The following is a 144179-nucleotide window of genomic DNA, read 5'->3' as shown; positions in this document are numbered from 1 at the left end:
ACATGATCTAAACTCATTAGAAAAAACCGATATCACAGGGTAGACTGTTTATCCTCAGATTAACTGAAATAAAACATTTCTGTTTTAGTTCTATTATCATTAAAACCTGTAAAAGAAAAGCACAGTTATAAACAGTAGAAAGCGGTGTAATGTTATAGCATAAAACATTAAAATAATTATAAATCTGTCACTTCAGAAAGTTGAGTAAACATACAGAACATGTAGTTAATCTGTCCCAGCATTGAACTAACGGAGGCTGAATGAAGCCAACCGGCCGCGGTGCATTCTGGAACCTGGAGTTCACTGAGCCTGTAAACGTCCCTGCCGTCGCCAGTGGAGAACTACATATCCCAGTGAGCACTGCGCGAAGGAGCGTGACGTGCGCATGGAAGTCCACTATGGCAGTGTTGTTTAGCAGTGTTTGAGGGGCAGCTGGGCTCTGAAACCATCTCCGACCGACGGGATCCTCCGGCCGCCGCTAAAGATGAGCTCCAGGATCAAGTAAGGAGGTTTTCCCGCCGCCGTTAGCGGGCTGCTGCCGTTAGCTTTGCTCCGGCTGTCACTGAGCGGCAGAAGGCCCAGACTTGTTGCGACAGTGGCTGAAGTCCTGGTTCCTCTGCCCGCTGACCACAGAGCAATACCCCGGCTGTTAAAGCGGGTAGACCCTGATATGATCCAGAAGCTGCTGCTGGGATTTAACCTGCAGGAACACTGACAGCGAGCTGCACCTCATTCCTAGGATACAGTTGTTATGGTAACTGGATCAGATGCTGCTCCTGAACAGGATGCTAGTTTCTAGAATTGAAATAAAACAAACATGTTCCTGGTAGAAATGTGAAGGTTTAAAGTTGTTAATGATGCTTCTGTAGAACAGGTGGGGAGCTGATGCACCTGTAGTTCCTGATGGCTTACAGTTATTTAATGCTGTCCAACAATAGCAACAACTTATAAAATAAACTGTTTATGATTAAAGATGGACCTTTAATGCTCTAAATCATCAGCAACATTAATGAAAACATTCCATATATATAAAAATTGATTAGTAATGGCCGATAGAGATGACAGCAGCGATATATTGGGCATTCCTAGTATGTCCACAAAGTCTACGGTCATGGACAAAAGTACTGAGAATCACACAAATATTAAAATTTCACCTGATCTGCTGCCCTCTGCTTTTCATGTCAGATGTTGTCGTCACATTCAGAAATACAATTTCACTCATATTCTGAGTAACCAAAGCTTTTAATGACAGAATGAGTTAAAGCAGGAAGTCAATATTTGCAGTGTTGACTCCTCTTCTTCAGGACATTTCTCCCTGGCTGCTCTCCATCAGCTTCTGGACCAAATCTTGACTGATGGCGTCCATTCTGCTCCATCAATGCTCGAATTTGGTCAGGATTCTGTTGATGATTGACCAATGGATTAAGATGAGGGGAGTTTCCAGGCCATGGACCCAACATCTCTCTGTTTTGTTCCCTGAGCCAGTTAGATATCAGCTTTGCTTTATGGCGAGGTGCTCCATCATGCTGGAAAAGGCATCGTTCAACACCAAACTGCTCTGGGACGGTTGGGAGAAGTTGCTCTGGGACGGTTGGGAGAAGTTGCTCTGGGACGGTTGGGAGAAGTTGCTCTGGGAGGACATTCTGGTTCCGTTCTTTATTCATGGCTGTTTTTAGGTCAGACTGTGAGAGAGCCGCCTCCCTTGGCTGAGAAGCAATACCACCATGAATGGTTCCAGGATGCTTTACAGTCGGCATGAGACCAGACTGCTGGTAGCGCTCACCTGGTCTTCTCCCAACCAGCTGTTTTCCAGATGTCCCAAACAATGGAAAAGGGGATTGCTGAGAGGAAATGACTTTCCCCCAGTCCTCAGCAGTCCCCTCCCTGGACCTTTAGCAGAATATCAGTCTGTCCCTGATGGTTTTCCTGGAGAGAAGTGGCTTCTTTGCTGCCCTCCTTGAGACCAGGCCTTGCTCCAAGAGTCTCCGCCTCACAGTGCAGATGCACTCACACCTGCCTGCTGCCATTCCTGAGCAAGCTCTGCACCGCTGGTAGCCCGATCCCGCAGCTGAAACACTTTTCAGAGACGGTCCTGGCGCTCGCTGGTCTTTCTTGGCGTCCTGGAGCCTTTTTGGCAGCAATGGAACCTCTCTCCTTGAAGTTCTTGATGACGCCATAGATTGCTGACTGAGGTGCAATCTCTCTAGCTGCCATTCTCTTTCCTGTTCGGCCATCTTTGTGCAGTGCAATGATGACTGCAGGTGTTTCTTTAGAGATAACCATGGTTCACAGCAGAGAACCAATGATGCCGAGCAGCAGCCTCTTTTTAAAGTGTCCAGTGGCGTCATTCTGACTGAATCCTGACAGATTGATCTGCAGCCCTGTCCTCATCACCACCCACACCTGTGTTCATGGACCAATCACTGGAACCATGGTAGCTGCTCCTTTAAGGCAGGGCTGCAATCACCATGAAATGTGTTTTGGTGATAAAGTTCATTTTCTAGGCAAATATTGACTTTGCAATTAATTGCTGTTACGCTGATCAATCTTTAGAACATTCTGGAGTTTATGCAGATTGCTGTTATAAAAACTGAAGCAGTAGACTTTGTAAATATTAACATTTGAATCATTCTCAAAACTTTTGGCCATGACTGTACTGGAGAAAGATTAGTCATCCTTTCACCATTCTATTCAGTTTATTTCTATAGCTCCAATTCACATCATGTCATCTCAGGTCACTTTCCAGTTCACCAGATCATCCAGTCAGATTGATTCAAAGTTTTCTATCTAAGGAAAACCAGCTGATTGCATCGACTCATTGACTCTTCAGCAATCCCTCACACTAAGCATGCTTGTAGCGACAGTGGAGAGGAAAAACTCCCTTTGAACAGGAAGAAACCTCCAGCAGAACCAGGCTCAGTGTGAGCGGCCATCTGCTGAGGCCCACTGGGGTTCAAGGAGACAGAAGCAGACATAGAAAAAGAAGCAAGGCAAATTTATTTGTTTAGCACAATTCAATTCAAAGTGTTTTACATGATTAAAATACAGGAAGATAAAACAGAATCAAAGCAAGTAGGACAAAAATAAAATAAAATAAAAAATGAAGAAAACAAAAAAGAATATTAAAAACAGTTGGACTAAAGAAAATATGTTTCAGTTGAACTGTTTAACTAGAACAGTGGAAGGCAATCCTAAACAAATGTGTTTTTAGTCTTGATTTAAAGGAACTCAGGCTTTTCGCACTTTTAGAGTTTTCTGGAAGTTTGTTCCAGATAAGTGGAGCAGAGGAACTAAATGCTGCTTCTCCATGTTTAGTTCTGGTTCTAGGTCTGCAGAGCAGGCTGGAGCCAGAAGACCTGAGTGGTCTGGAGGGTTGATACACTGATAGCAAGTCTGTGATGTATTTAGGTGCTAAGCCATGCAGAGACTGGCAGCTATGAGGCATTGAGACATGGTCTCTGTCTGTCCTGACTCATGAAGGAGGAGCTCACATTGTCCTGCTGCTCCTGCAGCTCCCTGACCTCCCTGCTCTGTCCCTGCTTCGCTGTGTCTTCTCTGAGCTCTCTCTTCATTTCACCAGAACTCAATCAATGGATCTGGTCAGCTGGTCTCTCAATGCAACTGATCATATTTTCTCAACTGGAAGTCAGGGAAGGGGGATCCGTCCTGTCCTGCCGGGACGTACTTCATGGGATATACCATGGAAATATGCCATGAAGCCGCTGCAGACGGTCTAACGTGGCTGAACTGGAACAGTAGAGGTGCTCTGGCCTTTTCCTGGGCTTCAGCGTCGACATTTTGATCTGATTTCATCTTAGACTGAAATTATCTTTGGTCTCATTTCTAGGATCTTGCTAAAAGTTTATTCCCAGCACTGGTCTGAGTGTCCTTTGTTTCTGGAAAGTTGCCTGATGATTAACTGGTTTTATTCTGTCACTGAGTCGCCTCTCTGTGTTGCAGTCCCCTGTGTGGAGTCTCTGGGGTTGGAGGCGGACTTGTGGCCCGGCGACCGTGTCAGAACGCACTGACTGATGGAGCCTGTAGAGGAAAGCTCATTTGACGGGCGCATAGGAAAGAAAAAGAGACATTAGACTTTTACATTTATACAGCGCATCTGGAAGATTTGGTCCTAATGCAATCACTTCATTCTGCATCAGTGATTGTTTGGAGGAGAAGTAAAATGAGTGTTTTGTAGCAGCGCCTGTTTAAACCTGAGAGGATGAGTTAAAGAGATTAGGGTGATTGCACGGAGCTCATCACCGGAGATCAACCTGCCTGTAAAAACATGCAGAAATCTTCTCCAACATAATAAGAAACCTCTGAAGGCTTCATTCTGTTTATCAGCAAGCTGCAGGTATTTGTTAGATAAAATCCAGCTAAACGATCTGGCACCATTTCATCTGTAACACCCAGGAGGACAGGCTTCTGCTTACGTCTGTTTAAATAGTAAAAAGTTACTTTTTATTTGACCAAAAATCTTCATTCCATTACCAACAATTACGGTAGATGAAAGTAATTTTTATGCGATGGTTGATCTGGATTCCATTAAGCTTTTCTAGTTCATAGGAAAAAAAATAAAATCCTAATTTAAGGCTAAGGGCACCACCCTCATTTGGACTGTAGACGTCCTCGTTCCAGCAGGGGCGCTGTTCGTCTGGTTCCTAGGAACCGCACGCTCTGCTGGCCCCATGGTGGCCCAGCAGAGACCCGCCTTCCTACGGCAACTCAAGAAGGACAACCTTCCACAGGCCCATCACCGCCTGGCCTTTCCTTTAAAGGAGAAGTCCGGTCAGCAAGGAATGATGGATGGATCATTAATATACCTGTTAAAGATGGGCTCTGTGTTTACACCTTGATGCTCTTTCTCTCTGATTCTTTTCCCTGAAAAGAGATCACTCAGAACAGACACTTTAAATAACACTTCATAACTTTTATGTATTAAATAACCAGGAGACATGATAACAGATTCTGATAGAAATTATAATCTTACTCGGATCAGAGAAGTTGCTTAAAGTTACAGAAGGCAGCTGCTCACCTCCAGGTTCACCTCGCAGGAAGTGACCCTGATTAATAGTTCAAAGGCATTTTATTCATCATGACACATCATGACATCATCACACGTTAACAGATGAGAATATATCATGGCTGCAGCCGTATCAAAATATTACACTTTGTACTTAGCCTGAGGATGCCGCTCTCATTCCATATTTATACGAACAGAATGAAGATTATAACTGAATATATATATATATACACATACAGAGGAACTTTCTTAATTAGATTAAATCATCAGTTCTGACACGAAACAGGCAGCTACTATTAAGGTGTAATAAACTCGCAGATCTTCAATGATAATTATCCTAACATGCCTAAAACGAAAATTTTTGCGGTGATTTAATTAATTTAGCGTTAATCAGTAAAAAAATAAATAAATAAAAATAATTTTCGTGGCGATCTCTGAGCCTGGGAGCGGCCATTTTTGCCCAAGTATAGTAGCCCCTCCCTCCTGCCATCTTCCAGCAGTGACGTCACGGTGCGGTAAGCCTAGCGCCATTCTCCCCGCTTTCCAAGCTAAATCAATGGGAACTACTAGACACATCTGCAATCAACAACAATTATTGAAGATTTCCAGAGGACTTCACCATTGAAATTCACCAGAGCTATAGTGAAACTGACAATGCCCACGTGCATGGCAGCTGGATGCTGGAATACATCGGGTAAAAGTGGAAAAAAGAGTTATTCCACCTTTCTGATTCCTGATCCTCCACGGACGGGTTGGTCGTTGGATCGCCAACTTGAAGAGGGAGGATTTGCCATCGAACTTCTGGCCAGAGAAAAAACCCGTAATATGTAGCCAACATTTGGAAGAAGAATGTTTTCAAGATGACTTGGATAATAGCGCGTTGTGACAAACACCAGATACAGCACTGGGACTTGATCAACAGCCGATACCGCACCGTGACAATGTCACTAACCAGTAGGTGGCAGTAGTGTTCTTTGACAAACATGGATGCCTCCAGTAAAGGACATTGACATGAAAATTACTCTGAATTAAAAACACTGATCATTTATTGAACAGGATGGAATCATTTCAGATTTAAAGAACTTTCAGAAGTTTGGATTCTGAATATGAGCGACTTTTCCTTTAAGCGATGAAGCTGGGACTGCGGTGCACACGCCGCTGGTTCTGGGACCTTCTTACTGTGAAATATACAGGATTTTAATTGGAGTATAGAGAAAAGATGGATGAATGGAAAATATTGCGTTTTGAGGGGTTTTGCTTTTACAGGGATTTGTATTTAGATTTTGTTTTGAAAACTCTGGATTTCAATTCAGAAGAAAAAAAAAGATTGATCCTGAAGAGAAATGAGGCTGTTGGCTGTAGCAGCCTGTCTTGCATCTGATCTGGAGAATGCCCTGTAGTCCATCAGCCAGCCTGGATCAGCCAGCTGAGCCTTCAGTCTGTCTGTCAGGTAGTCTTTGATCCAGGTGGTTGTTGATGCCTCCACCTGACTCTGCTGGAGATTCTCTCTAAGTCAGTCAGGCTGAATCTGGAGAAATCAAAGACCACGATCCTCACAGTGCTGCCTGTCTTGGCTAAATGACAGCGGGTTTGTTGAAGCAGGTGGATGATGACATCATCAACTCCATCTCCATGGCGATAAGCAAACTGCAGGGGGTCCTGATAGCTGCTGGTCTGCTTGCTGAGGTGAACCAGCAGAAGTCTCTCTAGGACCTTCATGATGTGGTTGTCAGGGCAACAGGTCGGACGGCTGGCTGAGGTGAGATGTGGATGTCTGGGGGACAGTGATTGGCCTCCATGTTCTGAATGCTGGCGTACCATAAATAATGAATGATGAACAGTTTAGTTTGTGCCTTCAACTCGTTGCCCATAGGAAGACGTTACTGGATATAACCTAACGCAATATCTCCAGAACGGCTCCAAATGACACTAAACTCATCTGGGAGAGTAGAACATGATGGAATAACGGAAAATCAAGGGACCAATGGAAAAAACACGAAAAACAGAGTTTCCTTTTAAAATGTAGAAACCTGCCGGCAGAATATGTTGGCTTTGTTTGTAGCACAGACCTGAAAAACGCTAACATCTACTTCCAGCCGCCACCAACAGGAGGGGAAAACCCTGGAGAGGCGAGCGGGCCTGAGGCAGCTGCTGCTGGGGATTCCCAGTGACAGCGCAGCGCCGGTATGTGGGGGTCTGAGCGGCTCCCACAGAGAAATAATCTTTGAAGGCAGGATGGTAATCTGGATGAACTGACTGCACAGACCATGTTTTCAGGAGGACTTTCTCACTTCAACATAGATTCTAACTACTTTCTACCCGCTGATCACAGCTAATATAGCCGCCATTGTTCCAGGCAGAGAAAGGATAGGGTAGCTCCGCCCACCACGCATCAGACCCACTTTACCAAGCAAAGATGCTTCAGCTGCGTGTTTCTGCTGCTCCTGCTGCTCCTGCTGCTCCTGCTGCGTGCGCTCTGAACGTAGCATTAGAGAGGAATCCTTTACATTTGCATAAAACAAGCCCAAAGTTTAGTTTCCTTCCGTTTGACGCTGGGAGTGATGCAGAGTGTGAGGAGTGATTAAAATCACCAGTTATTTTTTTACACCCTAACAATGTTGTTAGGAAAAACCACATTGTGCTGTTGCTATAGAGACCGACGAGTCCTCCATATTTGCATCAAGTCAAAAGTGTAGTTTTCTTTAGCGAAGGTGCTGACCGAACACTTTGGAAATGATGCAGAGAGTGAAACGTGTTTAAAGTCACCAGCTATTGCAACAAAAACATTCAGCAGTTTTTTTTGTCGCCTAGCAACAAACAGCTGCTAAAATCAGACGGGTAAACTCTCTAGTTATATAATGTGAATGGAAACCATCTGCCAGCAGATACCAGCAGTATCTGGGCTGCAGTGACAGATCTCCACTGTTACATGTCCTGGATAATGTCATCTGTTAACACCGCTAACCCACCTGGTTCCCAGACCAAACTGTGACACCATTGGTGAGGAGGCTCTCCATGGTGCTGCGGTGGACGTTGGTGACCATCTCTGAGGACAGATGGTTCTTCCTCATGAAGAAGATCCACTGGTGCACCTTCATGAAGCAGCTGGTGGTCCAGGTCAAATCTTCAACTCCCAGGACCTTAAAGCTGTCCACACGCTCCACCACCGTCCCCTGGATGTGGATGGGTGCCTACTTCTACTCTGGATGCTGGCTGCAACTCTCTCTGAGTGGCAGCAAACCCACTTTAAGAGTCTTAGCACCTCCATAAGGGCAGGAATGGGATAGTCTGCGCCTTGCTTTGGTTCAGTGTTATATGACTTAGATAAACTTTATGTGGTTTTGTAGACACAGAGGGTGTACTAAACCACATGTCGATACATACAGCCTTATCACAGTGAATGAGCAGCAGCTTAGCAGTGAAATTAACATTTTCATTTATAAAGTGCAGCAAAAAGTAAACAGTGCAGGAGAGACACGGTGCAAAAGGCATTGATGTGGAAGGTTCAAACGAGTTTCTCAGCAGTTGATCAGTGTGATGGCGGTGGGGAAGAAGCTGCTGCAGAACCTGCTGGTCCTGCATTGAATGCTGGGAAGCCTCTTCCCAGAGGGCAGCATGGTGGGGGGGTCATTGATGATGTCACGGGGTCGGGAGATGAAATGTCTTCAATGGAGGGAAGAGGAGCCCCCATGATCCTCTCTGCTGTTCTCACCTTCTTCCAGTCTGAGGCGCTGCAGCCTCCACACCACACAGTGAGACAGCTGCTCAGAACGCTCTCTATGGTGCTTCTGGAGAAGGAGGGGAGGATGGGGGGGGCAGGAAGTCCAAGCGCTTCTGGGCCCTTTGGACCAGTGAGGTGGTGTTTCCAGTCCAGGTGAGGGTGTCTGTGATGAATGTGGTGCTGCTGACCACCTCTACAGCTGAGCTGTTGATGAGCAGTGGAGCAAACTAAGTGCCTCTGATTCTAACACTGTGTTTTGTTAAAGTGTAATTAAATGTCAGATCTAATGAATTGTCCAGGCCCGGCTGGAATTGGAGCACAGATTCGGTCCTTTAGGCTCAATCCCTGAACGTCATTAAGGGAATGTCTGATTTTTTTCATCTTTTATCTCCACTTTGCTCCTTGAAGATTTAGATAATTTATCCTCTTCTGTTCCAGGGAGAGTCCTGAGTCGACCTTTGACGTTTATCTGGAGGTAGCTAACCCAGGGAAGCATAGCTCTGGTAAGTTCATTGACTCTAAGGTCTGGTTTGTGGCTGTCTTAGGTCAGCGTTCATTTAGACATCAGAATCTGCCTTCATGTGAACAACGTTTCACTTTTAGACACATTTAGATGGCAGAAAGATGTCTGATTATTCAAGCTCCTGTCACACCTTGACCATTTAGACCAGCCGACGGTCTAAATGGTCAAGGCGTACGGAAAATCTGTCCAAAACGCTGGCAAACATTGGATAAGTTATGAGCATGCAGGAACACACTGGCAGAAAACATCCCGCCGTACGCCAGCGTCTGCCATCCGTGGGTCGTCAGTTATCAGATGGCTGACATCCGTTCAGTGTCAGTTCCTCATCAGTCGTGGCGTCTAGCTGATCCTAAACCTCTGAGTAACTTCTGCGTAACTTCTCCAGAACTTCTCTCCAACATATCAGCGTATCTGCCGTGTTCCAGACGAGCGCTGAACCTGTTTCTACCTTCCAGCTACTGTATAATGGCGTATTGGCAGCGTTTTGGTATAGCGGGGGTTCACAGGAGGAAACCGTCAGTTCTCCTCCAGACTTCATCCCCATCATAGGGTGAGCCAGAAGGTGAGTGATGGATCCTCCCTGCGTTCATGCCCACCACCAACACACTTCCTAGCAGACATGACGCTCAATCTGCTGACACCAGAAACCTTCTTTCTTTATTCTATTGTCGGGTGGTAACCAGCAGCTAGGTTAATACCGCGATCAAAGACATCTCTATCTGCAGGCCGGTGCGCCTCCGGGTGCATCGCTGCCCCCCTCAGGACTCATAATTTCCTGGGCATTACGCTGCCGTGCGTCATGCAGAAGTTAGGCTGTCGTTGGGCAGAAGTTCTGGACTTGCTATGAATCCTCTATGTTTACGCCCAGAATAGAAAGAATCCATAGAAAGTTCAAGGTCTGCCAGAGTTTAGGAGATTCTGGGACGTCAGGCAGACGCTGGAGAAATCAGCAGGATGTGACAGGGGCCTTGGGGGTGGATGATCCAGGAAATAAAAACCTGCTTAGTTCACTCATCCTGCTCACTGAGCCGTGCAGCTGAATATTCATTATTTCAAACTAATCTCTGTACAAACTTTTTACTTTTCTGGACCTGATTTTCTCTGGTTGGACTGTGAGTTGGGAGCTTGAAGGAAACATCTAATCATACAGTGATCATTCCAATCATACAAACTGCCACAGTATTGGTTTTGTTTTGTCCAACAGGAATAAAGCAGCTAAAGCAGCATTCATTATTTAAACCATTGCTGATCCTGGGGTTAGATAAAAGTTTAATTCTGCAGTCCTCATCAGGCTGCTGTAGCCTGGAGGAGACCCTGGATGGTAGCTGCTGCCTAAAGAATGAGGGAAAACGCCATGGAGCGTTTCATAGCGATAGCTGGTCTCTGAGAAGCAGCCTTTAGCTGCTGCATGGCTGATTTCCGGCCCTGAGCAGAGCTGGTCGCCTGTTTCTGAGAATTCCTTCCTGTTGAGCTCATTCTGCTTTCATCATTTCCTGTTGACTCTTAGATCCCCGCTCCCTTCTTGTTCATGCTGGTTATCAAAGCTGAAACTACCAAACTGCTAAATGCTTATTGATAATAATTCTGCCGTTGTTGCCGCCTGGTTGTTTCTGTCTAACTGTTGGTCTGTTTCTGTCCCCCTGAAACAGGACCGGAGGTGCAGCGGCAGTTCCCTGAAGACTACTCTGATCAGGTTCAAACACAATGAAAGGTTTCAGTCTGTAGAAATGTTCTGGTCTTTGCTCTGTGGGATGATTGGTGCTCTGTGTCTCACAGGAAACTCTCCTCACTGTGCCAAAGTTCTGCTTCCCCTTCAGCATGGACAGGTACGCCCAGCAGCAGCTGCAGCTGCGCCCTAAACACCCGCTATCCACACAGCCTGAAGCAGATCAGCCATGCGTCGTTGTTCTTTAACACTTTGGGAACAGCAAACAGTGACCGACGGAAATGAAATGCATCCCAAAAATTAACACAATATGGTTAAGAAAAATACGAATAAAAGATTAAAACAAGGGGGAGTCCAGATTAATCACAATCTGCAGCAATTTAAAAATGGCTGTAAGTTGATGTTTACATATGAATGCATAAAAATGACTGGGCAGCTTTATTTTTATTTTTCAAAGTGAAAATAAAAACCTAAAAATCTGATTATTTTAACAGGCAATCAGTAACATTTTGCAGGTATGCAGTGACTTTTACTAAAGTACAGCCCTGCTGACAGGCTGATTGATGAAAATAACATGTTCTACAAAACATGTTTTATTGTTTTATTTCTATTTGTTTTTTCTTTTAGCCTGAAAAACCTGACAGAAACTTTTAGATTTCTAATCTATAACCTAGCTTGTGATTAAAAAAAAAGAAAAAAAAAAAGGTTTTGCAATTTCTTTTAAAAACAAATTCAAGCTTTTGGCCCCTGGGGCCAAAGGTTAGGACTCCACTGACATAGATCTATAGACAGAGACATGGGGAAGATATATTTCTACGTCCAAATTACCAAAATGAGGGAAACATGGACATGGAGCCGGTCCGTGTTCAATGCTGCTGATAATCTGACTAAAGTTTGAATGTTCTAGTAGCTAATGCGTTCATGCTTTCTGTTGCCCTCTGCAGCCTGACAATCAACCATGTCGGACAGAACTTCACATTCGTCTTGACGGACATTGAGAGCAAACAAAGATTTGGTTTCTGTCGGCTCTCCTCAGGAGCTCACACCTGCTACTGCATTCTCAGGTGAGTTTTGCGGAACCCTCTGCAGACGTGGAACCCTCTGCAGACGTGGAACCCTCTGCAGACGTGGAACCCTCTGCAGACGTGGAACGCGCTCCAGGTGCAGATGCGGAACCCTCTGCAGATGCGGAACCCTCTGCAGATGCGGAACCCTCTGCAGACGTGGAACCCTCTGCAGACGTGGAACGCGCTCCAGGTGCAGATGCGGAACCCTCTGCAGATGCGGAACCCTCTGCAGACGCGGAACCCTCTGCAGACGTGGAACGCGCTCCAGGTGCAGATGCGGAACCCTCCGCAGATGCAGAACCCTCTGCAGACGTGGAACGCGCTCCAGGTGCAGATGCGGAACCCTCTGCAGACGTGGAACCCTCTGCAGACGTGGAACGCGCTCCAGGTGCAGATGCGGAACCCTCTGCAGACGTGGAACGCGCTCCAGGTGCAGATGCGGAACCCTCCGCAGATGCAGAACCCTCTGCAGACGTGGAACGCGCACCAGGTGCAGATGCGGAACCCTCTGCAGACGTGGAACCCTCTGCAGACGTGGAACCCTCTGCAGACGTGGAACCCTCTGCAGATGCGGAACCCTCTGCAGACGTGGAACCCTCTGCAGATGCGGAACCCTCTGCAGACGTGGAACCCTCTGCAGATGCGGAACCCTCTGCAGACGTGGAACCCTCTGCAGACGTGGAACCCTCTGCAGATGCGGAACCCTCTGCAGATGCGGAACCCTCTGCAGACGTGGAACCCTCTGCAGACGTGGAACGCGCTCCAGGTGCAGATGCGGAACCCTCTGCAGACGTGGAACCCTCTGCAGACGTGGAACCCTCTGCAGACGTGGAACCCTCTGCAGACGTGGAACACGTACCAGGTGCAGATGCGGAACCCTCTGCAGACGTGGAACCCTCTGCAGATGCGGAACCCTCTGCAGACGTGGAACCCTCTGCAGATGCGGAACCCTCTGCAGACGTGGAACCCTCTGCAGATGCGGAACCCTCTGCAGACGTGGAACGCGCACCAGCTGCAGATGCGGAACCCTCTGCAGACGTGGAACCCTCTGCAGATGCGGAACCCTCTGCAGACGTGGAACGCGCACCAGGTGCAGATGCGGAACCCTCTGCAGACGTGGAACGCGCACCAGGTGCAGATGCGGAACCCTCTGCAGACGTGGAACGCGCTCCAGGTGCAGATGCGGAACCCTCTGCAGACGTGGAACCCTCTGCAGACGTGGAACCCTCTGCAGACGTGGAACGCGCACCAGGTGCAGATGCGGAACCCTCTGCAGACGTGGAACCCTCTGCAGACGTGGAACCCTCTGCAGACGTGGAACCCTCTGCAGACGTGGAACGCGCACCAGGTGCAGATGCGGAACCCTCTGCAGACGTGGAACCCTCTGCAGACGTGGAACCCTCTGCAGACGTGGAACCCTCTGCAGACGTGGAACGCGCTCCAGGTGCAGATGCGGAACCCTCTGCAGATGCGGAACCCTCTGCAGACGTGGAACCCTCTGCAGACGTGGAACGCGCTCCAGTTGCAGATGCGGAACCCTCTGCAGACGTGGAACCCTCTGCAGACGTGGAACCCTCTGCAGACGTGGAACCCTCTGCAGATGCGGAACCCTCTGCAGACGTGGAACCCTCTGCAGATGCGGAACCCTCTGCAGACGTGGAACCCTCTGCAGATGCGGAACCCTCTGCAGACGTGGAACCCTCTGCAGACGTGGAACCCTCTGCAGATGCGGAACCCTCTGCAGATGCGGAACCCTCTGCAGACGTGGAACCCTCTGCAGACGTGGAACGCGCTCCAGGTGCAGATGCGGAACCCTCTGCAGACGTGGAACCCTCTGCAGACGTGGAACCCTCTGCAGACGTGGAACACGTACCAGGTGCAGATGCGGAACCCTCTGCAGACGTGGAACCCTCTGCAGATGCGGAACCCTCTGCAGATGCGGAACCCTCTGCAGACGTGGAACCCTCTGCAGATGCGGAACCCTCTGCAGACGTGGAACGCGCACCAGCTGCAGATGCGGAACCCTCTGCAGACGTGGAACGCGCACCAGGTGCAGATGCGGAACCCTCTGCAGACGTGGAACGCGCACCAGGTGCAGATGCGGAACCCTCTGCAGACGTGGAACGCGCTCCAGGTGCAGATGCGGAACCCTCTGCAGACGTGGAACCCTCTGCAGACGTGGAACCCTCTGCAGACGTGGAACCCTCTGCAGACGTGGAACGCGCACCAGGTGCAGATGCGGAACCCTCTGCAGACGTGGAACCCTCTGCAGACGTGGAACCCTCTGCAGACGTGGAACCCTCTGCAGACGTGGAACCCTATGCAGACGTGGAACCCTCTGCAGATGCGGAACCCTCTGCAGACGTGGAACCCTCTGCAGATGCGGAACCCTCTGCAGACGTGGAACCCTCTGCAGATGCGGAACCCTCTGCAGACGTGGAACCCTCTGCAGACGTGGAACCCTCTGCAGATGCGGAACCCTCTGCAGATGCGGAACCCTCTGCAGACGTGGAACCCTCTGCAGACGTGGAACGCGCTCCAGGTGCAGATGCGGAACCCTCTGCAGACGTGGAACCCTCTGCAGACGTGGAACCCTCTGCAGACGTGGAACCCTCTGCAGACGTGGAACACGTACCAGGTGCAGATGCGGAACCCTCTGCAGACGTGGAACCCTCTGCAGATGCGGAACCCTCTGCAGACGTGGAACCCTCTGCAGATGCGGAACCCTCTGCAGACGTGGAACCCTCTGCAGATGCGGAACCCTCTGCAGACGTGGAACGCGCACCAGCTGCAGATGCGGAACCCTCTGCAGACGTGGAACCCTCTGCAGATGCGGAACCCTCTGCAGACGTGGAACGCGCACCAGGTGCAGATGCGGAACCCTCTGCAGACGTGGAACGCGCACCAGGTGCAGATGCGGAACCCTCTGCAGACGTGGAACGCGCTCCAGGTGCAGATGCGGAACCCTCTGCAGACGTGGAACCCTCTGCAGACGTGGAACCCTCTGCAGACGTGGAACGCGCACCAGGTGCAGATGCGGAACCCTCTGCAGACGTGGAACCCTCTGCAGACGTGGAACCCTCTGCAGACGTGGAACCCTCTGCAGACGTGGAACCCTCTGCAGACGTGGAACGCGCACCAGGTGCAGATGCGGAACCCTCTGCAGACGTGGAACCCTCTGCAGACGTGGAACCCTCTGCAGACGTGGAACCCTCTGCAGACGTGGAACGCGCTCCAGGTGCAGATGCGGAACCCTCTGCAGATGCGGAACCCTCTGCAGACGTGGAACCCTCTGCAGACGTGGAACGCGCTCCAGTTGCAGATGCGGAACCCTCTGCAGACGTGGAACCCTCTGCAGACGTGGAACCCTCTGCAGATGCGGAACCCTCTGCAGACGTGGAACCCTCTGCAGATGCGGAACCCTCTGCAGACGTGGAACCCTCTGCAGATGCGGAACCCTCTGCAGACGTGGAACCCTCTGCAGACGTGGAACCCTCTGCAGATGCGGAACCCTCTGCAGATGCGGAACCCTCTGCAGATGCGGAACCCTCTGCAGACGTGGAACCCTCTGCAGACGTGGAACCCTCTGCAGATGCGGAACCCTCTGCAGACGTGGAACCCTCTGCAGACGTGGAACCCTCTGCAGACGTGGAACGCGCTCCAGGTGCAGATGCGGAACCCTCTGCAGACGTGGAACCCTCTGCAGACGTGGAACCCTCTGCAGACGTGGAACACGTACCAGGTGCAGATGCGGAACCCTCTGCAGACGTGGAACCCTCTGCAGATGCGGAACCCTCTGCAGATGCGGAACCCTCTGCAGACGTGGAACCCTCTGCAGATGCGGAACCCTCTGCAGACGTGGAACGCGCACCAGCTGCAGATGCGGAACCCTCTGCAGACGTGGAACGCGCACCAGGTGCAGATGCGGAACCCTCTGCAGACGTGGAACCCTCTGCAGACGTGGAACCCTCTGCAGACGTGGAACCCTCTGCAGACGTGGAACGCGCTCCAGGTGCAGATGCGGAACCCTCTGCAGATGCGGAACCCTCTGCAGACGTGGAACCCTCTGCAGACGTGGAACCCTCTGCAGACGTGGAACGCGCTCCAGGTGCAGATGCGGAACCCTCTGCAGATGCAGAACCCTCTGCAGACGTGGAACCCTCTGCAGACGTGGAACGCGCTCCAGTTGCAGATGCGGAACCCTCTGCAGACGTGGAACCCTCTGCAGACGTGGAACCCTCTGCAGATGCGGAACCCTCTGCAGACGTGGAACCCTCTGCAGATGCGGAACCCTCTGCAGACGTGGAACCCTCTGCAGATGCGGAACCCTCTGCAGACGTGGAACCCTCTGCAGACGTGGAACCCTCTGCAGATGCGGAACCCTCTGCAGATGCGGAACCCTCTGCAGACGTGGAACCCTCTGCAGACGTGGAACGCGCTCCAGGTGCAGATGCGGAACCCTCTGCAGACGTGGAACCCTCTGCAGACGTGGAACCCTCTGCAGACGTGGAACACGTACCAGGTGCAGATGCGGAACCCTCTGCAGACGTGGAACCCTCTGCAGATGCGGAACCCTCTGCAGATGCGGAACCCTCTGCAGACGTGGAACCCTCTGCAGATGCGGAACCCTCTGCAGACGTGGAACGCGCACCAGCTGCAGATGCGGAACCCTCTGCAGACGTGGAACGCGCACCAGGTGCAGATGCGGAACCCTCTGCAGACGTGGAACGCGCACCAGGTGCAGATGCGGAACCCTCTGCAGACGTGGAACGCGCTCCAGGTGCAGATGCGGAACCCTCTGCAGACGTGGAACCCTCTGCAGACGTGGAACCCTCTGCAGACGTGGAACGCGCACCAGGTGCAGATGCGGAACCCTCTGCAGACGTGGAACCCTCTGCAGACGTGGAACCCTCTGCAGACGTGGAACCCTCTGCAGACGTGGAACCCTATGCAGACGTGGAACCCTCTGCAGATGCGGAACCCTCTGCAGACGTGGAACCCTCTGCAGATGCGGAACCCTCTGCAGACGTGGAACCCTCTGCAGATGCGGAACCCTCTGCAGACGTGGAACCCTCTGCAGACGTGGAACCCTCTGCAGATGCGGAACCCTCTGCAGATGCGGAACCCTCTGCAGACGTGGAACCCTCTGCAGACGTGGAACGCGCTCCAGGTGCAGATGCGGAACCCTCTGCAGACGTGGAACCCTCTGCAGACGTGGAACCCTCTGCAGACGTGGAACCCTCTGCAGACGTGGAACACGTACCAGGTGCAGATGCGGAACCCTCTGCAGACGTGGAACCCTCTGCAGATGCGGAACCCTCTGCAGACGTGGAACCCTCTGCAGATGCGGAACCCTCTGCAGACGTGGAACCCTCTGCAGATGCGGAACCCTCTGCAGACGTGGAACGCGCACCAGCTGCAGATGCGGAACCCTCTGCAGACGTGGAACCCTCTGCAGATGCGGAACCCTCTGCAGACGTGGAACGCGCACCAGGTGCAGATGCGGAACCCTCTGCAGACGTGGAACGCGCACCAGGTGCAGATGCGGAACCCTCTGCAGACGTGGAACGCGCTCCAGGTGCAGATGCGGAACCCTCTGCAGACGTGGAACCCTCTGCAGACGTGGAACCCTCTGCAGACGTGGAACGCGCACCAGGTGCAGATGCGGAACCCTCTGCAGACGTGGAACCCTCTGCAGACGTGGAACCCTCTGCAGACGTGGAACCCTCTGCAGACGTGGAACGCGCACCAGGTGCAGATGCGGAACCCTCTGCAGACGTGGAACCCTCTGCAGACGTGGAACCCTCTGCAGACGTGGAACCCTCTGCAGACGTGGAACGCGCTCCAGGTGCAGATGCGGAACCCTCTGCAGATGCGGAACCCTCTGCAGACGTGGAACCCTCTGCAGACGTGGAACGCGCTCCAGTTGCAGATGCGGAACCCTCTGCAGACGTGGAACCCTCTGCAGACGTGGAACCCTCTGCAGATGCGGAACCCTCTGCAGACGTGGAACCCTCTGCAGATGCGGAACCCTCTGCAGACGTGGAACCCTCTGCAGATGCGGAACCCTCTGCAGACGTGGAACCCTCTGCAGACGTGGAACCCTCTGCAGATGCGGAACCCTCTGCAGATGCGGAACCCTCTGCAGATGCGGAACCCTCTGCAGACGTGGAACCCTCTGCAGATGCGGAACCCTCTGCAGATGCGGAACCCTCTGCAGACGTGGAACCCTCTGCAGACGTGGAACCCTCTGCAGATGCGGAACCCTCTGCAGATGCGGAACCCTCTGCAGACGTGGAACCCTCTGCAGACGTGGAACCCTCTGCAGATGCGGAACCCTCTGCAGACGTGGAACGCGCACCAGCTGCAGATGCGGAACCCTCTGCAGACGTGGAACGCGCTCCAGGTGCAGATGCGGAACCCTCTGCAGACGTGGAACCCTCTGCAGACGTGGAACCCTCTGCAGACGTGGAACACGTACCAGGTGCAGATGCGGAACCCTCTGCAGACGTGGAACCCTCTGCAGATGCGGAACCCTCTGCAGATGCGGAACCCTCTGCAGACGTGGAACCCTCTGCAGATGCGGAACCCTCTGCAGACGTGGAACGCGCACCAGCTGCAGATGCGGAACCCTCTGCAGACGTGGAACGCGCACCAGGTGCAGATGCGGAACCCTCTGCAGACGTGGAACCCTCTGCAGACGTGGAACCCTCTGCAGACGTGGAACGCGCTCCAGGTGCAGATGCGGAACCCTCTGCAGATGCGGAACCCTCTGCAGACGTGGAACCCTCTGCAGACGTGGAACCCTCTGCAGACGTGGAACGCGCTCCAGGTGCAGATGCGGAACCCTCTGCAGATGCAGAACCCTCTGCAGACGTGGAACCCTCTGCAGACGTGGAACGCGCTCCAGTTGCAGATGCGGAACCCTCTGCAGACGTGGAACCCTCTGCAGACGTGGAACCCTCTGCAGATGCGGAACCCTCTGCAGACGTGGAACCCTCTGCAGATGCGGAACCCTCTGCAGACGTGGAACCCTCTGCAGATGCGGAACCCTCTGCAGACGTGGAACCCTCTGCAGACGTGGAACCCTCTGCAGATGCGGAACCCTCTGCAGATGCGGAACCCTCTGCAGACGTGGAACCCTCTGCAGACGTGGAACGCGCTCCAGGTGCAGATGCGGAACCCTCTGCAGACGTGGAACCCTCTGCAGACGTGGAACCCTCTGCAGACGTGGAACACGTACCAGGTGCAGATGCGGAACCCTCTGCAGACGTGGAACCCTCTGCAGATGCGGAACCCTCTGCAGATGCGGAACCCTCTGCAGACGTGGAACCCTCTGCAGATGCGGAACCCTCTGCAGACGTGGAACGCGCACCAGCTGCAGATGCGGAACCCTCTGCAGACGTGGAACGCGCACCAGGTGCAGATGCGGAACCCTCTGCAGACGTGGAACGCGCACCAGGTGCAGATGCGGAACCCTCTGCAGACGTGGAACGCGCTCCAGGTGCAGATGCGGAACCCTCTGCAGACGTGGAACCCTCTGCAGACGTGGAACCCTCTGCAGACGTGGAACGCGCACCAGGTGCAGATGCGGAACCCTCTGCAGACGTGGAACCCTCTGCAGACGTGGAACCCTCTGCAGACGTGGAACCCTCTGCAGACGTGGAACGCGCACCAGGTGCAGATGCGGAACCCTCTGCAGACGTGGAACCCTCTGCAGACGTGGAACGCGCTCCAGGTGCAGATGCGGAACCCTCTGCAGACGTGGAACCCTCTGCAGACGTGGAACGCGCTCCAGGTGCAGATGCGGAACCCTCCGCAGATGCAGAACCCTCTGCAGACGTGGAACGCGCACCAGGTGCAGATGCGGAACCCTCTGCAGACGTGGAACCCTCTGCAGACGTGGAACCCTCTGCAGACGTGGAACCCTCTGCAGACGTGGAACGCGCTCCAGGTGCAGATGCGGAACCCTCTGCAGATGCGGAACCCTCTGCAGACGTGGAACGCGCACCAGGTGCAGACGTGGAACCCTCTGCAGACGTGGAACCCTCTGCAGACATGGAACCCTCTGCAGACGTGGAACCCTCTGCAGACGTGGAACCCTCTGCAGACGTGGAACCCTCTGCAGACGTGGAACCCTCTGCAGATGCGGAACCCTCTGCAGACGTGGAACCCTCTGCAGACGTGGAACCCTCTGCAGACGCAGACGTGGAACCCTCTGCAGACGCATAACCTTCTATAATTATTGCCTTTTCTTTTTTTTGTGTTTCTCAACCCTGAACCTGTGAGAACGTTCAAATAGTTTCAATGTTGTGCGTCTTCTGATATAATGAGGAATCCATAAATGCAGGGGTTCATGGGGAACTCTGATGCTGACTGACTGCTTCTGTGTTTCTGTGTCCTCTCAGCTACCTGCCCTGGTTTGAGGTTTTCTACAAGCTGCTGAACATCCTGGCTGACTGCTCAGTCAAAGGCCAGGTGAGCCGTAACGCCTTCCACTCTCTGCACCTTACATCTGCTTCTTTTTTAATTCTACAAACTAGTAGGAATGCATGCGTGAACATTTGGGACAAATCAGAATCTGTTATTAATATTTCTGTAACGGCCAAGCACCATAAATAATGCTTTTTATTCTGCCAAATATTTATTCCACCTACTGTAGGTTTTTGTTTTTTACACATTCATCTGGACTCAAAGAAAATGAGGAGAGTTTTATTGCTGATTGAAGTAAACTAACGAGCAATAAAAGAAGTCATTGTTATATAACATGTTCTTCTGTTCTTTGTTTTTAGCAAATACTAGGTGGCCATCATTGAATCATGCAGCTACTTAGATTGTTTGTTTGAATTTCTGATCCACCAATATTCTCCTGATGGATCTCTGCATCTGAGGGACGTTTTTAGTTTCTTCATAGCGGACGTGGCTAACTGGTTTTTGTTAGCATTAGCTAATGATTGATCTTTATGCAGATTTTTTGCTCTTGGCACCACATGGGTTTATATTGTTGTAATATTACAGGACAGCCAGTGGCAGGAGCTGCTGGTCTCACTACATACGCTCCCCATCCCCGAGCCTGGAGTCCCCGTCCACCTGGGCGAGGTAAGCCTGACCTCATCCTGACACTCGCATCATGGCTGCTGCTCCTTCAGGGCACCAAAAAGAACCTTTATGTTCCGTTAAGCCCCAGATTCTTCTGGTTTGGTCCTAAAATGATTAGTTAACTTGGCCTTTGGAGCGGCTTAGCCACAGACTGAGAACCAGCGAGGAGGAGAGGAGGTGCACCTTCACCTCCTCTAAATGACACGCTGATCAACCAGGCTGACCTTCCTGGGGCTCATTCATTTAGCCCAATTTATTACTTAGAATTATATAGATAGACTTGATGAGACGTAGATAAAAGCAGATTTTTTTAAATAGTTTTATGGAGCTCACCTCATTTCCAATCAAATAATTTGGTAGGTTTTAATTTCAATCCAGTTTTGAAAGGTGGTATGAATAATTTTGGGCTTCGCTGCCTCACTCAGTAACCATGTGATCAATTTCTTTTTCCCAGCATTCGTTCTTCACTGTGCCTGACATCACGGAGCTCCCTAGCATCCCTGAGAATGTGAGTGTTGCAGTTGCGAGTCGCCCGGAGTCGCTCAGAGTTGCCCCGAGTCGCTCCAAGTGGCCCCAAGCTGCTCAGAGATGCCTTGAATTACTTTGAGTCGCCCAGAGTCGCTCCAAGCTGCCCGAAGTCACCCAGTTAACAGTCTTACAGTCATCATGAGCGGCTCGGAAGGCCGAGTCAGGGAGGGATTCTGGAACTGGAGATGCTGACAGCATCGGATACGAGTCATGGAGGAGCTCCTCCGGTTTCCTCCCACAGTCTACAAACATCCCTCAGACACGAGCGAGTCTCCCTGCATGGAAGAGCGGGTATCTATTGAAGGTGTGTCAGTGATGATGGCGTCTCACTCTAACTAGTCCCCCCCGCTCCGGCGCTGCTCTGCATCCCGTCGGTTCTGTAACTCAGACGGGTCAGCCCGCGGCGCTCCAGGACCAAACGCGCTGTCCTTCCACCTGCAGTGCGGCTCGGGGCTCCTCTTGGCGTTTGATTTCATGTGATATTATTTCCCACCAGCCGTCCTGATAATGAATCTCTCTATGTTTTCCCTCTGCAGAGAAACCTAACAGAGTACTTTGTAGCAGTAGATGTGAATAACATGCTTCACCTGTACGCTAGTATGCTTTATGAACGTCGAATCCTCATCTGCTGTAGCAAGCTGAGCACTGTAAGTAGCACTTCCTGTTTCCTCTCTTCTCCTGCTCGGTCCAGGCTGATAGATGTCAGCTTTTTTCCTTCATTTGGTTTGATTTGCTACAAAGCAAAGCCAGCTTAGTTTTCCTGCTGGATGAAAGGCAGTTTGACCCCCAGCAGCTCTCTGCGGGCTCTGGGTTCCATTAGATGAGTGGAGGCTGAGCTTCCTGCATGTCCAGAAGAGGCCTGAGTTTATTACCTCTGTGGTGCTTCCTGTGAGCTCCACTCTCAGACCGTTTGTCCTGCTGACAGCGGCAGACAGCAGGGAGGGCAGCGTGTTCACAGAGTGGTTGAAAATCTGAGCTGCTAATTAACGAACATGATGGACTTTTACTAATTAGATCAACGTCACTGACGAGCTGCTAATTAGCTGTTCAGGAAGTCACCGATCATACAGGGGGGTTAGAGCCAGTGATTAACCCGTCCTTATTCCTCTGTGGTTAGCTCTGATTCTAGCTGCTGTGTTGAATGAGGGCAGGAAAAGACATCATCACCTGCTCTGCTCTCTGTTGCAGCTGACCGCCTGCGTGCATGGTTCTGCTGCCTTGTTGTACCCGATGCACTGGCAGCATGTTTACATTCCTGTGCTTCCTCAGCATCTGTTGGACTACTGCTGGTGAGTTAGTGACCTCCTGATCAGAGCGCCGGACAGAAAGCTGCGCCCACATATAGACACGGCCGCCATTTTTACTGCTCTCCATTTACACCACTTACATCTGCTTCTGGATCTAAATCAGCAAATTAAGGAAAATATGATTTTATCCTGATTAGTTTAGAGTTCTTTGTAATTCACAGGCCTGTGGTCAGTATGGTCAGCAGATGGTTATATCAGAAACAGGAAAAATAATAGATCACCCGATTACTAAAGAATCAGACGAAGCTATGGATCAATGTGACTGAGCTGCAATCATTTAGTCTGCGCTTCCTTTCAGCCCTAATCTGGATATTTCTAATCATTTCATGCTAAATCAGTGCAATGATGCACTTTAAATGAAAAACATGAGGTTTCCTCCCAGATCCAGGTTAGGTAGGTAAACTGAGCTAAAAGATGAAGAACCAGAGACTGACAGCAGGCGTGGGAACAAATACATCAAAATCTATTTCCAAAAAAAAAAAAAAAACACTTTAAAAATGTATAATGAAATACTACAAATTACTTTATTCTAAGAGCCTTTTTCTTCTATCCCTTCACACACACTATCTGGAAAAACATCAAAGTAACAAAACAATAAAAGAACCTTCAGTTATTCCATTCTATTCAGTGTATTTCTATAGCTCCAATTCACATCATGTCATCTCAGGTCACTTTCCAGTTCACCAGATCATCCAGTCAGATTGATTCAAAGTTTTCTATCTAAGGAAAACCAGCTGATTGCATCGACTCATTGACTCTTCAGCAATCCCTCACACTAAGCATGCTTGTAGCGACAGTGGAGAGGAAAAACTCCCTTTGAACAGGAAGAAACCTCCAGCAGAACCAGGCTCAGTGTGAGCGGCCATCTGCTGAGGCCCACTGGGGTTCAAGGAGACAGAAGCAGAGAATTTCACTGATTAAAATATTACCTAAATTGTGTTGGTAACACCTTACATTACTGCATTACTGTAGCCTAATTAAATTACTTTTTTCCTGCCAACACTGATATTATGTCGGCTGCATACAGTCAACAGTAGAACATAATTTAGGTACATTTCTAAGAAAACAAAATTACAACTTAAATTAAGTAGAGTAAATAAAAGTTAATTAAAAGGGACAACACTATTATGAGCCGAAACTATCCTACTAAAAATAGCGGCGAAGCTCACCTGTGGTATTGCAGCAGCACATATATTACAGGGCTGCCAACCTTTCATCAAACCTTGGAGATGTTTAAATATTTTGGACAGGAAACTGTCAGGGTTCGATAGAACGGCTATGAGAACACCAGCTGCTATAGGTGGGAGGTTTTCAGAGGATTTCACTGAAACTAAAAGACAAAATGTTGATTTTTTATAGCACAATAAATGCAGCTGATTAACAATGAGTGATCTGTAGTTCATTTTTCACACAATATTTATTTTCTATATTCTGGTGATTATTAGAGAACTGAAGTAAAGAAGAATGGGCCCTACTAAAATACTTGCATCTTAATTATACTGTAAACTAAGAATTACTAAGTTGGTTTATTCAGTATTTTAGGCAGTTCAAATAAAATAAACAATGGGGAAAATGATAAGTTACTATATACTATAATTACTGGATTACTGGCACTAAAACCAGTTCAACCGAATCCTGTGCAAACTACACTGTGTGTGAATATTTGGTAATAAGCAAAGTATTCAAAATCTTAACTCATTATCTAATAATTTCTATTTTTCACAGCTGAGAAAACAGCTAAACAACTCAGACCTTCTAGGAGGCCGTAGATTCTATGGCTGCAACTAATTATTATTTAGCAAATAGATTAATCTGTTGATTATTTTTTCAATTAATTGATTAATTATCGGAGAGCCAAAGTTTCCTTAAAGAAGATTCTTTTACCAATTTAAACCAGGCGAGGCTAAAACGTTTCCACCTCAGGAGTTCTGGAGAGAGCACATTAACAGATGAATAAGATTTTTTATATCAAATGTAAAATATTTTCATATTATTTGTTTTGCAATTTTAGTACAATTCCTGCTTGAAGCTAGTTAAACATGTGTTTTATCATATATACACACAAAAAGTATACTTGCGTATATACAGAATTATATTAAAAATATATACGTCTCCATGCACACCTCTAAATGAACATATACATGCCCATACAAACACATCAGTCCAAAATCCACATTTCCATCCCTTGTTATTAGACGAACTAATAGTTAATGGAAAAAGGAAATTGAAAAATGGTTAAATTAAAAAATAGATTAATGAAAAATGGGTAAATAAATAAAGGGATAAATGAAAAATGGACAAATGAAAAATAGATAAATGAAAAATAGATAAAACAGAAATTGAGGAATAGATAATCTGAAAAATAAATAAATAAAAAAATTGGCTTAATGAAAAAGGGAAATTGAAAAGTGGTTAAATGAAAATTAGATTAATGAAAAATGGGTAAATGGATAAAGGAATAAATGACAAATAATGAAATTATTTTACTCATTATTTATTTAATTTTGGTTGAAATGGCTCTCCATACACATGGAGACATGGCCTGCTTTGGACAGTTTTTTATTCTATGTCTGCCTCGGCAGATGGCCGCTCACACTGAGCCTGGTTCTGCTGGAGGTTTCTTCCTGTTCAAAGGGAGTTTTTCCTCTCCACTGTCGCTACAAGCATGCTTAGTGTGAGGGATTGCTGAAGAGTCAATGAGTCGATGCAATCAGCTGGTTTTCCTTAGATAGAAAACTTTGAATCAATCTGACTGGATGATCTGGTTGACCTGGAAAGTGACCTGAGATGACAGGATGTGAATTGGAGCTATAGAAATACACTGAATTGAACAACTAGATCCTTCCAACTGTTAGCTGCCCCTCAGGCTTTAATCCAATTCATCTAATATTTTGTTTCTGATGAATCGGTTATTTTTCCACTGATATAACCCTCGTCCTTCAATAGAGTAACTCCAGATCATCACGTTGATTTCTTCCTCATATCTGACAAACTAGCTCCCAGCGAGCTCGTTCTAGGTCCGCTAGTCGTCTGTGATATATTTGTAATCTTTTAATAGTTTGCTGTGAAACCAACGGGTTTTAGCAGCTTAATTTTTGTTCCTCTTTAGATTGACGTCACCTCCCAGATGAGATGATCAAAGTCATTTTCATTAGGAAACTTTAGAGAGAACAAAAACTGATTAATTAGATTTAGTAGGAACAAATCTGTGATTAAATTTTTAAACCATGTTACCAATCCCTAACTATTAGAGGTTAAAATGTCTGTAGACATCAGCGGTGAAGGGCTGCTGTGGTGACATTCAGGGTCCAGGAGGTGTTCTCCAGACAGACTGTAACCAGAACATAAAATGACCTCATTTCCTGCTCCATGGTCACATAAACACCTTCTTTACTGTAAATCCAAACTGAACCAGTTTACTGCTATTGATTGTTTTAATATCTCAGTCTTATGGATCCTATTTGGTGTTTGGTTTATTCTCTGCATGAACATGAACATGTTGGTACTGACCTCTGAAGCCAGCAGATTAAATGAGTTCGTAAGCATCCTGTCGATATAAACCGATGCTCAAACTCCTGTTTTTAGGAGTCATTTTCAGGGCAAGAAAGGAGCAAAGTTCTGTTGAAGCACAAAAAAATATATCTAAGTCGTTTTTTTCTGAAAATTAGTGCATTTTTTCTTGAATTGAGGAGTTAAGTGAGACACAATTGGAACAAGACCATTTACATTTGAAATAAGAAACAGTTTCATTGTCTTATTCCAAGTGCATATTATCTAATGTATTATTATTTTAAGATTAAAAATACTAATACATGTCATCTAATTTACCTGCTCAAATTAAGGGTAAATCCACCTTATTTAAGAAATTTTAACTTATTTCTACATGTTTTTTTGCAGTGTGAATAGTGGCTTGGTCCAGTGTCTGTTTTAAAGTGTTGCTAGTGCTATACTTAGCAGCCTAAAGTCTAACCTTGGGTTTGTTTCCCCTCAGCGCCCCAATGCCTTTCCTCATAGGAGTTCATTCCAGCCTGATGGAGGTAGGCCGGCCATCAGAGTCTCTCTGAACGCAGCTTACATCACGCCACTGATTTAAATCCTCTTTGCTCTCCAATGGGTCTAGAAAGTTCAAGGGATGGCTTTGGATGATGTGGTGCTCTTGAACGTTGACACCAACACCCTGGAATCCCCCTATGATGACCTTCAAAGCCTTCCCAATGACGTGGTGAGAGGCTCCTGGAAGCCACTGGGTTTTCTATTTGGTTTAAAGCAGTGTTGTTTCTGACAGCCATCTTAGATTTAGTCTTAGTTTTCATCTTCAGGACGTAAACTATTGTTAGCTTACTCACATTTTAGTCATTATGACGTGTTTAGTTAAAATTTTCACTTCATTAAACAGTTAACTTTTAGAATTTCAATAAAAGCCAGATTCTTTCCCAGACTGACAGCTCTATCCTAGATGCTACAATAGCTGGGTATAGAATGCTGCTGTGCAGATCATCATTGCTGTTGGGCAGAAAACTTTGGTTTATAGAATTCAGATAAACTGTTTAATGAATGAATGACCTACTTTATAAAAAAGTGTCCCAGAGAAGCCGTGAAAATAGCAGATCTAGATCAACACATCCTCTTGGTTAATATAGCAGATCTAGATCAACACATCCTCTTGGTTAATATAGCAGATCTAGATCAACACATCCTCTTGGTTAATATAGCAGATCTAGATCAACACATCCTCTTGGTTAATATAGCAGATCTAGATCAACACATCCTCTTGGTTAATATAGCAGATCTAGATCAACACATCCTCTTGGTTAATATAGCAGATCTAGATCAACACATCCTCTTGGTTAATATAGCAGATCTAGATCAACACATCCTCTTGGTTAATATAGCAGATCTAGATCAACACATCCTCTTGGTTAATATAGCAGATCTAGTTCAACACATCCTCTAGGTTAATATCGCAGATCTAGTTCAACACATCCTCTGGGTTAATATAGCAGATCTAGTTCAACACATCCTCTGGGTTAATATAGCAGATCTAGTTCAACACATCCTCTGGGTTAATATAGCAGATCTAGATCAACACATCCTCTTGGTTAATATAGCAGATCTAGATCAACACATCCTCTTGGTTAATATAGCAGATCTAGATCAACACATCCTCTTGGTTAATATAGCAGATCTAGATCAACACATCCTCTTGGTTAATATAGCAGATCTAGATCAACACATCCTCTTGGTTAATATAGCAGATCTAGATCAACACATCCTCTTGGTTAATATAGCAGATCTAGTTCAACACATCCTCTAGGTTAATATCGCAGATCTAGTTCAACACATCCTCTGGGTTAATATAGCAGATCTAGTTCAACACATCCTCTGGGTTAATATAGCAGATCTAGTTCAACACATCCTCTGGGTTAATATAGCAGATCTAGATCAACACATCCTCTTGGTTAATATAGCAGATCTAGATCAACACATCCTCTTGGTTAATATAGCAGATCTAGATCAACACATCCTCTTGGTTAATATAGCAGATCTAGTTCAACACATCCTCTAGGTTAATATCGCAGATCTAGTTCAACACATCCTCTTGGTTAATATGGCAGATCTAGTTCAACACATCCTCCTGGTTAATATAGCAGATCTAGTTCAACACATCCTCTTGGTTAATATGGCAGATCTAGTTCAACACATCCTCTTGGTTAATATAGCAGATCTAGTTCAACACATCCTCTTGGTTAATATGGCAGATCTAGTTCAACACATCCTCTTGGTTAATATAGCAGATCTAGTTCAACACATCCTCTTGGTTTATATAGCAGATCTAGTTCAACACATCCTCTGGGTTAATATAGCAGATCTAGTTCAACACATCCTCTTGGTTAATATAGCAGATCTAGTTCAACACATCCTCTGGGTTAATATAGCAGATCTAGTTCAACACATCCTCTTGGTTAATATAGCAGATCTAGTTCAACACATCCTCTTGGTTTATATAGCAGATCTAGTTCAACACATCCTCTGGGTTAATATAGCAGATCTAGTTCAACACATCCTCTTGGTTTATATAGCAGATCTAGTTCAACACATCCTCTGGGTTAATATAGCAGATCTAGTTCAACACATCCTCTGGGTTAATATAGCAGATCTAGTTCAACACATCCTCTTGGTTTATATAGCAGATCTAGTTCAACACATCCTCTTGGTTAATATAGCAGATCTAGTTCAACACATCCTCTTGGTTTATATAGCAGATCTAGTTCAACACATCCTCTTGGTTAATATAGCAGATCTAGTTCAACACATCCTCTGGGTTAATATAGCAGATCTAGTTCAACACATCCTCTTGGTTTATATAGCAGATCTAGTTCAACACATCCTCTTGGTTAATATAGCAGATCTAGTTCAACACATCCTCTGGGTTAATATAGCAGATCTAGTTCAACACATCCTCTGGGTTAATATAGCAGATCTAGTTCAACACATCCTCATGGTTAATATAGCAGATCTAGTTCAACACATCCTCTTGGTTTATATAGCAGATCTATTTTCAACAAAAATCCCCCAAGGTTAATTTTAGCAATTCTTTTTCAACACATCCTCTTTGGTTTTAAATTATACAGACCCTATTCCCAAAAACCACCCCTTTTGGGTTTTAATATAGCAGATCTAGTTAAAACAAAACCTTTCTTTTTTAATTTAAAAGCAGATCTAGTTAAACACATCCTCGGGGTTTTTAATATAGCAATCTAGTTAAACCCACATCCTCGGGGTTAATATGGGCAGATCTATTCAACACTCCTTTTGGTTAATATAGCAGATCTATTCCCAACACATCCTCAAATTTAATATAGCAACCCTATTCAACAAAAATCCCTTTGGTTTAAATATAGCAATCATTCCCAACACACCCCATGGTTAATATAGCAGACCCTAGTTAAACCACATCCTCGGGGTTTAATATACAAATTAGTTCAACACACCCTTTCTAGTTAAAAATACAGATCTAGTTAACACATCCTCTGGGTTAATATGCAATCTTTCAACACATCCTCTTGGTTAATATAGCAGATCTAGTTCAACACATCCTCTGGGTTAATATAGCAGATCTAGTTCAACACATCCTCTGGGTTAATATAGCAGATCTAGTTCAACACATCCTCATGGTTAATATAGCAGATCTAGTTCAACACATCCTCTAGGTTAATATAGCAGATCTAGTTCAACACATCCTTTTGGTTAATATAGCAGATCTAGTTCAACACATCCTCATGGTTAATATAGCAGATCTAGTTCAACACATCCTCTGGGTTAATATAGCAGATCTAGTTCAACACATCCTCTTGGTTAATATAGCAGATCTAGTTCAACACATCCTCTTGGTTAATATAGCAGATCTAGTTCAACACATCCTCATGGTTAATATAGCAGATCTAGTTCAACACATCCTCTAGGTTAATATAGCAGATCTAGTTCAACACATCCTTTTGGTTAATATAGCAGATCTAGTTCAACACATCCTCATGGTTAATATAGCAGATCTAGTTCAACACATCCTCTAGGTTAATATAGCAGATCTAGTTCAACACATCCTTTTGGTTAATATAGCAGATCTAGTTCAACACATCCTCATGGTTAATATAGCAGATCTAGTTCAACACATCCTCATGGTTAATATAGCAGATCTAGTTCAACACATCCTCTAGGTTAATATAGCAGATCTAGTTCAACACATCCTTTTGGTTAATATAGCAGATCTAGTTCAACACATCCTCATGGTTAATATAGCAGATCTAGTTCAACACATCCTCTGGGTTAATATAGCAGATCTAGTTCAACACATCCTCTTGGTTTATATAGCAGATCTAGTTCAACACATCCTCTGGGTTAATATAGCAGATCTAGTTCAACACATCCTCTTGGTTAATATAGCAGATCTAGTTCAACACATCCTCTAGGTTAATATAGCAGATCTAGTTCAACACATCCTCTTGGTTAATATAGCAGATCTAGTTCAACACATCCTTTTGGTTAATATAGCAGATCTAGTTCAACACATCCTCATGGTTAATATAGCAGATCTAGTTCAACACATCCTCATGGTTAATATAGCAGATCTAGTTCAACACATCCTTTTGGTTAATATAGCAGATCTAGTTCAACACATCCTCATGGTTAATATAGCAGATCTAGTTCAACACATCCTCTTGGTTAATATAGCAGATCTAGTTCAACACATCCTCTTGGTTTATATAGCAGATCTAGTTCAACACATCCTCTGGGTTAATATAGCAGATCTAGTTCAACACATCCTCTTGGTTAATATAGCAGATCTAGTTCAACACATCCTCTAGGTTAATATAGCAGATCTAGTTCAACACATCCTCTTGGTTAATATAGCAGATCTAGTTCAACACATCCTCATGGTTAATATAGCAGATCTAGTTCAACACATCCTCTGGGTTAATATAGCAGATCTAGTTCAACACATCCTCTAGGTTAATATAGCAGATCTAGTTCAACACATCCTCTAGGTTAATATAGCAGATCTAGTTCAACACATCCTCTTGGGTTAATATAGCAGATCTAGTTCAACACATCCTCTTGGTTAATATAGCAGATCTAGTTCAACACATCCTCTGGTTAATATAGCAGATCTAGTTCAACACATCCTCTTGGTTAATATAGCAGATCTAGTTCAACACATCCTCTTGGTTAATATAGCAGATCTAGTTCAACACATCCTCTTGGTTAATATAGCAGATCTAGTTCAACACATCCTCTTGGTTAATATAGCAGATCTAGTTCAACACATCCTCTGGGTTAATATAGCAGATCTAGTTCAACACATCCTCTTGGTTAATATAGCAGATCTAGTTCAACACATCCTCTTGGTTAATATAGCAGATCTAGTTCAACACATCCTCTTGGTTAATATAGCAGATCTAGTTCAACACATCCTCTTGGTTAATATAGCAGATCTAGTTCAACACATCCTCTTGGTTTATATAGCAGATCTAGTTCAACACATCCTCTTGGTTAATATAGCAGATCTAGTTCAACACATCCTCTTGGTTAATATAGCAGATCTAGTTCAACACATCCTCTTGGTTTATATAGCAGATCTAGTTCAACACATCCTCTTGGTTAATATAGCAGATCTAGTTCAACACATCCTCTTGGTTATATAGCAGATCTAGTTCAACACATCCTCTTGGTTAATATAGCAGATCTAGTTCAACACATCCTCTTGGTTAATATAGCAGATCTAGTTCAACACATCCTCTTGGTTAATATAGCAGATCTAGTTCAACACATCCTCTTGGTTAATATAGCAGATCTAGTTCAACACATCCTCTTGGTTAATATAGCAGATCTAGTTCAACACATCCTCTGGGTTAATATAGCAGATCTAGTTCAACACATCCTCTTGGTTAATATAGCAGATCTAGTTCAACACATCCTCTTGGTTTATATAGCAGATCTAGTTCAACACATCCTCTAGGTTAATATAGCAGATCTAGTTCAACACATCCTCTTGGTTAATATAGCAGATCTAGTTCAACACATCCTCATGGTTAATATAGCAGATCTAGTTCAACACATCCTCTTGGTTAATATAGCAGATCTAGTTCAACACATCCTCTTGGTTAATATAGCAGATCTAGTTCAACACATCCTCTGGGTTAATATAGCAGATCTAGTTCAACACATCCTCTTGGTTAATATAGCAGATCTAGTTCAACACATCCTCTGGGTTAATATAGCAGATCTAGTTCAACACATCCTCTTGGTTAATATAGCAGATCTAGTTCAACACATCCTCTAGGTTAATATAGCAGATCTAGTTCAACACATCCTCTTGGTTAATATAGCAGATCTAGTTCAACACATCCTCATGGTTAATATAGCAGATCTAGTTCAACACATCCTCTAGGTTAATATAGCAGATCTATTTTCAACACATCCTTTTTGGGGTTTTAATAATAGAAAGATCTATTTTCAACACACCCTCAGGGTTTAATAAGCAATCTAGTTCAACACAACCCCCCAAAATTTTAATATACAGATCTAGTTCAAACACCCTTTGGGGGTTAATATAGCAGATCTAGTTCAACACATCCTAAATTGGTTAAAAATACAAAATCTAGTTCAACCCCATCCTGGGGGTTTAAAATTATAGAAATTTTCCAAATTTTCAAAAAACCTCAGGTTAATAAAAGCAATCTGTTAAAACACTTTCCTTTTTTGGTTAATAAAAGCAATTTTAGTTAAAAACACACCCGGGGGTTAATATAGCAATCTATTCAACCCCTCCCTTGGTTAAAAATACAACATTTTTCAACACATCCTTTTGGGTTTAATATAGCAGATTTTATTTCAACACATCCTCTGGGTTAATAAACAGTCTATTCAACACACCCCTTTGGTTAATAATAGCAATCTATTCAACACATCCTCTAGGTTAATATAGCAGATCTAGTTCAACACATCCTCTTGGTTAATATAGCAGATCTAGTTCAACACATCCTCATGGTTAATATAGCAGATCTAGTTCAACACATCCTCTGGGTTAATATAGCAGATCTAGTTCAACACATCCTCTAGGTTAATATAGCAGATCTAGTTCAACACATCCTCTAGGTTAATATAGCAGATCTAGTTCAACACATCCTCTTGGTTAATATAGCAGATCTAGTTCAACACATCCTCTGGGTTAATATAGCAGATCTAGTTCAACACATCCTCTGGGTTAATATAGCAGATCTAGTTCAACACATCCTCATGGTTAATATAGCAGATCTAGTTCAACACATCCTCTAGGTTAATATAGCAGATCTAGTTCAACACATCCTTTTGGTTAATATAGCAGATCTAGTTCAACACATCCTCATGGTTAATATAGCAGATCTAGTTCAACACATCCTCTGGGTTAATATAGCAGATCTAGTTCAACACATCCTCTTGGTTAATATAGCAGATCTAGTTCAACACATCCTCTTGGTTTATATAGCAGATCTAGTTCAACACATCCTCTGGGTTAATATAGCAGATCTAGTTCAACACATCCTCTTGGTTAATATAGCAGATCTAGTTCAACACATCCTCTTGGTTAATATAGCAGATCTAGTTCAACACATCCTCTTGGTTAATATAGCAGATCTAGTTCAACACATCCTCTTGGTTAATATAGCAGATCTAGTTCAACACATCCTCTTGGTTAATATAGCAGATCTAGTTCAACACATCCTCTTGGTTAATATAGCAGATCTAGTTCAACACATCCTCTTGGTTAATATAGCAGATCTAGTTCAACACATCCTCTTGGTTAATATGGCAGATCTAGTTCAACACATCCTCTTGGTTAATATTGCAGACAGACAAGCTAACAAAATGTCTATAAAGGAATGATTTTAGACATCCAAGGTTTCCATCCCAAAGCAAACACTTCCTGGTCTGCTGTGAATTATGCATTACACACAGATCAATACAATCTACATTAATCCAAAAAAAGCAAAGAACAAAAACATTCTTCTTTCTACTTTGGTGATTTTAACTTTATTTCTTCAGTTTGCGCCTCATATACTGCTGCTCAGGGGTCAAAGTAGATTTATACTCACAGGGATATGATATAAAAAAAATACAGAGAGAACCTACATCATTGCTAAATAAGGGCATGGCAACCAGACCTACATTTAACTAAAATTTTTAAATATTCAAATAGATATAAACGAGTACAATGAGAGAGAAATATTCAAAGATCTATGAACCTTTTCATCTGGATGTTTATCCAAAAATAAACAATTCAATGAAATATTTGCTTTGGATATAATTTAGGGATTTATTGTGGTAGAAATTACAGAATGTTTAGTATCACCTCTTGTGAGCTGGAAGACATAAAATGTTGATAGTTAGACAAAGGGATTTTTTACACTTGGCAGAGGATGATCAGCCACATATAGTTTATTAAGTAGCGAGAGCAGGAGGAGTCATGCTGCTGAGAGCGAACCATCAGAGTGGAGGGTAAAGCGCAGACTCTGACCCTCAGATTCCACATCCTCCGTCTCTGCTCCGCCCACCTCGCGCCACTCACGTACGTTGCTTCGGGCCGATAGAAGGCAGCCAGGTCAAGATCCGTAATTGCAATTGCAATCGCGCCAAACAGGAAAACTAATGTAGACAACATCTGGTTTGTCAAATTTAAATATGGTGACAACAGATCTGAGACTGTTTAATGTTTTAAAATATTTATTTTATACAGAGAGGTTTAAAGTTTAATAAAATCCAGTCACAGCAGCTTCTAGCATCTGATGACTTCAAAACAAACTTCTTATCTCAGGCATGGGTGAAGAGATGAACAAACCAAGAGAACAAACCAATGTTGTATGATCCTAATTATCCTGATTACAAAGATCCACAACAAAAAGAAAATGTTTTGGCAGAAACTTGGGATTGATGCTGAGTTTTAATGATGTCATATTAAATTAATTGTTCATCACATCATGTTTTTGTCCTATAAATTAAATGATAATCTAGCATTATTATCTCCTGGAGTTCCAGGGAAGTCAGAGCAGAACAAGACATAAACGTCCGACAGACATTTTTATTTAGCCTCGTCTAGTCAATGAAAACTCACACCCATGACTTGTCATGTTTTCATCATCAAAGATCCACATTAAGCTTGTCAGTTCTTGTCATAAAAAAGTAGCGTCAACAAAATAATCTCATCAACATTGTCAAAGACAACACTTGTTTTAACGGTTCTATACTTTTAACAGTTTAGAACTGTTCTCATTAACCCTGAGGGCATGGCATAGGGTCAGCCTGGGGGCCTGGCATACCGTCAGCCTGGCATACCGTCAGCCTGGCATAGGGCCAGGCCCCCAACCTATGCCAGGCTGGGGGCCTGGCATAGGTTCAGCCTAGAGGCCTGCTATAGAGTCAGCCTGGCATAGGCCCAGCCTGGGGGCCTGGCATAGGGTCAGCCTGGCATTCAGTCAGGCTGGCACTGGGTCAGCTTGGCATTAGGTCAGCCTAGCATAGGATTAGCTTGGCATAGGGTCAGCCTGACATTGGGTCAGCCTAGCCTCTGGGCCTGACATAGGGTCAGCCTGGCATGGGTCAACCTAACATAGGGTCAGCCTGAGGGCCTGGCATTGGGTCAACCTGCCATAGGGTCAGCCTGGGGGCCTGGCATAGGGTCAGTCTGGCATAGGGTCAGCCTGCCATAGGGTCAGCCTGGCGCCTTGGCATAGCGTCAGCCTGGGGGCCTGGCATAGGGTCAGTCTGTTATAGGATAAGCTTGGGTTCCTGGGATAGGGTCAGCCTGGCATAGAGTCAGTCTTAGAGGTCAGTGTGAAAATGGTGCACTAATGAACTTTCTGGTCTGCAGGTTTCATCCTTAAAGAGTCGTCTAAAGAAGGTTTCAACGACAACAGGTGACGGTGTGGCTCGAGCCTTCCTGAAGAGTCAGGCGTCTCTGTTTGGCAGCTACAGGAACGCCCTGCAGATCGAAGTGGTCAGTTTGTTATGGAGCTTCAACATTAACGTTACAGCTTGCAGTCAAACTAGCTCGTCGTCTTTCAGCACTTCTTTTTCCGGCCCAGACAACAAATGTTTTGTGATCACAGAGTAAAGTTGATTGCTGTGATTTTCTACATAAATTAAAAGGGATCAGAATTGTAATTTCCCATGGGCTGGCGTTGCCTTTTTCTTTAGACATCAGCTTGGCAAACCAAGTTTAAGTCTGAGCTGCTTTTTAGGGGGAGCCAATCACGTTCAGTGAGGAGACATTCATCAGCCATCGATCCAGTGCCATGAGACAGTTTCTCCAGAATGCCATCCAGCTGCAGCTGTTCAAACAGGTACGCACCAGTAGCTCCAGCTGCTCCAGTGAACCGGGCGCACAGGCTGACGCCATCTTTCTGTTTCTGATGCAGTTTATTGATGGCCGCTTGGACCTGCTCAACTCAGGGGAGGGTTTCAATGACATCTTTGAGGAGGAGATTAACATGGGGGAGTACGCAGGTGAGCCACCAGTGGAGCCTAACAGAGCTGGGCTTTACTCACTGTTTCCTCCGCCACTATGGGAGGGGGGGTGGGTGACCAATCAGTACCTGGGGTGGATATTAGCGGTGGCTGAGACACGCTGATCCAGATTATCCCAAACATGTCCACCATGACAGAAATGGATGTTTCCAGGAAGCGTGAGCAGATACTGGGGCCCAGTGCATGCGGATACTGGGACGGAGTGATGGCGGATACTGGGACGGAGTGCATGCGGATACTGGGACAGAGTGCGGCGGATACTGGGACGGAGTGCGGATACTGGGACGGAGTGCGGGCGGATACTGGGACAGAGTGCGGGCAGATACTGACACGGAGTGCGGGCAGATACTGAGACGGAGTGCGGGCGGATACTGAGACGGAGTGCGGGCGGATACTGGGACGGAGTGCGGGCAGATACTGAGACGGAGTGGGGGCGGATACTGGGACGGAGTGAGTGCGGATACTGGGACGGAGTGGGGGCGGATACTGGGACGGAGTGCGGGCGGATACTGAGACGGAGTGCGGGCGGATACTGAGACGGAGTGCGGGCGGATACTGGGACAGAGTGCGGGCAGATACTGACACGGAGTGCGGGCAGATACTGAGACGGAGTGCGGGCGGATACTGAGACGGAGTGCGGGCGGATACTGGGACGGAGTGCGGGCAGATACTGAGACGGAGTGGGGGCGGATACTGAGACGGAGTGCGGGCGGATACTGGGACGGAGTGGGGGCGGATACTGGGACGGAGTGGGGGCGGATACTGGGACGGAGTGGGGGCGGATACTGGGACGGAGTGGGGGCGGATACTGAGACGGAGTGCGGGCGGATACTGGGACGGAATGAGTGCGGATACTGGGACAGAGTGAGTGCGGATACTTGGACGGAGTGAGTGCGGATACTGAGACGGAGTTCGGGCGGATACTGGGACGGAGTGCGGGCGGATACTGGGACGGAGTGCGGGCGGATACTGGGACGGAGTGGGGGCGGATACTGGGACGGAGTGGGGGCGGATACTGGGACGGAATGAGTGCGGATACTGGGACGGAGTGAGTGCGGATACTGGGACGGAGTGAGTGCGGATACTGGGACGGAGTGAGTGCGGATACTGGGACGGAGTGAGTGCGGATACTGAGACGGAGTGCGGGCGGATACTGGGACGGAGTGCGGGCGGATACTGGGACGGAGTGGGGGCGGATACTGAGACGGAGTGCGGGCGGATACTGGGACGGAGTGAGTGCGGATACTGGGACGGAGTGAGTGCGGATACTGGGACGGAGTGAGTGCGGATACTGAGACGGAGTGCGTGCGGATCCTGGGACGGAGTGCGTGCGGATACTGGGACGGAGTGAGTGCGGATACTGGGACGGAGTGAGTGCGGATACTGAGACGGAGTGCGGGCGGATACTGGGACGGAGTGCGGGCGGATACTGGGACGGAGTGGGGGCGGATACTGAGACGGAGTGTGGGCGGATACTGGGACGGAGTGGGGGCGGATACTGGGACGGAATGAGTGCGGATACTGGGACGGAGTGAGTGCGGATACTGGGACGGAGTGAGTGCGGATACTGGGACGGAGTGCGTGCGGATACTGGGACGGAGTGAGTGCGGATACTGGGACGGAGTGCGGGCGGATACTGGGACGGAGTGCGGGCGGATACTGGGACGGAGTGCGGGCGGATACTGAGACGGAGTGCGGGCGGATACTGGGACGGAGTGCGGGCGGATACTGAGACGGAGTGCGGGCGGATACTGGGACGGAGTGCGGGCGGATACTCGCATGGAGTGCGGGCGGATACTGGGACGGAGTGAGTGCGGACACTGGGACGGAGTGCGTGCGGACACTGGGACGGAGTGCGTGCGGACACTGGGACGGAGTGCGTGCGGACACTGGGAGGGAGTGCGGGCGGACACTGGGACGGTGTGTGGGCGCGGATGCTGCAATGGATTGATGGCGGACTGGGACGGAGTGCGTGCGGACACTGGGACGAAGTGCGGGCGGACACTGGGACGGAGTGCGGGCGGACACTGGGACGGAGTGCGGGCGGACACTGGGACGGAGTGCGGGCGGACACTGGGACGGAGTGCGTGCGGACACTGGGACGGAGTGCGGGCGGACACTGGGACGGAGTGCGTGCGGACACTGGGACGGAGTGCGTGCGGACACTGGGACGGAGTGCGTGCGGACACTGGGACGGAGTGCGTGCGGACACTGGGACGGAGTGCGTGCGGACACTGGGACGGAGTGCGTGCGGACACTGGGACGGAGTGCGTGCGGACACTGGGACGGAGTGCGGGCGGACACTGGGACGGAGTGCGTGCGGACACTGGGACGGAGTGCGTGCGGACACTGGGACGGAGTGCGTGCGGACACTGGGACGGAGTGCGTGCGGACACTGGGACGGAGTGCGTGCGGACACTGGGACGGAGTGCGTGCGGACACTGGGACGGAGTGCGGGCGGACACTGGGACGGAGTGCGTGCGGACACTGGGACGGAGTGCGTGCGGACACTGGGACGGAGTGCGTGCGGACACTGGGACGGAGTGTGGGCGGACACTGGGACGGAGTGTGGGCGCGGATGCTGCAATGGATTGATGGCGGACTGGGACGGAGTGCGTGCGGACACTGGGACGGAGTGCGGGCGGATACTGGGACGGTGTGTGGGCGCGGATGCTGCAATGGATTGATGGCGGATACTGGGACGGAGTGCGTGCAGATACTGGGACGGAGTGCGTGCGGATCCTGGGACGGAGTGCGTGCGGATCCTGGGACGGAGTGCGTGCGGACACTGGGACGGAGTGCGTGCGGACACTGGGACGGAGTGTGGGCGCGGATGCTGCAATGGATTGATGGCGGACTGGGACGGAGTGCATGCGGATACTGGGACGGAGTGCGGGCGGACACTGGGACGGAGTGTGGGCGCGGATGCTGCAATGGATTGATGGCGGATACTGGGACGGAGTGCGTGCGGATACTGGGAGGGAGTGCGGGCGGACACTGGGACGGAGTGCTAGCGAATACTCTGATGAAGTGCGAGCCGGTACTGGGATGAAGTGATTACATCAAGCTGGTTTCAATGTGGTTAAAGTTTAACCATTAAAGCTCGACCTCATTAGGAATCACAGGGAGAACAGAAACATGGAGACAAAAGGTTTTTCTCATTTTACCACATACTGACATGGAGGTTTCTGCCCCCCCCCCCCCCCCCCCCCCCCCCCCCCCCCCACAGGCAGTGACCGGACCTACCACCAGTGGCTCCTCACTGTGAAGGTGAGAATCCATTTCAACTCTTCTCTGGTGTTTCTATCGGCAGATAGCAGCTAAACTGGTGAACAGCTACAGCAGGAACGCAAACTTTGGATTCTATGCAGGAATTTACTCCATAATGTTCTGTTCTGGCCTGCGATGGACTGCTGACCTGTGCAAGGTGGACCCCGCCTCTCACCAGTAGAAAGGGTGACGGAAAATGGATGGATGGATGTTATGTTCTAGAACAAAAAGCAGATGACAGAGAAATGTTCTCTGGTTGAAGTGCTTCATGCAGACACCCTGATGCTGTGATCAACATCAGCTCTGCAGGGTCCCATAACAGATGTTTAGGAATAAAAACAAAAGCAATAAAATTTTATCAGCTTCATGGATGTAAACAGTCTGTACTTAGATACCAGGAGACCTGACCTATATTCAGACACTCCCTGATGGTGGTGAACTACTCAGCTTTAGCCACAGCTGCTCTGGGGCTCACTCCTATCAGTAGGCATGGCGGGTGAAGCTGTAGCGGGGGCTTGAACCTACAACCCTTCAGTTGCAGGGCAAACTCCTACTAGAGGTTCATTCTAGTATCTTATACTCTGTAGAAATGTAGCAGTGAATGAAGCAAACGCTGCAGGTTGGGTTAGAGTCGATGATGTAATTATGGATTTTATGGCTTTTGAGACTGTTAGCTTTGTGGAGGCGACCATCCGCTCTACAGTCAGAACAGCTTTGTTTCCATCTAATGAGTGAGAACTGTCATCTCCACCTCTAACTCTGTAATGTTTTCAAACAGAAAGGGGGCGGAGCTATTTTTCAGACCGTGAAGACCAAAGCCAACCCAGCCATGAAGACCGTCTACAAGTTTGTAAGCACCAAAGTGTCCGTCCATAGCTTTGTTTTAATGTGGAAGGTGCAAAGACTGCTGATGGTGTAACTCCTCCCCTACCGCTGCTCCTCCTGACGACGCGGCTGTGTTTGTTTAACAGGCAAAGGACCACGCCAAGATGCGCATCAAAGAGGTCAAAAGCCGGTTGAAACAGAAGGTGAGTAACTTTACTGATCTGCTGGGTTGGAATGATTCTCCGTCTGTGTTCGATATCATAAACATTAAACCCTGTAAGCCCGGCATGCCGGTACCCCGCCCAGCTGACACCAGCTGATGTTTATCTAATTATAGAAATGACCAAAACGCTGTTACATGGTGTTTCATCCATACGCCTTTCAATGGGGCTTTAAAATTTCTAAAACATGTTTCAAATAAAAAAAAAAATGAAATGAGATTTAAAATTCCACCTGACGTGTGTGACTCTGTGGGAGTAATGCAACAGCAGGTATTCATTTTTAGCCCCGCCCCCTATTGGCCACCATCATTGGAAACTAGAGGCTCAGACCTTTCCAAGGAGGGGTCAGAGGTCATTGTGAGACCATTTCAGGTGATGGAACCGCCATGCGCTCCATAAGCTGCTCTGTTATTCTTATTTTCTATTCAGTCTGGTGGAATTATTGATACATTTTAATGAATCAATAATTAAATCTAAGGGGCAAAGGCTTTGCTTTATGCAGAAGGTCTCCAATAATGGAAATCAGTATATTTGTCTGACCAGATTCCCTTTTATGAAGAGAAAAATGCATTTTTGCACTTTTGGCTCTGTGCCATTATCCCATTTCCTCCTAGCACTCTGCCCACTAAACAAACATGCTTCAACTGATTCAGTCCAAATTAGCTTCAGTTCTAGTTAAGATGTGGATCTATAAAGCCTGAGGGTTCATCCAGAGTTTCTAATGGGCTTTATGGTGTTTTGCAGAGTTTCTTTTAGAAAAAAAATTGGCGAGATAAAATATTTTTTATATGTTTAATCACCTATAAATCAGACATGGTGATGTTTAGAATAGTGGTTCTACCTGATAAATATTCCTCAATGCCTTTCTATCACACAGATACAAACAATTGTCTTTCTAATTTATAGTTTGGGAGCTGAACTTCACATCCCTAATTTCAGGTGGAATTTGCTCCTGAGCCCCTCTGGGCTTAAAGAGGTTAAACTAGCAGACAAGGTTCCAACTTTAGATTCAGTTTCTGCTCCTTTTCTGTTTTTAAATGCTTCATTTTTGCACAATGATCTAAAACCTGTAGAAACTTGTGCTGCGATGGTTGGAGCTTTGAGGAGCTGTTTGTAAAGACGTTGGCTTTATTTGGAGTCTATTGAACCAACAGAACAGAAAACATGACAGGAACCAAAGCAGCAGATCTCCTTTGATTGCTGGTCTCTACTTTGCTGCTAAATTCACGTCGTTCCTTGTTGGTTGGAACCTGTAACATCTGCAGACGTTCAAACAGAAATGATCCAGGAAGCTGCTCTCTAGTTTGTTTTTTCTGACTGTTACATGGCGTGTCGATGTTTTCTCCTCCTGCAGGAGCAGGGGGAGAACGGCTTCGCCACCCCTGGGTCAGCAGGGAATGATGACGACAGCACCGCAGAGTTTGCTTTTCCCGCTGCCACGGTCCTGAGGGGTGGAGCTGAGCGAACATGGGACGGCCACCGGCCAGTGACTGTGCACTTTGGACAGGTGAAGCGTTGGTCAGGGCTGCACCGTAGATATTCCATTTTCAGATGTCAACCTTCTGTTGTTCTGCGTCTCTACATCCGATCAGCCTGTCCTGCTTTCAGCCTCCCTTCCTGGGAGCTTTGTTAGCTTCTTTTCTGTAAAATCATCCACTGGAAGCAGTGAGAGCTTCAGCTCCTCCCCTCCTGTCTGGTCCAGCCATGCTTTGAGTGTTTGGAGTTCTGGTCCTTCCACACACGATGAAGCTGGAGAAAGAAAGCCTGAGTCATCTTTTCTCTGTCGTGTCTGCAGGCCCAGCCTCCAACACTACTGAAGAGGCCCAGCAGTAATGTGAGTCTGGAGAGCAGCTGTGAGCAGTAAGTCCATCTTTCTTCTGAACTCTCCTCATGTGTTCTGTTCCCTGTTGGGTTTATGGCTGTTCATCTTTAACCTTCTGCCTTTTGGTGAGTGTAGTGGGAAAAAAGTATTCAACTATTTACTCCAGTTAATTAAATGGAGATCAATGGATTTCACTCAGTCGGCACTTTATTTTCATATCTGTGCAAAGAGAGATCAGTTCATCATACGGTCCTTATTGCACGGTAATCAGCCCTGTTCTGCATGAGCAGCGTTCATCCCTCCTTACTTACAACAATAGAAAGTAGTCAAAGCAAATTACACTTCGGTTAAACATTAACATGCTATGAATAAACCTGATGAAAGAATTTGGTTTATTTAGGGAAGAAGGTTTGTCTTGTCTACAAATTATGAGACCTTGCAGGTGAAACAGACAAAGTGAAAACTTTTATAGTGTGTAAAAAAGCATAAATGAATATATGATTTAAGAGAAACAAAATTTTTTGACAACAGTGAAGTTTTTCAAATTGTAATTTTCAGGAAACCTTCTCGGAAACATTTCTTTTTTTAAAGAAATAACATTAATATACTTTCAGAAGTTTAAGTGACAGTCACTGAAATGATCAGAGTCAAAAAATACATGAACTGCAGATAAACACCAGATAATAAAGCTAACTGCAATGTTACAGACTGTTCAGAAACTAAAGTGTCGCCCTGCAGGAGCCAGATGACCAGATGCTCCATCACCGTGTCGGTGGCTGAAGGCCCCTTTCTCATTGGTCACTGGTTTCTGTCTAAGAAGTTCCTGATCTTAAAATCACTTCTGATAATAATGAGGGCAGTTATTTGCAGCTTTAGTGAATCCCACTGCAGGAGTTCAATGAACTGATCTGCTTTTCATCCACACCATGAAGGTTCTGGAAGGTCTAGTTCTGCATCTCCATGGAGGCCAGCATGTTTCATATATAGCAGCAGGGTGTGGCCTTAATGTGGGGATGGTATTTGTATTGCTGTAGTTAGCTCACAGCAGTGACAGCAGTGATTGTTTTCCATGTTTCTCAGATAAATGAATGAATGCATGCATGTTCTGTTAAGCTCAGTCTAACACTGATTGTTCCGGATCCTTCTCTTCTAACTTTCCTGCCTCTCTTTAAGCTTTCATTGACCTCTGATGTCTTTTAAATGCTGTCTTCTCTCTCCGCTCTAGCTCTGTCCGTCCCACTCGTCACTATACCGTGTTTCTGTCTGAGGATTCATCTGGAGACGAGCTCCAATATGACGAAGAGTCCATATCTGGCTTCCCTGACAGCTTTCTTTTCTCTGCGCCTTTTGACTGGTCACCTCTGTATGCATCTCTTTCTATGAATTTTCCATTTATTTCCTATTTCCCAGTGAAATCTGTACTAATTTCTAGCTGTAAAACACGTTAAGTCAGGACTCGGCATCCTTTGCTTTTTCTCTCTTGTCCTCGAGCTTAAAGGCCGATGGTCCTTTTTTGGTAAAACTTTTGAAACCAAAGTGCAATGACTAAACTCCCTCCGCTCCCTGTCTGCAGGCCCCAGCCCTACCGCTCCCTAAAGGAGGTGGAGCTAATGGAAGGAGATGACTTTGGTGTGGGTGCAGAGAGCCATACTGCACCTCCCAGCCCCGTCAATGAAAGGTTCTCCAACCTCAACCTCCTGGGGGACATTTTCAGATGCCAGGAGGAACCAGACTGCCAACCTGCCCCGCTGGCTAAGAGTCTAGAAGACCTGCGGACACCTAAAGACCCTGAGGAGCTTCAGGCCAAGTTCAACTTCCAGGTCAGCGGCTTTAAACCACGCTGAGAGTGTTCAAAGGAAAACGGCTGCAGACTTGGATCTGCGTTTATTACAGTACAGCACAGGTGCTGGTTCGAGTCACGGCTGCCAGTCGTAATACCAACCCGATCATCTGATCCCATTTCCTGTCTGCATACTTTCATCAAAAACAGACATAAAGGCCATGAGAGCCTAAAAGAATCTTAATGAAATATAACCAAAGCTCACCACATAAGCTAATGGTGATAACAGTAGGTTACCACATAAGGTAATGGTGATAACAGTAGGTTACCACATAAGCTAATGGTGATAACAGTAGGTTACCACATAAGGTAATGGTGATAACAGTAGGTTACCACATAAGGTAATGGTGATAACAGTAGGTTACCATATCAGGTAATGGTGATAACAGTAGGTTACCATATCAGGTAATGGTGATAACAGTAGGTTACCATATCAGGTAATGGTGATAACAGTAGGTTACCACATAAGCTAATGGTGATAACAGTAGGTTACCACATAAGGTAATGGTGATAACAGTAGGTTACCACATAAGGTAATGGTGATAACAGTAGGTTACCACATAAGGTAATGGTGATAACAGTAGGTTACCATATCAGGTAATGGTGATAACAGTAGGTTACCATATCAGGTAATGGTGATAACAGTAGGTTACCATATCAGGTAATGGTGATAACAGTAGGTTACCACATAAGGTAATGGTGATAACAGTAGGTTACCACATAAGGTAATGGTGATAACAGTAACTTACCACATAAGCTATTGGTGATAACTGTAGGTTACCACATAAGCTAATGGTGATAACAGTAGGTTACCACATAAGCTGATGTTGATAACAGTAGGTTACCACATAAGCTAATGGTGATAACAGTAGGTTACCACATAAGCTGATGTTGATAACAGTAGGTTACCACATAAGCTAATGGTGATAACAGTAGGTTACCACATAAGCTAATGTTGATAACAGTAGGTTACCACATAAGCTAATGTTGATAACAGTAGGTTACCACATAAGCTAATGGTGATAACAGTAGGTTACCACATAAGCTGATGTTGATAACAGTAGGTTACCACATAAGCTAATGTTGATAACAGTAGGTTTCCACATAAGCTAATGGTGATAACAGTAGGTTACCACATAAGGTAATGGTGATAACAGTAGGTTACCACATAAGGTAATGGTGATAACAGTAGGTTACCACATAAGGTAATGGTGATAACAGTAGGTTACCATATCAGGTAATGGTGATAACAGTAGGTTACCATATCAGGTAATGGTGATAACAGTAGGCTACCATATCAGGTAATGGTGATAACAGTAGGTTACCACATAAGGTAATGGTGATAACAGTAGGTTACCACATAAGGTAATGGTGATAACAGTAGGTTACCACATAAGGTAATGGTGATAACAGTAGGTTACCACATAAGGTAATGGTGATAACAGTAACTTACCACATAAGCTATTGGTGATAACTGTAGGTTACCACATAAGCTAATGTTGATAACAGTAACTTACCACATAAGCTATTGGTGATAACTGTAGGTTACCACATAAGCTAATGTTGATAACCGTAACTTACCACATAAGCTATTGGTGATAACTGTAGGTTACCACATAAGCTAATGGTGATAACAGTAGGTTACCACATAAGCTAATGTTGATAACAGTAACTTACCACATAAGCTATTGGTGATAACTGTAGGTTACCACATAAGCTAATAGTGATAACAGTAGGTTACCATATAAGGTAATGGTGATAACAGTAGGTTACCACATAAGCTAATGGTGATAACTGTAGGTTACCACATAAGCTATTGGTGATAACTGTAGGTTACCACATAAGCTAATAGTGATAACTGTACGTTACCACATAAGCTAATAGTGATAACTGTAGGTTACCACATAAGCTAATAGTGATAACAGTAGGTTACCATATCAGGTAATGTTGATAACAGTAGGTTACCATATAAGGTAATGGTGATAACAGTAGGTTACCACATAAGCTAATGGTGATAACTGTAGGTTACCACATAAGCTATTGGTGATAACTGTAGGTTACCACATAAGCTAATAGTGATAACTGTACGTTACCACATAAGCTAATAGTGATAACTGTAGGTTACCACATAAGCTAATAGTGATAACAGTAGGTTACCATATCAGGTAATGTTGATAACAGTAGGTTACCATATCAGGTAATGTTGATAACAGTAGGTTACCACATAAGCTAATGGTGATAACAGTAGGTTACGATATGAGGTAACGGTGATAACAGTAGGTTACCATATAAGCTAATGGTGATAACAGTAGGTTACCACATAAGCTAATGGTGATAACAGTAGGTTACCATATCAGGTAATGTTGATAACAGTAGGTTACCACATAAGCTAATGGTGATAACAGTAGGTTACCATATGAGGTAATGGTGATAACAGTAGGTTACCATATAAGCTAATGGTGATAACAGTAGGTTACCACATAAGCTAATGGTGATCACAGTAGGTTACCACATAAGCTAATGTTGATAACAGTAACTTACCACATAAGCTATTGGTGATAACTGTAGGTTACCACATAAGCTAATGGTGATAACAGTAGGTTACGATATGAGGTAATGGTGATAACAGTAGGTTACCATATAAGGTAATGGTGATAACAGTAGGTTACCACATAAGCTAATGGTGATAACTGTAGGTTACCACATAAGCTAATGGTGATAACTGTAGGTTACCACATAAGCTAATGGTGATAACTGTAGGTTACCACATAAGCTATTGGTGATAACTGTAGGTTACCACATAAGCTAATGTTGATAACAGTAACTTACCACATAAGCTATTGGTGATAACTGTAGGTTACCACATAAGCTAATGGTGATAACAGTAGGTTACGATATGAGGTAATGGTGATAACAGTAGGTTACCATATAAGGTAATGGTGATAACAGTAGGTTACCACATAAGCTAATGGTGATAACTGTAGGTTACCACATAAGCTATTGGTGATAACTGTAGGTTACCACATTCAATTCAATTCAGTTTATTTATATAGCGCCAAATTCACAACACATGTCATCTCAAGGCACTTTACAGTTCAACCAGATCAAATTGATACAAAGTTTTCTATCCAAGGAAAACCAGTTGATTGCACTGACTCATTGACTCAAATACAATCCCCCACACTAAGCATGCTTGTAGCGACAGTGGAGAGGAAAAACTCCCTTTTAACAGGAAGAAACCTCCAGCAGAACCAGGCTCAGTGTGAGCGGCCATCTGCCGAGGCCGACTGGGGTTCAAGGAGACAGAAGCAGAGATACAAAAAGCAGCTGTAAAAGGCGGCCCCGTCCAGGAAACACACAGCCAGGCAGACGAGCTCCAAGGCAGCTCCCATGCCAGAGGACGAAGAAAGCACATCCACTCAGTCACGGTCAGAGAAACAGGACCACACTGGAAAACAGGCCGATCTCCAACATCTATAAACAAGGGTGTTGATAGAAGCAGCACAGCTGATGTTTCTTTCCAGGATGACGTCACAGCCAAACAGGAACAGACGAGGCAAAGCTACTCTGAGGAAAAGCAGAGAGAGCAGAAGGTTAGAGATTGAACTAAGAGATTCTGCAGAATAGGAGAACAGAGAGAGAATGAAGCAGAATGATGAAATGGGGGTCCCTATGTCCTCCAAAAGTCTAAGCCTATAGCAGCATAACTATAGAGATAGCTCAGGATAACCTGAGCCACTCTAACTATAAGCTTTATCAAAAAGGAAAGTTTTAAGCCTAGCCTTAAAAGTAGACAGGGTGTCTGCCTCACGGACTAAAACTGGTAGTTGGTTCCACAGGAGAGGAGCCTGATAACTAAAAGATCTGCCTCCCATTCTACTTTTAGAAATTCTAGGAACCACTAGTAAACCTGCAGATTGAGAGCGAAGTGCTCTGTTAGGAACATAAGGAACAATCAGATCTCTGATATAAGATGGAGCTTGGCCATTTAAGGCTTTATATGTGAGAAGGAGGATTTTAAATTCTATTCTTGATTTAACAGGAAGCCAATGAAGAGAAGCCAGGATAGGCGAGATATGATCTCTCTTTTTAATTTTCATTAGAACTCTGGCTGCAGCATTTTGGATCAGCTGAAGGCTTTTAACTACAGTTTGTGGACTTCCTGATAGTAAAGAATTACAATAGTCCAGCCTTGAAGTAACAAATGCATGGACTAGTTTCTCAGCATCACCCCTGGACAGGAGATTTCTAATTTTTGCAATGTTCCTCAGATGAAAGAAGGAAATTCTAGAAACCTCTTTGATGTGGGATTTAAATGACAGGTCCTGATCAAAAACAACACCAAGATTTTTTACTTTATTATCTGAAATCAGTTTAATCCCATCCAAATGAAGTGACTGGCTAATCAGTTTCTTTTTCAGAGACTCTGGTCCAAAGACTATAACTTCTGTTTTGTCTGCATTCAGAAGCAGAAAGTTAAGAGTCATCCAGGTTTTTATGTCTTCAAGACATGCCTGTAATCTATGTAATGGGTTAGCTTCATCTGGATTTATAGACAGATATAGCTGGGTATCATCAGCATAACAGTGGAAATTAATCCCATGCTGTCTAATAATTCTACCAATTGGGAGCATGTATAAAGTAAAGAGAATTGGTCCTAGCACTGATCCCTGTGGTACTCCACAGGTAACCTTTGAGCGTGTTGAAGATCTATCATTAACATGAACAAACTGAATTCGATCAGATAGATAAGATTTAAACCAGTCTAGTGCTGTTCCTTTAATTCCAACAAAATATTCAAGTCTTTCTAAAAGAATATTATGGTCAACTGTATCAAATGCAGCACTAAGATCCAACAGGACGAGCACAGATACAAGTCCATTATCTGAGGCCATGAGAATATCATTAGTGACTTTCACCAGAGCTGTTTCAGTGCTATGATGAGCTCTAAAGCCAGACTGAAACTCTTCAAAAAGTTCATTATGGTGGAAGTGATCGCAAACTTGTTTGGCAACTACTTTCTCAAGAATTTTGGATAAGAAAGGAAGATTGGATATAGGTCTATAATTGACCAAGTCATCTGGGTCAAGAGACGGTTTCTTAAGCAGAGGTTTAATTACAGCAACCTTAAAAGCTTTAGGTACATATCCCTGTAACAGAGATAGATTAATCACATCTAAAATGGAGGAGGAGATCAAAGGGAATACCTCCTTAAATAACCTGGTTGGAACTGGATCTAACATACAAGTTGAAGGCTTAGATGAAGACAATAATTTTGCTAATTCAGAGAGTTCAACTGGATCAAAGCAGTCTAAACCCAGTTCAGATTCCATGACTACCTCAGGTACAATCGCGGATAGAGGAGTGCTTATGATCTTATTTTTAATAAGATCAATCTTATTTATAAAGAATCCCATAAAGTCATTGCTGCTAAGAGCAGGTGGAATGGACGGTTCAACAGAGCTATGGCTCTGGGTGAGTTTGGCAACTGTATTAAAAAGAAATCTAGGATTATTCTTATTCTCCTCTATTAATGAGGAGAAGTATGCTGCTCTTGCTTTACAAAGGGTCCTCTTATACAGCAGTAAACCATTTTTCCAGACTAGGAAGGACTCTCGCAGGCCTGTGGAGCGATATTTTCTCTCCAGTTTCCTAGCATTTTGCTTCAAAGTACGCAGCTCTGCATTAAACCAAGGAGCAAGCTTTCTATTTTTAACGGTTTTCATTTTCAAAGGAGCTGCGTTGTCTAAGGCAATACGCAGAGAACTAGCAACCCCATCAACAAAATCATCAACCTGTGAAGGGGAATAAGCTAAACTTTTGCACTCTGCAGCACTGCTCAGTGACACAGAGGAGAGAGAAAGTGAAGCAGATTCTTTAAAATTTATAACTGCACTATCTGATAAAGATCTACTAAAATTGAACCTTCTTTTGGGGGAGGAGAACTCTGTTAAAGTAATCCTGAAGGTTATTAGAAAGTGGTCAGAGAGGACAGGGTTGTGAGGAAATACTGTTATTTCTTCACATTCTATGCCGTATGTCAGCACAAGATCCAAAGTATGAAGATGAGAATGCGTGGGACTATTCACATTTTGAACAAAGCCAATAGTGTCTAAGATAGCATTAAAGGCTGCTCTTAAGCTATCGCCTTCAATGTCAGCATGGATGTTAAAATCTCCCACTATGATGACCCTGTCAGTATTTAATACCAAATCAGAAAGGAACTCTGAAAACTCATCTAAAAATTCAGAGTAAGGACCTGGTGGACGATACAAAGTTACAAAAAGAAGAGGTTTTCTTGCCTTGAAATTTGGATCAGGGAAATTAAGGGTTAAATGTTCAAAAGAGTTGTAGGTATTAACTGTTTTGGGAGTAATCAGTAAGTCAGACTGGAAGATTGTTGCTACTCCTCCTCCTCGCCCAGAACTTCTGGGGATGTGAAAATTTAAATAGCTTGAAGGAGTTGCCTCATTTATGCTCACATAATCCTCTTGCTGCAGCCAGGTTTCTGTAAGGCAAAACAAGTCAATGTGATTATCACAAATCAAGTCATTAACTAGTAGACTTTTAGAGGAAAGCGATCTTATGTTAAACAGACCACATTTAATTGTTTTAACTTTTTCCCCAATTTGAGTTATTTTGATTTTAATTAGATTATCATGATTTACTCCTTTGGGAATCTTTGCTAATTTATTAGATTTTGGTCGTGGGCAAGACACTGTCTGGATGGAGTAAAGAGTGGGTAACAGTAGAGAAGCTGCAGAGATGTGTGTTAAACTACAACTCTGCTTCCTGGTCTGCACCCTGGGTGGTCAGGGTTTTGGAGGACTAATAAATGTGGCCAGATTCCTAGAAAGAAGAGCTGCACCATCCAAAGTGGGATGGATGCCGTCTCTCCGAATCAGACCAGGCTTTCCCCAAAAGGATTGCCAATTATTAATGTAGCCCACGTTGTTTTCAGGGCACCACCTAGACAACCAGCGGTTGAATGACGACATGCGGCTAAACATGTCATCACTGGTCAGATCAGGGAGGGGACCAGAGAAAATTACGGAGTCCGACATTTTTTTGGCAAACTTACACACCGAAGCAACACTAATTTTAGTGACCTCCGATCGGCGTAACCGGGTGTCATTACCACCAGCGTGAATAACAATCTTACTGTATTTAACCTTATCCTTAGCCAGTAGTTTCAGGTAGGATTTGATGTCGCCCGTTCTGGCCCCCGGCAAACATTTGACTATGGTCCCTGGTGTCTCTAATGCCACGTTTCTGACTATGGAGCTGCCAATCACCAGAGTGGGCTTCTCAGTGGGTGTGTCACTGAGTGGGGAAAACCGGTTAGAAACGTGAACGGGTTGGTGGTGACCAGTGGGCAGAGATCCACGACTACGCTTTCTGCGTACAGTTACCCAATCGCCTGGCTGCTCAGGCACTTTTGGAGGACAGCTACGTGGGGGGCCTACTTCAACAGCCTGAAGCCTGGATTCTAACTCTGACACCCTCGCCTCCAAAGCTACAAAAATACTACACTTATTACACATCCCATTATCACTAAAGGAGGCAGAGGAATAACTGAACATCTGACACAGAGAGCAGGAGAGAGGAGAGGAAGAAGGAAGAGTTGGAAAAGAGTCAAGGGAGGGAGAGAGAGAAGCCATAGCAATGCTAAGCTAGCGCTAGCCTAGGCTAGCTACTCCTTGCTATCAGAAATAAAACCGTGTGTAACTGACAAGTGCTCAGTAGAAAAGTGCAGCAGAAGGTGCTATGTTTTAAAGTAGTCAGAGTTACTTAGATACAGAGATATCACAGAGAAAATAACTTAACTTCAGATGGAGATCCTCTGAACAGCTGCACACTCAGTTAATCCAAACAGGAAGTGAACAGGTCCAAACAGGAAGCCTCACATAAGCTAATAGTGATAACAGTAGGTTACCATATCAGGTAATGTTGATAACAGTAGGTTACGATATGAGGTAATGGTGATAACAGTAGGTTACCATATAAGCTAATGGTGATAACAGTAGGTTACAATATGAGGTAATGGTGATAACAGTAGGTTACCACATAAGCTAATAGTGCTAACAGTAGGTTACCATATCAGGTAATGGTGATAACAGTAGGTTACCACATAAGCTAATGGTGATAACTGTAGGTTACCATATAAGCTAATGGTGATAACAGTAGGTTACGATATGAGGTAATGGTGATAACTGTAGGTTACCATATAAGGTAATGGTGATAACAGTAGGTTACCACATAAGCTAATGGTGATAACAGTAGGTTACCACATAAGCTAATGGTGATAACAGTAGGCTACCATATAAGCTAATGGTGATAACAGTAGGTTACGATATGAGGTAATGGTGATAACTGTAGGTTACCATATAAGGTAATGGTGATAACAGTAGGTTACCACATAAGCTAATGGTGATAACAGTAGGTTACGATGTGAGGTAATGGTGATAACTGTAGGTTACCACATAAGCTAATGGTGATAACAGTAGGTTACCACATAAGCTAATGGTGATAACAGTAGGTAACGATATGAGGTAATGGTGATAACTGTAGCTTACCATATAAGCTAATGGTGATAACAGTAGGTTACCATATATGCTAATGGTGATAACAGTAGATTACCATATAAGCTAATGGTGATAACAGTAGGTTACCATATGAGGTAATGGTGATAACAGTTGGTTACCATATAAGGTAATGGTGATAAAAGTAGGTAACAATTTGAGGTAATGGTGATAACAGTAGGTTACCATATCAGGTAATGGTGATAACAGTAGGTTACCATATAAGCTAATGGTGATAACAGTAGGTTACGATATGAGGTAATGGTGATAACAGTAGGTTACCATATCAGGTAATGGTGATAACAGTATGTTACCACATAAGCTAATGGTGATAACTGTAGGTTACCATATAAGCTAATGGTGATAACAGTAGGTTACGATATGAGGTAATGGTGATAACTGTAGGTTACCATATAAGGTAATGGTGATAACAGTAGGTTACCATATATGCTAATGGTGATAACAGTAGGTTACCATATAAGCTAATGGTGATAACAGTAGGTTACGATATGAGGTAATGGTGATAACAGTAGGTTACCATATCAGGTAATGGTGATAACAGTAGGTTACCATATCAGGTAATGGTGATAACAGTAGGTTACCATATAAGGTAATGGTGATAACAGTAGGTTACGATGTGAGGTAATGGTGATAACTGTAGGTTACCACATAAGCTAATGGTGATAACAGTAGGTTACCACATAAGCTAATGGTGATAACAGTAGGTAACGATATGAGGTAATGGTGATAACTGTAGGTTACCATATAAGCTAATGGTGATAACAGTAGGTTACCATATATGCTAATGGTGATAACAGTAGATTACCATATAAGCTAATGGTGATAACAGTAGGTTACCATATGAGGTAATGGTGATAACAGTTGGTTACCATATAAGGTAGTGGTGATAAAAGTAGGTAACAATATGAGGTAATGGTGATAACAGTAGGTTACCATATCAGGTAATGGTGATAACAGTAGGTTACCATATAAGCTAATGGTGATAACAGTAGGTTACGATATGAGGTAATGGTGATAACAGTAGGTTACCATATCAGGTAATGGTGATAACAGTAGGTTACCACATAAGCTAATGGTGATAACTGTAGGTTACCATATAAGCTAATGGTGATAACAGTAGGTTACGATATGAGGTAATGGTGATAACTGTAGGTTACCATATAAGGTAATGGTGATAACAGTAGGTTACCATATATGCTAATGGTGATAACAGTAGGTTACCATATAAGCTAATGGTGATAACAGTAGGTTACGATATGAGGTAATGGTGATAACAGTAGGTTACCATATCAGGTAATGGTGATAACAGTAGGTTACCATATCAGGTAATGGTGATAACAGTAGGTTACCATATAAGCTAATGGTGATAACAGTAGGTTACGATGTGAGGTAATGGTGATAACAGTAGGTTACCATATCAGGTAATGGTGATAACAGTAGGTTACCATATCAGGTAATGGTGATAACAGTAGGTTACCACATAAGCTAATGGTGATAACAGTAGGTTACGATGTGAGGTAATGGTGATAACTGTAGGTTACCATATAATGTTATGGTGATAACAGTAGGTTACCACATAAGCTAATGGTGATAACAGTAGGTTACCATATAAGGTAATGGTGATAACAGTAGGTTACCACATAAGCTAATGGTGATAACAGTAGGTTACGATATGAGGTAATGGTGATAACAGTAGGTTACCATATAAGGTAATGGTGATAACAGTAGGTTACCACATAAGCTAATGGTGATAACAGTAGGTTACGATATGAGGTAATGGTGATAACAGTAGGTTACCATATCAGGTAATGGTGATAACAGTAGGTTACCACATAAGCTAATGGTGATAACAGTAGGTTACGATGTGAGGTAATGGTGATAACTGTAGGTTACCATATAATGTTATGGTGATAACAGTAGGTTACCACATAAGCTAATGGTGATAACAGTAGGTTACCATATAAGGTAATGGTGATAACAGTAGGTTACCACATAAGCTAATGGTGATAACAGTAGGTTACCATATAAGCTAATGGTGATAACAGTAGGTTACGATATGAGGTAATGGTGATAACAGTAGGTTACCATATAAGGTAATGGTGATAACAGTAGGTTACCATATATGCTAATGCTGATAACAGTAGGTTACCATATAAGCTAATGGTGATAACAGTAGGTTACGATATGAGGTAATGGTGATAACAGTAGGTTACCATATCAGGTAATGGTGATAACAGTAGGTTACCACATAAGGTAATGGTGATAACAGTAGGTTACCACATAAGGTAATGGTGATAACAGTAGGTTACCACATAAGGTAATGGTGATAACAGTAGTTTACCATATCAGGTAATGGTGATAACAGTAGGTTACCATATCAGGTAATGGTGATAACAGTGGGTTACCACATAAGGTAATGGTGATAACAGTAGTTTACCATATCAGGTAATGGTGATAACAGTAGGTTACCACATAAGCTAATGTTGATAACAGTAGGTTACCACATAAGCTATTGGTGATAACTGTAGGTTACCATATAAGGTAATGGTGAGAACAGTAAGTAACGATATGATGTAATGGTGATAACTGTAGGTTACCATATAATTTTATGGTGATAACAGTAGGTTACGATATAAGGTAATGGTGATAACAGTAGGTTACCATATCAGGTAATGGTGATAACAGTGGGTTACCACATAAGCTAATGGTGATAACAGTAGGTTACCATATCAGGTAATGGTGATAACAGTAGGTTACCACATAAGCTAATGGTGATAACAGTAGGTTACCATATAATTTTATGGTGATAAAAGTGGGTTCCGATATGAGGTAACGGTAATAACTGTAGGTTACCATATAATTTTATGGTGATAACAGTGGGTTACGATATGAGGTAATGGTGATAACTGTAGCTGAATAAACTTTTGAAACAATTATTTTTAAAATTAATCTTTCTGCAGCTGTAAGATTTTCTCCTCTATTTGTTGATTAGTTGATAAACTCATTTAAGTTTTATTGATGCAAGTTTAAGTCGTCTTTTATCATTTCTGCTGTTGCACTTTAACAACTGAAACCAAATGGTTTTGAAGGGGTGGGAAACCATTTAGACCAGTTTACCATTGGTCGTGTTCTTCCAGAGGAACCTGAACGTCTCATTCTCTCCTGTCTGCAGAGGTTGGATCTGAGCGTCAGTGAAAACTCCAGAACGCTTCCAGGGCTCAAACTCTCCAATCCTTACAACAAGCTGGGTGCTTTAGGGAAGGACAGCCGAGTCCCGCCTGTCTGTCTCCGTCCTGCTCCATCAGTCCAGCTGCCTGTGCACACCGAGTCCTGCTCCCCTCCCAGGGAAACCTCTGGCTCAGCCGTAGACTCTTTGGACCCGTCCGCCATCGGGAACATCACCATTCCTCGTCCCCAAGGAAGGAAGACGCCAGAGCTAGGAGCGGTTCTGGCGCCCCCTGCTGTCCAGTCGCGATCCAAAGCTGTGGGTTCCAGGGAAGGACGAGCTGCTCCAGGCAGGGAGGAGTTCAGGCAGGCCCTGAGTATGAGCTCAGAGGGACAGCAGGCCCTGGAGGACAGCGCGGACCTGATCAGGCTATTGGACCCTCTGAACAGCTCGGCGCCGCCCTCCTCTGCTCCAGTAGACGGGTTAGATATGGAGTCATCATTGGCAGGAAGGCCCGCCCTCCCCCCGAGGCCCTACCACCAAGGCCCGCCTCCTTTCCCTCTTCATCATCCTCACGTCTCTCTGAACCCGTTCGCCCAGTCCGTCCAGCACTACTCGCCCTCGGTCTGCGGGAATCCCTTCAGCGTGGCCTATGGACCTCCCCCCGCCTCCTTCATGCACACCTCCTTCTCTGCACTACCAGGGATCCACAGACAGCTGTCCCCCTGCAGCTCCAGCCAGGGACAGGCTCAGACAGCAGCCGCCTCTCTGCCTCAGACCTCTGACAGCAGCCACGCCCTCTCCAGCCCGCTGGACGCCGCCATGAAGCCGCTGCAGGCGCAGGGCCCCGCCAATAAAGCCAAGGACCCTTTTGGGGACCTGCTGAGCATGGCCACCCCTGTTCTACCACAGAAGAAGAAGGCAGAGGACCCCAGGAGGAAGTGGGAAACCTTTGACTGATTGCGCTGCTGCACCAGGCTCCGCTGGGCTGCTGCTAAGCAACAATCAACACTACGGCGTCCCAGTGAGGCTCCGCCTCTTTCTGGATCCTGACTCATCACATGACTCACCTTAAGAAGCAGATCCAGCAGATCCTGGATTTGATTGGCTGATTTATCAGGAGCTTATTAAGGTCTGAATAAAAAAGAAAACTGCTGAGCTTTTCTTTATCTGCAGAACATCCTCCTCTTCCTCCTCCTCCTCTTCATCCTGCTCCTCTTCATCCCCCTCCTCTTCATCCTGCTCCTCCTCCCCCTCATCTTCCTCCACCTCCCCCTCTTCCTCCTCCTTTTCGTCCTCCTCCTATTCTTCCTCCACCTCCCCCTCCTCCTCCTCCTTTTCATCCTCCTCCTATTCTTCCTCCTCCTCTTCTTCCTCCTCCGCCGCCTGCTGCTGTGGTGCGTAGAGATCATCTTATAGATGTGTTCTTACTTCTCCATCTGTTCTCTGCACATCCCGTCAGCCCTATTCTTCCCCCCCCCCCCCCCCCCCCCCCCCAGTGTGATCAGCTAGTATCACCTCCATCCAGACGCTAACGCTCTGCGCCTCCTCAGCCCTTCTTTTGGTGACGTTCTTGTTGTTTCAGCTGCTTTTCTCTGTAGTTAATCAGTGGAAATGTTTCCTCTCTTCCTACTAATATTAAAGCAGAATCACTTACAGCGAAAACAGACTAATATCCTGAAAATCATCTCTGATTGTTCATCTCAATAAATAGAAACACTGTTTTTGAAGAACTGCATTTTGTAGATTGTCTTCACTTCCTGCAGTTTTAAGATCATTGGTTTATAGTTTATTAAATTCTTCTCATCACTAATAGATGTTTGATGAAAATCACATTGCTGATTATCAGAAATATTTGACTGATTAGTTTCACCAAGAAAGGCCTTTTCTCTTCAGACCTCAGTCGCATCTATGGAGCTAAGATCTATAGATCTTCATCCCAGCTGTGTGTTGGAGACCTTCATCTGAAGCTTTTAGATCATCCATGTTTCCTGGTTCTCTGTTACTGAAGCAGGGACCTGGTGGAGGACAGCAGGAGGAGGAACATCTCTGACTCCAGCTGCTATCCAACAATTACGGTTCACCTTCATCTGCTGTGAAAGTTTTAATCATAAAAGATATTCAACATCTAGATCTTCTAAATGACATCTGTTTATAAGGTGCAAATATTTATCACAGTTTACCCTATAGGACCTTTGCATTTCCACAACCTATTTCAAGTTCAGGGATCATTTTTACAGACAGAAGCATGGTTGTGCAACGGGATCTCCAGTGTCACCAATTACAGCCAATCAGTACATGGAAGAAATGGAAAAGACACCTTTGGACTCCTTCAGAGGAACACCACCAAGGCATTGGTTTAGATATGTGGATGACACATTCTTCAAGATCCAGCTAAAAAAAAAGGTGGCAGAGTGTGTCCCTACTAAAATAGAAGGGAAGCACAAAGAACAGAAACACATAGATGCTCTCCCAACCTGTAGATACCCAAACGGGGCGTTTGTCAAATCAGCAAGAAAACACCAAAGGCAAGCAGCAGAATATAACGGCGAGAAGATTAAACCCTAAAACATCTCCATCCCATATGTTGCTGAAGTCTCAGAAAAACTCAAGATGATTTTCTCCAAACACAAAATCCCAGAACATTTCAAACCAAACAGACCCTTAAACAGAGACTAGTCAAAGGAAACCATCTATGTTAGGAAAAAAAAGGGGGGTGGACTCCTTCCCGCTATCATCGCAACCCCTCATTCAGCCAGGCCAACTGTCCCTTCTAATGTGACCCCCCTTTCAGAAATATAGACAGGTATGAGGCTTTGCAGGCTAACAAAGAAGCCAAACGGTGTGTACTACTCCCTTCAGAGGACGGCACAAACAGGCTCTAACCAGAGTAGAAAAAGAAGTGGGAGGCCGCGTTGCACAACTGAGCAAGAAGATAAGTACATTAGAGTCTGTAGTTTGAGAAACAGACGCCTCACAGGTCCCCAACTGGCATCTTCATTAAATTGTACCCGCAGTAGCCTGTTTGTGCTGCCCTCTGAAGGGAGTAGTACACACCGTTGTAGGAAATCTTCAATTTCTTAGCAATTTCTCGCATGGAATAGCCTTCATTTCTAAGAACAAGAATAGACTGTCAAGTTTCAGATGAAAGTTCTCTTTTTCTGGCCATTTTGAGTGTTTAATTGACCCCACAAATGTGATGCTCCAGAGACTCAATCTGCTCAAAGGAAGGTCAGTTTTGTAGCTTCTGTAACGAGCTAAACTGTTTTCAGATGTGTGAACATGATTGCACAAGGGTTTTCTAATCATCAATTAGCCTTCTGAGCCAATGAGCAAACACATTGTACCATTAGAACACTGGAGTGATAGTTGCTGGAAATGGGCCTCTATACACCTATGTAGATATTGCACCAAAAACCAGACATTTGCAGCTAGAATAGTCATTTACCACATTAGCAAGGTATAGAGTGTATTTCTTTAAAGTTAAGACTAGTTTAAAGTTATTTTCATTGAAAAGTACAGCGCTTTTCCTTCAAAAATAAGGACATTTTAATGTGACCACAAACTTTTGAACGGTAGTGTATTTATATATACATATATAAGTTGAGTCTTTACACCATCATAGTATATTACAAATAAAGGATCCAACTTGGAGGTAAAATGAACAGGACCTTTACTTAGTTCCACTTTAGTTTTAAAATGTAACATATCAGCTGGCGGATAACCTATAGGTAAGCTCAGTAACTAGGGCAGTGGCTCCGCTGAAGCAAATAAACCCACTTTATATATTACACTCCTCCCCTTTTAGATTAATGCTACACAGCCAAAACAACATACCATTGCCAATGCAATAAACACAATTTGTGCTAAGTCCCATAAGTGAATTCATAAATCCAATATTTTCGGTGGTGCCCCGAGTCATTCAGGGTTAAGCCTGGGAACTTGCTCACTGCAGCAGGCACTTCCTCTGTAACTGTAGGTGTTGCAGTACTGTGCTCAGAATTAGTTCCAGGATCAGGTGGATGTGTTGGTTGCTCCAGTGTCTTTGGTTGAGATTTCAACAGCTGATCCACATGGCGTAGATATGGGCCATACTTTTTATCTTCATCCTACCTACATGACCCTGAAGCTTGAAGGGCACTACCATGCCTGATCCACACATCAAGGTTCCCTGGCAGTCTGACAGCTGATCACGTCTTGCTGAAAACTCTGGAAAACATGGATTCCCATGGGCAGGCCAGCCTTATACTGTAATGTCATTCTTTTCATATCATGGCATTTGTAACTGGCAGCTGGTCTACCAGTTTTGTGTGGAACATCCCTGTCGGGTCACCTTTGGTCAATCAGTGGAACTCCTTTCCTTGGAATGAATATTGACCTTCAGCCATAGCCCATACTAGGCTAAGGGCCTCCCTGTCTATCTGTGCATAATTGCGTTTGGCACTTGAGAGGGACCTTGAAGCAAATGCAATTGGGCGTTCAAGTCTATTGTCCATTGTGTGCGACAAGACTGCGCCAGTGCCGTATAGGGATGCATCAAATGCTAGATGGATGGGTCTGGATGGATCATAGTGGGTAAAAACCTCGTCAGATGTTATAAGTCTTTTTGTTGTCACCATGAACAAAGTTCTGCCGACCTTCAAACAATATGTGAGCTGCCCTACCAGAGATCAGAGAACCCTGGACCTGATGTATGCTAACATTAAAGATGCATATATCTCCTCTTCTCTCCCCCCTCTGGGCAGGTCAGATCACAACCTGGTTCATCTCAAACCCTGTTATCTGCCTCTGGTGAAGAGGAAGCCAACGGCCACAAGAACTGTGAGCAGGTGGTCAGAGGAGGCTTGTGAGGCACTGCAGGCCTGCTTTGAGGTGACTGACTGGCCTGCACTCAGTGAGCCCCACGGGGAGGACATTGATGGGCTCAAAGAGTGCATTACGGATTATATCCACTTCTGTGTGGACTGCAATGTTCCAGCTCTGACTGTCACCTGTTACCCCAACAACAAACCTTGGATCACCAAGAAAATAACGGCCATCCTGAACGAGAAGAAGAGGATGGCAACCGTGAGGAGGTGAGGAGAGTGCAGGGGGTACTCAAATGAAAAATCAAGGAGGCTAAGGACAAATACAGGAGAAACCTGGAGAATAAACTCATGAAAAACATGAGGGATGTGTGGAGTGGGATGAGAACCATCACAGGGTTCCAGAAGTCCACTGGTGTGGGGTTGGAAGATTGCGTGGACCGAGCCAATGAACTGAACTTATTTTTCAATAGGTTTGTTACTGCGGCCCATCCCCCACAACCCTCCACTGCTGGCTTCCCTCCAATGACCACTCCACCTTCTTCCACTCCTCCTCCATACAGACCCCCTGTCTGCTTTTCACCACCGCAATCCACATCCACCGTCTCCACCCCTCCCCCCTGCTTCACATCCTGTCCTCCACAACACGAGGACCTCACCCCTCCCCCTACAGTTACCTCTACAGTGTCCTTCACTTCTAACCGGCCGAGAAGACAACTAACCAGACTCCACTCTGGCAAAGCTGCGGGCCCCGATGGTGTACTCCCCTGGGTGCTCAAAGCTTGTTCCAACCAGCTGTGTGGAATATTTAGCCTAGTCTTCAGCCTGAGCATGCTCCTCCAGAGAGTACCCATGCTGTGGAAGACGTCCTGCCTCGTTCCGGTGCCAAAGACGTCGCGCCCTAGCGACCCTCAGGACTACAGACCGGTAGCACTGACGTCCCATTTCATGAAGACCTTTGAGAGGCTTGTCCTGGAGCAGCTAAGGCCCATGGTCAGGCCCTTCACTGATCCACTACAGTTCGCCTACCAGCCCCGCCTGGGAGTTGAGGACAGCATCATCTTCCTGCTGAACAGAGTCTACAATCACCTGGACAAGCCGGCGAGCATGGTTAGGATCATGTTCTTTGACTTCTCCAGCGCCTTCAACACCATCCGCCCGGCTCTACTAGGTGAGAAGATGAATGCGATGCAGGTGGAGGCACCCATCATGTCCTGGATTGTTGATTACCTGACGGGCAGACCACAGTATGTACGGCTACAGAACTGTGTGTCTGACAGGGTGGTCAGCAACACTGGGGCCCCTCAGGGGACTGTCCTCTCCCCCTTCCTCTTCACCCTTTTCACCTCAGACTTCAGCTATTGCTCTGAGTCCTGCCACCTTCAGAAGTTTTCTGATGACTCAGCAATTGTTGGCTGCATTGAAAAGGGTGAGGAGAGTGAATACAGGACCGTGGTGGGCAACTTTGTCACTTGGAGTGAGCTGAACCACCTGCAGCTCAATGTGACAAAGACTAAGGAGCTCACAGTGGATCTGAGGAGGACAAGAACACCTGTGACCCCTGTTTCCATCCAGGGGGTTCCTGTTGACACTGTGGAGGAGTATAAGTACCTGGGAGTGTACTTTAACAATCAGTTGGACTGGACTAGAAACACCGAGGCTGTCTACAAAAAGGGCCAAAGCCGACTATTCTTCCTGAGGAGGCTGAAGTCCTTTAACATCTGTGGGGCGATACTGAGGATGTTCTATGTTCTATGAGTCAGTGCTTTGCTGTCACATGCTGGGGCAGTGGGCTGAGGGTCGCTGACAACAACAGACTGAACAAACTGATCAAGAGGGCCGATGATGTTGTGGGGGAGCAGCTGGACACTCTGACCACCGTGGCAGAGAGGAGGATGCTGTCCAGGTTTCAGTCTATCTTAGACAATGACTCACATCCTCTCCACAACACACTGGTCCAGCAGACGAGCTCCTTCAGCAGGAGACTCCTCCTACCCAGATGCACCACAGAGCGCCACAGGAAATCATTCCTACCGGTGGTCATCAATCTATATAACGCCTCCCTCAAGTTGCTTTTTCCCATTTAAGGACATTTCATGCACTTCGTTTTCTAATGTTTTATTCTGTAGCACCGTTTGCTGCTGTTTCCATTGAGTTAGTTCGAGTGCTTTCTTCAAATCTAGCTCTTTTTCTGAGAGTAGCCTTGTCTGTGTGCTTGTGCAGTGAATGCCACGTACTAAGCGATCTCTGAAGGCATCGTTAACTCCATCTTTAAGTCACGATGCTGCGAGAGCTTGCGCAGCACGGCCATATAGTCAGAGATGGTTTCATCCTTTGTTTGGGTTCTCTTATGAAATCTGTATCTCTCACTGAATCTATGACTAGTGGTGCAGGATTTAAGTGCTTCTGTAAAATGTTGACAATGTCTTTATATGACTTGCTTGACGGTTCATCAGGGCTCAGGCGATTACACAGTAGACTGTAAGTTTTAGCTCCCATTAAACTGAGGAGGACAGATTTTTTTTTTCATCCTCGATATATCTACTCCACTCGCTCTATGTATGATTCCCAGTTTTCACTGAACAATCAAACTCCTCTACTTTTCAAACGTAAGCCATTTCACACATGAAAAGCTTTCATTGTGTGCTTTGTACTGTTAAACACGGATCTTTTTACTTGGTTTCGTTTCTCCTTCCCTCGGTTTAACATTTCATTTCGTGCAGTTGTTTAGGGTCCAGATTACTTGTCGCCAATTTGTTGTGTCTTTAGTCCGAGTTGGATCCTTGATTAAAAATAAAGGATCTAACTCAGAGGTAAAATGAACAGGACCTTCACTTAGGTTCACTTTAGTTTTTCAATGTAACATATGAATATGCAGGCGGATAACCTATAGGTAAACTCATTAACTAGGGCAGTGGCTCCGCTGAAGCAAATAGACCCACTTTATATACTACATATACATATATATATATGTATATGTATATACATATACATATATATATATGTATATGTATATATATATATATATATGTGTATATATATATATATATATATATATATATATATGTGTGTGTATATATATATATGTGTGTGTATATATATATATATATATATGTGTGTATATATATATATATATATATATACACACATATATATATATATATATGCCAATTTATGTTATTTTGCAAGTGTAGAAACTGAACCTCCGTGGAGTTATTGAATTGGTTCATTAGTTTAGCTCTATTGTAAATGTGTTCGATTTAAAGGCTAATGCACAGACAGGGCGTGCATTAACAGACATTTACTTGTTATTTGATCTTGATGTTAAATCTTAAAATCATATGTAAGATGTAATTACCATAATAATGTTATCAATACATGTATATTTCATGTACATCATCACTTTAGCACTTTTGGCTCATCTGTATTATTCTGCTCTATTAACACATACATTCTATTGTGATGGTTTCTATAATATGTTATATTAGATGATTTATAGACGTCATAATCACTATTCAATGTTTGGAGTTTTTTCCTTCCAAAATAAAAGCATGCGTCCGTTTGACCTGCGCCGTTCAGGGAGTCGGTTTTCACACTCTGGTGAAAACTGCTCCTCCTAATGGGAGCTCCATGGAGACTTGATCTCCTTCAGAGTCTAGAAGGACGAAAGCAAACAGGCTTATGGGTCAAAACGAGCTTCTTTTATTGGTTTATATTTTGACTTCTAGGCTGCTGAAGTTATTTCTAATCATTCTGAGAAAGGAAGCTTTCAACTTTATGACACTGAGCTGGAAAATTCTGCCTAAAAATGATTTCTTTATTTGGGAATTAGATGTTTTTTAACAGAAGCTCCTGGCTGACAGGAATTGATATGTAGAACTGAGGTTGCAGGTTGGACTCCTGATAAAAGCCAGGGAGCATGACAGGGCGGAGCATCCAGGTGTGCAGCTCCTCTACAGGTTGTTGAGCTCCAGCAGGGTCTGATCCAGAACTTGGTGCATGTCCAGGTTTTCCTCTTTGGCCTGAGCCAGCTTCTCTGCAGAGAAAAAAAAAACCCACAAATCATGAGCAGAACGAAAATAAAACCATGGAGGATAAAAAGATTGTTTGTTGCAGAGAAAGTCGGTCTATCCTGACATCAGTATGTTTGAACGACAATCAGACATGTTCGACTGAAGAAACGTCTAGAAACTGGTTTGAAAAGAGATTCAGTTTGACTGAAACAAGACGGTCTAAAGGAGCCCTTTACTTTTAAATAGGCGATGGAGTAGCATTCTACGGAAGAGTTTTAAGGCCTTTGGGGGAAAAAAGTTATTAGATTTTATCTTTCATTTAAGTTCAATACAGGGAAAAGTCAGAATTCTGACTTTTTTCAAAAAATTCTGTTTTCTCAGAATTCTGACTTTTTTCAGAATTCTGACATTTTTCTCAGAATTTTTACATTTTTATCAGAAATCCTCTTTTTTCTCATCATTCTTCAATTTTTCTCAGAAATCTGACTTTTTTCTCAGAATTCTGACTTTTTTCTCAGGGGGGCCACTTCATCTGTAAGTTCATCAATGAAGCTGAAGGACTGTGAGGTTTGATAAAGATTTAAACAAAAAGGAAAACATTAAAGCATCGCAGTGGCTGCACCAATCAATGATTTTTAGAATGATCAGAGGACGACCGATGATGATGATGATGATGATGAGGGTAAACCTCCTCACAGCATCACGATGATGATGATGCAGAGATGGATGAATGAATGGAAGCTTTTCCACTTTTAGCTTCATGTCACTAGAATAAAACCTTTCCTTCGGATTCCCTCTGCTCAGATTAAGCAAAGCAGATTTACCGATCAACATCTTCTGCGTTTTCCAGTAACAGGATGTAAAGCTGCGTGGAAGGTAAGCGGCGAGTCAGTGCAGCAGAGCAGGGGGGGATTTACTATTAGGCAATACTAGGCAGTTATCTAGGGCCCCAAGTTCCTGGGGGCCCCATAAAACTCTGTTAACATGTATGGTTAACACAGCTATTCCTTACTTGTGCACTTTAATTATGTTTTTGATAAAAAAAATCCTTTCGCTAAAAGGACAGCAGCAAACCATTTGAAAAAAAATTATGCAAAGAGCGATGTCGCACTTTGGCGATTTTTCAGGCTCCTCTAGCACTTTAATTTCAAAAAAGCTCCTAGCGCCAAATCTAGCGACTTTTTTCTGCTACTGGAGACTTTGGCGACTACATTCAGAGGGCCCCCTGCCTGTCTTTGCCTAGGGCCCCCAATTTCCTAAATCCGCCCCTGCAGTAGAGGCACCGCCTGCATGTTTTCATCATCAGTCCTGAACCCAGCAGTGAATGAGAAGCTGTTTGCAGATATTCATCTTTGTTTGTTTTTAAAATCATTTTTGTTGCTCATAGATCGTACTCACAGTCTTCCACTTATCCTGGATTTACTAAAAAAGAATGAATTCAATATTTTTCAATTAATTTGTTTTAATTCTATTTTCCATCATAATATAAAAGTAATTGCATCAGGATGAATGGTGACATCATCAACTAGGCTCCGCCCCATTGCAGAACTACCACAGTTCTCAGCAAAGATGAACTTTTAGTGGAACTTGAAAAGTTCCCAAGACTTGGGACTGTCAGGAGCATGCAGCGCCCTCTGCTGACAGACAGGAGAATTACACCCAAGTCAGATTTGGGGGAGAAGTGAGGCAGCGTTTGTGACTTAATCATCTGAAGAGGCGTACCTGATGGTTTTATGCAAAAGAGATGCATGGATCTACAGCTCATAGTAAAGCCCAAATACGGGGCCTAGCAGGTAGGGCATAAAGCTTTGAATTCTGCTCCCCGGGCGCCGCACAATGGCAGCCCACTGCTCCCCAAGGGGAGGGGTTACATTTGTTGCTCTGTACTTGTGACAGTGGAATGACAATAAAACACTAAAAGGAAAAAAAATGGAATAGCTCTGTACTAAAGCCCTCAGTAAGAACCCCGAGCAAACGGCTGAACGCTGACATTCTCATGGATAACTATTATTTTCTGCAGCTGTTTTCCTCTTAGATTAGAATAATAGTTCAACAGGTTGAAAATTCTATTCATAAAATTAAAAACCCAGCGACTAATTCAATACAATATAAATTAGAAGAGATACAGAATGGCTTTGAAGCGTACTTCCAGGGACTTTGCTCTCAAACACAGGTGGAAAGAGTAAAGATGGAAACATTTGTCCAGAAAATGAACATTCCCAAATGGACAAGTGAGATGAAATTACAGAGAAAGAATAAAAGCAGCCAATCCATCTCAAACCAGGGAAAGGAACGGGTCCAGATGGGTTTCCTACAGGGTGGTCTTTGGTGCTGAGGGACTCACTGATCCCTATGCTGCAGTCTATCTTTAACTGGGCCCTTAAAAGGAATAGAACACCCCCCCCCCCCTCTGGAGAGAAGCAATAATTTCACTCATACCAAAAGAGCGAAAGAATAGATCCGAATGCAGAAGCTATAGGCCAGTAAGCGTGTTAAACCAGGACTATAAGATTTTTACACATATAGTGCAGTGGCGGCTGGTAGAGTTTTCTCCAGGGGGCGCTATTAATTTAAAATAGACATACACCAAAAACCAATCAAACGTATACTAACCTATCACACAATTTTTGTATTATTAATTTTTGTCCATAAATCTTGCCCTTCTGAGGCTGTGAAGGTAAATCTGTGTTTCCATGGTAATAATGTACCAGTTTAATAATAGAGAAGCTATCAGTCAGCTTTATATTTTTTTAATATATAAAACCTATTTTCTCAGAATGTGTTTATTTAAGAGCAGCTATGCAAATGAACAAACATCTAGAAAAAGTCGACTATATTCTATTATTTTCCATGTGAATCCCAGATTGTTGATTCTTCTTTTCCAAAAAGTGCTTTAAATCAGTCCTAGCTGTCTTTATCCACGCTGGATCACTGACTTTTCAAAAGGAGGCCGAGAAAGTAGAATAAAGCCTTAGCCTCGCTGCATGCAGTTAGCCCCGCTGCATGCAGTTAGCCTAGCCTTGGAGCTAAACTAGGTCCTGGAAAAAGACGTTTCGTGTGCCATTGTCTCTAAAGACAAATATGCGCCCTCTATTGGCCAGAAACCTCTGATTTAGAGGCCAAACGAAATAAAAGGGCTGTTAGCAAACATCATTAGCCTCGATCAGACGGGTTTTATTAATCGGAGACAAACTCAGGATAATATAAGACGGACTCTACATGTAATCAGTCATAAAAGAGAACAGGACTTGGAAGCAGTTTTAGGAGGACTAGACGTGGAAAAGGCGTTTGATGGCGTGAATTGGTCTTTTTTGTTTAGAGTCCTAGACGAGTTTGGTTTCCATGACTCCTTTATTAAGAAAATACAAGCTGTTCATGGCAGCCTGAGGGCCAGACTTAAAATGAATGGTGACGTTTCTAACTCATTTTCATTGGAACGGGGAACAAGGCAGGGTTGTCCAATTAGCCCCCTGCTGTTAGCCATCTTTATTAAACTGCAGAGTCAATGGTTAAGAAAGAATAAGAAGATTAAAGAAATGCATATGAAATGAGGAAAACTAAACATTTCCTTGTTTGCAGACGACATATTGATACAGTTATCCAGAACAATCATTGATTAACTAGCTTTCACTTTTGGAATAATGGGGATCTTTTTCAGGATTTAAGTTAAATGTTTCAAAAACACAAATTCTCAGTTTTAATTACAGTCTCTCAGAGATATAATTTGAGTTGGGAAGCTGAATCCATGAGGTATTGTCCCATGTCCCGTGTCCCATATTATCCAATGTTTAAAGATCATTACATCGCAGCTCCGTTAGAATGTTGGTGCAATCCAGAATATAATATAATAGAGCCAGATGGAAGGAGATAGAGGCGACTCTAACAGCAGAGTTCCAGATTCAAGCAGCAATAGGGGAACAAATTAAGTGATCTGGAAAACTCCTGCATCAGTTTATCACATGAAATGTGGAATAAGGAAATAACTCAAAGGAATTTGAAGCAATTGAAATACTGAGACGGTTTGCATTTGATCCAGATTTCATACCCAAAAATCTAGACACAAGATTCAAGACCTGGAAATCTGGAGGATTAACAATATGATGCACTTTCCTATGTAAGGGTTCAGTGAACAGTTTTCAAAATCTAAAGACACGATTCAGTGTAATTAATGACGACTTCGTTAGGTTTCTGCAGGTCCGCCGCCATGTTCAACAACATTAATATTAAAAAGGAGCTATGCAATAACATTCTAATAAAAGTATTTCTGGTCAAATAAAAAACATCTCTAAACTCTATAAGGGTTTGCATCAAATGAGGGGCAGGACACTGCAGATCAGGCAGACATGGGAGAGAACTTTAACTTTAAGAGAAGAAGATTAGGAAAAATGATGCAGATAAAATGGAAAACTTCAAGTTCAACTCAATGGAGAGAGTTCTATTGGAAAACTTTCAGTAGATTCTTTATCACTCCAGCATAAAAAAACACTTTCATCAATAAGTTGGAGACAATGTGGGGCCCTGGGGGGCCAATCATCATCACATATTCTGGTCTTGTCCATTATTATTACCTTTCTGAAAGGAGATCTAGAACATTATACAGAATGTAGTTTGTGTCGTTATATTTTGGCCTTTTACCGTCACAAAATCTATCCTCTAATGACAAATATTTATGTTAGATACTAAGAGCTGCTTCTAGAAAAGCTGTAACAAGGAAGTGGCTAAAACTAGAAAAAAAAACTATAGTGGACAAATGTTTTGATGTTATTTATGTTATGCCATTTGCCATGATCATACCTTTTGGACAGTGGGAACCAGTGTCCATATTTCATCCTGATAGGATGACCAGAGAAGAAAACGCAGCTTTGATGAATAACAGCTGGGGGACTTCAGCAGCCCCCCCTTTTTCAGCCAAAGCAGTCACATAGAAGTCACAGAGGTGTGACCAACCACCACCCCCCCCTCTGTGAGGGCAGAACAAAACCACAGAGCACACAGGATTCTTCCTCTTCTTCTCTCTTCACTTTTTCTCCCTCGTCTGATCCAGCCTGCTTCTGCTCCTGCTCTCAAAGCTGGGGCCCACTGTGGCCCACAGTGGAGATGCAGGCCCCAGGGAAACCAGATCCCCAGAACCATCAAGGATGAGTCAGAACTCTTCAGAACCTAACTGCTGCAAACAGAACCTTTGCAACACATTTCTCTTGAGTTTCAGAACTTACAGAGCCAAACTGGATGAGGACCATGCCCTGGTGTGAGACTGAGACAAAGAATCCCTGACTGCAGAGCTGCAAAACTGGATGAAACTCAAGCTTTCCAAACGGACATGGAAAAAGGTTTGCAGGTCTGGCATGATTAGGGACAGAACAAGCAATGTGTCTTTGATGATGCTAATCATATCGTGTGTTTACTGCTGAGTAAAGACAATGCTAACTGATGCTAAAGAATGGACTGCATGCTACGCTATGCTACAGGAATATGTGTTGAGCTGTTGCTAAAGCTTAGACAAGCTTTATTCACTAAGGATTTAAACACTGATATAACATTAGTGTTCATGTGTTCCTCAGATGCTCATTACATTTCCATTACCAAGTATGACCAAGAGTCATTTAGTGGTAGCCTGATGTCTATTCGCTGCTAGCTATTTCAAAGAGGGTAAAGAATCATTTAACTAAAGGTTATTGGTTCTTGATTAAGCAAATCATTCAATAAGACATTATTTGGCCAAATAATGTTTTATTCACCTCATGGATTTGCATTGTGAATTGGTCTGAAAACATTCTAATTTCTTTAAAATTAGTGAAAAGCTAATTTGATCAGATCCCAAATTCTTCCAGATAAACTTTGGTTTCAAACACAGAATCCATCTTAAACTGTAATATGTTTTTCAACCGTTTTCCCTTCCTCTTTGTACATAGTAGTTAGTTTAGTTTAGTTGAGTTTTACTAGTCTTAGTTGAGAGTGTTAAACTGAAATACGTTTGACGTGGAGCTGAATGAATTTTGTTAATAAAATCTTATATTTTGAACAGAAGTTGTGGTGAATTTATTCCATTAATGTGCAGAAATAACTGTTTGACCATGATTAGTGCTGGAATCACTCTTTCATTTATTGTTCTAACACACAGTTAGTAGGACTGTGTGTCATAAACAGTATATAACAGCTGAAATAATATCTGATTAAATAAGATATTTTACCCCCCCTACAGGGGAGGGCAATAAACATCTTAAAGTATCAGAAGCATAAATTCCCAGCGGGCTGGGAATAGAATTTAACTATAGAATCACAACATTTATAAGATCTTTAAGATGGAAAGAATTACTTTTGTTTTATGAAACGATGGGAAAGATGGATCAGATCTGTCACTCTGATCCGTCCATCCTGTCTACAGCTCTTCTGTCCATTTCCCTGCCCTTTTCCTCCTTTTTTTTATTATTTATTTTATTTTTTATGGGTGTGTGATAAGGGAAGAATCTTTATATCCTGTGGAATTGCAGATGTCTAGCTAGACACAGCTGTTGTAATAAACATGAAGCTGGATATGGCTGGGGTATTGCTTAACAATGAAAACAGTTCATGTTCAGGGACCTTAAACGAGCCCCAAACATGAAGTTCTGGACCTGATCATGGCGAAGCTTCTGGACTGTTGGATTTTATTCTAAAGAAATTAAAAAACAATCCTCTGGACTTTGTTTCAGAGTTTAAAGACGTTTCTCTTCTATCCAGGAAGCTTTTTCATTTCAAAATGTCAGAAATAGCGTTTAGTTCTAGTTTTATTCAGTAGCCCAACAAAGCCCGTCCCAGTAAGGGACCCTCAGGAACCACATGGGGGGCCCTCAGCATTTTCTGAAAACAGAACAAATGGACTAAGTTTGAAATGTTATCTTATGCTGCTGCTCTTATTTCTTATCATTTATAGAGAATTTAATTGTCTCAATAACTTAGAACATTTACAGAGATCTCAAAATGAAAAAATATCTAAAAGCAAATTAGAAATGGAAAGAAAGAATAGAAACGTGTTTATTATCTATGAAGTTTAGGTGAATGCTGACCCCTGCAGGTCATAGGTCAGTATTGGTGGCCCGTCCTTTGACTCGGTAGCCATGAAGTAGAGCTCAGCCCTAAAATGGTTGGCGTCCCCTCGTCCAGATGATCTGCTGCAGTTCAAACTGATCATCAGAATGTTGAAGAAAGGGGATTAAAGTGACTCTGAACGCTGCGAGGTTGTTGGTGCCAGGCGAGCTGCTCTGAGTACTTCAGAAACTACAGATCCAAGGATTTCCATGGACAACTACCTCTAGAGAAAAATATCCAGGGAAACCAGAGGTCAGAGAGGACGGCCAGGCTGGTTCAAGACCGGCTGCCCCTCATGTCCGGTAAAAACAGGAGACTGAAGCTACTCCTCACTCGAGAGGAGCCAGTTGAGGCGGCTCAGGCATCTGGTTAGGAGGCCTCCTGGACGTCTCTCTGGTGAGGTGTTCCAAGCACGTCCCACCAGGAGGAGACCCAAAGGGAGACCCAGGACACGCTGGAGGGACTGTGTTTCTCAGCTGGCCTAGGAGAGGGACGTCTGGGACTCCCTACTGCTACCCCCACGACCCGACCCAGGATAAGTGGAAGAAGATGGATGGATGATGGACTGAGGATACAATGAGCACAGCTCACATTACCGGGACAATAATAGGTTAAAAAACGTACTTATCTGATGAGTGTTAATTTCTGCTGCCACAGTCGGATGGTTGGGTCAGAATCTAGCATCAACAACCAGAAAACGGGGCTCCATTCTGCCTTAAACAACGGTTCCGGCTGATGGTGTGGGCGTATTTTCTTGGTACCATTTGGGTTCCTTAGTGTCAAATGAGCACCGTGTCCACGCCACAGTTAGTAGTACCTGAGTACTGGTGCTGATCATGTCCATCTACTGATGGCTGCTTCCAGCAGGATAAGGCGCCATGTTACGAAGCACCAATCCTCTCACACTGGTTTCTTTTTTCTTTTCTTTTTTTTTTACAGTGTCCTGTCTGGCGATGTGGTAATAATTTACCCCATTTACCCTACCCTTTAAAAACCGTGCCGAGACCGGTCCGAGCTCAGTAACTGAGATAATCGTGTGTAAATGGAAAGCAAACTGAACTGAACCGAGCTAGACACAACCGGACCGCGCTAACTGCAGACCAGTTCCAGAGGTGGGCTCGGCTCGGTTTTTCCCTGGCTCGGTTCTCTGATAACAAGAGCGCATGAGCAGAACGCATCATCTCCGTCTGGCTGCACATCGCGATTCACACTCCATTCCAGTAGCTGGCGGTAATGCCCCTCCAGAAAAAGAAGAAGAACAACTTCCTCTTCAACTATAAACAACAATTGAAATCTTCTCCACGCAACATTTTAAATAATGGCATTTTAAATAATAGCACCGAAGTACGGCAATAATGATCAAGCATAACTTTCTGAATGTGACGGGCGCCGCCATTTTGATTTGCTTGATTCCCTGCTTCTTCGTCTTCTTCTTCTTGTGTTTTATGGCGGTTGGCAAACAACCTTTGGTGCATTACCGCCGCCAACTGCTTGATTTCCTCCTTCAATACTGGCAGTAATACCGCAGATCGTCACTAGGAAGCGAGGAGTCGAGGAACCGAGATAGCGTGATGTGTAAACGGTCGTCAGAACCGAGCTGGGCCTGGTTAACTGATCCGAGCTCGGACCGGTCTCAGCATGGATTGGCTTTTCAAGGGTAGTGGAAATGGGGTAATTGTCTTGATGCCAAAAAGAGCCCAACAGATTTTGCTTTCACAAGTGGAGCAGTACGGCTTTATTATATTTCATGCAGGGAGTTTTACAGATTATATGGACGCTGCAATGTAAGTAGAACAGGAAAGGAAAAACAGATAAAAAGGAGACAAGATGAAAGAAAGAGGAGATAAAAGGGAGATAATGATAAAACATCTTTAGTCTGCTTCATCACCTGCAAAGAGATGTAAAAAGAACAGAACAACCAACGGATATAGTATAAGAGATACAATAAAGTAACAGCTTGATAATATCGCTGAAGTATAAGTAATATTATTTAATCTGACATGTATACTGTGGCAGCTGAATGTAGAATATGAACTTTCTGTGTGGAAGTGAATCTCTGAGTACCTGGAACCAAGCACCTGTAGTTGATGGTGAGGGTGCACTGTGCATGTAGAGTTTATCCAAAGGAAAAATGCTCAATAGTGGTTGTGGAGAGCTGAAGAGCCCCGAGGCAAGTACCGGGGGAACCATAACCCCAGTCGCCCAAAGGGACCCCAAGAGCAAAGGCACCCATGAGGGGCTAACCTAGGAAATCTGACTCCCCACCAAGGGAGGAGGAGACACAGCCCTGAGGAAATCCCCCAGCTGAGCAGCCGCCGGGAATAAGCCAGTACCCGCTGAGGCATCCACCCCCAAATCCCGAGCTCCACCAATGCACAGGCGAGCCCAGGCGCCAGCCAGCGGAGGGAGAGCAGAACGGGGGGAATGGGCTCTGCACTTAGCAGAGACATGAGATGTTCTTGGAAGAGGGAGCAGTTCAGACCTCAACCTAAACAAAAAATAAATTACACAGTCTCTATCACCCCTTCCCACCCTAGTGCCCCCACTCGCACCACACAGACTCTGTGAATAGGAACAATAACAATAAACAATGCGGACGCATCCAATTATCCCCGGACCGAGGACCCGGCGGCACTGGTCCCGGGATTATCGGATGACCCAATAAGTGAACCTAAAATCCGGATGGGGGGAGGGCAGCAGTGTCACCACCACTCTAACCCATCTAGGTCCTGCTTCGCACCTGGACCAGACGACACCCGACAAAAGCCCCCCCCAAGGACGGGGCCCACATACCCTGCCCAGGCCACCCAACCAGAACCTCCTCCTCCCCCTAAATAATTTACCAGGCCACTTCCTCCCCTCAATACCCTATTCCCCCTCCCTCCACCCCCCCCTTTCGGGAGAGCAGAAGTGACAGCCCCGGCACTGGCAAGCCACCCAGACCCCCCAACAGCCCCCCGCCTAGACCCAGGACCAAGCAGCTCGCTCCTCCTGCAGGCCCCAGACTCCGGGTGGCAGCCGGAGAACAGGGGTGTGAGAAGACCCCGATCCTCTCTACACCTGCTCAACTGTGGTGTTGTTGCATGTTGCTCTTAGGTGTAATTAAAACTGGAAGCACCAAAAGGGGGTGTCCAGCTAAGTCCACCCCCCCTCCGGAAGACAGGTGTTGCCAGCACACCCCCCCATTCGACAACCCAGAAGCCTCAATGTCTAAATGCGAGACGTGGTGGGGTAGCCGACCGTGGTGAGGCCCATGAAATAAGCCCCCCCAGTGTCCTTGCCCCCCACCTCTCCAGACAATGCCCTACATAGATGTGTGTTGTGAAAATATTGGAGATGAAAGTGTCTATTTAATAGTGTCTAAAATGCGGGTGGGGGACGTCATCAGAAGGTGGGGCCCTCCAGTAACGACCCCCCTACCCAAGAACCTACATGTGTGGCAGCGTGATGGAGCAGTCAGAGGGAGGAGTCCGGGGTTGAGGAGAAAAGGACTGGGGGGTTTACTGCACTCCCAAGGAGCCAGCTCCCCGCTGACTTCAATAGGCACCCCCGTTCCCAGAGAGCCCCACCGGAGTGGGGGGCCCTCACCGGTCACACCAGCATAGCCCGGGGGCCAGTGAAAGGTGGCAGGGACCATGAGCCAGCCGGCCACCAGGGCCGACACCGCCACCCCCCTATCCTGTCCATCCAAAGGGGGAAAAAAAATCCTAGCTGGCCAGCCCACAGAAACCATGCAGAACCCTGACCCCGGACAAAGCCAGGTGATGGCATGGACCAGGCCTGAGACATGAAGCCCTTCACACATCCAGATCCCACAACATTCAAACCACTCACCACACAAACAACCATAGACATCCAGGCCGGGCTCATTCCCTCTACCCCTCCCTCCCCTTCCCCCACTAGCAGAGTGCAAACCCCTAGAGGGGTAAGCATCTGTCATAAAAAGTTATGTCCATTTCCCCCCACCAGCTCAACAGGCCCCGAGATCCCCCAGCCGAGGTAAGACACCCCGAGGCGTCCCAAGCTTTGCCTCGATGGGGCAACAGACTCCGGGGTAAGATCCACCAGGGACCCCACTCTGAGCACCCCCCAGAGCCCCCAGGACCCAGGGGTCCCCCCCAAACCAGCCCCCGCGCCCCACAGCCCCCCACTACACTAAGTGATGGAGCCGATGAAGGGAGCCCAGAGAGATCGGTCTGATGGGGATGCAGATGCTGTCTCTAGATTAATATGATCCAACAACAGATCTCTGTACTGATTGATGCTGAGTTTATCCTTACTTTTCCAATTCATGACGATAGTTTTCTTTGCGATACATAATGCAGTGAAAGCCATGCAAACCTATTTTTTCCCCGTAGAGCTGGGACTGGTTTCTACGTGACCATAAATGCACTCTTCCTGAAATGTCCTCCACAGTCACCAGATCTCAATCCAGAAGAGATTTGCATCATAGATGTGCAAATGACAAATTCAATTCAGTTTATTTCAAATGTCCAATTCACATCATTTCATCTCAGGTCAGTTTGCAGAGACAATTCAACCAGATCAACCAGTCAGATTAAAGTTTTCTATCTAAGGAGAACCAACTGATTGCATCAGCAACATCTTTGTGATGCTATGGTGTCAATGTGACCAAACTGTGGGAGGAATGTTTCCAGTTCCTTGTTGAATCTAGTCCACAAGGATTAAGGCAGTTCTGAAGGCAAAAATGTGTCCAACCCAGTACAGCTAGGTGTACCTAATAAAATGGCTTCATAGGGGAGTTCCTTTCTTTTTTCTTTTATTTATTTTATAATTTTTTTTTTCATTATTATAAACTGCTGTTGTTTTTCTGCCGATTTAACTGTAGGTGGGATGTGCAGCTCTCTGTCTAGAACATTCCCTGCAGGTGAGAAACCGTCACCAGGTCCAGGTTCTGCCTCCAGAACAAACAGCGCTTCATATCCCATCCATCAGGTAACATATGCTGCAGAGTTCATGTTTGGAAGACAGGAGGAAAAATGAAGAGGAAGTTCAGAAAAGACAGAATTAGATCCTGATAAAAAGTTTTATTACGGAAATGAAGGGAAGCAGATTTTAATAAATACTTCATACATGACTTTAACTTGAGACCTGAGGACAGGTAGCAGATTAAGAAAGGAGAAAATGGCTGCTCTTTGGAAGAAAGACGTAAGGAGGAGAAGGGAGAGCAGAGGAGGATCTGAGAGGAGCCTCTACAGTGTGGTCATGTCGTTGAGAGCCAGGTCCAGCTCCTCGCTCAGAGCCTTGCCCTTCAGTTTCTGAGCATACACTTCATCTGTAAGAGGACATGGACAGAAGGACGAGACGCGGAGGACAGACAACCAGGATGGACACATAGAAATGAAATGAGAGAAAAGAGAAAAGAAGTTAAGAAACAACCAATAGAAACATTCACTGGTCTGACAGATTACAGATAATCCAACAGGCTGAGATTAAACAAACAGACATTCTCTATCCTCAGATTATTACAGACCTACCAATAGATCTGACCTGCAGAGTTTTAGAAAATCACACAATGGGGATTGTCTCACTAATGTTATTATTTCTGCAGTAAATAAAATAATTGTTTTCAGAGGTTAAAATATTTTGGTTTAATTTGTTTTGGCTCATATTAAAATGTTTATCTTATATATAAGACACATTTAGTATATAGTATATTTAGGGGTAGGGTTTAAGCTCAGGGTTTAGGGTAAATGGTATGTTTAGGGTCAGGGTTAGGTGTAGTGTTTTAGGGTTTAAGGGTAGGGTCTAAGCTCAGGGTTTACGCTCAGGGTTTAGGGTTAGTGGTATGTTTAGGGTCAGGGTTAGGTGTAGTGTTTAGGGTTTATGGGTAGAGTTAGTGGTAGGGTTTAGGTTTAGGTTTAAGGGTAGGGTTAGTGGTAGGGTTTAGGTTTAAGTTTAGGGTTAGCTATGTATTCAGCATAAAACACATGGTGACCTTTTGTGAATGATCTGCAGCAGCCTGCTTAGCAGGTTTGCTCGCTCTTAAAGGGATTTTCTAATTATTGTGTTGAAATATTTGTACATTTGTTGTCTATTGTGTTCTAATTGTGTATGTGTTTAGAGTGCACATGGCTGTGAGAGGCTGTACTTTAGCAGGCAGGAGGTCTTGGGGTGATTTTTGGTAAAGCAACTGTTCTTTTTGTAGCTTTATAAAGTTCTAACTTTTCACAGCATCAAATTAACAAACAAAGCGCCCGTCTGCAAGAAGCTGTTCCTGTGTTGTCATTTCGGGGTAACAGTCATAATATTGAATCAATAATAAAACAATTCATAAAATGATTCATTTTCTTCTTAGTGGAGAATTTAAACAAATCTTTCTTTGCTATTATTAGGGAAGTGAAATTAAATCATCCATCCTATAAACACAGAGTTTGTTATGTTTCCAGCAGACGTTGATTATGAGAACACAACACACCGTCTAGCCCCTCCCCCCCTGGCTGCTGTTAATGTTTTGTTTTGTTTTTTTTGTTGTTTTTTTTCTGAAGGGATCTCAGTAAGTTGAACCCAATCATCCAATCAGGCTCAGACCCGTTTTAAAGATCCGCCTGGAAACGTACCTTCAAGGTCATCGATGGTTTTTTCTAGCTTGGCGACAGACCGCTCTGCAAACTCTGCTCTGGTTTCAGCCTGCAGGCAAAGCACAGATCATCACAGGTGAACAGGTGAACATCGCAGCACAGCGTTTATCACAGAGCAGCATGTGGTGCAGCGCTGAGGAGAAGCTCATCCATGGAGAGGGAGCAGCTGCTGGTTTAAGGAGAAGCAGCCTGTTCTCCTCCCACAGGGCTCAATGTTCAGCCGTTTCTTTTCATTCCTCAGTTAAAGTCAAACCATGTTTTAAAAAGCAGAAGCATTGTCAGTCATTCCCCCGACACTTTGCTTTCTGCATTGGATTCCTTCTCCATCTCATTTCACTTATTTTCACTTTGATTTATGACAAACAGGAAGAAGACTAATTTAGTCACAGGGTCTAATTTTCCTGTTTATTAATGTTTAAATGTGTGCAGATATTTTAATGTTCTTACCTCCTTCAGCTTCTCTGTCAGCACTTTGATCTCCTCCTCATATTTGTCCTCCTTTTGGGAGTACTGAAAGAGCAAAGAGGGAAAGTTCAAAGGTTCAGTTTGTTGATGGCGGATCCATGGTCGATCGTTTTAAATAACGGGAAACAAAGGTGGAAACATGAAGCTAGAAAAATATCCACAAGATTTATGTTTTTCTGAGCCTCTTAAAATGTTATGGTAACAAAAGCAGCTTTGATTTCCTCCACATGAGCTGGTTTGTTCCTGTAGCAGCAACTTTCTGCTTCGTCCAGCCAGACGTAGCTGAAAGACGGCTGCTCACCGTACCTTCTCAGCCTGGGCTTCCAGAGACTTCAGGTTGTTGGTGACATTTTTCAACTCTTCCTCTAGGTCAGCCGATTTACTGAGCAACAGGAAAGAAGAAAAGCAGCAGAAGAAAAGGCAGAAATTTGAAAAGCAGAAGCTGTTTGATAGACCACAAACATGTTTAACAGAAGTAACCGATGATGTCATTGGATATGATGGATATAATGCTTTAGGTCTATCAGGATGCAAAGGAACCACGGATTCTCCAACATAGCAGGAGTCAGAAAGAAAAGGTTCAAACTAAATCTACTTTGGTTCCTTTGGTCAAAACGAGCTGCAACTAAAGAACTAAAGAACTCTGGGCTTTTCTACCGACTGCAGGAGGTTCAGAGAGAAAAGGTCCAGATAGTGGGAACCAATCCTGAGATGTTTCATTAATGATTCGCTGAATGTTAATGTCAAACTCTGAGGTGAAGAACATGTCTAAAGGTTCCTGCTTAGAACTTCCCACTGAGGTTAGTCTGGTTAACGGAACCCAGCAGAACAATCTGCAGAGATCCTTCATGCACCTGAAACATCTGCAGCCACATTATAGAAATGCAGAACATTTATCAAACAGGAAGCGTCAAAATAAATCAAGCAAAGCCTCCAAATCAGCCGCCATGTTAACGAGCATCAAAGGTTTCCCCTGTAGTGATGATGTCATCAGCCACAGAGCTTCAAGTAAAACATCTAATCTTCTCCTCAACGTGCCAAAATAGGCCGTCTGCTTCACTCTTCTGTTTCAAAACAAGATCACAAACAAATAAAATAAAATAACTGCGATTTTAAAAAAAAGTCAGTCATTCGAACTATTAGCATTAGAGGAAACCAGCGTTTGATTTTAGATTCTAAAACTCCAAATATTTTAGTTTCCAAAAACGTGAGAAAAAGATTCTGGGAATAATTTTTCTCTCTAACTTTAAATCAGATATTTTTAGACTAAATGTTGCAAACTAGACGTCAAAGGAAAGTGGGAATGAGGAAGATGTTCAGAGCTTCGTCCTGCAGCTGGTAGGTTGCTGGTTTGATCCCCTCCTTAAACCATCTCAGCCTGGCTTCTGTCAGCGCCGCGAGGGCAGCTGTAGCTGCAGCGTGTGGATGAAGGCCTGGTCCATCATCTTCCTCCCTGACCTCCTTCCAGCATCTGAGGTCTCTGTGGAGGTCAGGCCTTGTTTTGCTTCAAATCATCGCTGAAGCTCTAAAGGTGATTCATTCATGGCTGGACCAACCGTGGCGCTCCTCTCAGGACGCCACAACTTCAGAAAATCAACGGATCTTTTTTTGGTTTCTCTTTTTAAGTTATTTAAATTTTTGTTCGTCAAAATAGAAAAAGGAAGCAAATTATTTCCAAGGTAATGTTGGAGAAAATAATGAATTATTGAGTGAAGAAGGAAGAAAAATGTTGAAATGAGAAGATCCACTGAGACGAAGGTTAGTAGAGGTACCTCTTCCTCACCGCACATCATCATCTTCAAATTCTTGTCCATGAGTCTGAGCTCCTGCTCGAGCTCTCCCACTCTCCTGGAGGGGGTTAGTCCGGGATGGGGCAGTGAGCGGGCAGACAGGAAACAGCAGCGCATTCAGCCATTATTGCATTCATCTATTACTGCATTCAGGCATTCATGCATTCAGCCATTAATACATTTAGCCATTAAGGCATTCATTATTCATCCATTAATGCATTAATCCATCAATGCATTCATCATTTATCCATTAATGCATTCATCCATTACTGCATTAATGCATCCATGCATTAATCCATCAATGCATTCATCATTAATGGATCGATTGTTCATGCATTCGTTATCCAACCATTAACCCATTCATCATTAATCCACTCATCATTCATGCAGTGAAGCTGTGCATCTGGTCACATGATGCTGGAAGCAGAAACAGGTAAAATTTCTCCATAATAAAAACTAAAGTCAGAATTGCTTCTGTTTGACCATCATTGGGTCAGAGGTTCTGAAGGGGTTCTGATCCAATCAGAGTGTAAACAGCAGCTGCTGCTGTGCTGCTAAACAGGAAGATATTTTATTCTAGATCAGACTGTGACATCAGAGAAGTTGGATTATTACTAAACTTCTTTGATCTTCAATTGAAAAACATGTAATGATGCTAATAAATAAGAGCCGCTCTGTTCACTTACGCCTCAGCCACCTCAGCGCGCTCCTCTGAACGCTCCAGATCTCCCTCCAGAATCACCAGTTTCCGTGCCACCTGCAGAGATCAGGATTATTCAAAGGAAGCTTCCTCAGCCCTCATCTGGATTATTCTGGATTATTAATCCTGAATCATAACCCAGGTGAGGGCGGTTCCCTTTTTTTATTCTCATACAGTAAAAGTCTTTCAGCCCCACCCATATATATTGATGCCAACTGTCTGTCTGACTGACTGACTGACTGACTGACTGACTGACTGACTGACTGACTGACTGACATTCTTTTTGTTCCTTTCTGCTGGTTTTCTTCTAGAAGTTGATGTGATGTAGGTTATTGCTGCAGGAGATGTTCATGATGCTGTAAAGCAGAGATGGACCCACCTCTTCATATTTACGGTCGGCCTCCTCAGCGATGTGTTTGGCCTCCTTCAGCTGCATCTCCTGGATCTCCATCTTCTCCTCGTCTTTTGTTGCTCTGTTCTCTATCACCTTCATTCCTCTGATGAGAACAGAAATCAGTTTACATCTCAGGAGCAACTCAGCTGAAGATGAATCCAGTTTGTTTTCAGATGTTTAATGAATGAACGCGGCCCAGTTCTGACTGGTCCATTTCCCAGTCAGGCCAGAACAGCCTCGGGTTGGACATGTTTGAGGAGAGGAAGGAGGTGGAACCTTCATTTGTTTCTGGACCAACAGTCAGACTTTTCAGGGCTTATATTTTATATCTTAATAATGTATGGAGGAAATGATGTAAAGATACTGATTTAGAAACTGACCAGAGAGAATTCCTCTGGATGATTCTCCTCAACATGAAGCTGCTCACCTCTCGCTCTCGTCTGCAGCTTTCTCTGCCTCCTCCAGCTTCTGCAGAGCAGTAGCCAGCCTCTCCTGAGCTCGGTCCAACTCCTCCTCCACCAGCTGGATCCTCCTGTTCAGGGAGGCCACCTCTGCCTCCGCCTGTGGGAACAGAGACACACCTGGACTATTAAGAGGGACGTAATGCATCTGCATCCACCGACCAGAGAGCAGAGAAAAAAACCACAGAACAACCCGCAGACCTTCATCCATCTGCAAACAGCAGCCGGCGAATAAAAGGAGGCTGTTTCAAACCTTCTTCTCCTCTTTGACAGAAAAAAAGTATTAAAGTATCAATCTGATCATTATGACTTCCAGATACTTTGTGCCGCAGCTCAGATCCCCTGATTGAATGAAAACCTCCCTGACCTTTTTCCTCCATGGCTGCTGCAGTCAGATCTGTCTGATCAGCTCCGTCTGCGCAGATAACCGGCGCAGACAGACTCCTCCTGATAACACGTTCATTCAACCGAATCCCCAAATATAAACGTTTATTGGGAGTCATCGGCATAGACATTATTTACGTTGGACCATGCCCGATGTGCCTAGAGGGCGGCCATCTTGGATCAGACCACAGTTCAGACAGCTGCTTTCAGAATGAATGGGAGGCGCCTTAGATCTGATTTTATCCCATGAAAGGCGAGTCAGAGATAATATTACAATAATCTCTGACATGAAACAACCACTTAAAAGAACAAAACTAATTCTAAAATTACTTTTCAGTTGGATTACACTATTTAAACCAAACTCAAACTGGATGAGATACATGCAAGGATATATATTTTGCAATTAAATATTAATATTATTGATATTATAAAATATTATTTTATATGTGTATGGTAGATATACAGGCATATGTATATGTATATATATATGGACAAAAAGCCTTTAGTTGGACACAACATCAATTTACCTTTTATTACAATTTGATAAAAAAGTCTTGAAAATTATTATTTTTTTAATTAACATAAAATGAACAATAAAAAACAAAATAATAACTTTTGTCTCTTTTGTAAATCACATTACAACAAATTTCCTTCTATAGATAATAATACTCATTATCAAATCCTTAAAAATACTGAATAATAATAATAATATATCATATAAATATATAATATTTGCATTATATATTAATATAAAACTTTGTGTTTATATTTATTTATTGCAAAATATATAACTGCATATATCTCATTCAGTTTAAGTTTAATGTAAATAGTTTTTAATCTAATTAAATCTAAAAAGAAAGAAAGGTCATTTTAGAATTAGAGTGGTTGTTTCATGTCAGAGATTATTATAATATTATCTCTAATTCGCCTTTAATGGGATTTTAGAGAGATCTAAGGCGCCGTCTGCTCAGTCTGACAGCAGCTGTCTGAACTCTGGTCTGACCCAAGATGGCCGCCCTCATGAGGCGTCTCTATGGTCAATGATGAGTCTTGCGGCCTCAGCAGCGCCCCCTGGAGGCCAGCGGTGTAATGTGAGGTTACCCTCTCCCTGGCCTGCCTCTCCATGTCCGCCTCATGCTGGTGGAGGTCTGCCTGCTCCTCCGCCTCGTAGACCTGCTGCTGCAGGGTCTGGATCTTCCTCCGAACCGCGTCTATGGACGTGAAGGTCGCCATCCGGCGGCAGCGGAGCTCCGAGCTTCTCCACGGCGTCACCGCGTTTCTATGGTAACCGCTCTGAAAGACTTCCGGCTGCAGTTTCAAAATAAGTTTGGGCCAAAGGAAGCAGTTCTGCCGCTGATCTGGGTTTAATTTCAGCTCACATTAAAACTCCTTCTCTGCTTCCTGCTTTGCAGTTTGAAGCTGCTGCCCTGCAGCAATGAGGTTCCGGGTTCGATTCCCAACCTGGTGCCTGTCTGCATGGAGGTCCCATGTTCTCCCTGTGCATGCATGGCTTCTCTCCGGGTACTCCCAGGGTTTGGTGGATTCTCTAAGTTGTGCTCAGCTGTGAGTCATTTGTTAAGGTCACTCTGTCCTTCATTCATTTATAAAAATCAAAGTTCAAAACGAATCATTTATTATTTCAACAAAATATTTAGTTTATAACTTAGATTTTTATAAATGAATGAAATGACAAAATAAAACACTGTGCTTTTTTGCTTAAAACTCATTAAATAACCATAAATATTGACTGATTAACTTTCGGCTCCATCAGTCTGTCTCCATGTCTTTCTGTTTCGTTAGTCGGAACGACAGACTGTTTCTAATAAAACTGTAAGCTCCTGAAGTAACAGGAAGTAAAGTTTTATTTGGAAATGAGCTTTAAAGAGTTGTGGGAAAGTAAACAGGAAACGGTCTGTAGTAGAAGAAGAAGTTCTCACATCTGTTGCCTTCTTCTCTGCCTGCTCCAGCTTCTCCTGGGCATCCTTCAGGGACTCTGAGTATTTGTCCAGCTCATCTTCCACTCCTTTCAGCTTCTTCTGCAGACCCAGCAGCTCCTCCTCCAGCTGCACAGAGAGCAGAGCAGCTTAAATCATTCAGTCTAAACAATGCTGGGAAAAAACACGCTGAAATAATCTGTTCATTTACATGTATAGTTTTAAATAGAGCAATAAATGGGTTTTGCTTTTGTGCTTAGTGTCTTGCCCACGACCAAAATCTAATAAATTAGCAAAGATTCCCAAAGGAGTAAATCATGATAATCTAATTAAAATCAAAATAACTCAAATTGGGGAAAAAGTTAAAACAATTAAATGCGGTCTGTTTAACATAAGATCGCTTTCCTCTAAAAGTCTACTAGTTAATGACTTGATTTGTGATAATCACATTGACTTGTTTTGCCTTACAGAAACCTGGCTGCAGCAAGAGGATTATGTGAGCATAAATGAGGCAACTCCTTCAAGCTATTTAAATTTTCACATCCCCAGAAGTTCTGGGCGAGGAGGAGGAGTAGCAACAATCTTCCAGTCTGACTTACTGATTACTCCCAAAACAGTTAATACCTACAACTCTTTTGAACATTTAACCCTTAATTTCCCTGATCCAAATTTCAAGGCAAGAAAACCTCTTCTTTTTGTAACTTTGTATCGTCCACCAGGTCCTTACTCTGAATTTTTAGATGAGTTTTCAGAGTTCGTTTCTGATTTGGTATTAAATACTGACAGGGTCATCATAGTGGGAGATTTTAACATCCATGCTGACATTGAAGGCGATAGCTTAAGAGCAGCCTTTAATGCTATCTTAGACACTATTGGCTTTGTTCAAAATGTGAATAGTCCCACGCATTCTCATCTTCATACTTTGGATCTTGTGCTGACATACGGCATAGAATGTGAAGAAATAACAGTATTTCCTCACAACCCTGTCCTCTCTGACCACTTTCTAATAACCTTCAGGATTACTTTAACAGAGTTCTCCTCCCCCAAAAGAAGGTTCAATTTTAGTAGATCTTTATCAGATAGTGCAGTTATAAATTTTAAAGAATCTGCTTCACTTTCTCTCTCCTCTGTGTCACTGAGCAGTGCTGCAGAGTGCAAAAGTTTAGCTTATTCCCCTTCACAGGTTGATGATTTTGTTGATGGGGTTGCTAGTTCTCTGCGTATTGCCTTAGACAACGCAGCTCCTTTGAAAATGAAAACCGTTAAAAATAGAAAGCTTGCTCCTTGGTTTAATGCAGAGCTGCGTACTTTGAAGCAAAATGCTAGGAAACTGGAGAGAAAATATCGCTCCACAGGCCTGCGAGAGTCCTTCCTAGTCTGGAAAAATGGTTTACTGCTGTATAAGAGGACCCTTTGTAAAGCAAGAGCAGCATACTTCTCCTCATTAATAGAGGAGAATAAGAATAATCCTAGATTTCTTTTTAATACAGTTGCCAAACTCACCCAGAGCCATAGCTCTGTTGAACCGTCCATTCCACCTGCTCTTAGCAGCAATGACTTTATGGGATTCTTTATAAATAAGATTGATCTTATTAAAAATAAGATCATAAGCACTCCTCTATCCGCAATTGTACCTGAGGTAGTCATGGAATCTGAACTGGGTTTAGACTGCTTTGATCCAGTTGAACTCTCTGAATTAGCAAAATTATTGTCTTCATCTAAGCCTTCAATTTGTATGTTAGATCCAGTTCCAACCAGGTTATTTAAGGAGGTATTCCCTTTGATCTCCTCCTCCATTTTAGATGTGATTAATCTATCTCTGTTACAGGGATATGTACCTAAAGCTTTTAAGGTTGCTGTAATTAAACCTCTGCTTAAGAAACCGTCTCTTGACCCAGATGACTTGGTCAATTATAGACCTATATCCAATCTTCCTTTCTTATCCAAAATTCTTGAGAAAGTAGTTGCCAAACAAGTTTGCGATCACTTCCACCATAATGAACTTTTTGAAGAGTTTCAGTCTGGCTTTAGAGCTCATCATAGCACTGAAACAGCTCTGGTGAAAGTCACTAATGATATTCTCATGGCCTCAGATAATGGACTTGTATCTGTGCTCGTCCTGTTGGATCTTAGTGCTGCATTTGATACAGTTGACCATAATATTCTTTTAGAAAGACTTGAATATTTTGTTGGAATTAAAGGAACAGCACTAGACTGGTTTAAATCTTATCTATCTGATCGAATTCAGTTTGTTCATGTTAATGATAGATCTTCAACACGCTCAAAGGTTACCTGTGGAGTACCACAGGGATCAGTGCTAGGACCAATTCTCTTTACTTTATACATGCTCCCAATTGGTAGAATTATTAGACAGCATGGGATTAATTTCCACTGTTATGCTGATGATACCCAGCTATATCTGTCTATAATCCAGATGAAGCTAACCCATTACATAGATTACAGGCATGTCTTGAAGACATAAAAACCTGGATGACTCTTAACTTTCTGCTTCTGAATGCAGACAAAACAGAAGTTATAGTCTTTGGACCAGAGTCTCTGAAAAAGAAACTGATTAGCCAGTCACTTCATTTGGATGGGATTAAACTGATTTCAGATAATAAAGTAAAAAATCTTGGTGTTGTTTTTGATCAGGACCTGTCATTTAGGTCCCATATCAAGGAGGTTTCTAGAATTTCCTTCTTTCATCTGAGGAACATTGCAAAAATTAGAAATATCCTGTCCAGGGGTGATGCTGAGAAACTAGTCCATGCATTTGTTACTTCAAGGCTGGACTATTGTAATTCTTTACTATCAGGAAGTCCACAAACTGTAGTTAAACGCCTTCAGCTGATCCAAAATGCTGCAGCCAGAGTTCTAATGAAAATTAAAAAGAGAGATCATATCTCGCCTATCCTGGCTTCTCTTCATTGGCTTCCTGTTAAATCAAGAATAGAATTTAAAATCCTCCTTCTCACATATAAAGCCTTAAATGGCCAAGCTCCATCTTATATCAGAGATCTGATTGTTCCTTATGTTCCTAACAGAGCACTTCGCTCTCAATCTGCAGGTTTACTAGTGGTTCCTAGAATTTCTAAAAGTAGAATGGGAGGCAGATCTTTTAGTTATCAGGCTCCTCTCCTGTGGAACCAACTACCAGTTTTAGTCCGTGAGGCAGACACCCTGTCTACTTTTAAGGCTAGGCTTAAAACTTTCCTTTTTGATAAAGCTTATAGTTAGAGTGGCTCAGGTTATCCTGAGCTATCTCTATAGTTATGCTGCTATAGGCTTAGACTTTTGGAGGACATAGGGACCCCCATTTCATCATTCTGCTTCATTCTCTCTCTGTTCTCCTATTCTGCAGAATCTGTTAGTTCAATCTCTAACCTTCTGCTCTCTCTGCTTTTCCTCAGAGTAGCTTTGCCTCGTCTGTTCCTGTTTGGCTGTGACGTCATCCTGGAAAGAAACATCAGCTGTGCTGCTTCTATCAACACCCTTGTTTATAGATGTTGGAGATCGGCCTGTTTTCCAGTGTGGTCCTGTTTCTCTGACCGTGACTGAGTGGATGTGCTTTCTTCGTCCTCTGGCATGGGAGCTGCCTTGGAGCTCGTCTGCCTGGCTGTGTGTTTCCTGGACGGGGCCGCCTTTTACAGCTGCTTTTTGTATCTCTGCTTCTGTCTCCTTGAACCCCAGTCGGCCTCGGCAGATGGCCGCTCACACTGAGCCTGGTTCTGCTGGAGGTTTCTTCCTGTTAAAAGGGAGTTTTTCCTCTCCACTGTCGCTACAAGCATGCTTAGTGTGGGGGATTGTATTTGAGTCAATGAGTCAATGCAATCAACTGGTTTTCCTTAGATAGAAAACTTTGTATCAATTTGATCTGGTTGAACTGTAAAGGGCCTTGAGATGACATGTGTTGTGAATTTGGCGCTATATAAATAAACTGAATTGAAAATTGAATTGAATTGAATTGCTTTTTTTTCATCCATTTTGAAAATAAAATTCAAATTTATATTTAATTAAAACTAATAATGAATTCTGCTGCAAAAAAGTTGCTTTTATTATTAGAATGTTTTTTTATGGAAATATTAACCGTGATCTCTCTGAAGACAAACGGCCTGATAAAGACGACACCAAAGCGCTTTACTCCACCTTCAGTGATGGAGGTGAGCTACAGGGCTGCCACCGCTGCCTGGGGCTCGCTGGCTGAAGCCAGGCTGCCGTACGCTGGCGCCACCATCAGTGCTTTGCAGAGTAAACTCCTTCATCAGCAGAATATATGCTGCTGGTATTCTATCTATATGTTAATGTTGTTCTAAAAATGTTTGAGATTATTCAATTTATAGAAAAGAAAACCAGGGACCTACATTCAAGATGAAGATTCTGACATTTCTGGAAAAAAATTATGTTTATTACCAGTTAAATACAAACTGTGATAAAATTTATTTAGGTATGATGAAAAACAATATGAATTTAAGTTGCAAATATTGCAAACAATTGAAGTTGCAACAAATGACAAATGACATTGCTCCTGGGGCGCCGCACAATGGCAGCCCACTGATCCCCATAGGGAGGGATTAAAGGCAGAGGGAATTTCCCCATTGAGGACAATAAAGGGATTTACATTTTATAAAAAATTTTTATATTTTTTTATATTTCATTATCAGGTCAAAGCCAATTTACTGACCCTCATGAAGAGATTAAGGACCATGGGGGGGGCCTTAAATCAGTGCCGGTTTGATGGTTCTGGTAAATGAGGCGTTTAGAGGAGCCAGAGCTGCTGTGATGCGTTAGAACGGTTCAGTTGGTTGCTTAGTTACCGCAGCCATTAGCAGCCGATTTGAGGCGGAGCCTAAAGCTCCATTGTCTGTTACTGCATGGATGCTCGCTGGAGAGTCGACCACTAAAAGCAAATGAAAATGGCCGCCTCAGGCTGATCCAGGAGGACCAATGGCTGGACGCTATCAGCTGGTTTTCCTTCATAAAAACACCAAAGATGGTCCTGGAGAGCCGCCGCCCTCCCTGGAGGGGCGCCGTCCTGGAGGGTGGCTGTAGCTGTGCTAAAGCAGGGAAACCTCTAAGACCTGCAGGACAGCGGCCCTCCAGGACCGACTTTGGGGATACCTGGCAAACCAATCTGACTGCTCTGTTTCTACAGCTGGAGCTCTAGAAATAAAATGAACTGAATCTTCTATCAATAAACTCTTCATGTTGAAAAGACCAGGAGAAAGTGAATTTTATCTGTGGAGAGTTTCAGCCGAACGACACAGAAGGTCAAACACTGATTCCTTGACCTTCTGGATCAGATCTCTGAACTGGTCCATCAGTGGTTCCTCAGGATCCGGTTTGAACTGGTCCTTTTGTTGGCCAGTGACTCACCTCAGAGACGGCTATAAAAAGCTGACTCTAACAGCCTGCTGACAATGCAGCGGAACAAATGTCCGCTCTATTTGAGCCATGGCGGCCATCTAACGTTCCCTCGCCCACAGCAGCTATTCAGAGAAGGAGGAGGTCTCAGAAATAGACATTCCAGATTGGAATCCTCTTAAACAAAGCCGAGCAGCAAAACAGGAGCCTCCTGTGACCTCCACTGGGAACAATGAGAAATCTGCAGCTGCTCTTTAAAATGCTGCCATCTATTAATACACGCCACCTGATCCCAGAGCAGGATGATGGATCGGAGAAACCAGATCCACCTGGGGGGCCGTGGTTCCTCCACTGGAACCAACCGGATTCTGGAGATGAAGCAGAAACAGATTCAATCCGTTCAGCTCAGAGAAAACCTTCACATCCAGGAGGCAGCGATAAAACGATGGCCGGTGCAGCCATGGAGGTCTCTGAGGAGGCAAAGCCCAGCCTGCTGCTCATCTAAAGCTCCCATTATTCAGGGACAGAACTAGAAAACTTAATTTCAATAAAAGATATATGATTCTGAGTTCTACAGGCGTTTTTCTTTCATTCAATTCTATTCAGTTTATTTCTATACCTCCAATTCACATCATGTCATCTCAGGTCACTTTCCAGTTCACCAGATCATCCAGTCAGATTGATTCAAAGTTTTCTATCTAAGGAAAACCAGCTGATTGCATCGACTCATTGACTCTTCAGCAATCCCTCACACTAAGCATGCTTGTAGCGACAGTGGAGAGGAAAAACTCCCTTTGAACAGGAAGAAACCTCCAGCAGAACCAGGCTCAGTGTGAGCGGCCATCTGATCAGGAATGTAGAGCAGAAAGAACCACTGGGAGGGAAGTTTCAGCTCACATCAGAGCAATCAGATCCGCTGAAGCAAACTTCTTTATAAATATCATCAGAATGTGAGGTGAAGCAGGTCTGGACTCATTAAACGCTTTCAGGCCTTCAGGCAACATTAATAAATGAAATCAGGATGTGAACTCGACCCCATAGAGAAGGCCTCCATTTTTAACTCGGACTCTTTGGTTCCAAGTCCTTCTGAGAAGACAAGCCTGTGATGCTGATGCAGTTTCTGATCTACATCCTAGAGACGATCATTACCAATCTATACATTAAATATCTGCAGCCACTTATTGCTCCACATCTAAGGATTTAAAATGATTCTCTATCATCCATCACCCATCATTCATCACTTCATCCATCCATCCATCCATCATCCATCCATCCCTCATCCATCCATCTCTCATCCATCATCCATCCATCCATCCATCATCCATCCATCCCTCATCCATCCATCTCTCATCCATCATCCATCCATCCATCCATCCATCCATCCATCCATCATCCATCCATCCATCATCCAACCATCATCCATCCATCCATCATCCATCAATTCATCATCCATCCATCACCCATCATTCATCCACCCAACCATCATTCATCCATCATCAATTCATCATCCAACCATCATCCATCCATCATCCATCCATCATCCATCCATCCATCATCCATCCATCATCCAACCATCATCCATCCATCCATCCATCCATCCATCCATCCATCCATCCATCCATCATTCATCCATCCATCCATCCATCCATCCATCATTCATCCATCATCAATTCATCATTCATCCATCCATCCATCATCCATCCATCCATCCATCCATCCATCATCCATCCATCCATCCATCCATCCATCCATCCATCCATCATCCATCCATCATCCAACCATCATCCATCCATCATCCAACCATCATCCATCATCAATCATCCATCCATCCATCAATCCCTCATCCATCCATCTCTCATCCATCATCAATTCATCATTCATCCATCCATCATCCATCCATCCATCCATCATCCATCCATCCATCATCCATCCATCCATCCCTCATCCATCCATCTCTCATCCATCATCAATTCATCATTCATCCATCCATCATCCATCCATCCATCATCCATCCATCCATCATCCATCCATCATCCAACCATCATCCATCCATCATCCAACCATCATCCATCATCCATCCATCCCTCATCCATCATCAATTCATCATTCATCCATCCATCATCCATCCATCCATCATCCATCCATCATCCATCCCTCATCCATTCATCCATCCATCATCCATCCATCCATCATCCATCCATCCATCCATCCATCATCCATCCATCCATCCATCCATCCATCATCCATCCATCCATCCATCATCCATCCATCCATCATCCATCCATCCATCCATCCATCCATCCATCATCCATCCATCCATCCATCCATCATCATCCATCCATCCATCCATCCATCATCCATTAATCCCTCATCCATCCATCATCCATCCATCCATCCATCATCCATCCATCCATCCATCCATCATCCATCCATCCATCCATCCATCCATCATCCATCCATCCATCCCTCATCCATCCATCCATCCATCATCCATCCATCCATCCATCCATCATCCATCCATCCATCCCTCATCCATCCATCATCCATCCATCCATCATCCATCCATCCATCATCCATCCATCCATCCCTCATCCATCCATCTCTCATCCATCATCAATTCATCATTCATCCATCCATCATCCATTAATCCCTCATCTATCCATCCATCCATCATCCATCCATCCATCCATCATCCATCCATCCATCCATCCATCCATCCATCATCCATCCATCCATCCCTCATCCATCCATCTCTCATCCAACCATCATCCATCATCCATCCATCCATCCCTCATCCATCCATCTCTCATCCATCATCAATTCATCATTCATCCATCCATCATCCATTAATCCCTCATCCATCCATCCATCATCCATCCATCCATCCATCCATCATCCATCCATCCATCCCTCATCCATCCATCTCTCATCCAACCATCATCCATCCATCCATCCCTCATCCATCCATCTCTCATCCATCATCCATCCATCATCCATTAATCCCTCATCCATCCATCATCCATCCATCCATCCATCCACCCATCATCCATCATCCATCCATCCCTCATCCATCCATCATCCATCCATCCATCATCCATCCATCCATCATCCATCCATCCATCCCTCATCCATCCATCCATCTCTCATCCATCATCAATTCATCATTCATCCATCCATCATCCATTAATCCCTCATCTATCCATCCATCCATCATCCATCCATCCATCCATCATCCATCCATCCATCCATCCATCCATCCATCATCCATCCATCCATCCATCCCTCATCCATCCATCTCTCATCCAACCATCATCCATCATCCATCCATCCATCCCTCATCCATCCATCTCTCATCCAACCATCATCCATCATCCATCCATCCATCCCTCATCCATCCATCTCTCATCCATCATCAATTCATCATTCATCCATCCATCATCCATTAATCCCTCATCCATCCATCCATCATCCATCCATCCATCCATCCATCATCCATCCATCCATCCCTCATCCATCCATCTCTCATCCAACCATCATCCATCCATCCATCCCTCATCCATCCATCTCTCATCCATCATCCATCCATCATCCATTAATCCCTCATCCATCCATCATCCATCCATCCATCCACCCATCATCCATCATCCATCCATCCCTCATCCATCCATCATCCATCCATCCATCATCCATCCGTCCATCATCCATCCATCCATCCCTCATCCATCCATCCATCTCTCATCCATCATCAATTCATCATTCATCCATCCATCATCCATTAATCCCTCATCTATCCATCCATCCATCATCCATCCATCCATCCATCCATCCATCCATCCATCCATCCATCCATCCATCCATCCATCATCCATCCATCCATCCCTCATCCATCCATCTCTCATCCAACCATCATCCATCATCCATCCATCCATCCCTCATCCATCCATCTCTCATCCATCATCAATTCATCATTCATCCATCCATCATCCATTAATCCCTCATCCATCCATCCATCATCCATCCATCCATCCATCCATCATCCATCCATCCATCCCTCATCCATCCATCTCTCATCCATCATCCATCCATCAGTAAAGTTCAAAGATGAATGAATGATTAATGAATGAATGAATTAAATAACTGATGAAATGATGAATGGTTGAAGATGAAAGTAAGAATTATGAATTAATTAATGAATTAATTAATAATTATGAATGGTTAATGAATGAATTTAATGATAAATAAATATGAATTAATGATGATGAATTAATGATTAATAATGATTAATTAATGATGAATAATAAATATTATGAATTATAGATAAAGAAGATTAGTATGATGGATGATTATAATGAATGATAATTAAATTAATTATGAATGAATTAATGAATGAATGAATTTAATTAATGAAATATAATTAATGATAAAGATGAATGAATGTAGATATTAAATATATTGGAATGATTGATGAATGAATTATAAATTAATTAATTAAAAATGAAAATGAATTAATTAATTAATTAATGATTAATTAAATGAATTAATGATGAAATAAAGATGAATTAATGATGAATTATTATTAATTAATTATTAATTATTAATGAAATGAAATATAATGATTAATTGTATTATTTTATTAATGAATTATGAATGGTTGAAAGAATAATTTATGAATGAAGAATTAAGACGAATTTAATGAAATAAAAGATGAATGTAATTAATGATGAAATAATGAAATAATTAATTAATTAAATAATGATGAATGAATGAAATATAAATTAATTAAATATGAATTAATTAAATTAATGTAATGATAATTAATTAAAGATTAATTAAATGAAATAATTAATTAAATTATTAATGAATTAAATAAAGATGGAATGAAAGATTAATTGTTAAAGATATGAAATAATAATAATAATTAATGAATGAATTAATGAATTAAAGAAATGAATTAATTACTGAAAGATTAATGAAATGAATTGATGATGAATGAATGAATTATGAATGAATGAATGAATGATGAAATAATTAATGAATTAATGAAGATTAATTAATTAAATTAATTATAATTAATTAAATAATAGAATTAAAGATAATGATTAAAGATTCATTAATAATTAACATTATAATTAATAATTAATTAATGAAATAATTAATTATTAATTAAAGAATAAATAAATTACTTAAATATTAATTGAATTTACATTAATGATGAATTAATGATGAATTAATTAATTATTAAGAATTTTTTTAAATATTCGATGAATTCATTATTAATTGAATTAATTAATAATGATTATTTTATGATTATGAAAGAATTATGAATTGTTAAAGATTAATTAATTAAAGAGAATTAATTAAAGAATTATGATATAGAATTAAAGAAAGAATTAATTAACTATGAATTAATTATATAATAAATAATATGCATGATTAATGAATAATTATAAGATTAATGAATTATAGATTAATTAATTAATATGTGAAGATTTAATAGAATGAAGATAATAAAGTTTTAAATATTATGAATTAATTATGAAATAATTAATTACAGAAAAAATTATTAATGATTAATTAATGAATTATTTTTTTTTAATTAATGAATTAATGATTATGATTAAAATTAATGAATTAAGAAATATTAATTAATTACATCTCAATTAAAAATAAATAATACGATATAAATGAAATAATACATTATTAATAATTAATTAAAGCATAATAATTTAATAAAGAATAATTAAAAATTAATGAATTGAAATATGAAATGAATTAACGATGAAATAATACATATTAAATCAAATAATTAAATTAAAAAAAGTTTAAATAAGATAATTAAATAATTATTAATTAATTAATTAATTAATAATAATAATTTAATTATAATTATTAATTAATTAATTAATTATAAATAAATATTAATGAAATAAATATTTTTAATTAAATTAAATAATAATAATTAATATGAAAAAATATATAAATTAAATAATTAAATATTAAATTAAATAAAGAAGGAATGAATGATGTATTAATTAATATTATGATTATATAAAGAAATTAATTATTAATTTAATGAAGAATTGATGAATGTAATAAATGAATTAAATAATGAAGATTAATAATTTAATTAAATATGCCACAATCATCCATCTATCCATCTCTGCTTTTTCTCATAGTAGCTTCATCTGGTCTGGTTTTAACTGTATGGCTGTGACTCCATCCTGGAGAGAAATATCAGCTGTGCGCTGCCATCAACAACACCTTTGTTTCCTAGATGTTGGAGCTTGGCCTGTTTTCCAGTGAGTCCTGTTTCTCTGACTGTGACTAACTTGGATGTGCTCTCTTCATCCTCTGACATGGGAGCTGCTCGGACTCGTCTGCCTGGCTGTGTGTTTTTCTGGACGGGGCCGCCGTGGAGCTGGTTGACAGTTGCCTTTTGTATCTAGCTTCATTTTCTAATGTCAGCTTCTGTCTCCTTGAACCCCAGTGGGCCTCAGCAGATGGCCGCTCACACTGAGCCTGGTTCTGCTGGAGGTTTCTTCCTGTTCAAAGGGAGTTTTTCCTCTCCACTGTCGCTACAAGCATGCTTAGTGTGAGGGATTGCTGAAGAGTCAATGAGTCGATGCAATCAGCTGGTTTTCCTTAGATAGAAAACTGTGAATCAATCTGACTGGATGATCTGGTTGATCTGGAAAGTGACCTGAGATGACATGATGTGAATTGGAGCTATAGAAATACACTGAATAGAATTGAATTCCGGAACATCAGCAATCACCAATACCTAAAGACCTCCATGTGAACTAATAATAACTTCTAGAAACTAGCAACATCCATAGACGAGGAACCAGTTTTTACCTTTAGAGGAAAACTCCAGAATTTCTTTCATATATTAGTTTTATCTCCTCGCCAAGAGCCTCTTAAAATGATTTCAGCTTTCTACCTAAATCCCTTCTGCAGTTGTGACGGACTGTTTTAGGGCAACCTGTTGGGGCATCAATCCCACAGCTTTAAAGCAACAAGGAACAAAAAACGATTTTTTTCTAAAAGAACATGAGGTTTCTCTAATTAATCTGAGAAAAAATTGATGCCCTTTTATTTTATTTTTGCTCCTTCAAGGTTCAAACATCTTCTACATCGAATCAGCTTCTTTATAAAAGCAGAAGGAAAAAGTGTTTTTGTGGTTGAAGATGGAGAGCAGAGGTGGTTGTTTGGGCAGAAGGTGATGAAGATGGTAGAAAGAAAGATTTCTGACATGTTTGATCAAAAACTGATGAGTCAGAGTTTATGTTAACCTTAGCAATCAGGAGGTCATATATTCTCTATCTTTATGATGTCGACCATTAATATAAAAAGTGATGCTATAATTAAATTCAGTTCTATTCAGTTTATTTCTATAGCTCCAACTCACATCATGTCATCTCAGGTCAGTTTCCAGGACGCAGCACATAGATTTAGACACAGATCGTAATAAATAAAAATGTTCATTTAGCAATCTTTGTTAAATCTTTATAGGGCCTCAGAGAAATACTTTGAAAATCCAAATTTCCAGTTTTTTTAATCCAGGACAAAATCTTATTACCTTTGGAACATTAAAATAATCTGGATATTTTGATGGCAATGATGAATGTCAATGTAAAAACAAGAAACGCAGAGTCTCCCGAATATATTAAGAAAAATAATAAGTGATTCTAGAAGAAATTAATTAAAAACGCTCTGATTTTTTTTAGTTTATAAACCTAAATAGAATTGTTAACTAGGCTTATTAACTTTTTAACTTTATTTTTAACTTTTCAATTATCCTTTTACCGTTTTTCTAAACTTGTTAACTTTTTTTTTCAACTTAATTTCCATTAGGTAATCTATCATTCAACGGCTCGTCTAATTGGTCAAAAGCCAAAAATAGGATGTAGAGCCATGTAGCAGGATCTCTGCTGAATGGCTGGATATAGATCTAGTGCTTCTAGACCTCCCCGAGGAATGGTGGTGGGGGGGTTGGGGTGACTCCATTAGTGAGGGGTATGCATGTGATCAAAAACACAAAATTTCTCTATAAAACGTTCAGAATCTGTTATTCTGACATCTACAGGCTTCTATAACCTGATTAGAATCTAAACCTCATTATTTACCTGAATCAGAATAACTTTGATTTATTTATGATATTAATAAAATGTGTGTCTGTTCTTCCTTTGCAGACGGTATTTTATTAAACCAGTAGGAAATCTTCCCTGTAATGTTTCTACAGCAACCTTTAGAGACCAAAGACATTTTTTTCTAGATGTTCCAGGTGTCCGACGACGCAGAAGTTTTTTGTTTGTTTTCTATAGATGATATTTATTGCAGGGCGATCTTTATAACCCGGATGGTGGGTCGATGTCTGACACTCTCAGGAGGTGTGAAGCTTTTTCCACGTCGCCTCCAGCAGCTCTTCTTTCAAAGAACAGCTTAGAGATGAGAAGATGAGGAGCTGGAGGCTCCAGGAAAGAATCCATCCATCTGCTGATGAAGGCTCAGGTCTCATTGGTCCAAACATTCATCTAAAATAAGCTGAATCTTCCTACAGTCACTCCTTACCTGCTGATGTCATTGTTTTAACTAGATCCTCCTGGCATAGAGGATCTATTGGATTTCTATCTATGTGATTTCCTGTAGTGGAAACTGCCCAGGACGTTCTGAACCTTCTCCAACCTTCAGCCAGCTGTTTAACCAGGAAGGAAACTAAAGGCTTTGATTTGATGTGAGGCTGACATGATTTAGGCTCCTACCAGTTTGCATTTGTCCTCAGCTCCCTTCTTGTCCACCTCTGCCTGCTCTGCGCGGTCTATGGCGTTCTCCTTGTCCAGCTTCAGCATCTGCATTTTCTTCTTGATGGCCTCCATGGTCGGGTTTGTATTCTGGCTCCCAGCAGCACAGCAGAGAAGACGGCTCGGTTATCCGGACGCAGACAGGAGTGCAGGAGCTCGCTGTGAGGATAAAGGCTTCAGAGAGACTCTGAGAGACAGCTCCCCCCCCCCATCTGCAGGAGCTCCAACCACATATCAGCACTGGTCATTGTCCATATTTAGTCAGGCAGAGATCTGTGTAGGATCAGGGGCTGATGCCAGCAGGCAGCAGATGAACAAAGCTTCATGGTCAGCTCCTCCATGGCTGCTTCTCTCCTCAGCTCAGGTGGGCGGCCATGTTTTGGTAGATTTTCTAAAAGCTTCTGCTCAATGAATGAAGGATCTACTGGGTTTATTTAGGATTATCAGAGTAAAAGAGGCTGAATCCGTTCAGATCTGATAAAGAAACATTATTCTGGTTTCCTTTACTTCCTTCACTACTTTTTATGAATCTATCAGGTTAAATTACACTAAAATACAACAAGCTTGGAGTTTTCTACCCTGAGTTATCTTTGTTTTTGTTTTGTTTGACTAACTTGTTTTTTTGCTGACAGTAAATGAGAGCCAAAAACGCCCCCCCACCCTGAATAAGTGTGAACAAACTGGAAGTGCACAATAGTTGTGCTGTAAAGGTGGATGCACGCGCAGCTCTGTCAGCTTGATTCTAAAGTTCTTTTTAAAGAGAACTTTAGCTTCTCCTTTACGCACCGCTCTCTATTTCTCCAATGATTTTTTCTTCTGGTGTCCAAATGGAGGTTTTTCAGGTAGTTTTTCTTGCTATGAGGTCTATCCATAGCAAGTTGTTTTCGTTTACACCTGAGAGCAGCTCTTTCACATTTCCAAAGCTGAAATAATACTTCCACAAATAACTCTGAGTTTAGAAGGAGGTGCTGAGGATGCAGAGCAGGAGCAAGACATTTAAACACTGCAAAAACAATCTAGAAATGATTAAAAATGTCTTACATTAAGTTTATTTACCTTTCATTTGTGCAGATAGATAAGATGATCTGCAAAAGGAATGAGTATTTTTACTCTTGGAAGTTGATTATTATGGAATAAGTTAATTAGATAAAATGCACCAGAGATAAGACAATAAAAGGAGTAAAATGCACTTATTTTAAGAAAAAATAACTTTAGATTTCTATTTATCCAGTGAACCATCTCTTCCACCAGTCATCATGGCCAGTGTCGATCTTTAGGAAACATCTTAGAAGAACTCCCAGTCCCAGCAAGGACCCATCAGCAATGCAGCATGATGTGTTTGACTGAAACATGGCTGCAGGATCATAGCTCAGACTCCAGCGTCTCTCTGACCGTACCAGCAGGCAGACATTTAAAGAGGACTGGGAAGCTCAGAGGAGGGGGGTTGGCAGAGTTAGTGACCGACAGATGGAGGACATGTTGGCGAGAAGATTCATCACTGCAGCCCAGATGCTGAACTGTTGTTTCCGACCGTATTATTGGCCGATAGAGTTTACCAGTGTTTTGGCAACAGTTTATATTCCACCATCTTCTTCTGTTGCTGACACTTTGTGTGATGTCATCAGTTCTGTTGTTGCTAAGCTATGGACATGGCAGCCACATGCATTTGTGGCAATAACTGGTGATTTTAATCATGATGTCATCATCCACCTGCTTCAACCAACCCGCTGTCATTTAGCCAAGGCAGGCAGCACTGTGAGGATCGTGGTCTTTGGTTTCTCCAGATTCAGACTGACTGACTTTGAGAGAAACTCCAGCAGACTCAGGTGGAGGCATCAACAAACACCTGGATCAAAGACTACCTGACAGACAGACCACAGGCTGGTAGACTGAAGGCTCAGCTGTCTGATCCAGCAGCTCAGGAGCTCCACAGGGGACGGTTCTCTCTCCATTCCTCTGTTCACCTCTGACTTCCCGGACCAGACAGAGTCCTGTCCTCTGCAGGAATCCTGGGATGACTCTGCAGTCATTGGGAGCATCAAAGATGGAGCAGAAGCTGAGGACAGAGAGCTGGTGAAGCGCTTTGTGGCATGGTGTGGAAACAATCATCTGATCCTGAAGGTCAACAAAACAAGGAGATGATTGGAGATTTCAGAAGAAACAGGAACAAGTTGAATCCTGTTAACATCCTGGGAGAAGAAGTGGAGGAGGAGTAGAAATCCCTTGGTGTTCACCTGGACAACAACCTGGACTGGAGACACACCTGGGAAGCCGTCTGCAAGAAGGGACAGAGCAGACTGGACTTCTAGAGGAAGCTGAGGTCCTTCAGAGGCTGCAGAACTTCTATCAGTCCGATCTCTGCCTCCATCATCATCAACATCAGCTAATGACTGAAAGCTCAACCAGCTGATAAAGAAGGTTCTCTCTCTGTTCTAGAAACTCCTCTAGAACCTCTGGATGAAGATGATGGACAGCAGTGATCATCCTCTTTAGATTTTGTCTTCATTCAAAGGCTTCTATAGATCCAGGACAAACAGATCTCTACAGGAGATCCTTCCTGCCTACAGCATTAAAAGCTGTGACAACTGGATGAAGAGGTTAAAAATCAATCCTCTGGACTTTGTTTCCCAGTTTGAAGACGTTTCTCTTCCATCCAGGAAGATTTTTCAATCCAAAATGTCAGAAATGGTGTTTAGTTCCAGGTTTTATCCAGCAGCCCAACAAAGCCTGGTTTTAGTTTAGAAAACATGCAGATAGAAACTGGAGAACCAGCTCCAGCCCTTAATAATGAAAGTCGTTGAGGTTTTTATTGGCCTGAAATACCAGATTCCTCTGAAGAAGCAGTCTGACCTGGTGAGACCAGCAATGACCCTTAAAGACTGTCTTTTCACATCCAGACATTTAGAATAGAAGAAGCTTCCTGGATGGAAGAGAAACGTCTTCAAACTGGGAAACAAAATCCAGCGGATTGTTTTTTTGTTTTGTTTTTTGGAATAACAAGACCAACAATCCAGAAGCTTCCCCACATTTAGCACTTCATGTTCAGGTCCAGTTCTTCATGTTCGGGACTCATTTAAGTTTGTTTGTTTTTTTACTTTAACTTTGTCTAAATGACTCTGACCTGCTTATTAATAATCCATCCAGCAAACTGATGATGAAAAATAACTTTTATGACAATTCTTACCAGAAGCATCTCTCCTTATTAACCCTTTCCCTTTGGGTTTAACTCATTATTTTAAATTGTATTCTATTGTTCATGTTTGTATTTAGGACTGAATGAAGGATTAAATCTCTGAGGTTCCCAAACTTTAAAGCTTCTGAACCATAAAATAGCAGCAGGAAGGACTCATGATCCAAACCATCGGCTTGGGTTATAAACCATTTAAGGGATCTAATAACTAGGCAAACTAATATTCTATTTATGATCGATGCTTCTGGGCGTGCAGGTGGCACGGTGGTTAGTGCACGATCCAGGTACGAAGGCCTTAGTCCTCAGCGCAGGCGACCCGGGTTAGAATCTGGCCTGTGGTCCTTTGCTGCGTGCCTCTCCCCCTCTCATGCCCTACTACACCCTTTCCCGTCAGCCTACTAAAAAACGACCCACTAGTGCAGTAAAAACAACAAAAAAAGCAACTGATGCTTCCAGACTTTTAAACACAGAAATATGCTTGATAATATTTCAGTATTATTTTAGAGACGATCCCAGCTGGAAGCAGGCCGGTTACAGAGAAAGGAACAAGATGGCCGCTTTCAGTGAAAATAGGCTTTAATGTGCAGGAATCTGTCTGACCGGGACAGAACGGGTCAGAACCTGGTCCACAGAAACAGTTTGAATGACGGTTTCCTGCACGGAGCGTTTAAGGAAACCAAACCACATTATTGAGCAGAGATTCATCATTATACATTAATAATAAAACAGCTTCAGACACCAATACTTGGACAGGAAGGGCGGCCATCTTTGAAGCAGGAAGTTGTAAAAAAGTTTGAACAGCATCAGTGAGCTCAGACCGCCGGCCGGCTGTGCTTGTGTTCTGGTGGAGTGGATCGATCCCCGGCGGGTCTGAATCGTAGATATATGGCTTCCAGATCAACCAGGCGCTCCATCCAGTCCTGATCTACATAGATCACATCTGTTCAACACATTTTATTCTTTTAAAATACTGATTCTCAGCTGGTCCGATTAAAACAGTCGGTTTTTTTCACCTAAACCATAAAATCCTGACATTTATCTCATAGTTTAGTTTTGTACAGTAAAAAAAATACTGAAAAGGAGAAACTAGCAGGAAGTTCTGTCAGCGGGACTCTTTGGACGCGTTCAGACAGAAGAGGCAGAAATATATTTATATAAAATATCAAAACATATAAAAATCTGATTAAAAACTTTGCATAGATGCATGGAAGCAAACATGATGTTCCATCCTGGGGGCTATGGGAGGCCGCCGCGCTCTCACTGCTCCTGGCCGTCCTCCCTCAGCTCCGATGGGAGGAACTTGTACTGCTGCTTCCGGATCATGGCCAGCCTGTTGCGGGCCTCCTCCAGCTCCTTCTCCTTCCGCAGCATCTCCTCCTGAGCAGCGATGATCTGTAACATCCCACAGCAGAACATCTCATACACATCTAGATCAGAATGTTTGCTGCGCTCTGAGAGGAAGGCTTCCTGATCAGATCCTGGACCTTCAGCCATTTTGTTTCAACCTCGTCTGAGTTACATATAAAGCCTTAAATGGCCAAGCTCCATCTGATATCAGAGATCTGATTGTTCCTTATGTTCCTAACAGAGCACTTCGCTCTCAATCTGCAGGTTTACTAGTGGTTCCTAGAATTTCTAAAAGTAGAATGGGAGGCAGATCTTTTAGTTCTCAGGCTCCTCTCCTGTGGAACCAACTACCAGTTTTAGTCCATGAGGCAGACACCCTGTCTACTTTTAAGGCTAGGCTTAAAACTTTCCTTTTTGATAAAGCTTCTAGTTAGAGTGGCTCAGGTTATCCTGATCTATCTCTATAGTTCTGCTGTTATAGGCTTAGACTGCTGGAGGACATAGGGACCCCTTTTTCATCATTCTGCTTCATTCTATCTCTGTTCTCCCACTCTGCATCTAAAAGCTGCATCTGTTGGCTAGAGCTTCTCACCTGAGCGATGCCGCCCACCATCTTGCTCTTCACCACCACTGCCTGGTCATCCTGGGCATCGAACGCTGCTTTCTGCGCTGCTTTCACCAGGTTGTCAGAGGCTCTCTTCACAGCGTTTCCAGCAGTCTGTAGACAGAAGCAGACTGGATGTTTGTGGTGGAAAGCACTGGGAGCACAGCGGGGAGGACATCTCTGCTTCTGCTCTAAAAGGCAAAGCTGAGCCAAACATCTCCCTCATTGGGCAGAACATTTCAGACGCCACAACTTTTCCTTTTGTGGCTGTGAGAGCTGAACGCAGCCGGTCAGCTGGCAGAGGTCCCAGTGCCCAGCACCACGTCCCTTACTGGTTAGTCTGGCTCAGACAACTAACATAAACTGGAAACTTTCAGTCCAGCAGTTAAACAAACTCAGATGAAACAGGAACAACATCTCCATCCTCAGACTGAAAACCTGCAGAAAGAGTTTTCCTTGGTTTGGAGCAGAACTCAAAGAATATTTTCTAATTCTAGGATTTTTAAAGCAGATCTGCTCAGATTTCCCTGGTTTTTATCTCACCTTTAATCTGTGACCAATCAGGATGGAGGAACTGCTTGTTTAGGGTTAATGATCTCTGCAGAGATCATTAACCCTAAACAAGCAGCTTCAGGATTTTCTGTTTCATAGAAAATGGCTCCTTGCTAAGCTAACAGACGACTAAACAAGCGTCTCCTGAGTTCTGCTGTCAGAACTAAACTGGAAGCTCAGACTAAACTGGAAGCTCAGTCTAAACTGGAAGCTCAGACTAAACTGGAAGCTCAGTCTAAACTGGAAGCTCAGTCTAAACTGGAAGCTCAGACTAAACTGGAAGCTCAGACTAAACTGGAAGCTCAGTCTAAACTGGAAGCTCAGTCTAAACTGGAAGCTCAGTCTAGCAGCCAAACATCAGATTCCTGGTTCTGACCTTCCAGTCTCCAGTCTCATTATGAAGGTTTAGTTTCAGAGCTGAACAGGATCCTTTAAAACCGTTCTAGACTGAAGCTCTACGTTTGGATCTTTGTGTTCTGGTTCTACTGGTTCTACTGGTCCTGAGTTACCAGTTCTGTCTCTGGACCTCCAGACGGGCCGGTCCACAGCAGCCTATGCAGCTGTAGCCTTAAAAAGCAGCGCAGAGATGCTCTGAGTGTAATCATAGATCTGAGTTTCCAGTTCCCAGTGCCTTGGATGGGCTGGGTGGATTGTTTCCAGTGGGCCTATGGACGTACATGCACGGGATTTAGCGTGGCGGCAGCTGCAGGCCCAGAAGAGGAGGAGATAAGCCAGCGCTGATTGGATCAGAGAACACGAGCTGGCCGCCGCGCTCACAGCCAACACGCACGGCAAGATTTGTTATTTTTGGGAGGATGAGGACAACAGATACTTTCTGCAGAGACTAACAAGTGAGCGCATCAGTTACAGCTAAAGGTCAGAAGAGCCCCGCTGACCCGCGGCCGCTTCTTCCTCCACTGGCTGAGAAACTCTGACCTGAGGAGTATTGCTCTGCAGCGCTGACCGGGTCGGCCCGCCGCTACGGACAGAGGAAAGGTTCTGATGGTTCTGCTCGGTTCAGAGACCAGCTGCACGGCTCCTGCAGCAGCTAGCCGGATCAGACAGACAGAAAGTGTCTGAATCATAGAGATAAAATACAGACATAGAGGCTGGGTCCTTCTGGAGGGACCACCCTGCAGCGCATCCATCTACGGCGCCGCGCTGAGAGAGCTCCGCCCATTTCCCCTCACGTCACCCTGTTCTCACACACAGCCAATCAGAGACGGCGCAGCAGATGCAACAAAGGGGCGGAGTAAGATTTCAGTACGCCGCCCTGCATGTCACCACCTTCCACTGAGGTCATTTCATCCCTGACTGTTCCGGCTACGAAACGGAGCCGCCGGCCACGGGATGTTTAATGGCGCCGGCTTTAGGAAGACGAATCAGCTCTGCTGGTCACTGTGGCTCCGCTTTAATAAAGGGAAAATGATCCTAGCAGGTGAGCAGAACCAGAATCAATGGATGAAGTACCGTGGCTGAGAGGTGCAAACGTCCTGCAGACACATTAACATGCAGAAAGTACTAAAGGTTCAGCAGAACTGGGACAAAACCAATGAAAAGATGAGAGATGCTGCAGTACAGAGCAAACGCCCTGCAAACAAAACCTGCTGCAAATACATCGATGATGCTAGCAGACAAACATGCTAAATAAAAGTTCTGCAAGTAGCAGAAACAACAGCATGCTACGAAAAGCTGCAAACCAGCTCCAGACCACTGGGGGGAGACGTTCACCCAGTTATATGGAACCAGAACAGGCCACCCCTCCGCTCATGGAAGTCAGGCGGAGTGCTAGCGCAGTTCCGTTATTCAATGAGAACGATTGCACGTCTGCTGCTACTCCTCCGAACGTCGCCGTCCACGTTCCTGTTCTCACTCCCCCACCGCCAAAATACGGAGCTAGCTTTATTTAGCTCCTGTCGGTCGGGACCCGACCAGGTCAAGATCTGCATTCGCAGTCGTATCAAACCCAAAAAACAGCGAAATTATCCGATTTATCAAAATAAATGATCAGTAACCACGAATTAGATGGTTATTTTCATACATTTATCTATTTATACTGAAAGCTTTGAAATTTGCGATAATCCTTCGCCTGCATCTTCTTATCGTAGATAATGGCGAACAGACGCAGCTCCTGGAAGTTAGAAAGATAACTATTTGGTAGGATAATCATTGATTTCAAAGACTGAAAGGAAAAAAGTTTCTGCAGAAACTGCTCGTTTTGGAAGCTGATGGTGAGTTTTAATGATGTCATATTAAATGAAGTGTTTATTACTTCGTATAATAATAATAATCTGAAAATTAACGCGGAGGATGTGGGAGCGCTTCTAATGTTTTTGCTGCCTGCAGCATTTTCCTTTAGCTTTAGCTTTTTTTTCTGTTGGCATCATTTCAGACCTTTGATTCCCTCAGACACCATAAAATAGGGTTTTAATGTAAAAAAATCAAATAGTTTAGAAAAAAAAGATATTTCCATATTTATGGGCAGAAGTGGTTTATGGGAGGAAGTGACGCTGTGCGGCAGGAACAGGCCCGGTTCTGTATCTGCAGGACGGTGAATGGATGAAGGGAACGGCTGAAGGCGCCATGCTGACCTGCAGCCTCTTCATGGTCTGAGAGTCCTGGTCCGCCTTGACCTTACAGGCCACCAGCAGCTGAGCGGTGGAGGCCGCCACCTGCTTGGCTGAAGAGATGAGCTTCTCCTCGCTGGCGTGTCCCTGCACCGCCGAGTTGGCCGCTTCGCACAGGTTGTTGGTGGCCGCCGCCACCATCCGGGCCTAAACGTCGGAGAGGAACAAAGGTTTACTGACGGCGTCTTTCACCTTCATGACTCCAAGTCGTAGGCGGGTAACTTACAGCGGAAATCAGGCCCTGAGACCACTGTCCATCATCCACGGCATTGGCTGGGATTGCTCCCACCTGGAAACAGCTGATTTATTAGAGCGCCCCCCCACAGCGGGAAGAATGAGGCTGCCGGTTCTGCCAACATACCTTCCCTTGAGCAACCAGCTCCCTCTGAGCTGCTGAAGCTGCTTTCACCAGAGCACTGGTAGCAGCTGCGATGGACTTGGCCGCCTCCAGAATCTGCTCCTCAAAGTTCAGACTCTCATCCGCCTCCTGGTGGTCAGAGTGGAGAACAACACCGTGATAAGCAGCAGGAGCTGACCGCACATCAGAGAGCGGGGGGGGGGGATAACAAATGAGGTGTGAATGCCTGCAGACCGCCCCTAACCTTGGGTTTGGTCCTCGGCCTCAGCTGCTCCAGTTTCTTGGCAGCTGCTTCGATGGCGGCCGCGGCTCCCAGCAGCTCGTTCTCTGCGATGACAGTGGGGTCCTCGGGGTCCACCCACTCCGTGCCTGCAGCACACAGAGATCACAGCGGCTCAGCCGGCGCCAAAACACCGTCAGACTTCACTCTTTCCAAACGGTGTCAGGCTGCACAGCCAAGCTGAGCTGCTGTCAGATCTTCCTGCAGCCCGGGAACGCCGTCCTTCGACCTGTTAGCATCTTCCTGAACCCCAGGTCACAGCTAACCAGCTCATTCAATTCTATTCAGTTTATTTCTATAGCTCCAATTCACATCATGCCATCTAAAGGCTCTTTACATTTTAAAGTTTTCTATCTAAGGACAACCAGCTGATTGCATCGACTCTTCAGCAATCCCTCAGCTTATGATGGAAGATCAGGCTGCAGCTTTTCTCTGACCTCACTGGGTTTAGTTTGAGTCTGAATATTCATTTACGAAAAAACTAAAAATATGGAGTATTAAGGCCAGGCTAGGGAGTTTATTTTTCTGTAATTATGAGAATAAAGTCATAATCTTAAGAGAATGACATCATCATATCGCCCCGTTTCAGACAGGAAGCTTCCAGCTCATTTCTAAGGTCTGATAATGATAATAATTAGATGTTAAAAGACTTCATATTTCCTTTATTTGTTAAACTGATGCATAAGTTTAACTTCACAAGATGTTCAACATTCCTTATTTTAGCGAAGACGGAGCTTCTGGTTAGAGTTGTTATAAAATACAACTTTATTCTCATAATGTTATGACTTTAGTCTCATATTAAAGAACCAATCTCTAGTCTGGCCCTAATAAAGACATTTATTTCTATAATAAAAGATGTCATAAAGGGAAAATAAAGCAATACAGAAATCTATTAAAGGATTGGTTGGTTCTGAATTCAGAAGAAGATGTTTGGGATTAAGTCGGGATTAAGCGGGGCTCTGCTGTACCCACCCTTCATGGCCTCGGCTGCCTGGATCAGCTCCGTCACGCTGCCGGCCACCCGCTTGGAGAAGTTGGCGAGCTGCTGCTTCAGGTCATGAGTGGGCTTCTGGATAATCTATTGATGGAAGAAACACATCAAGCTTACTCTGTGATCTATCACTACAACATTAACGTCTATTCCATTGGAAATCTATTGCCAATAAACTGATGAGTGGGCAGAACGCCATTTTCTAGAACTGACTAAGTTGTGCTCATTATCCATGAGTATAGCTCTGTGAGGACAACACTGTTCCCTCTGAAGATGGGATGTTCCTCCATCAACAAACCCTGAATGGACCCTGAAATAGATGCTCTCCTCAGGGAGAAGAAAACAGTCTTCAGATCAGGAAACTGCCCCGCCTTGCTACCCCCATGCTAACCTTAGCCCGCCTTGCTATCCCCATGCTAACCTTAGCCCGCCTTGCTACCACCATGCTAACTTTAGCCTGCCTTGCTATCCCCATGCTAACCTTAGCCCGCCTTGCTATCCCCATGCTAACCTTAACCCGCCGTCAGAGATGCGGTTTAAAGGAGAAAATGTAAAAAGCATCAATTATCTCAGAAAAGTTATAAAAAAAATGTTTTAGCATTCTTTAGTGAGTTGAGTATAGAAATAAGTAATTTTAGTACCATAATTGCATTATTTATGGCGACCTGGATATCTGCTTGCACATATGGAAATGAGCTGATGGTACGGATCAGGTATTGACAGTTGGCAAGCTTTGCTAACACCATGCTAACATTAGCCCTCCTTGATATCACCATGCTAACAATAGCTCACCTTGCTAACACAACGCTAATGTTTGCATGCTTTGCTAACACTATGCTAACATTAGCCCTTCTTGATATCACCATGCTAACATTAGACCTCCTTGATATCACCATGCTAACAATAGCTCACCTTGCTAACACAATGCTAACATTGGCACTGTCATTACCCGATCCGTACCATCAGCTCATTTGCGCCTGCGCGAACAGAATAACTTCCGGTGGCAATATTTCCTTTTTCTTACTTTTTTATTCTTTTGTATTTTTTAGAGGCATGGGTTTCTTTTTGTACATCTTTGTATTTTGGTCAATATTGCATTTTCTAAAAATCAAAAAACAGAAATACATAAAAAAGTTCAATCGCTTTGTGAGTTACTTTGACTGCTCTGAGCATGCGCAAATATACGTCACACAGCGTATATATTTAAATTGGTTTAAATATTTGATTTACTCTGTACTTAACTATGCACTCCAGCAGTACTGATCCCACAATGGATTCATTTGCTACCTTTCGTGACCTGCAGTTTTTTATAATATATTCCCAGACTGCTCTTAGCATGTCTGATGATGACGTCAAGCAATACAATGGATTGAATTAAAAAAGCATCCATTTCTTCCAGAAAAGTCTTCAATATTGTCTTTACGATGTAGTTTAGTATTCTTTAATTATTTAAGGATATAAATAAAGTTTTTTCAGTACCGTAATTACATTATTTTTTGGCGACCCGGAAGTTATTCTGTTCACGCAGGCGCAAATGAGCTGATGGTACGGATCGTGCTACTGGTACGGATCGGGTAGCGACAAGCACTCCTTGATATCACCATACTAAAGTTAGCAAACCTTGTTATCCCCACGCTAAAATTTGCCTGCCTTGCTAACACAATGCTAACATTGCCAAGCTTTGCTAACACCATGCTAACATTAGCCCTCCTTGATATCACCATGCTAACATTGGCTAGCTTTCCAATCTTGACTCCTGTCTATTCCTCCCCTTCATGCAGTCGGTGAGTCCTGCTGCTGGTGTAACTTTGTGCCTATTGCGTGAAAGGCCAGGGACAATGGGAAACAATCTATGGCTCACTGCTAACGTTGCTAAGGCTACATCCATGTGAATGCAGATTCAAGTCAAATCCGCTCCTAACCTCACAAGAAAAAAGATGCTCTTCAGTGAATAGACATGAATTTAAAGATAATTACTGAGTGTAGAAAAAGAAGAGAAGGTAACTACCAGGTTATAACTGCTTAAGCTCAAATCTATAAAAACGAATGAAGGAGCGTTTGTTTTGTTGCTTTGATCCTCAGTACCAGAGGAACATGATGAAGATATTTCACCTGAATCAAGCCCAAAAAGACTTCAACCAATTTAATCGACACGTTTTTACTATTTTCATCCCAGCCAGATAACACAGCAACATGGCTGTAAGAGGCCTGTAGGTCGGCCATCTTAGGACTCTGCTGTCATGTCAGAACAATGCAACCTGCCTCCTTACAGCAACATGTTCCAACTAACAGAAATACCCAATGAGTGAGTGGCAGGAGCAGCAGACTCTGGGCCAGGATGGGGCTCTGCTGGGGTCCTGACACCGTCCCAGACTGGAAATATTCAGGTTCAGCCAGTGGGCGACAGGTGCAGGGAATTAACAGAGATCAGTCCACACTCAGCTCAGCTTTATTCAGAAGAAGAGTGATGTTACGCAGCGGGAACGCATGCAGGGAGCAAATCATCTCAGAAACAATCTGATGTTTAAACATGATTCTTCCGTTATGAAGGGTGGTATGATGTTTATGGAGTTTTTATTCTAATGAGAGGAAACTGTCATATTAAACCACCTCACCCAGCGACATGCACAATCGCTCAGAATGAAGGGGCTGGTTGTGATTTCATCATTAGATCAACAGGAACCAATCACGTCCAGGATCACAGCTCACACACGTCCCATTAGGATCACTGATGGATTAAATAATCTGAGCTGGGAGTGGTCAAACTGAGCAGCCCGTCACACATGAGCACCTCAGTGCGGCGGCGTACTCACCGGCTGGCAGCAGCGTCACAGAGACACGTTTAAAGGAACAAAAAGAGAAAGAAAAGGTGGAATCAGACGCCTGCTGTGGAAGGAAGCCAGCAGAGCCGAACCCTGAGGGGCCCCACTGTCTAAAGACGAGTTGTTTCAGAATGTTTTCAGTAGAAACAAAAATAAGTTGAAACTTTTTTTTTTTTCCAATTCTAATCATCAGTTTCAGTCAGAAAACCAGGTCCTTAAACTCAGAATAATCCAACAGATTTACAGATGGATGTTTCCATGGCTTCCACCTTCTTAAGGAAATCTTAAACCCCCCCCCCCCCCCCCCCCCCCCTCCTTCTTAAAGACAGGCATGAGGCCCTCTGAATGGAGAATAGCCATTATAGAGATACAGAAATTTTAATAGAATACACAAACATTATTTACTAAATATTGACTGCCCTTAATCATGTTTTATATTTCTATATAATTTCTAGGGAAAATTAACAATTTAACATATTTTAATCACATCTTGGAGAGTCAACATGCATTTTGAGATATCTCAAATGACATCATCTTATTTGTCATTTAAAGTGTCACACATCCAGAATTATAACCAAGATATTTCAATTAATTTGGACTAGTCTAAAGTATATTTTTTAATATCCGATTTATGAAATATCCCCCTAGTGCTGCGACTGAGCTGTCCTAACAGTTGCCTGCAGAAAGTTGTTTCAAAGCATGTAGCCTAGCTCACTTTAAATTAGCCAATAGAAGCAATAGAATACTATCAAATAAATACTCTAAAGCAGGCATCCCCAAACTCGGTCCTCGAGGGCCGCTGTCCTGCAGGTTTTAGAGGTTTCCTTGCTCTAGCACAGCTGATTTTAATTGAAAGCTGATTAACAGGCTTCAGCTCTACTGCAATCATGATAATCAGGATAATCAGCTGTGCTAAAGCAGGGAAACCTCTAAAACCTGCAGGACAGCAGCCCTCGAGGACCGAGTTTGGGGATGCCTGCTCTAAATGAATATTGTGATCAAAATTAAAGTAAAATTAGATTTTATATAGGCTTATTTCATTTTCAAGCTAACTCTGATGTATTTGAGTTTGTAAGCATTTTTTTCAGATTTTGAGAATTATTTCAGCTGTTTCAATTTAATTAATTGAATCTGAATAAAAAAGATACGTGACTTGAAAGAATTCAGATATTCATTTGCAATGTTTTGAGAGGTTTTGTTAGAAGCGCAGTCGGGCCCATTCCTCCAGGCGATAGTCGGCCATATTCCTCCAGGCGATAGTCGGCCATATTCCGCCAGGCGATAGTCGGCCATATTCCGCCAGGCGATAGTCGGCCATATTCCTCCAGGCGATAGTCGGCCATATTCCTCCAGGCGATAGTCGGCCATATTCCTCCAGGCGATAGTCGGCCATATTCCTCCAGGCGATAGTCGGCCATATTCCTCCAGGCGATAGTCGGCCATATTCCTCCAGGCGATAGTCGGCCATATTCCTCCAGGCGATAGTCGGCCATATTCCTCCAGGCGATAGTCGGCCATATTCCTCCAGGCGATAGTCGGCCATATTCCGCCAGGCGATAGTCGGCCATATTCCGCCAGGCGATAGTCGGCCATATTCCGCCAGGCCATAGTCGGCCCCATTCCGCCAGGCCATAGTCGGCCCCATTCCGCCAGGCCATAGTCGGCCATATTCCTCCAGGCGATAGTCGGCCATATTCCTCCAGGCGATAGTCGGCCATATTCCTCCAGGCGATAGTCGGCCATATTCCTCCAGGCGATAGTCGGCCATATTCCGCCAGGCGATAGTCGGCCATATTCCGCCAGGCGATAGTCGGCCATATTCCTCCAGGCGATAGTCGGCCATATTCCTCCAGGCGATAGTCGGCCATATTCCTCCAGGCGATAGTCGGCCATATTCCTCCAGGCGATAGTCGGCCATATTCCTCCAGGCGATAGTCGGCCATATTCCTCCAGGCGATAGTCGGCCATATTCCTCCAGGCGATAGTCGGCCATATTCCTCCAGGCGATAGTCGGCCATATTCCTCCAGGCGATAGTCGGCCATATTCCGCCAGGCGATAGTCGGCCATATTCCGCCAGGCGATAGTCGGCCATATTCCGCCAGGCCATAGTCGGCCCCATTCCGCCAGGCCATAGTCGGCCCCATTCCGCCAGGCCATAGTCGGCCATATTCCTCCAGGCGATAGTCGGCCATATTCCTCCAGGCGATAGTCGGCCATATTCCTCCAGGCGATAGTCGGCCATATTCCTCCAGGCGATAGTCGGCCATATTCTTCCAGGCGATAGTCGGCCATATTCCTCCAGGCGATAGTCGGCCATATTCCTCCAGGCGATAGTCGGCCATATTCCTCCAGGCGATAGTCGGCCATATTCCTCCAGGCGATAGTCGGCCATATTCCGCCAGGCGATAGTCGGCCATATTCCGCCAGGCGATAGTCGGCCATATTCCGCCAGGCCATAGTCGGCCATATTCCGCCAGGCCATAGTCGGCCCCATTCCGCCAGGCCATAGTCGGCCCCATTCCGCCAGGCCATAGTCCGACGAGCTGATAGTAGGCCTCTTGTGCCAGGTGATAGACGGCCCAAACACCCCCCAGAAGCAGAGTAGTGAGAGAGGCGGACTCACCAGCAGGACGTGTTCCAGCAGTCCCAGATAGCCAGAGGCACACTCGTTGCCATAGCGTAGAGCGCGCATCTGGACGTCCTTGCTGACCTCTGGGTGGTAGGCAGCTTCCTGAGAGGTGAGAGAGACAAACACGCATCAGTTACAGCTGACTCCAGCAGGGGGCCATGTTTTTAGAACAAAACAGCTACAGGCAAAGATGCTGGGGGGAGGAGGTGCACTGTCTAAACACTACAGATGACCTTTGACCCCTGCTGGCATCTCAGCAGGGTGTTGTTCCTGGTGGATATTTTGTAGGATGTGAAAACATTAATATCCAGGGTACCTTGCAGGAGTGCAACATGTCAGCAATAGCTCTTCTGCTGAGGTTAGCGGTGGCGATGATGTCCTCCTGGCGACAGGAGTTCCCAGCAGCCACGGCCTTAGCTGTTGCCACGGTGATCCCCTTTGTCATACGGATGAACTCCTCCGGCGTGGTGGTCTTCGGTGGCGGATCGGAGCTGCAGAACACCTGAGACCACAGCGTAACCCAGGATCAGAGGGACGTCTATCCTGCCTGAGGGGGCATGGCGGTCAGAGGACTCACAGTCAGCTCCTGCTTGATGTGTTCGATCGTCGCTTCTAGAGCTCTGGTTCCCTTGGTGGCCTCGTCCTCCACCGCCTTCACCGTCTTCAGCAGGGACGTCACGTTGGTCACCATCACCTACAGAAGGAAAGCAGATCAGCCAGGTCTGAAGCTCCCCGTTAAACATTGGAAGTCTGGGCCTTTAGCAGCTGATGGACCAGAATAGAACTAGTTCACCTAGAAGAGATGAGAAGGTTTCAGGAACAGAATGTCTTCCTGATGAGAGTCTACCTGATGGTTTATCTGTGTCTGACCAACACCTTTCTCCTTTATAAACATCTGCGGTTCTGTTAATGGTGAACGTGTCGGTGTTTGCTTAAGATGGTCCAGATGTTCAGGTGTGTTACCTTAGCAGAGCTCTTCAGCTGCAGCATGCTGGGGTCGTCGTGAGGTTTACCGGCCGCCGCCTTGGTGGCGCTAATCAGGTTACCCAGAGCTTTGGCCACGTCCTTCACTGCATTGATCAAGACCACCTACAGAGGGCAGAGGCATGAGAACCCGGTCCAGAAAACCACTGTCTAATATCTAGCTTATGTTGGACTGAACTTCCATCATTAGAGTGATGCTGATCCACACTGCAGACGATGACTGAGGTCCGACCCAGAGGCTGTCAGAACCAGTCTGTCTGCTTCATTACAGCACCTGCATGGTGCTGAGGGATTTCCTCAGAGGAGGAGTTTGGTTCCTGCTCAGGTCGGATCAGGTGAAGGCAACATGGTAAACATGCAGAGTAGAAGCTTACCTGAGTCTCAGGGTCTTCTGAACCTAGACTGGCTGCTCCCAGTTTGACCACATCAGCCAGTTTGGTTATGGTGGAAACTGATGACTGGGCAGCCTGAGCCAGTTTCTCCTGACTGGCTCCAGCGCCAGAGACCAGCAGCTTGGTGTCCTCCACCAGCGCCTTGGCCGTCTTCAGGATGCACTCTCTGAAAAACAAGAGCAGGTCGGACTTTGAGAGGCGGGACCAGCAGCTTCTGCCATCCTGTGACGTCGTTCACATGGGATCAAAACCGCACGGCTGCAGAACCTGGAGCTAAAGAATCAGACATGGAGACCTTCCTGTTTCTGTTTGCTACCAGATCAGCATCAGCTCTCCATCAGGTCACCACTTAGCTGAACATCACAAGTTAAAGTCCTGATGCTCTTAAACAGTCTGGGATAAAAAACAGCAAGGAGGGAAGCTCTCCTGTGGGAGTTCTGCTCCCAGTAGGGTTCTGCTCCCAGTAGGGTTCTCCTCCCAGTAGTTAGTTACTGATTCTTAGATCCAGGAACAAACCAAACCTTCTCATCCTTGATCGTCCTTCATGCTGACAGGACCATCATCATCTTTACGAGAAGCTATCGCTTGTTTTCCTTAACTCTATCAAACCCTTTAGCTAATCAACAGTAGAACTCCCATGTCCGCCATTTTGACAGTAATGAAATTTTAAAGGGAAAGAACTTTATTTACATTAATCATATGTTGCTCATCTTAACTGATTTTTCCTGTTTTTAGATTTCCTTTATTTTCACCTAGTTTTCTTAATAAAATAAAACTGTAAAAATTAAATATGGTTAATTTTACCTTGATCACACACAGCCATCATTTAGAGGGCTCTATTAGTTGCATTGTAAATTCTTCTTGCAGTTGATTGACGTACCGTTGCCTAGCAACCAACATTCTACCTAGAACTCTTTGGCGAAAACGGAAAAAATGGCTTCCAGAAGAAATCTAACCAGACTTTAGAAATGCTTTCAAATATTGATGATAGCGATTCAGGCGGAGCGGGGAGGAAGCGGACAGCGAGTCCGAGGACGATCAACCATCCCTGGGAGAACGCAGTGGTATCAGTGAGCCATCAGACAATAGTGAAACTTTTGGTCACGGTTTGGATATCACTGCCCCCACCTCAGCTGGTCGACTCGGCGGCCCAAAGCCAAACCACAGCCTCTGGTCTGCTGTGATCACACAGGTCTGGGTGGATCAGTTATTAGAAAGTGGTTTTATTTTACCATCTGCTGGACATAGCAGCTGGAAACCTGATGGTTTGATCAGGAGCTGTTTGAACGGCACAGTTTCACGCACAGATTTTATCCTTCAACTGCTAAAAGAGTTTCAGGGTTTATACAGGAATGAGTAATTCTAATTCAATGCTCTTTTAATGCTCTTAGAAATAATTTTAATGCCACAAACAGGTACCCGTCGACAGGCATCAGCAATTTCTCTTTTTCCAGCCACTTTAGTTCAAATTTGCTTTTTTCCAAGGTTATTTTCTGAACATACATCTTTGCCATCAACTGGAAGCAGTTCCACGCAAATATATTGTGATATAATGCCTGACGAATTTGTTTTTATAAACATATTTTTAATAAAGAATTTTAAATGCCACAATAAACACATATAATGAATTGTAATGCCAATTAAGGCTTTAATTTAAAAAATAACTTAATGACTTTTAATGACCCGCGGTAACCCTGAGTTTCCAGCCCCTCCCCCGCAGCAGAGCAGCTTTGATGAGGCAAAGAAAACAGCAGCAGGAGCTTCAGCGCTGCAGATAGAAAACGCTCAGTTTATGTTTCATAAACGGTGGATAAAAAGGAGGTGTGGGAAATGTTTGGGAGGAATAAAATAAAAAATGCAATAAAATTCTAATTTCAAATTTTGAATCTGTGTAGTAAAACAGTCTTCTAATAATCTAATAATAATAATAATAACATATAATACAGTCTTTAATTGATATATATATATATATTAGACCTGATCTAAGGTCTTTATATCCTCTATGTGTTTATATCGCACACTAGAAGTCGATGACATCATCACTCATCATCACTACTCGTGCATTTCTATAGGGGAAAATATCAGTGGTCAAACTGACGGCCAGTGGGAGGTTCTAGTAGGATCAGAATTCTGGTTATCATGGCGTTAACCTCATCAGCATCACAGGACATGAAACCCGAAGCATTGATGAAGGTCAACATGGCGGCTGGTACCTGTGGTCAGCAAACGTCTCGGCGTTCTCTCGGTTCAGAGTACCCGCCGTAGCAAACATGATGGTGGTGTCCAGGTCGGCGATGATCCCAGAGACGGCGCTGGCAGCCGTTATGCACGCCTGGGTGCCACGGTTACCAGCTTGAAGGGACGCCAGCACATGAGACACCTGCAACAGATCGATGTGAGGGTGAACATGGAGGGGTGGGGGGGATCAGGAAGAACGGCGAGGACGGGACGACGCCCCCTGACCTTCTCTGAAACTTTGCGGGCGCTTTCAATCAGCTCTTTCTTGATGAAGGAGTCGCTGGGGCTGCACTGCAGGGCGCCGGCCTTGGTCACCAGCCCGGTGCAGGTGAAGCCCAGCTCGCCCACCTGCTTCTTGATGTGAGAACCGATCTGGACCAGGAACCAACAGAAGAAGATTAACGCTTTGAAATGAAAGGAACCAACAGGAAGCCAGCGAGCAGCAGCTCTCCTTCACCTCGTCGTTCTCTGCAGTGAGGGCCGCATATTTGGCCTCATCTGCCAGATTCCCAAAGTTATTGGTCAGCTGGTTGGCCAGCCCCCCGAGGTCATCTGGGTTGGTGTTGGACTTGGTCACCTAGAGAGCAACAAGCCTGATTAGCGTCCGCCGCCATCTGATGAAGGCGGGATTCTTTCTCCGGCGTCTCACCATCTCCTGAACTGTAACGGCGATGGCCTTGGCCGTCTTCACCATGGTGGTCTGATAATCCACGAAGGTGCCCTCCGGCTCGTCTGCCGGCCCGTCTTCCATCTTATTGATGGCGTCGTTGATGGAATCGACCATGCCGCCCACGGCACCAGCAGCGCCGGCGGCTTCGGCCAGCGTGGCGCCCAGGTCGTCTACAGCTTCCTTCATCATCTGGACCGAATCCTCCAGAGCGCCCTGCATGTGAGCCGCCTAGAGAGCAAAGAGAACCGCAGGCGGCGGGACGGGAGCATTTACAGCATTTCAGGTCAAAGAGGAGTTTTAACCAAAGCCGTCCTGATAGGAAGGGAATTCTGCTTCATTACGGCTACAAGCAAGAAACCCAGAAATAAAATGAGCCACGAATACGACTCCAACAATTATCAATATGAGACTTAAATATAATATAATTACTTCGGCAAAAACATAAAAAAAAAAATAGTCTAGATTTTGGCCAATAAAGTAAAAAATATAAAATAGGAAAAAGTCTGTTCGATCAGAGACTTGGGTCTTATTCGCCGATTCTTCAGCCCCTCTCAGAAAATAGATCAGAATCGCTTCAGAAGCCTGAAAGACGATATCTTACACTCATATCTTACTCGGATTGTCTGATTTTATATTAATCTTAAACAATTAAGCGTAAAACAACCAACTTTTTTAATGAAGAAGTGAGAATGCAGATAAGGATGGTGAGAAGGTAGCAGGGAGACACCAGACAGCTGCATTTGGTACCTTGGGGTTTCCTCCAGCCTCCTTTGCCGTGTAGAGCATCTGCAGAGCCGACTCTGCCAGAGTCTTGGTCTGGTCCAGGACGGCCATCTGCTGCTGGCTGCTCAGGATCTTGGAGGCTGTGCCGATGGCAGCCATGATCAGGGGCTCAAAGTAGGTGGCCATCTGAGAGACCTGTCAGCAAACAGAGCACCTGATCAGGGATGGAGGACGGGGAGGGGGAGGCCAGCCTTTAGAAGGAGAACCAATCAGCTTCTGGGTTCAGGAGCCACATCATGAACCCATGCTTTAAAGCAACCTGCTGCTGCCCATCATGAATCTGAGGAAACCCATCAGAAGGAGAAGCCCCAGCTGACGGTCTGAACCAGGCGGTCTACCTTGTGTCCAAGCTGGGAGGCCTCGGATCGAGCTGCCACGGCAACAGGGTCAATCAGGTTACTGATCTCATGGACAGAGACGGCCATCTGCTCATGGAGGGTCTGCAAAACACGGTTCAGAGCGTTAGCAAAGCTAGAGAAGGATTATTTGGAGGAAAGATTCAGCATTTAGAGGAAAGTGTTCGTCTGTTTCTAAAGGGGTTGTTTTTGGGTAAGGACCCGATCCTTGGTGCCTTGAAGGGGATCTACTAAGAGGATAATGAATCTTTACCTCCATGGAGATGTCATCCCGGGGGGTTAGCTGCTGGCTGATGGCAGCCAGAGACGCCTGGTCCACTTCACGGATGCAGCCGTTCAGAACCTCTATGGCATCGTCACATTCTCTCTGACCAGGAGCCTTTTCTCTGCACACATGGAAGGTTAGCAGTTAGCAGTTAGCATCAGATACTGTGACGTGGATCCTGTTTGTTCCTCCTTCTGAACCTGTAATTGATGTTTGGTTTGGTTCCACAGAAAATTCCAGGCACCACCGGAACCGAGCGACTGCCAAAGACAACCTGAGCCAGCCCATGCTAGCAGAGCCGGCGGTCCAAAGCAGGAGAACCTTTACTACACCGCTCCTCTGCAAAGGCGGGGCTACTCTATTAGCTTCTACCCTGCTCCTCAGTGTGCAGGTCAAAGGTCAGCTTTCAGAGAGCTTGGCAGGACTGTCTGGAGAAAATGACCCAGGCAACATTGGACCAAACCAGGCATCATCAAAACCATCAGAGAGAAGACAAACAGAGGAGCATCAGGCTACAAGGCAGAGAGCAGAACCGCTGATCAGGTCCCACAGAGGATCCCTCCTGGACCATCAGAGGATCCACCTGGACCTCAGAGCATCCACCTGGACCTCAGAGGATCCACCTGGACCTCAGAGGATCCACCTGGACCTCAGAGGATCCACCTGGACCTCAGAGGATCCATCTGGACCTCAGATGATCCATCTGGACCTCAGAGGATCCACCTGGACCTCAGAGGATCCACCTGGACCTCAGAGGATCCACCTGGACCTCAGAGGATCCACCTGGACCATCAGAGGATCCACCTGGACCATCAGATGATCCACCTGGACCATCAGAGGATCCCCCTGGACCATCAGATGATCCACCTGGACCATCAGAGGATCCACCTGGACCTCAGAGGATCCACCTGGACCTCAGAGGATCCGAATGGACCTCAGAGGATCCACAGGGACCTCAGAGGATCCGTCTGGACCTCAGAGGATCCGTCTGGACCTCAGGGTAGGGGGCACCAGGGCCTGTGGACAGGACCACTGACTGTAACATTCAGAACCCGGTCAGGAACATCAGCGTACCTCATGTTGGTGATCAGCTTCTTAATGGAGTCGGACACGGTTCTGGAGTGGCCCGCCAACACAGACCACTTGGGGGGGTCTTTAGGGTTGACTGCCAGGGAGCGGGCGGTCTGGATCAGGCCTGTGGAGCTCTCCAGCATCATCTGGGCTGCGGTTAAAATGGGCTCCATGGCTGCGTGGCCCTGAGGAGGGAGGATGGGGTCATGGTTAGAGGACTGCGGGCCGTTTGAGCCGGTTCTGCTGGGTCATTGAACAGAACCTTTGGTACCAGTGGAAATGAGTGACAAGGTCTGCGACCCACCTCGGGGCTGATCTGGGCCGGGATGCTGGCAAACTCTGGGTTTGAGGCGAAGGCGGTCAGGTTGTCCACAGCTTCTATCAGAGGTCCAGTAGCAGCCCTGCACTTCTCCCGGTTCTCCTGGTTAAAGGCTCCATCTAAGGCCTGGAAAACAGACACCATCAGAACTTCGTGGACCAACATGGCGTCCGTCCGGTTAGGGCTACTCCCAAAGTGAACTGGAATCCTTTCCAGCTGAGCACATCGTCATCTATCAGAGGATTTCCTCTTCCTGGTGACCTTATAAGGATTTCCTTACGAACCTTGATGGACTTGACCAGGTTGGCGGTGGTGTTGGCCACCTCCTTGGCTGACTGGACAAACTGCCTCTTGGCGACGGGGTTGGCGGTCTTGGAGGAGGCCAGGCGGCAGGCGTTGCAAAGCGCCGAGGTGTGTTTGGCTACGATGGTCGCTGCAGACAGCACCTGGGCAGAGAACGAGCACGCAGGTCACCATGGTGACCCAAATGGACCCGGGCCCACCAAAACATCTGGTGTTGAGCTGCTTACCTGAGACTGAGTGCAGGCCGGATCCACCAGGTTCTGACAGGCCATCTGGATAGCCTGGTTAGCCCGGGCAAACTGAGTGGGATCCACCAGACCTTTCTGACCCGCTACGCTGGTAGGGTCCGAAACTCCCACCAGGTACGCCGCCTACATGGGTCAGAACACGTTTGGTGATGAATCCCAGCTAGAACCCGGACGGTGAGGACAGGGCGGACCTTACCTGAGCAGCAGCTTCAGTCAGACCGCACAGCGCTTTGGATCCGGCGCTGACAGAATCCCCGAACTCTGGAAGGTTGGAGTTCTTGGCATTGTGAGAAATACCTGCCATGGACTCGCCCAGAACCTGCCCAGAAGAGGCGGAATCGTTAGATGAGCCGCTTCCGTGTTTTCACCTTCAGATCGTTTGACCTTCAGGGTTTGATTTAAAGCGATGAGAAGAAAGGAGACGTTTTACCTTGGAGTTCTCCATGACGCTGTCGATGCACTCGAAGAAGGACTGCTCATTAACCGCCTCGGTTGGATTGGCCAGCATCCCTTTGACTGACTGCACACAGAGACCAGAGCGTTACAGAACCAGGACCCTCCTGAGGCATGGAGGGGAAGCTAACGCTAAAGCTAATGCTGCTGCGTCTGTTAGCTGCCAGCAGCAGACTGAGCTGACAGCCTGACTAAACCAGAGTAGCAGCTGCTGAACTGGACACCTACTGGTAGAGGAGAAGAACTGTATTTATTCTGAACAATAAACTCAAAGAACTAACAGACATTTTCCAGAAGTCTTAGAAACATTTCATGAAAGTCTGACCCATCATCCTACTTGGCCACTTGGGGGAGCTATTACACCGTACGGAGGGTTGAACATGTATCAGTAACCCGATGGGGTGAATCAGATGTTTCTGAGCCAGAGGATCGATTCATCAACCAAACGGACAGCGACTGTGTCCCAACGTCCGCCCTGCCCTTTGACCCTTACCTCACTCGGTTAACTGACCGTTCGGACAGATGATCATTACATCTCGCTCCATGCTGGTCACATGACTCCGCCACCTCCCCCACTGTGCCTTCGCTATCTTTATTCTCTCGCCCCTAAAACAAATCCCATGATGCTTTGCAAGGACAGCTCTTGCAAAGCATTCTGGGATATATCTGCTCATCTAGTGACCATGGATGATCACTACTTTCCAAGGTGCATTGTGGGAAATTTTGAGTGTACTACCTTTTCATCCACTAGACGAGGGGTCGGCAACCTGCAGCTCCGGAGCCACATGTGGCTCTTTAGCGCCGCAGAAATAATGGATAAATTAGAGGATTTAAGAAATAGATTGGATCTCCAAACTCCACTGCTGCTGCTAGTTTGGTTGCAAGCATAGAAAACCGTTCATAGATCGAACAGGTAGCGCTCTGATGCAGGGATGGGAACTTTCTTACATTTTTTAAAATCCCACCAAGGAACAATGTGGGATTTCAGGGTTAGAGAGCTCTGCTCTGATGATGTCACTTCCTGCTTGGTTCCTCCATCAGCTCCTCCCAACAGAAACACGTCCACCATAGAAAGATTCCTTTATCCTGTTTCTATCATTTCATCAATGCTGCTCCTCCATCACCTCATGCTACTATGGGACATTTACTCAGAGATAAACATTTAATGAAACATTCTTATTATATGTTTAAGCCCAGCTAGTCCTTGTTTAAAGCGGGCTAAAACACTTACATGCAGACTTTTAGAGTTTTGCAGCTCCAGACAGATTAGTTATTTGTTTTTTTGGTCCAGTGTGGCTCTTTGAACAGTTTGGGTTGCCGACCGCTTCACTAGACTTTCATCTAAAATTGCGCAACCACTATATAATGCCCCATGTAGGGGTTAGGGCGGACGTTCAGATAAAATGGCCGACATTCAGAAGCAGGCAGATCAGGGGACAGGTGTCCACACTGGATGATCAGGTGATTAACATGGCGAGGTTACCTCCAGCTCCCTGAGAGCATTGTCACACTCCTTCTGACCCGGGGCCTGCTGGGTGCACATGGTGATGAGCTGGTTGATGCTGTCTGTGACCGCCCTGGAAGCACAAAGACTCACAGGTTAAGAACAGACGTGTTCTGGAGAAGTCCCGGCCTTAGAGGGAGGAAGGAGGTCCTCACCGAGCTGCTGCTGCCAGCTGGTTCTTCAGGTTGGGGGAGCTGGGGTCAGTGGACAGGGCCTTGGCTGCCAGCAGCAGTTTGCTTGATGACATGGAAATGGTCTTCAGGTTGGACACCACCTGGGTCTGGTCCTCTTTGGACTAAAGGGACGAGTAAAACTGTTAATCCTCAACAAAGTTTGATGAAATCTCCCAGGAGCTGAACAGGAGCTCCTGCTGCTTGGAAATCCCAACAAACTTGGACTCCTCCTCACCTGAGAGGTTCCTGCCATATCAACGCCGGCCTCCAGGAAGTTGCTGAAGTCTTGTCCAAACTTGCTGGTGGCCCTGGCCAGGTCCTGGGTGGTCCCTCTGGATGCCTGCACCACCTCGTTGGCCGACTGGTTCAGGCCAGCCGCCACCTCGTTCAGCTGAGACTGGATTTCCTGGAAACTTTGTCCGCTGGACGGGAACTGGAGAGATGGGAGGAGAATAGACATTACAGGAAGTGATGCGTTACCCTTTCATCACATTAGATCAAACAGGACTATAATGGAGTCAGATACTGACAGATTATAAAATCTGCATGAATGTTCAACCTCTGGCTGAACATGGTGGAATTGATCTGAGTAAGAAATATCTTTGCAGTGAGGCTTATTCAGTCAATCAGTGAACCAGAAAGTGAGTGAGTGATCCTATAAATAAATCAGCTATTGAATCAGTCAGTGAATCTGTTGATCAGTAAGTCAGTCATTCAGTGAATCACTCAATTAATTAGTGAATCAGTGAACAAGTCAGTGAATCATTTTGGGAATTAGTGGGTCCCTGAAGTAGTGAGTGAATCAATCAGAAAAACACTCAGTCAATCAATGGATCAGTGAGTGAATCAGTCAGCAAATCAGTGAGTGAATCATTTAATCAGTCAGTTAATTAGTCAGTGAATCAGTCAGCAAATCACTCAGTGAATCAGTTGATCAGTAAGTCAGTCATTCAGTGAATCACTCAATTAATTAGTGAATCAGTGAACGAGTCAGCAAATCACTCAGTGAATCAATGGATACATAAGTGAATTAGTCAGCAAATCAGTGAGTGAATCATTTAATCAGTTAATTAGTCAGTGAATCAGTCAATGAATCACTTGGTAAATTGTTGAGTCGGTGGATCAGTGAGTGATTCAGTCAATAAACCACTCAGTCAGTCAGAGGAGCGGTGAATCGCTCTGTGAGTAAATTAGTGAGTAAATCAGTGAGTGATGCACTAACAGAATTGGCCAGTAGGGATCTGCTGGCTTCGCCCAAGGAGCGGATGGCGTTGTCCACGTCCCTCTGGCCGGGTAGGGAGTTCACACATCTGTTCAGAGCCTGGGACACGGCCTTGGCCACCTGCAGACGGATAATCACATGATGATGATGGACTGGTCCAGGGGTCATCCCCCAGCTGGTGTTAACAGTGTCACCAGGTGATCAGAACGGTTTCCACGGTAACAGAAGACCTTTGATCATTTTCAGACAAGGATCAGTCACCATCACAGTTTGTATCCACGCTTAGTGTCTGACCTGCGCCAGCCTCTGCTGACTCTCCGGGTCTCCCGGGTTAGCAATCGCCCTCTTGGTTTCTTCCATCAGATTGGCCGATTTGTCCATGACATCACTAGCGCAGTCCAGCACAGCGCTGCGTGTTGCAGGGTCCTCTGTGGAGGCGGCGACTCCTCTGGCCGCTGAGGCCAGGGTCTTCAGGGTCTGGGCTATATCTCTGGCCGACATGCCTGGATGGAAAAGGAGGGGGGGCTTCAGTGAGATAAACAGGAAGTGACTCTGTGGGACGGAAAGAGTTAAAACAAGATTTCCGCTTTGGACACCTTCAGGAGACAGAAATAGTTTAAGAGCAGAACTATCTGGTGGAAATAACGGTCAGTCCCTCTGCAGAATGTTTTATAGCATCAGGTCCTTAAAGGGCCGGTAGCAGCCGCTCAGATTTCATTACTGGATTCACTCCCACTTCTATGGAGGACCAACTCTGCCATATTTAAAAATAAATACAGAAATAAATAAATGCTCAATAAATAAATAAGCATACGATTAATTGCCACCAAAAATACAATCATCAAATAACTGTAATTAGAAATTAAATTATACAGTGAGACAGTGAGTATATAACTCTTTCAATTAGCTTCTTTATTTATTTGCCTTTTTAATATTTACCTTATTTATTTTTTTGTCCTTTATAATCTTCAACTTTATTTTTTAATTACTTATATTTTTAAGTATTTATTTATGTGCATGTTATAATATTTTTGTCCGTTTTATTCTTCCTTTGTATTTTTTTACCCTAGTTATTTCTTTGCCGCTATTTATTTCTGTCTGCAAATGAGGAGGGGGCGTGTAATTAACCAGCCTTATTCGGCTGGTTAATTATGGTGGAACGTAGCTTCTTTGGTCTTATGCTAACATGGAGGGTCAGGGGAAACGCTGGGAGGTCAGAGGGAGATGAAACATTCCTGCCGTCTGTGTCTGGAACAGAGGTCAGCCTAGACTCTGCACTGGCTGATAAGGTCAAATAATGATAATTAAACTGTTTTATTCTTTATCCTACAGAGGCTGATACGTGTTGGCAGGTAACATACAGCTAAAGGTGATGACCAAACTATACGCCATTGTTCTGGGGCAGAGTCGGACTGCTAATCTGTGATAGCGGGAATTTTCCAGTAAAAACGCATTATAGAAGTCTTAGTGACTTGAAGGTAGATTGATTAATCCACAATGTGTGTTCATATTCTGTTTCACATTTGAGACGCACCCTTTCAGCTGTGTTTTTTTTTTTTTTTTGGGGGGGGGCAATTATTCGCAGTCGGAGTGAACAGATGAATCAGTCTGGATGCTCGTTCATAGTGGGAAGGTCGGTTCACTAGACCTGCAGTCATGAGCCCCATTTTCACAATCATCTGAAACCGATCCGTGCCGAGCTTGGTTCCTTACGACCATTTACTCGCCACGCTAGCACGGTTCCTCGACTCCTAGTGGCGATCTACGGTACTACTGCTCTCTAGAGAGAAAAAATAAACCACCATGGCAGCCCCCATAACATTCAGGAAGTTAGCGGAGAGTCAGGGGAAGAAGGCAGCCTTTGGTGAATTCCTTTGACAGATTCGGCTTTTGGGAAGTATATACGACAAACGATAGTCTAATCAGGCCTTTCAGACGCAGGAAACAACGACAGATGTTGAGGTTCATCGCACTGCTAAGCAGAATCATCCCTGGAAGTCGTGCGGTACGGTAGGAAGCTAGGATTTTAGGAATGATTATGGAGGCTGGCTGTAAGGAGACGAGGCGGTCTGCTCATTGAGAACCGAGCCAGAACTTCGGTTGTGTCTGGAACGGCCTGGTTCAGTTGTGCGTGCCATTTACGCTCAACAGTTACCTTGGTAACCGTGCTCGGACTGACCTCAGCACGGTTTCAAAAGAGTAGTGGAAATGGGGCTTTATATGAGCCTAAAGCTCAGCTATGTTCTCATCCACAGCTTCACTCACCGAGATAAAACCTGACCAACGTCACTGAGTGATCAGCAGAATGGAGAGCAGCGTTCGCTAAAGCAGGGCAGGGATTTCCACCTGCTGATTGGAGGCTCTGCAAGGTCCGGTCCAAATGGTCTGACAGAGAATCCGCACCAAGCAGACGGATATGTTATCTGCTTAACGCGTTCTGGACTATCTGTGCTCTGTCGCCCTCTAGAGGCTGGAATTACAGGCGAACTTTGGCCAAAGTTTAAAACCTGAGGTGAGCAGAGGTCGGTGAGAGGAGGAGCGTCCTGCTTCCTTTCTGGTATAAACAGTTATTATTGCACTATATACGCCCCCCAGTGGTCAGAAAGTGAACTGTTGTCTGTCAAAAGACTTTCAGGTTTTTCTGTCTTTAAGAAAGGAAAAAAAAGAGTCAAATAAATAAAGATGTGGGTTAGGGCGCCCCCTGGCTTTCATTCCACCCACCTATGTAGTTCTCATCTCCCTGGGTGGCCTCGCTCAGCAGCTGTGCGATCCCGGAGGTGACGGCCTTGGTGCTGGTGCCCAGTTCTTGCGAACATTTATCCAGCTGAACAAAAGAAGAAGAATGAGTTATAAAGCTGCGGGCCCGCAGGTCCATGGTTGCTGTGTTGTGCGTCAGCCGTGTTGTGCGTCAGCCGTGTTGTGCGTCAGCCGTGTTGTGCGTCAGCCGTGTTGTGCGTCAGCCGTGTTGTGCGTCAGCCATGATGTGCGTCAGCCATGATGTGCGTCAGCCGTGTTGTGCGTCAGCCGTGTTGTGCGTCAGCCGTGTTGTGCGTCAGCCGTGTTGTGCGTCAGCCGTGTTGTGCGTCAGCCGTGTTGTGCGTCAGCCGTGTTGTGCGTCAGCCGTGTTGTGCGTCAGCCGTGTTGTGCGTCAGCCGTGTTGTGCGTCAGCCGTGTTGTGCGTCAGCCGTGTTGTGCGTCAGCCGTGTTGTGCGTCAGCCGTGTTGTGCGTCAGCCGTGATGTGCGTCAGCCGTGTTGTGCGTCAGCCGTGTTGTGCGTCAGCCGTGTTGTGCGTCAGCCGTGTTGTGCGTCAGCCATGATGTGCGTCAGCCATGTTGTGCGTCAGCCATGTTGTGCGTCAGCCGTGTTGTGCGTCAGCCGTGTTGTGCGTCAGCCGTGTTGTGCGTCAGCCGTGTTGTGCGTCAGCCGTGTTGTGCGTCAGCCGTGTTGTGCGTCAGCCATGATGTGCGTCAGCCATGATGTGCGTCAGCCATGATGTGCGTCAGCCATGATGTGCGTCAGCCATGTTGTGCGTCAGCCATGTTGTGCGTCAGCCGTGTTGTGCGTCAGCCGTGTTGTGCGTCAGCCGTGTTGTGCGTCAGCCGTGTTGTGCGTCAGCCATGATGTGCGTCAGCCATGTTGTGCGTCAGCCGTGTTGTGCGTCAGCCATGATGTGCGTCAGCCATGATGTGCGTCAGCCATGTTGTGCGTCAGCCATGTTGTGCGTCAGCCGTGTTGTGCGTCAGCCATGTTGTGCGTCAGCCGTGTTGTGCGTCAGCCGTGTTGTGCGTCAGCCGTGTTGTGCGTCAGCCGTGTTGTGCGTCAGCCGTGTTGTGCGTCAGCCGTGTTGTGCGTCAGCCGTGTTGTGCGTCAGCCATGATGTGCGTCAGCCATGTTGTGCGTCAGCCATGATGTGCGTCAGCCATGTTGTGCGTCAGCCATGTTGTGCGTCAGCCATGTTGTGCGTCAGCCATGTTGTGCGTCAGCCATGTTGTGCGTCAGCCGTGTTGTGCGTCAGCCATGTTGTGCGTCAGCCGTGTTGTGCGTCAGCCGTGTTGTGCGTCAGCCGTGTTGTGCGTCAGCCGTGTTGTGCGTCAGCCATGATGTGCGTCAGCCATGTTGTGCGTCAGCCATGTTGTGCGTCAGCCATGTTGTGCGTCAGCCATGTTGTGCGTCAGCCATGTTGTGCGTCAGCCATGTTGTGCGTCAGCCATGTTGTGCGTCAGCCGTGTTGTGCGTCAGCCATGTTGTGCGTCAGCCGTGTTGTGCGTCAGCCGTGTTGTGCGTCAGCCGTGTTGTGCGTCAGCCGTGTTGTGCGTCAGCCGTGTTGTGCGTCAGCCGTGTTGTGCGTCAGCCGTGTTGTGTGTCAGCCATGTTGTGTGTCAGCCATGATGTGCGTCAGCCATGATGTGTGTCAGCCATGTTGTGCGTCAGCCATGTTGTGTGTCAGCCATGATGTGCGTCAGCCATGATGTGCGTCAGCCATGTTGTGTGTCAGCCATGTTGTGCGTCAGCCTCACCGTCTCTCCTGGCAGCGGCTTGAGTTTGCCTGCTTGAGCAGAAGCCTTGGCCTCCTGGATGTCCTTCTCCAGGCCTCTGACCATGTTCAGAGCGTTGTCGATCTCCAGCTGACCACACGCGTCCTGCGCCTGCATCGTCACACACAGCGTCAACACCAGCTGCCTGAGGGAGCTCCCTCCCACCCCCACATGGCCGAGGACAGGCGGCTCCGTCTTACCTTCTGCGAGGCGGTGCGGAGCTCTGCCAGGGCGCTGGCCAGGTTCTTGGCGCACTGGCTGAGCTGCATGGCGGACGCCTGGTCGTTGATGGTGGGAACTGTGGCTTTGCACGCTGTGACCATCTTAGCCCCCGGCTGGAGGAGGACAGGGACACCATCTCATCATCATCATCAGGTGATCAGAACACTCAGAACACCGCAGACAGAGAGCAGAACATTAGGAGCGGCGGCCTACTGGTTAGGACATAGAGCTTGGAATCCAGAGGTTCTGAGTTCAAGCCCAAATCCCACAGACTGCCACTCTGGGTCCCTGAGCAAGACCCTTAACCCCACACTGCTCCCTGGACCATCTCTCCATTCATCCACAGGATCTCACTGCCGTTCTGAGCAGAACCCTGGACCTAAACAGCTCCTGCTGCTGGTTAGAGAGGCATCTATCAACTGCAGCTCTTCATGGAGCAGCAGGCCCAAACTAAAGGTGAGAGAGGAACGTTTCCTCATGGCAGAGAACCTGCACTGCATCTTCACCAAGTCTCTGCAGGTGTGAGAACTTCTGTTCCTGGTCACCTTCACAGGTCATATGACCACAGACCTGCGGTCCTCACATCCATGGACACTTTGAACGGAACTGAAGCATCTAAAGAACGTCTGGCATCCATGATGGAACCCCAGCAGAGGAAGCAGTCAGGATCCAGTTGATGGACAACACCATACTCCACCTCTAATTGAGCGGCAGTGGCACAGGGGAGGATCTTCCTGGGCACCATCAGCAGTGGCGTTCCTCAGGGGAGTGTTCTCGTCCCACTTCACTGACAGTGGTACCAACTGTTCCTCTGGAGGAGTGATCCAGGATGGAGACCAACAGACGGGTGGAGCTGGATCGACAGCAGGTCTTTGGAGCTTAGGTGGTCCTCGGCGCCTCCTGTGGCAGGAGGTCATCTTCACCACCATCATTGAGTCCATAGCAGTGGGTTTGGATTCACGGGTCCAGACTGGAACCAACCGTCTGCAGAGATCTTTGGGTCTGATGGAGCAGGTCAACAGTTCTGCATAATCCACACATCCAGGACGCCATCTTCAACCAGCAGTCACCATGGAAACGGGTCCTTCCCTCAGGCCGTCTCTTTGAACTGACTTCTGCAGCAGTTCTACCTCGTCTTCCTCTCTCATTAACGCTGAACATGTAAATTTTTTAGCAGAAACAACCTTTCTGCTCCTTCCTTCTTTCTTCATCTTCATTTAAAAAAGACTCTTCAGAAAAAAAACCAACTGATGCTGAATCCTTGATTCTGTCCACAAACCTGGGATTTTTAGCTGCTTGGTAAATTATTGTTAAAATATGAAAAGAATAATAAAAAAGAAAAACACATGAAAGGGTTAATTGAAACAGAGATGAAAGGCTGATAATGACCTGCAGGAAGTTCTGGCTGGCGCCGATGAGGGCGAGCTGAGCGCTGGGGCTGTCCGGCTGAGACTGGCTGCCTCGGACTCCTTGGACCAGCTGAGGGATCTGCTCTGCCGCCACCTGATCGCACACAGAGGATCGTCTGAGAAACTGCAGCAGAAAGACTGAAAGACGAAGCTTCAGACGACAGAGGCTGCGTTCTGCAGCGCGGTCACAGCAGCAAAGCAGCAACCGCTCTAAACGGCAGAGAACATTTCCCCAGAGCAGCTAAATGAAAGCATCTGCAGAAAAGAAGCTGATTAGTCAGTCACTTCATTTGGATTAAACTGATTTCAGATAATAAAGTAAAAAATCTTGGTGTTGTTTTTGATCAGGACCTGTCATTTAAATCCCAGATCAAAGAGGTTTCTAAAATTTCCTTCTTTCATCTGAGGAATATTGCAGAAATGAGCAATCTCCTGTCCAGGGGTGATGCTGAGAAACTAGTCCATGCATTTGTTACTTCAAGGCTGGACTATTGTAATTCTTTACTATCAGGAAGTCCACAAACTGTAGTTAAAAGCCTTCAGCTGATCCAAAATGCTGCAGCCAGAGTTCTGATGAAAATGAAAAAGAGAGATCATATCTCTCCTATCCTGGCTTCTCTTCATTGGCTTCCTGTTAAATCCAGAATAGAATTTAAAATCCTCCTTCTCACATATAAAGCCTTAAATGGCCAAGCTCCATCTGATATCAGAGATCTGATTGTTCCTTATGTTCCTAACAGAGCACTTCGCTCTCAATCTGCAGGTTTACTAGTGGTTCCTAGAATTTCTAAAAGTAGAATGGGAGGCAGATCTTTTAGTTCTCAGGCTCCTCTCCTGTGGAACCAACTACCAGTTTTAGTCCGTGAGGCAGACACCCTGTCTACTTTTAAGGCTAGGCTTAAAACTTTCCTTTTTGATAAAGCTTCTAGTTAGAGTGGCTCAGGTTATCCTGATCTATCTCTATAGTTCTGCTGCTATAGGCTTAGACTGCTGGAGGACATAGGGACCCCTTTTCATCATTCTGCTTCATTCTATCTCTATTCTCCCACTCTGCAGAATCTGATCAGCTGGTTTTCCTTAGATAGAAAACTTTGAATCAATCTGACTGGATGATCTGGTGAACTGGAAGCTGACCTGAGATGACATGATGTGAATTGGAGCTATAGAAATAAAGTGAATAGAATTGAATTGCAAACGATCAGATGAATGGGAAATAAGATGAAAGGTTTTCTGTTCATTTTACCATTTCAGGCGTTAATCATCTTGTTCCATTGTGTTAGAGTTACTAAGCTGTTTAAATCAAGACCAAACATCCGTATTTAAAGAAGAATCAACTTCCTGTTAATGAAATGTTCTCATTGACCAGCGAAGGTCTGAGCTCCAGATTCCAGGAGCGTTTCTGAAACCTATTCTTCAACCAAGTGTTAGAAACCTTAAAGGTCACCTTGACATGACATCAGAGCTCACCTTGCAGCTCTGCACCAGCTGCTGCTGTGCAGCCTGGTTCTTGTTGCTGGAGGCGGCGTGCTGGGCGGCAGCGATGGTCTGAGTGGCGGCCGCTGCCGCCTGCTTGGCTGCATTCTGGGAGAGAAGAAAGAAGGCGTTGGTTTGACGCCTGGAAGCGTTTGCTGGTAAAATGCCCCCCCGGTCATTTCCTTCACCTCCAGGTTGTTGATGAGCCGCTTCTTTATGGCATTCTGCGCCGCGGCGTTGGTGGCCATGCGCAGACCTTCTGCAGCTTCTCGCAGTTTCTGCTGTTGCTCCTCGCTGTCGGGGTTGGCGGCCGCACCCTGGAAAAAGACGAGCTAACGTGAGGCGGCGAGCTAACGGACGGCTAGGCTAAAGCAGCGGTCCTGAGGGGGGCGCACCTTAGCGGCCTCCACCATCTTAGCGGTGGCGTCAGCCAGGAGTTTGGCGGCGGAGAGAAGCTTGCGGGAATTCTCCAGGTCAGACTCTCCCTCTGCGTCCATCTTGATGGCATTGACCAGATCAGACGTGGCCTGGGCGAGGATACGAGCCTGGCGCACCATCTCCCCTGGAGAGAACGATGCAAAGATTTTACCGTGATACTTTGGAGCGTTTTGGCTCTGCTGTGTCAAAAATATCAATCTAAACAAGTCATTTTATCTTAAAATAAATACATTTTTTTCTTGGATTGAGGAGGTAAGTGAGACACTTTGCCAATGGAAAAACATTTACATTCAAAATAAGTCTAATTTCCAGTGCATATTATCTAATTATCTTGTTTTAAGAATCAAAATCCTCATTCCATTGGAAAATTAGCTTATTTACCTACTTAAATTAAGGGGAAATACATTGAATTTAAGAATGTTTTACTTATTTCTTGTGTGTTAACAGTGCGGGCTGATAAAGTCACCTTTTCCAGGTTTTATCACTGATGTTTAAACTTTTAAATATTTTCTGCCTCTGTTTTCAGGACCAACCCTGACCTGCCAGCAGCACATAACCTTCTCCTTTAATGGCCGGGCGGATTGTTCCGTTCACCTTGCAACCTCTCCAGATCCTCTGCAACACATTAGCCTATAGCGCCTGGCTTCCTGTGCAGGTTAGTGCTCCTCATCTGGACTCACTAACATCAGCCTGAACAATCCAAGGCAAACGCTCTGAAGGTAAAACTTCAATTAATTGTTAACGATATGGCCTTCCTGAATGTCACTGCTAAGAGTATCTTCAGAACAGAGCAGGTATACACTGCAAAAGATTTAAAATCTAATGTAGTTGACTTCAGCAGGAAATGGGAAGAAGGAACACTCTGGTGTTGCTTGGTTTGAATTCTGGAAACCTTGGGCGTTCTAACCTCTGTTCCGTGGAGAAACGTCTGCAGCCTTTTGGAAATAAGGACGTCCTCAGAGGGACTAACATGACGAGGCAGCGAACATGTCTATAAACCAATCAAAGGCCGTACGCATCACCTGCAGCAGGTAGATGGCATCAAACCTGGTAACCCTGTCATGTTTCCACTGACCACCAGGGGGCAGCGTGAAGTGCAGTTGTCATAGGACTCCCTGAGCAGCAGCGTGTTGGAAGATGGTGCTGCTGGTCCTCCCCCACCCACCTGCGTTCCCCATGGCGTTGAAGATCTTCTCAGTGACGTCCAGAATGCAGTCGGTGGCCTCTCCGTGGCGCCCGATGGGCTGGCCGCCGCTGGCGTACTGCTTGATGTGCTGCAGCAGCTCGTTGAGCGCCTGGGTGACGCCCGTGGCCGCCTGGCCCACCTGCTTCAGCAGACCCTCCTCATTGGTGGCCATCTGTGACGCCTCCACGCAGCCTTCCACCGACTTGGCCACCAGCTTCCCAGCCTCGATCAGCTGCTCCTGGCAGACCGGGGAGCTGATGGTTGGAGCCACCACCTCCACAGAGAAGAAGAAGAAAACAAGCTTAGGTGGACCTTAAAGACCACTTAGTCACATCATCATTGTTGGTGTTTAGCGAAGAAGCTGTTCAGGTGGACTTTCATTTTCTAGTAACTCTGGATCATTCAAGGCGTTCCTCTACACTCTGCAGAGCGCAGAGAACGACCCAAGGAATCTAGAGGAGACAACCAAACATCCAACACTGAAGAAACTGATGGATTTTACTGTGACTTCTGGTGTTTGAGGTGATAATCTGGTTTATTCTATAAGATTAAGGGAAGGAACGTGATGAAGTCCTTTATTCCAAAGGAAACTTCCAGAGAAACGGCCGTCTGGACGTCCCTCAGAGGGGAAGCCCTTACAGGTCTGTGCTTTGCCACACAGAACCAAGAACTGGGTCAGAACCTGATGACACCCTGAGGAGGAAAGGAAGGCCTCGGATTGGACCAGGAACGACCAAAGCATCATCGTGGTAGGGGCCCAGATGGCCTCTATCTCAATAAAAACATGGAGTTAGTGGCTGATGAGGTAAAGGCTTTAACAGAAACTTCAGAATAAATTCCTCCAGCTATCTCCTGTCCATAGGCGGATCTACTGGGGTGGCGCAACTGCCCCCCTAACTGACAGCTTGCCACCCCTGCTGCCACCCCAGTTGGCAGTAGGGGTGGCAAGGCTTATAAATTATGGATAATCTGAGAATTATGACCGCTAATTTCTAATGTCGGACTGCAGTGAATGCAGCATGAGATGATGCCAGAGCGACTGAGACTGATTAGTTTTGAACACCTAATGGGGCAAAGCGAGGGAGCCAGGGGTGATGGGGAGAGGAGACACGGGATGAAACAGGTAAACACTGATTAACTATCTATGGAGAAATGAAATCATAATGAAAGTTCAATGTTGCTAGCATAGCTGCAATGTTGATTTACAGATGATAAAAATCAGGTTGCAGAATGTTATTTTTCTATCTATGATGTTAGTTAGGCCTGACGTCTCAGGCTCATAAAGACATATTTGCGGTCAACTATGACAGAAAAGAGACGATCAGTTTGGTTGAACTCAAATCAAAACGCACAAAGGCATTGGATCTAAATACATTAGTGAAGCGTTTTGCTGAGCAACATGGAAATCGCTGCATTCAGCTGTTATAGTCATGTTAACTTTATGTTCTGCTCTCTGGTGAACCTTTACAGAGCTGTTACATTTTGTTTTGGCACCTGAGAAAATCTGATATTTAATTTAATAAAACCAAAAGTGTTAAAAGTTAAAAATGTGATACTGGTGTAAATCCTGCTTAATATGAAGCAGTGTTGTTGTTTCTTTTTTTGTATATATAATATGAAACTATCCAGAAATGACCTGTATGAACCTACTCACTAAATGTTTTATACTTTTTCAGACTGGAAGCAAAATGTATTTTTATGTTGCTTCTTTTCAGATTTGTGGAGATTTTGATGTAACATCCAGTACCTGCCTTTTTTTTATTTGTTGATACAGCAGCTCTATCTACAGCAGATCTACATGCATGAAATGTCCCTTTCATGTTGCCGTAACTGCTGTATGTCAAGTTACTGAGGAACAAATGGGGTAAATGTGTGTTCAGAGTAAACATTACATAGATGTCCAGTACCTTGTTCGGGTGCCTTGACCCATTTATTTCTACTGTGTAGTTCTGCTCACTTTAGTCCAGCTCAGTCCATAGATCTCTGATGTTTTTCTTTCTATAGTTTCTTCTTGTGCAAATGCTGCAAAGCTGCCTCTCTGACAGTCAATCTCTCACATCTGCGACTCAGCACCTGTCTTACCTTAATACCTGTAATAATGCCCCTCTAGAAGTAGTGTTATCATTCTTCTATCTCCTATTAGGTGAGATCACATTGTACGATGTATTTCTAATATGAACTGTTTCACATGAAACACTGACTGTACAATCTATTCTCACCAAACTGTGATTAAATTCAGAGTTAATAAATGCCATATGTTGCCACCCCTCAAAAATTCCCGCCCCCCTCTCGCCACCCCATAGATATTTTTCTAGATCCGCCCCTGCTCCTGGGTCATGTTCTGCCTAACCGGGTCCACTTTCAGCGGAATACCAGTAACGGACTGGGTCCCAGTACTCACCCTGGTGCAGGCGACCAGCTGGGACGTGGACAGGGCGCACTGCGTGGCCGCTGCGATGACGCGGTTCTGCTGGGCCGAGTCCTCCGTCTTCTGGGCCACGTTCTTGGCTTTCAGCACCAGCGCCGCTGCGGCGTTCGCCACGGCTTTGGCCAGCTGCATCAACATGTCCTGTGGAGGAGAGCAGCGCTTTGATGGTGAGGAATCAGCCTTCAAGTCCTGATTTAATGATTCAATGTGAAATCAGGGATCAACCAGCACCGATTACTGGGAGGCCAATCAACAGAGCCACCAGATATTACACTGATGAAGACCAAACAACTCCTCATCATCCTCCTTCATTCGCTTCATCAGAAGGTTTACCTTTAGATCATACCAGAACAGAACCGCCAGTACTGAGAGGAGGCGGGCGCCGTTCTGTCAGATCAGCATAATCGATACGCAGGAAGTCAGATTTACATTGATCCCTTTAGCTTTGCATCATAAATAGACTTTAAACTACCTTAATGGGAGCCGCAGCCTTCTGTCCCAAAATACCAATATTTCCAACAAAGGCTGTGAGTAACAGGCAGGCTTGAATTATTTATTGTAAAAGCAAAGAAAAAATAATTACTAAAAGAAAAATGATAATTTAATGTTTAAAGGTCTAAAAATATTGGTCAAAAAATCATTTTACAAAACAATCCACCAATTAACAACTTCATCTAAACAATTCCAAATATAAAAACTAAATGATAAATTCTGGTTCCAAATTAACTGAAATATATTTTTCATATCAAAAGAAGAAAATTTAATTGGTAGAAATAACAAATTCCATAAATTTAGCATAAACGGCCACAACAACAGGCGTGTTTCTCTTTAGTCATGCATAAACAAAGCAATTTAAGGTCAGATGGCCATACGCTCCTAAAACACCAGAAAGTAATCAAATAGTTTTTTTGTACATAACTAAAGGGATGCACCCCCATTGAGGTAGTTTAAGGTGTATTTTTCGTACAACACTAATGAGATAAGTAAAGGATAAACGGGTATTGACTGATCTGACAGAACACTGGTCCAGAAACATCCAGAGAAACATCTTCTGTCAGCAGAGGTGAAAACCTGCAGCCTGGATGCTGAGGCTGAATCTGATTGGTTGGAAGTAAAGAGGTTCATCTAAGCAGAGCTAGAAGGACAGCAGCCTGAACTCAGCCGCCTGATAAACCTGTTCTGATTGGGTATGAAGATGCAGAGAATTAAGCAGAGACGTCCACTTGATTGGTCATTCCTTATTCCTTCATCTTCTACCTGAACTTCAGTGGGAGTTCTCCATCTGGCATCCCTGTAAGATCCTCCTCCCCGAAGCTGTCAGATACATTCATCAAACACCAGACATTACAGGAACAGAAAACCTGCTAAACATGGAGCAGATAAAGCCTGCTGAGTTTCCCTTGTTTAAAGACTGAGGTTGAGGTCTTTGGATCTTTCTCACTCTGCCTGACTGCCTTCACATCTCAGGACTCATTCATTGTGTTTTAATTGGTCCCACCCTTCGTGCAGCATCCCCACCCCTCCCTTCATCACCTCCTAAATGCAGCTCCTCATTTAGGAGGACCTGCTCCATGTTCCAACATGAAGCAGGTCCTAGTGACCACAGCCAGGTCTCTGAGGACCGTGGTGAAGCAGAACCTGACTGGAGTCTGGAACTCCACCCCTTCAGGGTAGGTTGGAGGGCAAACTGTGAGCCAGACATCATCCTCTGATGTCTGGCTGGAGAGAGTTCCTCTCCTGTCAGGCTGTAAAAATGGAGAAAGCTCATCAAACCTGGAACTGTGGATCTGTGTCCGTCTCTCCGATGTGGGACAGCAGCTCTCCACTGGCCTGACCAACGTTTCCTGCAGCCTGCAGCAGGTTCTGACGAGGCTGCAGCAGCGAGATACGAAGAACATGAAGCTCAATGAATGCAGACAGAAATCAGAGCACGGTCTCTGCTCCTTCAGCCGTCTACCTCTGTATTAGCCGGCTGCGCCGTCTTCAGCATGTCAGAAACGGCGCCGGCCAGGTTCTTGGCTGCACCCAGCAGCTGCTGCCCGTTTCCACCTTCATCCTCCATGAGGGCTGCCAGGAGCTTCACACCTTTAGACATCTCCGTCAGGTTGGAGGAGATGGTGGTGACGGCACAGCCCACCGCCGTATAGTCCGTCTCAGCTGGATCTCCTAAGAACAAACATGGCCGACGCATTTACTCCAACAGTTAGCATCATTTCCTCTAATGCAGGAAATAAACTATATTATAAAGCCTGAGATCATTGATTATTAACAGTAACTATATTATACCATTATAAAGCCTGAGCTATTCTTTAATAAATGTGTGTATCCGCTTCTGTTTTGGCATCACAGTGAGGACCGTTGTTCTAAATTTAACAATCAAACAATATATCAAAGAATATTTGGACCAAAGTGAAGAAATTTAGCTGCTCATCATTTTCTTAACTGCAAACGATAAGGCTTCAGGGTAACGATTAGGTAGGGGCCGGTAATGGTTAGCTAGGGGCTAGAAATGGTTAGCTAGGGGCTGGTAACGGTTAGCTAGGGGCTGGTAACAGTTAGCTAGGGGCTGGTAACGGTTAGCTAGGGGCTGGTAACGGTTAGCTAGGGGCTGGTAACGGTTAGCTAGGGGCTGGTAACGGTTAGCTAGGGGCTGGTAACGATTAGCTAGGGGGTGGTAACGATTAGCTAGGGGCTGGTAACGGTTAGCTAGGGGCTGGTAACGGTTAGCTAGGGGCTGGTAACGGTTAGCTAGGGGGTGGTAACGATTAGCTAGGGGCTGGTAACGATTAGCTAGGGGGTGGTAACGATTAGCTAGGGGCTGGTAACGATTAGCTAGGGGCTGGTAACGGTTAGCTAGGGGCTGGTAACGATTAGCTAGGGGCTGGTAACGATTAGCTAGGGGCTGGTAACGGTTAGCTAGGGGCTGGTAACGGTTAGCTAGGGGCTGGTAACGGTTAGCTAGGGGCTGGTAACGGTTAGCTAGGGGCTGGTAACGATTAGCTAGGGGGTGGTAACGATTAGCTAGGGGCTGGTAACGATTAGCTAGGGGCTGGTAACGATTAGCTAGGGGCTGGTAACGATTAGCTAGGGGCTAGGTAATGGTTAGCTAGGGGCTGGTAACGATTAGCTAGGGGCTAGGTAATGGTTAGATAGGGGCTAGTAATGGTTAGGTGGGCACTGAAAATTGTTATATAGGGGCCGGTAATGGTTAGCTAGGGGCTAGAAATGGTTAGCTAGGGGCTGGTAACGGTTAGCTAGGGGCTGGTAACAGTTAGCTAGGGGCTGGTAACGGTTAGCTAGGGGCTGGTAACGGTTAGCTAGGGGCTGGTAACGGTTAGCTAGGGGCTGGTAACGGTTAGCTAGGGGCTGGTAACGGTTAGCTAGGGGCTGGTAACGATTAGCTAGGGGGTGGTAACGATTAGCTAGGGGCTGGTAACGGTTAGCTAGGGGCTGGTAACGGTTAGCTAGGGGCTGGTAACGGTTAGCTAGGGGCTGGTAACGGTTAGCTAGGGGGTGGTAACGATTAGCTAGGGGCTGGTAACGATTAGCTAGGGGGTGGTAACGATTAGCTAGGGGCTGGTAACGATTAGCTAGGGGCTGGTAACGGTTAGCTAGGGGCTGGTAACGATTAGCTAGGGGCTGGTAACGATTAGCTAGGGGCTGGTAACGGTTAGCTAGGGGCTGGTAACGGTTAGCTAGGGGCTGGTAACGGTTAGCTAGGGGCTGGTAACGGTTAGCTAGGGGCTGGTAACGATTAGCTAGGGGGTGGTAACGATTAGCTAGGGGCTGGTAACGATTAGCTAGGGGCTGGTAACGATTAGCTAGGGGCTGGTAACGATTAGCTAGGGGCTAGGTAATGGTTAGCTAGGGGCTGGTAACGATTAGCTAGGGGCTAGGTAATGGTTAGATAGGGGCTAGTAATGGTTAGGTGGGCACTGAAAATTGTTATATAGGGGCTGGTAATGGTTAGACGGGGGCTAGTAAAGGTTAGGTAAGGGGCGGTAACAGTAAGGTAGGGGGTGGTAACGTTTAGGTAGGGCCTGGTAATGGTTAGATAGGGGCTGGTCATGGTTATACAGGGGCTGATAACTGTTAGGTAGGGGCTTGTAATGGTTAGATAGGGGCTACTAACGGTTAGGAAGGGGGCATAATGGTTAGCTAGGGGGTGGTAACGATTAGCTAGGGGCTGGTAACGGTTAGCTAGGGGCTGGTAACGGTTAGCTAGGGGCTGGTAACGGTTAGCTAGGGGCTGGTAACGGTTAGCTAGGGGGTGGTAACGATTAGCTAGGGGCTGGTAACGATTAGCTAGGGGGTGGTAACGATTAGCTAGGGGGTGGTAACGATTAGCTAGGGGCTGGTAACGGTTAGCTAGGGGCTGGTAACGATTAGCTAGGGGCTGGTAACGATTAGCTAGGGGCTGGTAACGGTTAGCTAGGGGCTGGTAACGGTTAGCTAGGGGCTGGTAACGGTTAGCTAGGGGCTGGTAACGATTAGCTAGGGGGTGGTAACGATTAGCTAGGGGCTGGTAACGATTAGCTAGGGGCTGGTAACGATTAGCTAGGGGCTGGTAACGATTAGCTAGGGGCTAGGTAATGGTTAGCTAGGGGCTGGTAACGATTAGCTAGGGGCTAGGTAATGGTTAGATAGGGGCTAGTAATGGTTAGGTGGGCACTGAAAATTGTTATATAGGGGCTGGTAATGGTTAGACGGGGGCTAGTAAAGGTTAGGTAAGGGGCGGTAACAGTAAGGTAGGGGGTGGTAACGTTTAGGTAGGGCCTGGTAATGGTTAGATAGGGGCTGGTCATGGTTATACAGGGGCTGATAACTGTTAGGTAGGGGCTTGTAATGGTTAGATAGGGGCTACTAACGGTTAGGAAGGGGGCATAATGGTTAGCTAGGGGATGGCAACAGTTAGGTAGGGAATGATAAAGGTTAGATAAGGGCTAGTAATGGTCAGGTAGGGGGCGGTAATGGTTAGGTAGGGGCTAGTAATGGGCTGGTAACGGTTAGATAGACGCTGGGTATGGTAATATTTAGGGTGACTGAATATGGGTTAAATTATTGAAACTAGTTAAATAATCCTGTCCACATAGAACGAGGTGAAACTGAATATTTGGTCATTCTCTACCTGCAGTGAGGTTGACCATGGAGGCTGTGCCTGCTGTGATGGCATCCACCTGGGAATGGATCTCATGCTTGGACTCGTCCATCTTGTTTTTGCGCCAGGCTTGGGATGCCTTTCAGCAGAGGAACATAATGCAGGAAAAAGGCAACATGTCACATCAGGAACACGTAGAGCAGCTTAGCTTCTCCTCACTGAACAACAGAAACTACATTAAACTGCTAATTCAAATAAAGAAAATACTTTTTGGCAGATATAAGCCTAATAATGATGAACATTTCTGGTTCAGAGGAAACGACATCTGACAGCAGCTTTAGTTCTGGATAATTTGACCTGTTCTAAAAAACAGAGATCCTGTTCAGGTGTTTCTGAAGCCGTCTGGATCGTCTCAGAGTAAAACTCACAGGATCTGTTCCTAACGGAGGCAGAGTATCAAAGTCATCCAGGGAGGCCTGGGCCGCCTGCACGGCCTGCATGCTGGAGTTGATGGTTCCAGTTAGGGCCTGCTGTGCCGACGTCTGTGGAAACAAGACATAAAACTCAGTGGAAACATCTCATTTCCTGGGACCTCTGTCTGGACTTTGATCCCAGCAGTTCCAGAGAGCTCTGCAGAGGATTGGGATCTCAGGTTGACCTATGAACGTTCCTCGACCAGAGAAGCAAACACCGTCACTGTGTTCCTGCAGCCCTGGTAGAGAGCGATTCTGGTCTTGGACCGTTGGACTAGATGATGCTGATGCAGTGCAGCACATGTTGGGCTAAATAATCATTACGACTGAGCAGTTAGGAAGCCTTGTGTGAAAAGTCCACAGAGATCTAGACTCTAATCAGGTAAATGGAGCTTAAAGCAGATCATGGTTCCAGTTGTTTAATGCTCCCATCTGTGGAACCAGCAGAGCTAACACAGCTGCTTTGGTTTTACCAGAGGAGGCATGTGTCCCCTGTGCATCTGGCCGCTGGTGATGTGCTGCTTGGCTTGGGGCATGGAACCCATCTGGAAACTCTCTGGACCTCCGGCTCCAGAGCGCATGATGGCTGGCAGGGCAACCGAGCCGGTCTCCACCTTGCCCATCTTGTTGAACTGCTGCTGCAGGACGGTGGACCTGGAGACAGAGGAGCCGTGGCTTTAAGCTGAGGAGAGCAGGAGGCTCCAGCTGAAGGAGCGCTCCCATAAGTGGGAGACAGGTTAAAGGTCACCAGAAAATCACATCGAGGATGAAGGAAACTCAAACTAAAGTTCTTCCTGTGGGTTTTTATTTTCCATCATTTCATAAATTACTAATTTTCTCCTCTAAATGTACGATAATAATTAAATCCACTCTGATGTAACAATATATCCAAAAGTTTGCTGTTATTAACTGATTTATCAACATTACATTAATGAACAAAGTCCCAGCCTCAGATACAGCTGAATGATGACTGAACCAAAGACCTACTTCTTAGGAGGACGGAAGTCCTCCACATGG

The 144179-nt window shown here is 45.0% G+C and overlaps 3 protein-coding genes across 4 annotated transcripts; 1 reads left to right on the top strand and 2 right to left on the bottom strand.

The window, feature by feature from the left end:
- The first annotated feature begins 361 nt into the window (after window positions 1–361).
- On the top strand, window positions 362–57997 carry dennd1a (DENN/MADD domain containing 1A). 2 transcript variants are annotated; one of them, XM_038307443.1, is made up of 23 exons: window positions 362–501; window positions 9183–9247; window positions 10917–10960; window positions 11044–11093; window positions 11878–11997; window positions 20409–20478; window positions 21019–21099; window positions 21554–21607; window positions 22164–22274; window positions 22816–22916; window positions 26926–26971; window positions 27055–27156; window positions 36337–36462; window positions 36707–36808; window positions 36884–36971; window positions 40222–40262; window positions 41041–41112; window positions 41234–41290; window positions 42663–42815; window positions 43104–43168; window positions 44356–44493; window positions 44704–44950; window positions 56746–57997. In XM_038307443.1, exons 1-23 carry the CDS (start codon window positions 485–487, stop codon window positions 57697–57699), a joined length of 2904 nt encoding a protein of 967 aa, XP_038163371.1. In that variant the 5' UTR covers window positions 362–484; the 3' UTR covers window positions 57700–57997. The 2 variants fall into 2 exon arrangements, with proteins under 2 accessions (XP_038163371.1, XP_038163378.1); XM_038307450.1 differs by lacking the exon at window positions 44356–44493.
- A 19656-nt stretch (window positions 57998–77653) lies between these two features.
- Window positions 77654–99695, bottom strand: LOC119798087 (tropomyosin beta chain). The gene is made up of 9 exons (XM_038307432.1): window positions 99479–99695; window positions 85359–85484; window positions 83004–83137; window positions 82562–82679; window positions 82169–82239; window positions 79999–80074; window positions 79675–79737; window positions 79207–79276; window positions 77654–77921 (listed from the first exon to the last, which is right to left on the bottom strand). Exons 1-9 carry the CDS (start codon window positions 99590–99592, stop codon window positions 77839–77841), a joined length of 855 nt encoding a protein of 284 aa, XP_038163360.1. The 5' UTR covers window positions 99593–99695; the 3' UTR covers window positions 77654–77838.
- A 3570-nt stretch (window positions 99696–103265) lies between these two features.
- Window positions 103266–144175, bottom strand: LOC119798079 (talin-1-like; the record flags this gene model as incomplete). The annotated part of the gene is made up of 46 exons (XM_038307420.1): window positions 103266–104099; window positions 104647–104772; window positions 107802–107984; window positions 108064–108126; window positions 108199–108324; window positions 108440–108564; window positions 109448–109553; window positions 114913–115020; window positions 115235–115420; window positions 115496–115612; window positions 115882–116007; window positions 116277–116460; window positions 118508–118674; window positions 118758–118904; window positions 118990–119109; window positions 119182–119430; window positions 119950–120120; window positions 120324–120425; window positions 120595–120727; window positions 121681–121862; window positions 121982–122122; window positions 122281–122442; window positions 122527–122670; window positions 122744–122866; window positions 122978–123067; window positions 124484–124577; window positions 124660–124799; window positions 124913–125110; window positions 125900–126019; window positions 126194–126402; window positions 128621–128723; window positions 130418–130546; window positions 130636–130770; window positions 132047–132160; window positions 133534–133647; window positions 133728–133856; window positions 133935–134101; window positions 135143–135437; window positions 137565–137732; window positions 138849–138905; window positions 139365–139463; window positions 139549–139757; window positions 142720–142828; window positions 143118–143231; window positions 143636–143816; window positions 144150–144175. Coding segments are annotated over 46 exons (6426 nt in total), but the record flags the coding sequence as incomplete, so codon positions are not given.
- Between the last annotated feature and the right edge of the window lie 4 nt (window positions 144176–144179).

The sequence above is a fragment of the Cyprinodon tularosa genome, unplaced genomic scaffold (genome assembly GCF_016077235.1).
Source record: "Cyprinodon tularosa strain WSP-4 unplaced genomic scaffold, ASM1607723v1 ctg1162, whole genome shotgun sequence".
NCBI lineage: Eukaryota > Metazoa > Chordata > Actinopteri > Cyprinodontiformes > Cyprinodontidae > Cyprinodon > Cyprinodon tularosa.
Note: the sequence above shows the minus strand (reverse complement) of the source record. Positions and strands in the feature narration are given on the sequence as shown.

Coding starts and splice junctions, on each gene's coding strand:
- LOC119798087 (XM_038307432.1), bottom strand. CDS start 99,592: ATGGAGGCCATCAAGAAGAAAATGCAGATGCTGAAGCTGGACAAGGAG. Junction 85,485..99,478: donor CTGAGGACAAATGCAAACTG/GTAGGAGCCTAA, acceptor CTCTCTGTGCAG/CTGGAGGAGGAGCTGCTGGG. Junction 80,075..82,168: donor CGCGCTGAGGTGGCTGAGGC/GTAAGTGAACAG, acceptor CCTGTTGCTCAG/TAAATCGGCTGACCTAGAGG.
- dennd1a (XM_038307443.1), top strand. Junction 22,275..22,815: donor GCTGTAGCAAGCTGAGCACT/GTAAGTAGCACT, acceptor TCTCTGTTGCAG/CTGACCGCCTGCGTGCATGG. Junction 41,113..41,233: donor TGAAGACCGTCTACAAGTTT/GTAAGCACCAAA, acceptor TTTGTTTAACAG/GCAAAGGACCACGCCAAGAT.